Here is a 144,179-nt window from a genome sequence, read left to right on the forward strand (position 1 = left end):
ATTTAATGTTTATTAAAATAACAACAACCTTTCAAATAAATAGTTCAAACTTCATTACTCTATTATGTTCTTGAACTTCTATTTTCTGCCTCACTTCACTGTAATTGCAAACTGCAGTAATAACACTGAATGTTTCAGACTAAAGTACATAAAAACATAAAGCTTTCACATTACAATGACAGCGGTTGGGATTTTGTAAACAGATTTGAACGGGTTTATTTTTTATTTGCCTGCATATTTCTCACCTCTGTGCCTGCCAAGATCATAGAGCAGATCCTCCTGGAAACCATGCTAAGGCACATGGACAATAAGGTTAAAAAATGGGAGCATCGTTAGCTTGAATGCCATAAACAAAATGTTCAGAAACCACACAGCTCATGATACTTAAAATTCAACATAAAAACATTCCTTATTGGAGGAAATATTACAGCCACTAGATTTAGCATAACATGCTTGCCTTGTAATTACACTGCTTAGCAGTAGAGATTAAATGGTTCATAAACACAAAGGGTTTATGATGTCATCAGTCTGTATTGACTGGGAGAAGACTTCAGCATGTACCAAGGGAGCACCTCATGTACTCACGGCCATGGAGCTGAAGTTTTCTAGGGCTGCATCAGCAAACTATATGAGGGCCACAGATTCATCTCCATGTACATCTAATTTGGGCTTGGAATGTTGACATGGATACACAAAGCAGCATTTTTTTTCCTCACACTTTTCTCTGTAAATACTTTATTAAGGGGGGTTAAGATCAGCCACCTACTCCAGCCACTCTGACCCAGGACCTCTTCTAGAGACCCGTATAGGCCATTACCAGCCAGCTCAGTCGCATAGGTCACACACTAGCACCAGCAGCCAAGCCTCCTCCTCCTGTGGGTCTGGCACAGACAAGTCACTAGCACATGCACACAGACATCACACTCTGAGTTTACAAGCACATTCATGGGTTTCCTGAGCCCAGGGCCCTCACTGAAAGGACTCAGAAGAGTTTATTCAAGCATTATTTCTTCATTTTCCAAGGAAAACAACAGCTTTGTTCAGAGTGATAATTTTGGACTATTTGAGAAGTAATTCACTACAATGCCTACAGACACAGCTTTGTTCAGTCCATCAGTCTGAACAGAGACCCTTTCAGTCTTGCTGAGTGGATCTGGCTGTTTTTCTGTGAAGTATATGTTTAAGAGAATATTTCCTTTACCACAAATAATTTAAACCATAAATGAGATTTAGATTTTGATGCTTATGTTGTTGAAGAAATGTCTTGTTGAAATGTATCTTGAAATAAAAAAAAATAAAAATCAATGGATTTTACATTAAATTGTGGGGAAAAAAGGCACTTGCCCCTTGTTCTAGTTCTCCTTAGTCCTTTGTTCTTCCCCTTTGGGGGAAAACACAAGAGACGTGGAAGAGCTGAACACACCAAAAATGTTTATGGTGTCATTAAAACAAAGTTTATTTTGTTTAATAAAAAATAAGTAAAATTGCTGTTTAAGCAAATCATTGAAAGAAGTAGGCAATAATTAAAAATGCTTTCAACATTCAAAAAATGCACAGCTGTTCAAAACATTATCTTAATCTTAAGTTCCTATAACATTTCGCCATAAGGGTTTTGTATGAGCTGCTGTTGACAGGAGCACTGCCAGAGCTTTGACCTGCATAAGCCACGTAGCAGGGCAGGCCTGCAGTAGTATTCATTTCCACAGTAGTTACTGGTGGGAAAACTACAAGAAGTACTTAGCTGATACCCACATCTCAAAACCAAGAATAAATATAAACACTGTTGTCCATGGATATTCTTTCCAGGCTTTATGCATACCCCATGTGCAAAAATGTCAACTAACTGCTCTTCATCAGCTCTCCGGAAAGTTTCTGAGGGAAGGTTTCATCCTGATAAAAAAAAAAAAAAAAGAAAAAAAGAGATTTTGCAGTGATTTGTCCTAATCTTTGTTTTCATTGATACTGTACTACTACTGTACAGTACTATTGACAGAGTATTCAGCTTTTTGCAGAATGTATGGAAGTTGAATGGAAATTGCTACTTTATTCTTTTACTAATTAAGAGTACTTTTGCTGCTTGTAAAGTGTGTTAGCAGAGGGCAACAAGTGATACTGGCATAGCAGGTAATCAGAAATGTACATACATATACTTATCTCTGTTAATTTTCATTTTTCAGTTCTTCATTGCAATATTTCTTTCCTTTTCTGCTCTTATTCTCCTTCCTCCCTCCACTGCTCCCCCCCACACCCCCGCCAAAATAAACCCCAAAGGATGTTGAATTTTAGTTTTGTAACAACATAATGTTACAAACCTGTTAAATTAAGAAGCATTTGTGGGCAACTTCAATTTGGGCCTTTAATGACAAACAATAGTCAGAAAAGTACATTTAGAAAATGTGAAATGATTTATATAAATATAAATGTTTAATGGACTTAGTATAAACAAGTTTCATACTGCAATTTTTTTATTTTTTTTTCCCCTGCACAACAATTCTATCTCTAATCTTTAAAACCCACCGTATTTCTCTTGCTGGATCTATAGCTGAAGGAAAACATGTTAATCATCCTGCTTATGCATCCTCATATCCTGAACTTATTTTCTTCTGTCAGTCCCATTTGTGATTATAAGTTAATGATAAGAGAAATAATTTAAAACTTCAGTTATGAAAGTATGTCTTTATTAATTCCCTTCTGGCTAACTGACTTCCTCTCATACTAGGAAGTTAAACATTTGATAGTATGATTGAGCTTCAGGAGCTTCAACTTCCATTCACAAAAGCCTGCTTTTCTATCTGCTTTTCACCTTCTCGTTGGAATTTACACTGATTTGCTCCCTTTTTTACTCATAAATTAAAGGATCCCTGAGAGATTCAATCTTGAGTAAATATTTGCATCTGTGCTGAACCTCTGACTCCTATTTCAGTTCACATTGTTTTGTCTATTTTATTAACTGGGTAGGTGAATGTGGAGACAGTGTTCTCACAGGAGAATGGATATTTGGTACATGAGCTCTGAATAACTCAGAGGGATACAGCAAGGCTGTGGGAGGCCCGAGGAAGCCTAAGCAAGCAAGATAAGAAGAAGCTGGAATTCACTGACTTATGAGAACTGTGGACTGTTGGCAAATGTTCGAGGTCAAATTCTCACACCTGTGCTTAACCAATTATATGTTAGTCACTAAGGGTCTTCAAGACAAGTATCCAATCACGATATGCCAAATTACTGTAGGTGTGTGTAAGCAATAGTATATAAGGAGTTAATGCTTTGCGATAAATGGCTTTTTGTCTGATCATATTGATCTCTGACTGAGTCCCTTCTGTGGCAGGTGAAGAATATACAGCTTTTTGGAGATTGTTCCTTTAGGCATCATCTTGCTAGCTTGGCTGGTGAGACAGATCAGAGCATTATAGCATGATGCTACCAGAAGATTTAGGCAATAAAAGTAGATTATATTTTGTGAAGTATAATATTACAAAACAATATTGCAATAGGAAAATCAGAAAGTACAACACATGGTGGAATGAAAAAATTATGTAATTGTTACCTTTATGTAGGTAAAATTGTGTGCCATGATTATGGTACTGTAGTTCAAATATAAGATAAAAATTGCAGGGAGTTGACAGGGTTACTTTTTTTCCTTCTTTTTCCTCTCAGATCATACCTAAGCTAGCCATAAAAGATGATACAGAACAATACAATTCAAATGCAAGTGCTTATGTAATAGGAAATATCCTCATTTCATTATCTACTAATCTTTATTTCAGTGTTGTGAGTGGATACTAGTTCATTACTTGCAACAAATTTATGTGCTTTCTGCTAAAAATATGTAACTCTGATTTAAGGTAATTTGTTGAAAAGCCTAATGAGGTTGATATTTAAAGCAGGTTCCTGCCACTTCTGTTGCCTCTGGCTTCACTGAGACAAAATAAAATTGTGGCAGGTGACTCATAAAATGAGTTGACTTGCCGGGGCAGAACAGATACTCTGAAATGTTCATATAGAATGATGTTATTTTCATGCTTTATAGGGTATGGTAGCAAGTTTTTCATTACTGCTTGATTTGAGCAAAAGACAAGAGAACCTGAAGGACATGGATTGAGGCTCCTGTGTGGAAAGGATGCAGCATGGGGGGGAAGGGAGAGGAGGAGGAACAGGAGAGTCATAACAGGTGTTGCAGAGAGGGGAGCAGTAGTGGGGAACATACAGGGTCCTTGCAGGTGGAGGGTACAGAACTAGCTGAGAGCAGAATGCACTGGGGGAGGATTTGTAGAAATTAGCTGAGAGGCAGCTTTGATTTCCACAGTTGGCCAAACAGTTGGCATCTTCAACATGAGCTTAGAGGTTGGGAAACTACTGACTTCCACTACTGGCAGTACAATATCAATGGAGGAAAATTACTTTAAACTTGTCAGTATTGCTTCCTGGAGCAGGATTTTTATACTCCTAAGATTCAACTTAACATATTTATTGCAGTAGACAGGAGAAATATCTGTCTTCATGTTTTCCATTTCTCTTGGGCACCATGGTGGGAAGTGTCTGAGTGGTACACTGATCCTAGTTATTCTTGGCACTAATGAACAACAACATCATTTATAGTAATAAAAATAAATCATTGTCCATGGCTTTACATGCCTAGTTACTACCCCTAGATTTCAAACTTATTCACACTGAAAAAAAAATGAGCAAACACAGAGGAAAGTGGACTCAAATGGGATGTTATGGCAGCAGCAGAACACAGGAGGTATTACTACAGTCTGACAAGTCTTGAGTGTTCATCCTAGAAGAGAATATAATGGCTCTTATACGTTGCCCTGTCATCTCCTTAATAACCAAAATGTCTTGCTTTAGGAAACAGGATGATGGTGGATGAGTATCCAGCATTTCAGATCTGCACTGTTGAGTTCTATCTTTAGATAAAGAGATAGAAAGTCTTCCATATAGTAGAAATTGTAAAGACAGTTCTTAATGAAGACAGGGTAAGTGATATCAGGCAATGAAGATACAAGTAAAAGAGAAACCTAGATAGATAAATGGGAATGTGTTGGCAAACATTTTTCATGGTAGAGCAGGATCCAAAGCATTGAAGGATATTTTTATTAATTTTATTTGGGATTAAGTATTTTGCTTTAAATCTGTATTTAGTTTTTTTAAAAAAGTCCTTTCATTTATATATTAAAGATAAATTATTGAACATGATATGAAGGGTAAACTGCTGGTGTAGAAGAGTCTATGGACAAAGTTGCTGCTAGAAGAAAAGGACTGAAGCAGCTAAGAAAGTGCTGAGAGGGACTAGCTCAGGTGGTTTAAGGGGTTTTGCGCAAAATAGGATGAGAATAGAAAAATAAGAAATGCCTAACCTTTCCTTTGTGTTCTGTACTGGTCCTGGGTTAGGCTTGATGTTAGTGTTAAGAACAGTCGTATACAGTGCAATATCTTACATTGTTTGGTCTTTCATTGACTCCTGACTATAAGCCTTAAAGTTGATGATATCCGAGGTAAGGAGGTCTTTGTGCTCGTATTTGCTCCCTCATCTCAGAGAGTCTGCTCCAAAGGTCACAACATGGACAGCAATCTTTGCAAGAAGACCTAAATAGTTCATTTGGGCTCCTATTGTTATGTGTTCTTATGACACCTTTGACTATTTATAATGTACTTTGCAAACAATGCTCTTCTCAAATCAGCAGAGTGCACAGTATTCAAGTAAGAATAGTTTTGGATTTCTTTTTTTCCTCTATCTAAAGATGATGTGTTCCAGTTTAACCTGATTACAGTTTAAATTCATGTGCAGCCTGTGTATAGTTTTTAGATTTGTTTTTCACAGAAATATTGCCTCATCACCAGTCTGCAAAAAATCACACTTTTATAAAGGGGGGGGGGGAATGGAAAAATAAGCTGTGTACCATTCCAGAATCACTTTTTGTAGTGAAAAATAATCAGGGGAACACATCTGTCAAAACACCAAAATTTTGAATGTTTTTCTACCAATCATAAAATTGTTTAAATATATTAAAATAGTGATTTCACTGGACTGAAATATGTTGGGAAGATCTTGGTTACAACAGCACCTTAATCCACCTCAGGACAATAACTGCCAAGATGAATGTATTAAACAGAGGTGTGCTGAAAACAAACAAAAATTGCAAAGTAAATAAATCCTTTTCCAAAGTTTACAAGCTCAGAGCCACAATAAGTTTTGTATAAAATTTGGCCCGGCGTTTAAATGCCTGGACGATGACATATTGCAGTTAGAGTTCTCAGTGAAGCAATGTTTTGTATCTGACAGCATTTATATTGATTTTATCACCAGATAGCTACAATGTGACAACTGATGGATTGTAAGGAACACAATTCATTAACTCTGTATACCTGTGTCTTGCAAGTAGCCTTTTTAATCTGCTCACTTTTTAACACCCCACTCAATAATTTATGTCAAGAGCATGTGTGTCTGGCTTGTCCTTTAATGATCTTTCCAAATGGGGAAATCAATGGTATTAAATAGACATGGAATGGGATGTAAATAAGCAGCTATAAACTTACATATGTAGTTTTCAATGTATTTTTGATTCAACAATACAGTATAGGCGCTTGCATTTTTTTATGTTGATTATTCTTCCAATTTATATAGTGCTTTTGAAAATGCTATTACTTTCTTCACTGTTTCAATAATATATTTAATTTTAGTTTGCTTGAAGAATAACAAAAGAATGAATTGAATAAGGTATTGACATTTAAGGAACTTGAAATCGTATTCTGCATTTAGCTGCTTATTTTTGGATCAATTGTAACCAAACTTTAAAGCAAGGAAATGAAGATCAGAAAAAAATTAATCAAACTAATTGTCAACTTTATCATGTTTTGCCAGGGATTGTCATCACACTGGGAAAAATTTCAAACTAGAGGCATCTGATGATGTAACAGACCTGTGTCATTTTTCATTTCTGGTTTATATGCTTTTGCTATTTGAAACACACGCATTTAATTTCTTTGAACAGTAGGACTTTGGCATTATTCTGATGATTACTGAACTGTTAAATTGATCGGACCACTGAGAATATGTATATGTTTTAAAGTCAGCCTACTTGGCAAATTTCCTTTACCTTTATGTTTTACCATTACCCTTAATTAAATCCCTTTCTTATTCATTTTCTCCCAAATGAAATCACTAACAACTCTTCTTCTCATCGTGGTAGCACCTGCAAAATTTACGACTAATAGCTCCTGAAGCTTTTAAACACTTTAGGCAAAATTCACTGCATGTAATTTCATTGGGAACAGGTGGAGTTGCACCAGGAATGAATTTGGCTGCTAGGAATTACTGAGAGACCTAAACTGTTTATTCATTCTTGTTTTGTAAATCTGATTTCTTCAGCAATGTCAAGAAAAATGCAAAAGCAAATGCTAAAGATGTTGGGATCTCTGCAAGGTGTAGCCTGCCCTCAATTCACACATTCACAACTACCAGTGGCAGTGATAAGTCTGCCATGGATCAGGAATAGTTATAAACATGTGGATTGGTTGAAGCATCTATTTATCTAAATATATTTAAAATTCTTTCCCTACAGACATTTTTACTACCTGGCATGTGCCTTGGAATGGAATTACTACTGCCTTATTTTAGTTTTATTCTGTTGTAATGACATTAAAAGCAACACTTACTCCACATAAAACTAGAAAAAAGTGACGGTAAATCAGGCCCAATTCACTTTTCTGTAACTGTTCTCTTTAAAAGTTTGGGAAGTGTCTGAGTATGAAAGAAGCAAATGATTGCAAAAATTAGTAGTTTCCCATAAAAGATTGTAATTTCTCTTCTTTTGTTTTATTTTTTCCCTCTACACATCTTTGAAAAGATTGGGTTGGAAGCATAAAAACAATCTGATTGAAAGCTTTACTCTGAGAGTAAAATGCATGTGTAACACAATTGCTGGAAAAGCAAAATGACAAAGAAGCAATACGCCTGATTAATTCTGAAACATTTAAAACAATCAATGAAAAACCTGTTAAAGCAGCACCTTCTGATGAAACAGCACTTTGCAACATCAAAATAGCCTGTAGCTACGTTTTTGAACTAGAAAGCTTATAAATGTTGTTGGTAAGCTACAAAAAATTGCTTTGAGAACGACACTCGTTAGAGAAAGGACTGCATATTACTTGATCTGGTCCAGAAGAAGAGGAAAAAGTATGACAGCTGGCTTTGCAGACAGTTGAACACATATTCCTCCAGAAGGCTGTCAAGCAAAACCAACTTCCTTGTTATAATTAAATTACATTGTATATATTGTTGAAGAATCATCTTTATTAGTTCTTAAACATAATTAATTGTTTTGAGGTCCCAAAACGCTGTCATTTTATAAAACTGTTTTCCACTTTGTACATCACTGTCATTCAAAAAATTAAATATAGAGAGGATTCTAGCTTCAGTCTGTTACACCACGCCTCTCCGCTCCCCTGTCATTTAAGCAAATGGTTTGCTAGGACTGATTTATAGATATTATGTAATATAAGATAATGACATGTAACAATATTTCATTACACAGCAAGGTTAATTTGAATTATGATTTGTTCTCCCTGGTAGGCAATGGGAGATACTTACATTCAGTAACTGCTGCAGTATTTTACATCAGCACTTCAGTGAATTGCAGCATTCTGAAAAATGCAGCATTTAGCTATCCTGAAGACAGAAAGCCTAAGTGATCTGATAGGTTTTAAAGGCATGTGTTGTTTAAGTGTAATTGCTACAATATATGCTGAAAATCTGCTACTTGAGGGGAGTCAAAAAGGCATTAGTGCATGGAAGAATTGAAGAAAAATGATATGAAACAGGAATAATGTTTGGTATTTGGGAATTACTTCACTGTGTGGAAAAGCAAGTGTTTGCAAGACAGCTGTGCTAATGTAGATCATAAATGATCATAAAATTAGTGCCCCAGACAGAATCACAGACCTGATAAACTCTTCATGAGTGTAATAGAAGGTGCAGAAAATTTGAGATTTGGAAACAAAATCAGGATCTTGTCATCTTCAACATTTAATTTTCCCTATAATGGTTTACATTTCAGTGTCACTATCATTTAAAGTCTTTGCAAGATGAGATTAAATCCCTGTCTGCATTAAATGAGACAATTCTGAAAACACTGCAACACACTACAAGGGGAGGTGAAAGCAAGGCAAAACGTAAGGTCTGAAAGACAGCCTCAGCTACTGGCAAGTTTTGTGGGGTTGTTTTTTTTTCGTTCTTAAGAAAGTATTAACCTTTCTAAATGTGAAATATATGAGGACTTCATGCCCTTAACAAATGAATGAGTATGAGAGAGAGAAATGGAAAGCAGACCTGGGGGAAAGTTTGATCCCCGGTTTTTAATAGATACACAGAATGCAGTGCCAGTATAATCAGACTGAGTCTGTTGGAGAAGAGAGATGTGTGGCACACCAATTACTGACAGCAAGGAAAATTGAGAGAAATTACATTCAGGGGAGTGTGAAATGTGAAAGTCAAGGAAATAAATTAGATGTTGTATGACCTCTAGTGTAATATGTGGAGAACTAATACATTTAACCTAGTTGTAATCATGTCATAGCCAGACTGCATTAGGAACTTTTTCATTTAAATTTTCCTCTCTATGGCTCTGTGCTCAACTTTCCAAAATGGAAAATAGCACGGCAACACAGGCAGCTCCAGGGTTGGCTTTAGAAAGTGAAGTTATGAAAGTTGGTGCTGTGCAAAGGAGCCAAGACCAAAATGTACTAATCATGCACTGCTCAGATCTGGTGACATTAAATATTAGAGTCACTGGAGGTTTCCTTCAAGAAGAAAAAAGCCAATATATCTGTTGCAAACTATGGTACTTGTAACAGCCAGTAGACAAAGTATCTATGGAGTAAAAATAATCTATGTGGAATTATGCTTACTAGTATCAGAAAAGGGGAAGGAGTGGTTTAACTTGCTTGAAGATGTGATTGGAAAGCCTAAAGTATAATGAGACTTCTTTAAAGAAAGCATGGATTTTGGCTGGCATCTCTTAAGGCTCTAAAAATGGTAAAAGCTGCTACTAGAGAAAAAAAAAAGACTTTGTGAAGCAACTGATATGATCATGCTGAAGCGCTGAATGTCTAAAAGCCTGCCTGATATCTGGTTTAAGTATTTCAAGACAGTTTGCGTCCATTACTTTCTCTTTTAAGCATCACAGGCTTGGAAAATTGCATCTTGCTTTTGCAAACCCCTTTTATTTCTTGTCTTCAGGATAAACAACTGCCATTCTTTCACTTTTCCCTCCTGCTTTCTGCAAATCATTCTGCTTGCAACCCATTTGATCTGTGTTCCTAATATGATTAAGACAATCAACAATGGCTTTCAATAAGTATGAAATCAATTTCTTAAGTTCCTACCATGAGTTCATCTCAAGCAGAATCCTGACTGATCTGCCTATCTGAAAAAGAAAATCAAAACAACACTGTAAGAACGTTAGTAGATAAAGATACCTTTTAAATGTACCTGCTGGAGATGGTATACACTTTGTGGGGGAAGGAAAGGAAAAGTTAATATCCTGTGACAATTCACAAGAATGCATCTTTTGTGCACAGAGATTTCTATCACAGAATGAAACAAAGGCTTTGCTCCTGCAGGACAGTTGTAAAGGTGGGTTGGATAGCCCAGTTGCTTCAGAATTAGCTTATTGTGCCACTAATTAGCTTAGTTCACAGACTAGATATAGTCACTTCAAAGGTTTTACTATGTCAGTGGTGGTTGTTAATTGTTATGGGTGTCTGTTTCAAAACTGAGAGTTTTAGGACCTGTACTTTTCAGAAAGCCTGGCATAAATGATTGTTATACACTTTAGTACTGATTTAATTAGAGTCCCAGCAGTACTAACTAAACCTCCCTAAAAGACTTTCCTGCCCTGAATGAGTCTGAGCAACCTGGCTCTAGTGGCCTCTTGTATTTAACTAAACTTTGCTTGATCACACCTAAAATAGGTAAAAAGTGATGTTTCATGTCCTTATAATTCTTGCATTAGAATGGTATCTTTTCTGACATAGGAAATATAATTTCACTAAGTACATTAAGCATAGTTTTGAAATCACTTGTATCTAAAATGTACCACAAACTCACACACAATAGTCAAAGGATTTCCAATTACTTTTGTCTGAAAGTCTTCTTGTATCATTTGGATCAAGCACAGATATAAAATTAATACATCTTTGCCAGCTCTTTCTTCACAAATAAGAAATTATTTTTTGTCTGAAATTTGGAAATCATTCAGAATGGCTATTTTTATCCCATCCCTTGAATTATGCTGCTTTTTTCAGTGGAAGAATCAACTTTCACTATTGAAAAAGGGACCAGCTTGCTCAGCTGATCCATCTATTCTTCCATATCTCAAAACCCAGTTTTCATACCATACTGTTCTTCTCTCAAAGGTATGCAGGCCCTCATGTCCTTTCTGGAGATTTACACAGCGGCACTGGCTTTGACAATGAGGTGGGGATGTGAGTGGTCTTCCCAACTCCTAGCAGTTGCTGCTGCATTTGTGCAGGTTGCCATTCGCTGCTGACCCCAAGAACATGGGGTAGCCAAACTGTCCCCCTGCCTCAGATACACCATCAGCTGTGTGCCACATGCTGCCCATCACTGTGCATGGGTCCTTCTGTGTGTCTTAGGCAGAGATATGAGAATCTTGGAATTCTGAAAACATGGGAAAATACATATGACTTGCTCCACATCTCACTGAAATGATAGAAAAAGTGGGGTTTAAATTCTCAGTTCTATTTATTTTTATATTCTCTATTTTCATGCCATATAGTGGGAGAACTTTGTTTCCTCTGTGTATTTTTTTTGTACAAATTTATCCTGGTTTGCCAGCAAAACACCACAACTGAAAAATACAGAAATTAACCTATCTGTACTGCGAGTAACTAATGACTTAATTTGGAGCAATTCTACCTGCGTATAATCTTTGCTACTGAGGTATAAACTTCACCTACTCAGCTGCTAAATTCTTTTTTTAAGCTTTCAAAGGACCCGTGGATAAATTCAACAGATTTTTCTGATGAGGACTGTATCAGTACTGTTTTCATGAAGGTAAAGCTAGCATAACAGTAAAGTAAAAACACCTGAGAAAATAAAAAGATGGGCATAGAGAAGAGAAAGAAAAGAGGGCAAGTAAAAAATACTGAATTAAGAGGATCAGAGTATAGCGTATGGCCAGGACACAGGAAACTATAATTTCACTGCAGCCTACAAATGGAGCTTCAGTAGTAAAATGAGGCCCTTAAAAAAGCCACAATAGGATCTAGAAGCAGACTTAGCTCATGGAGGGCTGTTTTCCTTTTTAGGCTACTATCTCTGGTCATTTAAATCCAATTCTGGTGACCACTAAGCTGTCTCAGAAAGACTACCTGAGAATCTGAAACTGTTTCCAGAATGCACAATTAAACTATCATCTGGATCCAGGCTTACATGGAAGTAGACTAGCGTGAAACCTGGAATAAAGTACTTGGCTCTTGCTCTTTCACTTCTGCAGATGGCAAAATTTCAAGCATGCTGTAAGATTCAGGTAATTCCTGAATATAATCATGTTTCCAAAAGTAAACTTTCTTATTAAAATATTTACATTGTTACTGTCCACTATATCATTCTAACAGTGGCTGTTCCTACCTTCTGCCATGTAATTTGGAAAATCTGCTTTTCAATGTGTTTAAACAGTACTTTAGTGCAGCTGAGTAACTGATTCTTTCATCCCATGCAAAAGAAAAAGAATGCTTAGAAGCTGCTTCCGTGATCCCCAAAACTCTGTTGGCAATGCCCCATTCTGCACAAGGCATGTTGTAGGGACTTTAGAAGAATGCACTGTAAGAGAAATAGCCTTCCAAGGGAATGATAATTAATCTGACAGGCCACTTGGTATCCAGTGGTGAAAGCAAACTTCACCAATTAATCAGTGTGACATCCAGAGGTCAGTCGCCAGCTCTTCATACACCTTTGCATCTCTGGACTTGAAGGTGAGAAAATGTTAATAGCATTGACCTCCACTGAAACATGCTGTTAAAAGACCAGTTGTTGTTTCGGTAATTTAAACTGAAGGACAGTAGGTGGTGCTGTCTGTGCTGGCTCATTCCTGCCTATGAATTCTCTTTCCTACCGGAGAAAACGTCTGCTCTCAGCAGATTTCATCAGAAAGCACAACCTTCAAAGAGTCACGGAACTGTCTCAAGTATGAAAGAGAAACAGCACAAAGATTCAAAACCTAAGAACGTTTGCATGGAAATTTGTAAAACTCACGCATATTTGTAGTAGTCCTCTTTGGTTCTAGGTTTGTCAGTATTCTGCCTGTAACTTAGTTCTGGACCATGTAGATTTCTCTCTGGCCAGCCAGGCCCAGCCCACACCCTTGAGGGAGGCTGGTCCATCCCAGCTGTGGGACTTTCCCTTTGTCCTTGTTGAATTTGATGAGATTTCTCTCAGCCCATTCCTCCAGCCTCTCCAGGTACATATAACATCTAAGCAAATGACTTTTGCAGATTTCGTGTTGCTGTTCTGAACCACTTAGATAACATTGATTTAAAGATTTTTCTGATGAGCTGCAGGCTAGAATTTTCCAAAGGTTATCATCAGAGAAGATACAGCTTGTATCGTAAAGAGAGAGTCAGCAATTTGCTCACAGAAATGAGTGAAAGTACTAGAAATTCAGCTCTTTGACTCCATTATTGCACTGACTTCTGCACATTGAGGGCATGGCAATGTGTGGCTGTTTAATGCTATGTTAGAAAGCAGCACTGAGGAGAGCATACTTCTGTGACATTTTGTAACAGTTTTCTAGTATCAGATGTAATACACCAGCACTATCTCCAGGGAAAGGTCTAGGGGCCACTCTTGCCTACTTGGCTGAAAAGCACACTTTCATAGCTGCATGTAAACTCTTCCATATGTCTTGTAAGTAGGGACTCCCTAATAGGTAAAATTTCAGAGTGAGCTGATACTATGGTATTAAACATATTTCAGACTTTCTGAAGTTATATTATCTAATAAATTTTCAGTAAGCCAGATAGATATGTATTCCAGTCTATAAAATAATTATGAAATTTACAATCCTCTTTAGTTATGGCTGTCTTCTGAGCATTTCAGGACTTTTTATTTGCTCTTTTAGCCTACTAGTTGACTTGCAGTAGAGTTTTAACAAATACATAAACACACAAACTGAAATTCCACTTAGGCATAAAAGTTCTTTACTGTGAGAATGAACCAAAGCTGGAACAAATTGCCATAGGGGTTACGGAGTCTCCATCCTTAAGGATACCCAACTGGACACAGTTCTAGGTAACTTTTTGGCCCTCTTTCAGCAAAAGAACTGGACTAGGTGATCTTCACAGGTGCCTTCCAACCTCCGTTATTCTTTCATTTTGTTAGAACTGCCAGATATGAGAAGATGGTATTTCTTCCAAGACATCCCAATTTCCAGTTTTGTAGAAATGGGTACACATTCAACCCACTTAGCTTCAGTAAGTTCAGATATAAAAAATTAGATGCTTCTGCAGTTAATACCAGCATGGAGAGAAGCATGGCCATGAAAATGTTGAAATCTGCTTTAGCATAAGCACTCCAAAACAAGGGCAGGTACACCAAAAACAGCAACATTATACTACAATTTTGCAATAACTATTGCTTTTTAAAGCATATCCAGAAAAGTTACTTGTCACAAGACTAGAGTTTTTGATCTCTTATTCATAGTTTAAAGAAAGACAGCTAAGTCTCTTTATATTTTCATCTGATCTTGAATACTTTATTGTTAAAGTTGTAAAGATTTGTCTTTAATGGGTACATGAACACAAATTATGTATCAAGGCAGCATCACAAACAGTATATATCACTTCAAAATGCTTCTCTGAATGTTAAATTGTACCCCACCCCTTAATTGACAACTCATATAAAAAAAATCTGGTCATGTCAAACACAGAATTCCAGAGTAATTCAAATCCACGTGCAAGTTTTATCATATATAAGTCATATAAGGGTGATGGTTGACTTATACAATCTTGTATTTTGACAAAAGGTTAAAATATGGCTTTTTGAAATATTTTTCCATAAGTCCTTAAGGAGAGAGGTTTAGGATTGACAGAGGAGATATATCTCAACTTTTTTAGGCTATTGTTGATAACACCAGGTTTTATGTAAAACAGGTGTGAAGGATAAAATTAGTCAATTACTGAAAAATAATGAGCAATGCAAAGACGACTTGTCTGTTATAGCCCACACCTGCTGTTGCACATCATGGAAAATAACCATCTCAATTATCAGCTTGGCACAAAGAATAATGTTTATGAGTCATAATTAAAGCAAGTTGTTTGAACTGATTTTGCCGTGCTTTATGACCTGTAACCTGCATGTGAACATCAAGTTTCACTTTGAAGACCCGCTTCATAATTTGAACCATATTAGCATTTAACATACTCCTCATGCTCCTTTGTGCATTTAGGAAAAAACTTGGCTGTCTTGTTCTGATGAGCAGGAAAAATGAAGCTAAAAAGAAACCTTCAGTTTGAAGGGGCTATTTTTAAAGGCCCCTCATTCTGTCATATTTATTCATGTTACCTGCTTACTATATTAACAACTTTAAGAAGTCTTTTGAGCTACATCACTGTATTTGTCTAATTACCTGCCTTTTCTGGAACTATCAATGTAAAACACACTCCAAGTACTAGAATGAAGTCATTAATCAAATTGCAATTTTATCTGTCACAGAAAGCAACAAAAATTGGCAGGAATAGATGGTGGGTGGTATGAAAGTGTTTCTGGCAAAACTTGACTTGTGATGTTTTGCAATGCAAAAAACAACTTGACTTGTGATGTTTTGCATGCACTGATTGCTACCATTTCTCATCTCTCAAGTATCTGTGAGGGAATACATAGGAAAAGACTTTCTCAACTGCCAGCACTGACCAGGTATAAGAAGCTTGTTCAGGACTCGGAATGTTGCTCCTGCCACCCTATGCAATGTTGGCAGAAGCTCAGGACTCACATTAAAATTACAAAAGAGCCCTTCTTAAGTACAGCTATGTGGGCTAGCAGTAATGTGCAGACTGGGAATGACAGCTCAATGACAGCAAAAGTGGGTGTATGTTCTGGCTTCAGTTCTCCTTCCCATCCTGTCCTGGTACAGGAGAGAAGTGGGGATAAGTGAACAGCTGCATGGTGCTGAGTTACCGGCTGGGTCTAAACCATGACAGTGTGCAATGTATAACAACTTATTTTAGGAAAGGTCTTATAACACCATGAGTTTTGGATATACAAAAAGCTCCTTCAGGTAATTCCAGAGCCAGAGAGCCAAAAAATTCTGTGGCTTCCCTTAGGATTGTGTTGTGCTGCCTCTCATGGTCTGAGGTTACAATGTAGTGTTTCTGTCAATGAGAAATATTAACAGATTTTTTTTCTGCTATTCATTTATATATTTTTATAAAACTTTTATTAATTTAAAATATCTTTGACATGTTTGCCCCTCTGTCAAGTTTGAGTGCAAATGGCCAGTAAGGTTAAGAGTTTTAGGGAAGTGAGACAAGAAAATACATGTAAACATTCCTTTTTCATAGCAAGTCAGGTTAAAAATTACCGATTAGATCTCACATTTTGTGTATAAGCCACCACCACAAATACTACTAAGCTTTATAGTGTTCTTCTTAGTTCAGAGACATTCTCACACTTCCAACTTAGTGCTGTATAATGACATCTCCCTTTATAACTAAAATCTGTGAAATGGAAGATTGTGTGTAGTTTACTTCTCTGGCGGCAAGTTATCTGTAAGAAGAAAGCAATTTTTTTTGTCTAATACTAAGGAGGTGAGTTCATATTTAGTCACTTTCCAGTTCACTTTCAGATATCTTTAGCAATCCACAGAAATAAAACATACACTGTAACTTAAAAGGAAATGTATTTCAAGGGAGTGTTCATTAATACTCACTTCTTTCATAGAATCAGAGAATCCTAGAATAGCTAGGGTTGGAAAGGACCTTAAGATCATCTAGTTCCAACCCCCCTGCCATGGGCTGGGACACCTCACACTAAACCATGTACCCAAGGCTCTGTCCAACCTGGCCTTGAACACTGCCAGGAATGGAGCATTCACAATTTCGCTGGGCAATCCATTCCAGTGCCTCACCATCCTCACAGTAAAGAAATTCTTCCTTATATCCAATCTAAACTTCCCCTGTTTAAGATTTAACCCATTACCCCTTGTCCTGTCACTACAGTCTCTGAAGAAGAGTCCTTTCCGGCATCCCTGTAGGCTCCCCTTCAGATACTGGAAGGCTGCTACAAGGTCTCCATGCAGCCTTCTCTTCTCCAGGCTGAACAGCCCCAACTTTCTCAGCCTGTCTTCATATGGGAGGTGCTCCAGGCCCCTGATCATCCTCATGGCCCTCCTCTGGACTTGCTCCAACAGTTCCATGTCCTTTTTACATTGAGGACATCAGAACTGCACACAATACTCCAAGTGTGGTCTCATGAGAGCAGAGTAGAGGGGCAGGATCACCTCCTTTGACCTGCTGGTCACTTTCCTCTTGATGCAGCCCAGGATACAGTTAGCTTTCTGGGCTGTAAGCGCACACTGCAGCCAGCTCATGTTCATTTTCTCATCAGCCAACACCCCCAAGTCCTTCTCCACAGGGCTGCTCTGAATCTATCCTCTGCCCAACCTGTAGCTGTGCCTGATATTGCCTCGACCCAGGTGTAGGACCTTGCACTTGTCATGGTTAAACTTCATGAGGTTGGCATCAGCCCAGCCACACCAGTCTATAAGAAGGGCAAGAAGGAGGACCCGGGTAATTATAGACCAGTCAGCCTTACCTCCGTCCCTGGAAAGGTGATGGAACAACTTATTCTTGACTCCATCTCTAGGCATATCAAGGATGAGGGGGTTATTAAGAACAGCCAACATGGTTTTATGAGGGGGAAGTCATGTTTGACCAACCTTATAGCCTTCTATGAGGAAGTGACTAGGTGGAGGGCTGATGGTAGAGCAGTAGATGTGTTTTTTCTTGATTTCAGTAAGGCATTTGATACTGTCTCCCACAGCATTCTCATAGATAAGCTAAGAAAGTGTGGGCTTGATGATCAGGTAGTGAGGTGGATCAAGAACTGGTTGAAAGGAAGAAGGCAGAGAGTTGTGGTCAATGGGGCAGAATCTAGCTGAAGGTCTGTGACTAGTGGAGTCCCTCAGGGGTCGGTGCTGGGACCAGTGCTGTTTACTATTTTCATCAACGACCTGGATGAGGGAAGTGAGTGTACCCTCAGCAAGTTTGCTGATGACACTGAACTGGGAGGAGTGGCTGACACACCAGAAGGCTGTGTTGCCATTCAGCAAGACCTGGACAGGCTGGAGAGTTGGGCAGGGAGAAACTTGATGAAATTCAACAAGAGCAAGTGTAGAGTCTTGCATCTGGGGAAGAACAACCCCATGTACCAGTACAGTTGGGGGTTGACCTGCTGGAAAGGAGTGAAGGGGAAAGGGACCTGGGGGTCCTGGTGGATAGGGAGATGACCATGAGCCAGCAATGTGCCCTTGTGGCCAAGAAGGCAAATGGCATCCTAGGGTGCATTAGAAAGGGTGTGGTTAGTAGGGCAAGAGAGGTTCTCCTCCCTGTCTACTCTGCCTTGGTGAGGCCTCATCTGGAACATTGCATCCAGTTCTGGGCCCCTCAGTTCAAGAAGGACAGGGAATTGCTTGAAAGAGTCCAGGGCAGAGCCACAAAGATGATTAAGGGAGTGGAACACCTCCCTTATGAGGAGAGGCTGAGGGAGCTGGGTCTCTTTAGCTTGGAGAAGAGGAGATTGAGGGGTGACCTCATCAGTGTTTACAAATATGTAAAGGGTGGGTGTCAGGATGATGGAGCTAGGCTTTTTTCAGTGATATCCAGTGATAGGACAAGGGGCAATGGGTGTAAACTGGAGCATTGGAGGTTCCACGTTAACATCAGGAAGAACTTCTTTACTGTAAGAGTGACAGAGCACTGGAACAGGTTGCCCAGGGGGGTTGTGGAATCTCCTACGTTGAAGATATTCAAGGCCCGCCTGGACAAGTTCCTGTGTGATGTATTCTAGGTTACCCTGCTCTCGCAGGGGGATTGGACTAGATGATCTTTCGAGGTCCCTTCCAACCCTTGGGATTCTGTGATTCTGTGAGAGGTTTGTTGCTGAAAAATTTGCAAATAGTGAGATATTTCACCCTGGCTCTCTAGCAAGACTAAATCACTGGGTACTTGAGTTGCTGGTAGGAGAGTGGGGGAGAGGAACGTATGAAAGAGAAAGAGACTTTTCAACTTGTAAAACATCCTTCCAAAATATACACATTTATTGCCCAAAAGATTTAATAGCATGCTGACTCTTGGCAGTGTCATGACACTTTTATGCATCAGAGTTAAGAAAGATTAAAGTTACGCTGGCTGTCACTATGTCACAGTGTCTTGGATGGTGGCTTGCTTTAGAGTAAATTAGAAAGCAGCAGATGGGGACTCAAAGGCCTGCTGTCTGTATGAAGACCTGTTTTCAAGCTGAAGCAGCACTAACAGATGCATGGCTTGATTCCACTTTTGAACCAAGGAAAACAGGAGTACAGATTTGAAAAGATATTAAGTGCTTGTTTCCCCTGAACAGAATGATGTTTTTGATGATCAGAGAGTAACCTGAATCACATCATTTGAATGAAGTGAAAAGTGGTGTTCTGTAATTGAAAGATGGTGGAATGAGTGCATAGAGACAAACATATATCAAAGATAGCATCACATGGGTACCGGTGGTGATAAAAGGGTAGAAAAAAATCTGTAAATGATGGTAGCAAAACAGAATTAAAGTGCCCAGTGATTTACACCAAGTCTTATCTACATAGTAACATGTAGAGAAGCAAGCAGGGAGTGATTATGTTTTGGAATTGGGTGCCAGTCTTTCATTTTGCAGTGCTGGTTAGTTATTCCATGGTTTTGCAGGAATTAGTACTACCCACATGTGAGTTAATAATTTTACTCACTGGAGCTTTGCACCAGGTGATTGCACTGGGGCCATGCACTGCTTATGTGTCTGGTGCCTGGTGGGGTGCTGTCCCCACTAAATCCTGCAGATATTTGTGTCTCTTGTTTTTAGGGATGTGTTGGTGTTCCAGTATTCCTGCACTGCCTTAGGTGTTGACTACACAGAAGGAAAAGTACATGGCTTGAAAAAAATAAAGTTGCAAAACAACTGAGATCTGCACACACAGAGGGTAAGAATGAGACCAGTGAGGGCAGAAGAATTCAAACTCATTGGACTTGTTGAAGGACAAATGAATTGGGGAAAAGAGGCATGCAGTCTGACGCACATTCTGCCAGAACTCCACAACTTCAAATCCATAACAGGATATGTTTTTTTTTAGGATTGTTTAAAAATGTTTGATCCAGTAAAGCATTTTCACAGTGGAATATTGCTTTGTGCTTTTCCATTGCTGTGGTTTTAATTCAGCAGCAGACACCGAGAAACTGGATTTACTATCTTTAGGAATTATACAGAATACCCCCAAGAGAGTATGGAAATGTAAATTAACAATGAAATTGTAGCTATTTTACTCTAAAAATTGTGTCCAAAATGTGGAATTAAAACAATAATTAAAAATATCATCAACATAAAACTTTGCAGTAGAAATCTTAATAATGGCAGATTATATTACATTACAAAGTAAGCTATATGCACACAAACATATTTTAATCTCCACAGTGTGCCAAAATATTCAACTTTTACTGTAAATAAGTGAATTTAAATAAAATTTAAATTTTTATTTTTAATTGAGAAAAAAATGACAAAACAAGCTGAACAAAGCATAACAACTTTCTTTCTATTACAGCCCCTGTGACATCTCCTATTTTGTTGTGAGGAAATCAAAACACTTTAGTCAGATCTATCTATTCTTTGTAATTAGCAAGTTAGTAACAATAATGTAATCAATATGGTCATCAGTTAAAGAAATGTATTCACATTTTAGGCCTTGTCTGGAACTTAAGCTGCCACTTACCACAAAGTAAGCAATAGATCACATAAATTATAGATCACAGATCTTCTATGTAAAAGGTTAAGATTTACCTTACTCCTCCCTCTCTCCCCTCCAATTACGTACTGGGTATAAATAATAATAAAAAATAATAATTTCTGAATGTTTTTGAAAACTCAGAGATTGCACTGATACATTTGTGTTCTGTCATGATTTAATCCCAGCTGGTAACAAAGTACGAGGCAGCCACTCCCTCATTCCTTCACCCACTGGTGGGATGGGGAGAACTGGAAAAAAGGTAGAAGCCATGGGTTGAGATAAGAACAGTTTAACAATTGAAATAAAGTTAAATATTGTAATAATAGCAATGACAATGAGAATAATAACAGATATAGAGAGGAAACAAACAGTAACCCAAGTGATGCCCACCACAGTTGCTCATCACCCACTGATCAACACCTAGCCCATCCATGCTTGAGCAGTGACCAGACCCTCCTGGAAAGTTTCTGTACCTAGCATAACATGCTGGGGTATGGAATATCCCTCTGGCTAGTTTGGGTCAGCTGTCCTATCTCTGCTCCCTGCTGGCTTCTTGTGCTCCTCCTCACTGGAAGAGCATGAGAGTGAAAACTCCTCAATGAAGGTAAGCACTGATGAACAACAACTAAAACATGGGTGTGTTATCAGCATTATTCTCAGACTAAAGCCAAAACGCAGCACTGCACCAGCTACTAGGAAGAAAATTAACTCTGTCCCAGCCAAAACCAGGACAATTCTCATTCAAGAAATATGAAGATCTTTATTTTACCTTCTCATTACTTGCCAGAAGTTTCTTGCTGGCCAAAACTAAATATTTTCTCTCTGTCCAGGCTAACCAAGCCAGTGTATAGCCCGTAGTACTCGTGTTGGTCTGTGTTGTAGATTTTCTGCTGCCTAGAAGCAAGGAACTACAGTTGCAAGGTGTGTCAGATTAGTGCTAAATCCAGTCATGCAGATTAATTATTATGCTTGCTCTGGGATATGTCTTAAATCTCACTCAAGTTCATTATGTTATAGTTGGAAACAAAAAGTTAGATTTAGAATCAAGGCCACAAAGGCCACATTTCTTCCTCTCCTTCCCCCCCCAGTTTTTAAACTAAAGCCAGCTTGCGTGTGTTGAATTTCATACCTATAGAGAATATGATGAATAAAACCCCCTATGCTTTGTAAATAGAGGAAGCAAAATGGTTCCCATTATAGACAATGGATGAACATTTATTTAAATTAAACATTTAAATGTGGCTAATTAACTCATTAACCTTTACCTTAACAATTATATTTCACACTGTGCACTATCCTGCTACTCTGCTGTGGTTCATGGGATTATTAATTGAATGTAAGTCCAGTAATTTTGCAAAGATTTCCTATTAATTCCACTATTATCTACCAACTGGGGGGAAATACTCAAGATTTTTTCTTCTGTTAGACGTGGGGTAATGTTTATCCTTGCAAGAACATTCATTCTGTTAGAACCACAGAGTTGTAAGGTATTTAGTTAGGGAGTCTGTTTATAGAGTTTATGAAACAAAAAGCAAAAGAATTTTGTGACAGTAATTAAAGTTTTCGCTAGCCTGAGGTACTTGCGTTTTCATAGAGTTGTGTTCTTTTCTGCCATCTCAGAACAACTTTCCTGGTTCCTGTTCAGAGCTCTGCTATGCTCAATCCCTATTAAAATTCATGTCTTAACTCCTGTCTTCTGTGTGTTTGTCTGTCTTTCCTTTCTGAATCAACTTAGAATCATAGAATAGTTAGGGTTGGAAAGGACCTTAAGATTGTCAACATCCAAACCCCTGCCATTGGAAAGGAATACCACACACTGAACCATGTCACCCAAGACTCCATCCAACCTGGCCTTAAACACTGCCAGGGATGGAGCATTTACAACTTCCCTGTTCCAGTGCCTCACCACTCTCACAGTAAAGAACTTCTTCCTTATATCTAACCTGAACTTCCCCTGTTCAAGTTTGAACCCATTGCCCCTTGTACTATCACTATAGTCCCTAATGAAGAGTCCATCCCCAGCACCCCTATAGCCCCCCTTCAGATACTGGAAGGCTGCTACAAGGTCTCCATGCAGCCTTCTCTTCTCCAGGCTGAACAGCCCCAACTTTTTCAACCTGGCTTCATATGGGAGGTGCTCCAGTCCCCTGATCAAACTTGTGGCCCTCCTCTGGACTTTCTCCAATAGTTCCATGTCCCTTTTATGTTGAGGACACCAGAACTGCACACAATACTCCAAGTGTGGTTTCACGAGAGCAGAGTAGAGGGGCAGGATGACATTCTTCGACCTGCTCACGCTCCTTTTGATGCAGCCCAGGATACGGTTGGCTTTCTGGGCTGTAAGCGCACACTGAGGCTGGCTCATGTTCATTTTCTCATTGACTAACACCCCCAAGTCCTTCTCCACAGGACTGCTCTGAATCTCTTCTCTGCCCAACCTGTACCTGAGCCTGGGATTGCTCCCACCCAGATGTAGGACTTTGCACTTATCATGTCTAAACTTCATCAGGTTGGCGTCAGCCCAGCTCACAAGCATGTCAAGGTCCCTGTGGATGGCATTCCTTCCCTCCAGCGTATCAACTGAACCACACAGCTTGGTGACATCAGCAGACTTGCTGAGGGCGCACTCAATCCCACCATCCATGTCACCAACAAAGTTGTTGAATAAGACGGGTCCCAACACCGATCCCTGAGGGACACCACTCATTACTGGTCTCCTACTTGACATTGAGCCACTAATCACAACTCTTTGCATGCAGCCATCCAGCCAATTCTTTGTCCACCGAATGCTCCATCCATCAAATTGATGTCTCTCCAATTTAGAGACAAGGATGTCATGTAGGACAACACCAAATACTTTGAACAAGTTCAGGTAGGTGATCTCAGCTGCTTTGCCCCTATCCATCAGTTTTGTAGCCCCATCCTAGCCACCAGACTGATCAGACAGGATTTCCCCTTAGTGAAGCCATGTTGGCTGTCACCAAAACCTTGTTGTTTTTCATGTGTCTTAGCGTGCTTCCCAGGAGAGTTTGCTCCAAGATTTTGCCAGGCACAGAGGTGAGACTGGTCTGTAGTTCCCTGGGTCATCCATTTTCCCCTTCTTGAAAATGTGGGTTATATTTCCTTTCTTCCAATAGTAGGGAACTTCACCGAACTGCCATGATTTTTCAACTGTAGTGGACAGTAGCTTAGCAGTTTATTCACTAGCTCCTTTAGGGCCCATGGATGGATTTCATCAGGTCCCATGGAAAAAGTGCGTCAACTTGTCTCTTGAGGCAAGGGTACATAATGGACGGATCCTGGTCTTGTTTAATATTTTTGTCGCTGACATGGACAAGGGAATTGAGTGTGCCCTCAGCAAGTTTGCCGATGACACCAAGCTGTGTGGTTCGGTTGATACGCTAGAGGGAAGGAATGCCATCCAGAGGGACCTTGACACACTTGTGAGGTGGGCTGATGCCAACCTCATGAAGTTTAACCATGACAAGTGCAAGGTCCTACACCTGGGTGGGAGCAATCCCAGGCACAGCTACAGGTTGGGCAAAAAGGAAATTCATGGTAGTCCTGCGGAGAAGGACTTGAGGGTGTTAGTCAATGAGAAAATGAACATGAGCCAGCTGCAGTGTGCACTCACAGCCCAGAAAGCCAACCATATCCTGGGCTGCATCAAGAGGAGTGTGACCAGCAGATCAAAGGAGGTGATCCTGCCCCTCTACTCTGCTCTTGTGAGACCTCACTTGGAGTATTGTGTGCAGTTCTGGTGCCCTCAACATAAAAAGGACAGGGCACTGTTAGAACAAGTCCAGAGGAGGGCCATGAGGATGATCAGGGGCCTGGAGCACCTCCCATAGGAAGACAGGCTGAGAAAGTTGCGGCTGTTCAGCCTGGAGAAGAGAAGGCTGTATGGAGACCTCATAGCAGCCTTTCAGTATCTGAAGGGGGCCTACGGGGATACTGGGGAGGAACTATTCATTAGGGACTGCAGTGATAGGACAAGGGGTAATGGGTCGAAACTTAAACAGCAGAGGTTTAGACTTGATATAAGGAAGAAATTCTTTACTGTTAGGGTGGTGAGGTGCTGGAATGGGTTACCCAGGGAGGTTGTGAATGCTCCCTCTGTGGCAGTGTTCAAGACCAGGTTGGATGAAGCCTTGGGTGATATGTTTTAGTGTGGGGTGTCCCTGCCCATGGCAGGGGGGTTGGAACTAGATGATCTTGAGGTCCTTTCCAATCCTAACTATTCTATGATTCTATGACAGGGTTGCATTCAGCAGCAATTGCTACTCAGAATTGAGGCTCCAGGGTACAGTGTTTCCCCATGCTCCATTGTTGAAGGCATTCTCCCTGGAGCTATTCACGTTGGCAAATGACAGACTTCTAGATGAGTGTCAGGATACTGCTTCAATATTTAGAAATCTTGCATTGAAAAGTTCTTTTGGTTAAAGAAACCACTTTAAATACTCTATGTAATAAAACTGTCTAATGTTTTGTCCTCAGGTAATTACACAGTAACTGTTACTCTATCAAATAACTGCCTTTGCTGAATTAGTATAAATACCAGCTAGCTCAACTGACCTAGTGCAGATATGATCAGCTTCTCCTGTGAGACATAACCCCTAGAACGGTCTGCAGTGCTTAAAGTCACAAGGTTTTTCACAGGAATGTGAACCAGTTTTATCATAATAATACACTGTTCCTCAGATATGAACATTGTCAGCCAGTCTCTAAGAGACAAAACCTCTTAAATCACCTTTCTCTGGAATCATAAAAAAAGAAGTTAATTACTGCAGCTGAAGATGTATGGTAGCTTTGTAAGTGTAACCATTCAATGACAGAACCTATTTCAGAAGTTATTGCAAACACATTTACGTTAGATTTATGTCTTCCAAGTTTTTGCTCTTTTTCTGTCTTTCATCCAGTTCATCAGGTACAGTTTATGGCCAGACTGTCAGTCTGTTTCATTAAAATATATTCTGTGTCTCTTTTTATAAGCCATTTTTTCTGTTTGCACAGAATGAGCTATGGCATTTCAAGATTTGCTATTTGTTGATCTGATTGAATATATCAGACACTGCTCCACAAAACATCATGAGCTTCCTGGTTTTGCCATTTAGCATTCCTCCCACTCATAATAATTATCCACTGATGGTTATTCTACTAGTTTTCTATGAAATGTCCCGTTCATTTCAAAGTAGATTGTAAGCAGTTCCTGAATTCAGGAGAGAAGAGTATTGATACTTTTACTATACTTTTCATCACTTCTGGATAAAAAAAAAAGACATTTTGAGTTCTACCGTTTGATTCTAACCCAAAATTCAAGTTGAGAGAATATAATCTGCTTGTAGAGAAACTGGCAATAAAACAGAAATAAAACAATACAGTAAGGTGTTCATAGGAAAACATGGCTTGGTATAATACTTCATAGGAAAAATGTCAAGCCTCTTTAATGCCATGTTCAGATATTGGCTTGGAGCAGGCTCCAAAGAAGATGAAGTATATCCTAAGAACACTATTGATTATTCAGAAATTTTAAGCACCAGCTCTTTTTTCTTCAACACAGCTGCTGGTGTTTCCTTGACCTAACTTCGCTTACCTCAGCAGAGTTAAAGCACAAAAATACTGAAAAATAGAATTTGTGTTGACAGGACAGTGTATGCCAGTGTTTCAAAAAACACTTTCTGTGGAAAGGCCTTTTGTTGTCCATCACAATGATATGGCATTGTTTGAATTTTGCATCAAGCTACTCACAGTATAAATGAAATTTCACTCACGTGCTTTTGTTAACTCTTAGAGTCGCTTCACATCTTATTATTTTTCCTGCATGTGACATCAAGCAGAGTGTAGTGAATGACAGAGCACAGTTGCAATCTTATTTTGCAAAGCTTCCATAAGTAACCCATTTGTAGTTTTGCTCACTGACATATACCCATGCTTACCTACCTCATATTACTGATATTTATAACCAAAAATTGTTGTCCATCTTGTACACTTGCCAAAGAAATACTGAGTAGTACATAACATCTCTGTAACAAACTAAAGAAATAATGCTAAGTAGAAACACTTATGTTTATTCAGACAGTATTGTCCCTCTTAAGGGTCTCGTTCACTTTGGTTTACATTCCTGAATTCATTCTGCATATAGACCTGATGTCAGAAGTTTTTCTTTGGAAGTATTTCTTTTTTTTATTTATTACTAAATCCTAGTTCCATTTAGCCAAAGTACCCCAGCACTGAAACATTACTAAGGATGCAGTTACATTTTAGGAGTGCTAGAAAGATTCATCTCTCTCTCTTGTAGAAACAAAGGACTTCATTCTACTTTCAGACTGTGATAAATAATTAGCAAGAAACAGTATGGTGGAATTGACTTTGAGAGCCTACTACAAGCTGGCCCCACACTGATCATTAATTATCCCAAAAGAGGCAGATATAACCATTCTGCACATGATCCCAAATCTCTTACCCTACTGAGGAGGCACACCCTACAAAAATTCAACCAAAGCTACAAGACTGCTGTGGTATTTTATCACCCTGATGTACTATTTCCATATCCTAGGAGGTCAGAAAATCGAGGAAATTGTGAAGAAGCAGGTTTCTATGATTTATTTATGCAAAGGTGTAATCCAAACTTTTAGTTGATTTACTCAGGGTAAAATATCTCTGGTTTAGGTATTACAACTTTTTCTGTCTACTGGATGTCTCTAAATCCAGCTAAACATGTTCTGCTGCTGGTTTGATCTGAATCTCAAAAGCAAACACTGCAGGATAAACACCTGTGGTTTATCTTCTATTTCTAGCAGAGATGCAAGGTAGCCACAAGCAACAGCTACTGAAGTCAGGGAGTTGTTCACTCACTGTAGCCAAGGGGAAGTTTCTCGCTACTGTTCAAGGGACTAACTTGGGTAGTTTTACATCTTAAAAAACTCTCCTGTCTATAAACCATACTTTTTTTTCATGTTCAGATGACTAGTTGCTAAACAAATGGATGGAAATATTTTGTCTAATCAGATTATATTGTTTCTTATTAGAGAGAAGGGAAGAATTAAATAGCAAAACAAAGCAAAGAAATCCAGGAAAGTCAGAGATGCAGCTAGTGTGAGAAACTGTTTCAATTCAAGATCAGACTGGTTTTATATTTCATACAATCAAATACAACAATTTTTGGTTTTCATTGGGCTTTCTTTTTAATGCAAAGCCACTATTCATTATGCAAAGCAGAAAAATAACAATGCTATGCCTAGATGAATCTCAGAAGCTCAGTATCATTAAAAATAACTTTTGGTGGGGATGTGAGGACCCAAGAGTGAAAAAAAAAATATAAATCTTCTGTCTGTATCAAGTTGTCTAGCAACTGGATATAAAAGAATCCTTTCGAGTAAGTTCTGCAAATTGTCTATTTTTTAGTGTCAGTTTGTTCAGGCATAATTAGCCAGCTACACAGAAGCTATGCAAGTTGTATATGTGCAACTTCATAGCTTCCAACTAGCCTCCATGGTTTCTCTCACCAGCATTTTATACCTGTCTATGTGAGTGATTTTCCTTTTGACACAAGCTGCTTCTACTCCCCAACTTAACAATCCAGCCTCCCTCTGCAGTTTCACCTTTCTCATTTTTTTACAGGCTTTTTCACAGCAGTATCATCCAAAGTTATACAGTTGTGCCAGCTCAGAGCTGGACCTGAATCCTCGGTAAACATATTGATAAAACTGGTGTGTGTGTTGGTTTTGGCATGTTTTTTTTGTGTGTGCATTTTGGTTTTTTTTGTTTGTTTGTTAGGTTTGGGGGGGGGTTGTGGGGGTTTTGTTGTTTTCTGTTTGCTTGATTGGGTTTTTTTGTTTGTGGTTTTGTTTTGAGGGTTTTTTTTTAGTTTAGAGTAAAATCCCAGGATTGCTGAAAAAGCAGCTCATATAATCACACTGGTTTTGCCCCCATATTTTCCAAGACAACTCTATCTTTCCTTTTATTTTTTTCCACAACTTTTCCCCTTCAAATTCCCTAGCAGATAACTTTCCTTCTTTCATAGCCACATACACATACAATAGTTTTCCTCCTGAGATTATGCATAGGAAATTTTGTGTCATTCAAACAAACAAGCGCTGTAGTACCGAAAAAAAAAAAAAAAAGAAGGAAACCACATTGAAGCAAAACATGTGGTACAACTAAAGAGAAATTAAACTCATGTTCAGAAAATATTTGCTCCTCTTTTGGAGATCGTTCTGTACAGTCTCCAGTACGACAACCTATCAAAACCTCAGCCTCAGCTTGCAAGGTAGGTGTTGTTCCCCTCCTTTGTCTGCCTTCAGCTCCTGACTTTCAATTCAGGTTTACTGTAACCTGTTTCTCTTCACTCTTCTCCCTTAGGGGAAAAACCACAGAGCTGCACTCTGAGGATATGAATTCTGTCAAGAAACAGTCGTTTCAGGCTTTTCAATCCTTTTCAATATTGTAATGACTTGGGCAAACAGCTGAAGATCTGTTTTGTTTTTTGTTTTGGTTTTTTTTTTTTTCACCCGTACTCCCTTCACATTGAATTTTCAAATGAGCATCACTTTATTCAACAGTTTTCAGCTTCCTTGTTCTAATCTAATGGCTGTGCTTTCTCATGGCAAGATATTAGGTAGAGTAATCAATCTGAATCTCACTTACTGTCTTAAAAAGGCAGGGTATATTTTTTATAACTCATTCTAGACTGTATGTCTGCTTTGTATCAGATATGATTTAATAGACTTTTTAAAGCTAGCCTGTCATCTGCCTTGCTTGTATATGAAAAGAAGCATATTTACAAGCTGCACACCTTAAGAAGCCTTTCATTATCCCAGAAATCTCTTATTAAAGCATCTATTCAAACATAGACACTTTTTGAAAATCTTAAAGCCACTTTTCTTTGTATAGATATCTTAAAGTTTGCTATTTTTTTCTTTTCTTCTTATCAGATCTGAGAATAGTGTATTACACAGGCACCCTGCAGTATGGAAAGATTTCAGAGATGTATTAGTCTGCTCCAGAATCCATCATTTATTAATCACTGTGCCTGGTGCTGCTCCTGACATCTATTCTTGGTTACAGCCTGGATCTCCTCAGAAGCAGATTTTCCTTTCCTTTTTTTTTTTTTTTAATATATTTTTGTATCCTACAGCAGGAATGAAGTCAATCAGCTTCAATCAATGCTGATACTATGAAACACAAAGCAGTACATCAAAACAGGAAGATTTGAGGGCAAGTTTGCTTTATGAATGTACAAATAATAAACTCTAGCTGTGTTCGCCAGTGGCTGCATCAGCTACACAATCTGTTTTATTGGTTTGTTTATAGGTTGAGAGCTTTTTGGTGTTTATATGTATCTGAATTCAGTCTTACATAGCTAAATTGAAGATTTTTGCTTATAGAATGAGTTCTGTCTTCAAGATGGAAGATCTATAAATACAAATCTGTTTCTTTCAATAGCTAAGTAAGTAACAGATACCTATTTCTTAGGAATTTCACAAAACAAGCCTTTACAAACCTTTTTTGAGAAAAGCAGAGGCTTTGCAAAAGATAAAATCTGCTGCTTCTGGGCATAAACTGGTTTGGATATTCATCCTTTTTTAGCAATTTCTCTAAAATATGGCTAAATAGTAGGTTTCAAATTGTGGCATATTGTGCACTGATGACTCAAGTGCTACCATTGGCAACCCAGTTAACCTGCAGAACTATATTCTTTTTCTAAGAAGGTCTGTCTGTATCCTGGTTTTGGCTGGAACAGAGTTAATTTTCTTCCTAGTAGCTGGTGCAGTACTGTGTTTTGGCTTTGAGAATAATGCTGATAACACACCCATGTTTTAGTTGTTGCTCAGCAGTGCTTACCTTCATTGGGGAGTTTTCACTCTCCTGGTCTTCCAGTGAGGAAGGGCACAAAATGCCAGCAGGGAGCAGAGACAGTACAGCTGACCCAAACTACCCAGAGGGATATTCCATACCATAGCATGTCATGCTCAGTATAGAAACAGGGGGCAGCTGGCCAGGAGGGGCCAGTCCGTCACTGCTCAGGGATGGGCTGGGTATTGATTAGCAGGTGGTGAACGACTGTACTGTGCAACATTTGTTTTCCTGGGTTCTATTCCTCTCCATCTATTTTATGGGTGTCCACTCTTTGAAAGCTCAATGAATGCATGGACAGTTTTCTGCCTACCCCAGCAATAGTAGGTGTAAGACATAATATATTGAATAGCCACTGACATACTCAGACTGAAGATAACAGGAGTTAATCCGTGGATAAAAATTATTTATTTGGATTAAAGATAGACTATTCACATAGTGTAGTACAGATAAAAGAATAAGAGACCTAACAGAAGAGGAAAAATCTCAGTACATTCTTAATTGCCGAGTAACTGTGCAAGTATGACAAATTCTGAAAGCAACTTCATATTTTGTTTTGCTTGGGTTTCTCTAAAGATATTTTATTTAAATAGGTGGAAAAAACAAGCACCTGAAATATGTATTGTGCACCTCAGGGATGTGATTGAACCTCCTTAGTAATCGGTTACTAATACTTCTCAAAAGTCCTTTTTCTGTTCTTTCTCAGACCAGAGCTTTTACCTGTGCTGGCAAATGCTGGAATAGCTGCTGCAAACTTTGTCTATGATAAATCAGCACTCACTGAAAAAAAAAATACAGTGAGAGAAGTAGAAATCACACATCCATCCCTATTTTAACCCATTATAATGACTTCTCTATCAAGCAATTATCATACTTTGAAATTTCACAAGACATAGAAAGATGAGGATTGCATTAAAGTCCTTCCTATATTTCTTGTCAATTTCCTGTATTTCAACTTAAGCAGTATTTTAAAGGTATTTCAAGGAAATAGCTGATTGTGAAAGATTTCCATTTTATCATTGCTTAGCTTAAACCTGTGAAAATGTGTCTCTGATACAATTTTTAGTGTTTTTAAGTTAACTTTTTTGAGAAGTTAGCCACTTTGAAGACTATTTAATCAGTTAAATATGAGACTAATTGCATGTATGTAAAATTGCATGCATGTAAAATTGCATTCATGTAAAAAAACACAAGATGTATGTGTCCTATGACACTTGAAAAGTTGTGCTTTTTACACATTTTTTTGTATTTTCTTTGTTATGGAGACACTACATTTTGGTATTTTCTATGCAAAGATTACAACACTTTTAAATATCCTTTACAACATCAAGCATGTTATTAGTTATGGTTATCAGCCACATATCAATAAAAACACAAAGGACCAAAACTAATACTTTCACTAACATACTTTTCACAAGCACGAAATTTCTTGCTACTGCATTTACCTTTATGACTGGAAACCTTCTTTTTAGTATATTTGACCCACTGCATGTGAAAAACATTTGTCTGCTAAAAAGCAAAATGAAATGAACTATATTTTTCCAGGCTCACTATGATTCTGGTGGAAGATACTGCCTGTGCACCAAATAAGAAAAAGAAAGGGGGAACCTCCCCCCAAATTATTTTGCAGTATAACCTTATATAGATGACAATAAAGTATTTATAATTTCTTTGTTAAGTGCTGATTTTAAGACATCTGTTCATCTAGTGGATGTACCTGGGGTCTGATTATGGCTCATTTTATTGCCCCTAGAAAGAAAAAGTCAATATTTTGTTCTGCATTGTGAGGGACCTAGAGTGTTGCCTGTGAGATTTTGACACATATGCATATGTAAAATCTTAATTTTAATTGAAAATAAAAATTCATAAGAAAGCTTGATCCAGAACTCAAGGCATTTAGTCTCGCACTTAAGAATATCCATTTATGAGACAGAAAACTAATGGGCATAATGCTTAGTATAGCTACTGCAATTTGAAACTGGAGCACTCCTGTATTTTCAGAAATACAAGCAGTATTTTTGCTTTACTGTTAGTTTGACTTCCCCTTTCAAACTGGTCAAGCATAGAAGGGACAGCTCCTCCCATTCTACAGGTTATTCATCATGTTTTATACGTTATAAATTCATCAGTTTACTCTGTTTGTCCTTCTTGTTCAAGTTAATGGGTATACTCTGGGAACCATGGAGTGCATCTAAGTAGATACTGAAATTACACGAGTCTGTGACTCCAAACTTTCCCTATGCTGTGAAACTACAGTTGAGGTGGAGGCTTCTAATGAGCATTGACATTGTCCAAAAGGAAAGAAATCTGAGTCCCGAGTCCCTGTGAAAGTGGACCCACACACACTTTTTTGTAGCATGGATGAGTTGTCACCATAACTCCAAGTTAGCCTTTCAGCAGCATTGCATAATTGATACCTCCAATTGGTGATTTGAATTTGTAGTTCTCACCAGGGATTTAACCATATGTGCAGCCCTAATGTCTAAACATTGCCCTAATGTCTAAAGACTGGTGATGCTCAGTGTACTTCATCCTTTTTCCTCCAGCCATTTATCACCTTATATAGCCTGATCTGGCTGCAGCACAGCCAGTAGTCATCTTAAAGGCTTTGCATTATTTGATTGAGCAGACCCCCATAGTTCTTCATATAGCTTTATTGTAAAGACTATAAAACGCTGCAAAATTTGGTATTCTTACACCTACTAGGTCTATCACTGCTTATAAGTTGGTTGCAATAAAAAATAGAAAACGACAGCTGACTACCTTCAGTTATGATGAAAATTACAATATTAGGCTTTATCACTGCCTCCTGAGATGCTTTACAGCTTAAATAACATGTAAATGCAGCTTGTCTTACAACTGATGTGAATGATAATCTCTCTCTTGCTCTATTTGGCCAAAATTTAATGTAATGATAATGGTGCGAATGTTGGTAGATAAACAATCACATTTTCCCTCCTCCCAACAGCATTTCAGTCTGAAGTCAGAGTCTCTATTTTGTTATATAGATTAAAACAGAATCCCATACCAAACACGGTGACGTGAACAATTATTATCACTGTTAACTTCACACATGCACAGCTGAAATTGGCTTGCGATCTCATCACTGCTGAAAAAGATAAAACCAAACATTATGATAATCCTTAGCTTTTGCTGCATCACATTATTCAGTCAGAAGCTTCACAATGGCTTGTTAATATCTGTTTATCCACTTATTTTTGCCATTTAAACAAAGCAATTTTTATATTCTTTAATTAAAAGTAGTTAACAGAAGTATTTGAGAAAAATATTTATTTCCTGTGTAAATATCCTTTTAGAGTAGTTTAGAGAATGTTTTCAGGAGCAAATACCAAAAAAATGGGTGTTTCATACAGAATATTTTCATTACATGCCTAATGAATAGCACCTTACCACTTTTTATGATGTGGAGAGGAAGAAATGTACTATCTTTGTGTCATATGTTTATGCATTGCTTTGTTTGCACACTGATAAGTTTTTTATTGCTACATCATCAAACATTTATATGTTATAAAAGCAACTTACTCAGGGTCACTAGGAAATACTGCCCCAGTGAGGAACAGAACTTAAACCAATTGCCATGCTTCCTAGTCCAAAGCTGTAATTACAGGCTATTTCTTTCTTGCACATTATATTAGCCATGAAATACTCATTAATAGTAATGACAGATCCATCCCATTCTAACATGCAATAGGGTTTTTCTTTTATCCACTAGAAATTTTAAGAGATAGTGTGAAAATGACGAAAAAAATTTAAATAAGAGTTAAGGTTCATTGAAATTATTTTTTAACCAGCTGTTCTCTAAAATGGTTATCCACATGTTCCTATAAAACTTCATTTTATTGAAAAAAAAAAAGCAGAAAATACAGTCAAATGGGTAAGAATCTACATTCATCCTGAATAACTGAACTCCATAGATTCAGAGTACAGAAAAAATGGTAAAAGCAGGTTAGGTCAGATATGAATTTACTGGGTAAATTTATAATATTATATTCAGACATAACATTTATAAATAGAGTTATCCAAAGGTACATATATCTGGGGCCCTGTGAGAATAAATAAGAGGGAAAATAGTTAAATTAAGCCTGCTTTCTTTCCATGAAATATCACAGAACAAAACTTTCAGAGCTGTACAAAATTCTGTAAGAATCTTACACGTAAAGGTCTAGGACAGCAGAAAATAGGTTTGCTAAGTTATGCACAGGATAATGCTTTGGGTCCCTGAACAGAAAATGATGACTTAAAAGTATAGCATTTGTCATTTTACGTGTGTTTCTTCTTTGACACAAACTATCTTTCCAAATATAGGATGCATGACAAGTTTTATTAAGCAGGAAGTTCTTTTTGTGAGAGTGATATTGATATCTAATTAATTATAAAACAACATCTGTTCCTTAAAACAATTAATTTAATTATTTTGTTTATGAGGTGTGCAGAGACTTCATGGTTCAGATGTTCTGATTAGTATGATTTCAACCTGAATCTTGAATTATGGACATGAGGTAAGAATTGATATGCATGAATATCTCAGATTTGAGAACTTAAACAAAAGCTCAGGGGCTCTGGCTGCTGGGAATCCTTGATATTGCTGACAAAATTGGATTCTTTTTGTTGGGTTGATCACTGCCTATTTCTGAAAGTGGTTTTTTGGAGGATTTGGGGGTTTGCTTTTTTGGTTTGATTGTTTTTTTTTGTTTGTTTTGGGGGGGTTTGTTTTTTGTTTTGTTTTTGTTTTGTTTGTTTTTTATTTTTTGTTTCGGGGGCTTTGGGGGAGGGGGATTGTTGTTTTTTTTTATGGCAAAAAGATGTGTGATTCTGAAGCAAGCTATCGCAAGGTTTCAGACCCTCATGCTAAATAAAACAGTTTTAGTTTCACCTCTCAATTCATGATACTAGGTTTTGAAAGTATGAGCATAGAAATTTGTAGTGAATAGTAGTAGTGAATAGACACTCCTCTAAACACTCTAAAAAGGCTTTTGGGAACCATGAATGTTCACTGTGAAGGTTGAAGTTGGAAGTCTCCATATCTGAATGTATTTCTGGAAAGCATTGGGATGACAGTGAAATTTACGTTTTTCCAGTATAAGCAAAAGAATTGTGAGTAATAACATTCCATAAAATAGAATTGATTTTAAACACTAGTAACTGTTGCAGTGATAGTATTTTAAGATCTACTACAGATACTTTCATCTGCAGGCAGTGAAAAAGGACTAATTAAAATGAACTGTAATGGTATTCGACCAGCATGTGATATGACATACTATAAATTCATTCCGGTATTAATTGAGAATACTCTTTTTTTTTTTTGTCAGTTTCAAATTAGTAATGAGAAAGGAGTTAAAAACACATGAAGGTAATTTATTTGCTCTTTCTACAGTACTGACATTTTTCACCTTAATGAGCACTTAAAATGTAAATTATACAGTCAGCTTAAAAAATAGAACAGAAGATATGTGTGAGGTTTTTTGTTATTTTTCACATCAAAATTAGCCACAATTATGATAAAAACTTTTCCTTGATCCACAGCAGACTTCACCAAAAAGTACTGGGCATCATGAAATACCTTAAAACTTTGAGGGTTCTTGCTGTTATTTTCCTTGATTTAGATCTGAAAATTATAAACATTTTTTTACTTTTGCTGAAGACAGAAAACTGAATCAAGAATATTTTCAAGTATTGCCTTCAGTGTTCTGGGATTTGGTTTTAGGTGGTGTGTTTTGTTTTGTTTTGTTCTTTTCCAATTGTGGATGTATTATGGAACCTAGGCCTGGCATCTTCCACTGCAGTGTTGAAGAAGAAACCAGACCTGAGGGAAGCTATTTAACCTCCCTGCTGACCCTTCCTAACTCCTTTTATTGACATCTAGTGTATAATTACTTCATGTTTTATAAAGAGCTTCGATGTATTGAAGTGAAATACATCAAGTTCTTCAAGGATGAGGTGGTACTGATAGTTATTATTACACATTTTTATAAACCTCTGACAGGAAAGAAATGCTTATAGCTCCAGCATTCTTCACCAGTCTGTAGTTTAAATTAGACCTCAGAGCTCCATGAGCTGGCTTTTTTCCTGACTGCTAATTGATGCTCTTCTCTATCTGTCTTATGAAAACTATGCCATCAAAAAACTGAAGTACCTTAAAAAAAAATGCTTCACACTGGAAACACCTGAGTTATTCCCTAACATTCTGGACAGCTACCTTCAAAGAAAGATGACCAAGATCTGTTAATATTATACATATTGTAAATTTATTTTCCCAATAATATGAAGGTTCATAGAATCATAGAATAGTTAGGATTGGAAAGGACCTCAAGATCATCTAGTTCCAACCCCCCTGCCATGGGCAGGGACACCCCACACTAAAACATATCACCCAAGGCTTCATCCAACCTGGTCTTGAACACTGCCACAGAGGGAGCATTCACAACCTCCCTGGGTAACCCATTCCAGCACCTCACCACCCTAACAGTAAAGAATTTCTTCCTTATATCAAGTCTAAACCTCTGCTGTTTAAGTTTCGACCCATTACCCCTTGTCCTATCACTGCAGTCCCTAATGAATAGTTCCTCCCCAGTATCCCCGTAGGCCCCCTTCAGATACTGAAAGGCTGCTATGAGGTCTCCATACAGCCTTCTCTTCTCCAGGCTGAACAGCCGCAACTTTCTCAGCCTGTCTTCCTATGGGAGGTGCTCCAGGCCCCTGATCATCCTCATGGCCCTCCTCTGGACTTGTTCTAACAGTGCCCTGTCCTTTTTATGTTGAGGGCACCAGAACTGCACACAATACTCCAAGTGAGGTCTCACAAGAGCAGAGTAGAGGGGCAGGATCACCTCCTTTGATCTGCTGGTCACACTCCTCTTGATGCAGCCCAGGATATGGTTGGCTTTCTGGGCTGTGAGTGCACACTGCAGCTGGCTCATGTTCATTTTCTCATTGACTAACACCTTCAAGTCCTTCTCCGCAGGACTACCATGAATTTCCTTTTTGCCCAACCTGTAGCTGTGCCTGGGATTGCTCCCACCCAGGTGTAGGACCTTGCACTTGGCATGGTTAAACTTCATGAGGTTGGCATCAGCCCACCTCACAAGTGTGTCAAGGTCCCTCTGAATGGCATTCCTTCCCTCTAGCGTATCAACCGAACCACACAGCTTGGTGTCATCGGCAAACTTGCTGAGGGCACACTCAATTCCCTTGTCCATGTCAGCGACAAAAATATTAAACAAGACCGGTCCCAACACCGATCCCTGAGGGACACCACTCATTAGTGATCTCCAGCCGGACATTGAACCGTTGACCACAACTCTTTGAGTGCGACCATCCAGCCAGTTCTTTATCCACTGAGTGGTCCACCTCTCAGGTTGATGACACTCCAATTTAGAGGCAAGGGTGTCATGTGGGACAGTGTCGAACGCTTTGCACAAGTCCAAATAGATGATGTGAACTGCTCCATCCCTGTCCATCACATTTGTAGCCCTGTCATAAAAAGCCATCAAATTGGTCAGGCAGGATTTCCCCCTAGTGAAGCCATGCTGGCTGTCACCAAGCACCTTGTTGTTTTTCATGTGCCCTAGCATGTCTTCCAAGAGAATCTGCTCCCAGATTTTGCCAGGCACAGTTCTGTTTTAGAAGATGTGATTATATTTAAGTTTATTGGGAACAAGCTTAAAAAGGTTTAGTAAGGTTACAAATGTGAAAAATATTAATATCTGTGAAAGGCAATATATTACGAAAAAAAAAAGGTGACATTTTACCTAAAGGATTTGACTCCAGGAACTGCTTTGCTGGTTTTCAGGATATCTAATCCTCTCCAGGAAAGTTCATGGAGTCTATGAATAAGTATAATTTGGAAAAAAAAAAAAAAAAAGTGTTATCAAGTTAAAAAGAAAACTTCATATTTCTTTGGTAAGCAATTTTACTATTTTTACAAATTAATAATATTATCAATACATCACCATAGATGTTATCTTATTCTCATCTTCTAAATTAGTGTCCTGGGAAATTTCATATTTTTCATACCAGAAATACGTTTAGCACTGATAAAGTTCAAGAACTGTTCCAGAGTATCTTGTAATTTGCTGAAAAGTTTTCCGGAGTACTCTTTCTCAAAGAATATACATAATGCTGAAGGAACACTCCTAGAAATGAAGCCTGATCTTGTGATCAACGCTAATCAAATATACTTTAGTATTCTGAGTCAATTTTTCTGGTTTTCTGCAGAAATTCCCTATGATTTTGAATAAACAGCACTTCTCCATGTGTGTTTGCTTCATACAAGTAAAATTCTTGTAATAAAATTCCTTTCCATTGTTGCCCTTGTCTGCTTAGCTTGGAGGATGTCTCTTACAACATGGTCATAAGCTTAACTGATCCCCACCAGCAGTTACAACATAAATCAAACGGAAATGAAACCAAACCAAACATTGATTCATTGATATAACTAATAAAAATGGTTGCTGTAATAACACTGCACAATTTTTAAGCCAATTAGGTCATATGCTTTTTCCTGGGTTTTTTATATGTTAGACATGACCCACCTCATCTAGCGTGTCCTCTTCTTCATTGGCCCAGTAATTCTAAGACTAGTGCACTCCATCAATAAAATAAACCACTGATTTAAATATATTTAAAAAATGCAGTTCAAGGGCATATTGAAAGTATATCTTCAGTATTCCTCTGAGACTCCTACTTCTAAACTTTAGCTGAAGATACACTATGTAAGGGGGAAACTGTTCCTGCTTCTACTTCACATTATAAAAATAATTATTATCCAAACAAAAAAAAATATTTTTGTATAAATCTTACTGTTATTTTAATTTCAAATTTTTAAAAGTAATACATATTTTTTCATGTAAGTATGAGTATATTTTTAATTGATGTTTCATACTAAACAGTGAAATATTTTTATTCACAATATCATCATTAACTTTTATAACATACTTTTATTTCCTGAACTTTTGAGAAATTCAAAAGTTCAGGATTATGTGATTGCCTGCTCTAAGGTAGCCAACTTAAAATTTTGTCCTTATCCTGTTCCCTTCTCCCGTCTCCAATCCTGATTCAAATTAACTTACTGGTCTTTTACACAAAGTGCTGCTCAGTGAATTAGAATTTGAAATTAGAAACTCGGTGGAAAAATTCAGATCTTTCCTTACTAAGTGTTACTCTTCATCTCTTTCTTTGATGCCTTTGCACTGTCATGTTGTAGACATGGCTTTTTACTAATGACTTGAAGTTTCATGCAGCTATTTTGGGTGTAATTTTTTACGGGGGGAGGGGGGAGGTGAGGAAACACCTAAGCAGTACTTTCAGGGGCATCTACAATTCTAGGGTTAGCTAATTGCCTGTCAGCATTTCTATGGTATCTGTGCTCAGCCTTGTACTTTATTCTTATGCTGCTGCAAGCAAAGAACTGAAAAAAAAATCAATCATGATTCATTTTCAGAGCCTCTTTTATTAAATATACCAAAAGCAATTTTTTTCCACTTATTTGTTTAGGGCTCTATTGCAATTCTGTTCTTAAAACTTATATGTACTATATATGAGTGCACATATAAACATATGTGTTTGCATATGTAACTGTATGGACATAGCCTGAAGCCTTATGTTTCTAGGTGCCATGGAGGCTGTTTTGAACTTTGTGATGTATCACTAGAAAATACTGAATTGCTGTAGAAAAAACATTTCCTTTCTTCAAAATTCAGGAATGTTTCCAGCAAGTATTGTAGAAATGAGAAAATGGACAGAAAATCTCAGGACATGATCAATGTACTAATTTCCAGCATGAATGAACTCTACAGAGTTCTCAAAATGGATTCATATTTATCTTCTGATTAAATCAATGTTTGTACTACAGAAACTATTGATAGCTTCAAGATTTTTTACAATATTTTCAATTACCGTGTTTTGTTGATTTCATGCTAAAACCACATTTTTTTTCAATGTTGAATTGAGCTATGAAACTCTAGCATTTTTAAAATGTTTTGTGTGACTCCAGGAATATAAAAAGTCCCCAAATATTTTGTTGTGCTTTGTCAAATACCACTTGCTGGGACTTCTGTGTTAATACATTTCACACAACACTCTACCATAGTTTACAAATGTCATTTCAATATAACTTTGTGCCTCTATCCATTCCACTGTATTGATGAAACCTGAGAATTGAAATATAGTGTTTATTTTGTAGGACATTGATAAGTTTCACTGCTGTGAAGCAATGTAATGAGTATACAAGTGCTGATGGAACTTCTAAGCTGTCTTTTCAGATTGACCAGGAATAATCATAGAATAGTTAGGGTTGGAAAGGAGCTTAAGATCATCTAGTTTCAACCCCCCTGCCATGGGCAGGGACATCTCACACTAAACCATGTCACCCAAGACTCCTTCCAACCTGGCCTTGAACACTGCCAGGGATGGATCATTCAAAACTTCCCTGGGCAACCCATTCCAGTACCTCACCATCCTCACAGTAAAGAACTTCTTCCTTATATCCAATCTAAAGTTCCCCTGTTAAAGTTTTAACCCATTACCCCTTATCCTGTCACTACAGGCCCTAATGAAGAGTTCATCCCCAGCACCCCTGTAGGCCCCCTTCAGATGTTGAAAGGCTGCTATGAGGTCTCCACGCAGCCTTCTCTTCTCCAGGCTGAACAGCCCTAACTTTCTCAGCCTGTCTTCATATGGGAGGTGCTCCAGTCCCCTGATCATCCTCGTGGCCCTCCTCTGGACTTGTTCCAACAGTTCCATGTCTCTTTTATGTTGAGGACACCAGAACTGCACACAATACTCCAAGTGTGGTTTCACGAGAGCAGAGTAGAGGGGCAGGATCATCTCCTTTGACCTGCTGGTCACGCTCCTCTTGATGCAGCCCAGGATACGGTTGGCTTTCTGGGCTGCAAGCACACACTGCAGCTGGCTCATGTTCATTTTCTCATTGACTAACACCCCCATGTCCTTCTCCACAGGGCTGCTCTGAATCGTTTTTCTGCCCAACCTGTAGCTGTGCCTGGGATTGCTCCCACCCAGGTGTAGGACCTTGCACTTGTCATGGTTAAACTTCATAAGGCTGGCATCAATCAACCTCACAGGCATGTCAAGGTCCCTCTGGGTGACATCCCTGCCCTCCAGCATATCAAGCAAACCACACAGCTTGGTGTCATCGGCAAACTTGTGAGGGCACACTCAATCCCACTGTCCATGTCACCGACAAAGTTGTTGAACAAGACCGGTCCCAACACCAATCCCTGAGGGACACCACTCGTTACTGGTCTCTTACTGGACATTGAGCCATTGACCACAACTCTTTGCATACAGCCATCCACCAGTTCTTTATCCACTGAGTGGTCCACCTATCAAATTGATGTTTCTCCAATTTAGAGACAAGATATCATGTGGGACAGTGTTGAACACTTTGCACAAGTCCAGGTAGATGATTTCAGCTGCTCTGCCCCTGTCCATCAGTTCCGCAGCCCCATCATAGAAGGCCACCGAACTGATCAGATAGGATTTCCCCTTCGTGAAGCCATGCTGGCTGTCACCAACCACCTAGTTGTTTTTCATGTGCCTTAGCATGCCTAGAATTAACAAAAATTATAATTTGATATGTTTTCAGTAGGCTCTAACTATAAACCCAGTTATACTGTTATGTTTCAAAAAGTAATAAATCAAAATAAGCTCAGTTGCAGCATCTTGAGTTCAAAATGAAAATAAATGTAAATGTTGAGTGCAGGTTTTCCTTGCATTCTCAGTCTTCATACAAAAGTATGTCTCTTCTCAGGCTCTTTATATTAGGCATACATGGGGAATTGTTTACATTGAAACTCATCCTGTTTGTATTCTGTTGTTTCACAAACTAGCTAAGTCAAAGTCTCCAGAAATTGAGGACTGCCTGTGAGTATTTACAGTACAGACAAGTTGATTATCACAATGTACAGAAGACATAATGGACTAGACCACACTAGACCAGAATAATTTAGTTGGAAGGGACCTACAATAATCATGTAATCCAACTGCCTGACCTCTTCATGGCTAACTGAAAGTTAAAGCATGTTATCCAAGCACGGTCCAAATGCCTTTTAAATACTGACAGGCATAGGGCATTGACCACCACTCAAGCTTGTTTCAGTGTTTGACTGCCCTCTCTGTAAAGACATTTTTCCCAGTGTCAGGTCTGAACCTGAACTTCCTTCAGAAGTTCTAACAGGCCAGGTTCAATGAGGATCCTCACTTCAGCACCATGCTCTGAATTCAACTACACACCTAGAGAGAAAAAAACAATGAAACAAAAATCTCTCTTAAAAAGTTATTGTCAAAGGTCATGCCAGAAAGTAAGTGATGACAAAACCGAGCCTGATTGTGGAGTCTAGGGTTTCACACTGTCTGGGTGCCAGGGATCATTACAGAGTGCCTTTTACCTGTGTCTGTGTATTCTGTCCTCTCCGCCTGAGTATCCTAGGGTATTGCAGGGGCTGTTTGCCAGTCTCAGAGTAGTGCTGGAGATCTCTGGGGAATTCAGGGTAGAAATTTGAGTCACTTTTATCCATAGCTGAAGGAAATTGAGTGAAAGCAAATTAAGGTAGTTTGGTCTTCTCAGAGGTAGGGCTCTTAGACTACCAGTATAGGCTCTAAGGCTGGGAACTGTCTTCCCCCATGAAGATCAGCCCCTACAGGGACAGCAGTGGAAGACAATGAGAAAGCTCTTAAGGAATGCATAAAACTGGGCAAATCTACCATAGCAGGGACATACAGCTTCTGAGAGATGACCTGCTGTGTATGGTACTGCCTTTGGATCCACACATCTACACTGAGCAATTGAATGACTTCTAACAGCTGTGACCTGAATAACAAAATTCTCTTGAATCAGCACCCTTGAATAAAATTTCTGTTATTTATTTTGCTTTTGTTACTGCTTGGTCACCTCCACGACTTTTTTATCTGAGGAGATGCTGCTTTGGCATTTCATTTTAGATTGTTTTTGCTCCTTGACTATATAGCATATCACAGTCAATAAGACAGAATATAAAATAATGGCTATGTATTTGTTGGCAGAATTGCTGATGCTATTGCTGGGTATATGTCCACTGGTTGCAGTCACAGCGGTGCTTTTTCCAAATTAACTATCATATATTCATATGCCTATACATACACAGATACATGTAGAATTAATTTAGTTTTAATGGAATATGTCAAGTAGATTTTCTCTTAGTCTTTATCAAAGTGTGATTATACACATAGTTTTTTAGTGTCTGTGTAGATATATGTAGAATTTATGAATATATGTACATATAATGCAAATACATATTGCATAAAATCCTGAATTAGGTAATCTAATATCTGCAGACATCTTCTTCCTTCCCTTGTTTAAAGTACCTCAGTAGACTAATAGAACAAAGCAGATGTTAGGTAGCATGAAAAGCTGTCGAAGGCTAATTTCATATTTGCTGCTTAACACCATTAAAGAATATATTTCCTGGTTTGTTTTTTTTTTTTTTTTACGTAAATGACTGGTGTAGTTGCTCTTACATAGGCATTTGTAACAGACATTAAGTTTCATATGAAGAAAGAATGGGAAAGTCTGGGTATGGAGGCACCAGAAAGAACAGCCTAAAGTGAGAACATCAGATTTAGAAAAAATGTCAGATCAGTCACTATGAGGCACATCAGAAAACCTGTACATAGTTACCAGTTCAAGGAAAAGGTAAAGAGATCAGATGATAACTCTGCAGTCAGCATCACCTATCTATGCACCTTAATTAACTCTAGACAAATCACTTCTTTGGTGTTTGTGTGTATTGTAAGCATGAGATTGGTAAGTAAGTGAGTGAGTGAATGAGTGAGTGAAATCAGTTCTGTTTTGAAATGAAAATGCCTTTCCCTTCTTGGTCTCCCACTGAGGCTTGTGAACTGGCTGTTAAAATGCTGCAACATAAATTGCTGCGAAGTGTGGCCTATATTCTTGGCCTACCACACAATTATAACAGGATATTTTTGATCCTTTATTTTGTGCAATTTAGGTTTTCAAGCCTTTTGAAATTTGTGGACAGTTATGTTTTCTCTGAGAATAAGGCCTCAGAGCCTTGTTGACATCAGAGAGTCATATTAAATCAATATAGTTTTAGAAGCCTGTTCTAGGTGAAAAATAAATTGAGTTCAAAATGTTTGCTTGTCAGGACAGTGCTTCAGAACTAACCTAATCTTGCAATGTCAGCTCTGTTTCAGCTTCTAAAACTTGTTGTAGCCATGGATTTCACCTAGTTCTGTCATTTAAATGTTGTCATTAGACTGTGATAGGTGAGGAAAGATTCTTAATACACAGTTTATCTTTTTTTTTCTTTTTGTTTTTATTTAAGCTCCATTCAGATCAAAATATTTCTCACTTCACCTCATTTTTCTATACAGTTGAAAGGTTTCTGTATATAATTACTTGATAGTGAAGATAAGTTGATTTTTTATTTATTTATTTATTTTCTGCAGTTTGTTACACTGTGCATCTCTCAGCCAAAAGAAAGCAAGGAGAAAAAATTTAATGAATTGTGTATATATCATCTGTGGGGTTTAGTTCCTGATAAAGGAGGTTTCATTTATGTATTATTTAGCTAACAGACACTTCTTTGACTAAGCCAAAGTACCAAGAAAAATAAATAGAAGACTTAATTGAGGTTTTCTCTGAGATAATTAACTGAAGGACTTGTAAGATATGAGCAATGGTTTGTTATTTGGAACGGGAGAGAAAACTCTTATTTCATTCAGCTCAAGATCATTCCACAACAACTGCTACTAGAGGAAAAGTAACTAAGAAAACTTGTATTTTTGCGATTGATGTCTTTCCTAATGATCAGAAATAACCTTTATTTTTTATTTTTTAGTTAGTATTCTAAATCTTATTACTATGATCTACTTGCTAAGAAGTATTGTGCTTCATTTAAGGTTTGATGTAATATATACAAAAAATATTTCCAGTAAGTGAAAAACTGAAGTCACTGTTTTGATAATATTTACTTTAACCACTTACTTCTTACTTTAACCAATTTACTTACTTTTAACTGCTCTCTTTAAACGGCAGATAAATCTCATCAGTTCCATAGAAGAAATTGATTTGAGAGACTATTCTTGAAGGAGATGAAGACAAGTGCTCCTTAGTGATAAATTTATTTGTTCAGGGAAAAATTCTTTTCAAAAACATCTCCCCACCTGGGAAATTCATCCTCCATGGAAGACAATACTGTATATTTCATTAGGATTTCAATCCCTCTTAAGTCAGGCCCCATTGCTCCTAAGAAAAATAACAATGTTTCCTTTAAACAAGGGTAAGTGTTTTGCTTCTATAGCACTAACTTTTATCTCCTTTGTATGAGATTTTCATTTCACTCTTCAATTAATTGCAAATCTTGAGAGTTTCAAGGGGGGAGAGGGGAATTTTTTTTTTGTTCTTGCCACTTAAGCTCATGTTGATTTAAATGCAGACATTGAAGCAGTTTAAAGATTGTATAGTAAAACTAGGAAGTAATAGTATGTTGTGGATGAGAAAGAGTCCATAAGGTTAATGCAAAATATGTGCAACTATTTAGAAAAATTGGTGCAATCTTATGGACTAGTAATAATGACCTATTAATAACTGTGCCTTCAGAAATTCTTCATTATTCTCTGGATCACTCTTTGTTTTTAGGAAAATCAAAAAATTGTCCCCAGTCATTAGAAATTATATGCAGCATGGTGTGCTACCTACCATACCACACATACGAGAAGCTCTTATCAACAAATGGAGTATAGCTGTCTCAAAAATACCAAACATACAGTAACTAGAAATTGTATGTATTCATAGCAAACATATTGAGAAATTACAAATGATCAATGTATCAATACTTCCCATTACTATATATAGAAATTAGGGGAAAAGGCTCAAGTAACATGAATCTCTAACTGACACTTCACTTAATAGATCCTCACATAAACTCTGTGTACTGAGAGTCTTTCAAGTTTCAGAGCTTAGAAAATCCTGTGATGCATCCCTCCTCATTAGGGCTGCTACATTCTGAGTTTCGCAGTTCACTTTCATTCCTGCCATAAAACTCTCCAGCTGATCTTGAACCATATTTTTTTTGAGTAAGTGGACAAATTTATTCAATTGATGAATTTATCATCAAGGCAAATTTCACATAATTACATCAGTGGCTATATATAGTCAGAGAATGTTTTTATACCTGTTATCCAGAATCTATTACTTATTCCCTTGGAGAAGCTTTAATTTCTGCCAAGTTGTATTCCATTTTTTTCAGGCATTCTGTTCACTTTCATTCTGACAAAAGAAACTCATGCTCTTAATGAAGAGCAAAACTCATGAAGAGGAAACTCGATGTTTCTCTGGGCTTTTCTGAAGCTTGTTCATAAAGGTTTGCACTGGAATAAACATAAATTTCCAATTTATCTTGTCTGTCAGTAGGTCAAGTCAAAATTAGTTAAGATAATCTTGCACAATTACCTCTTGCAAGAAAATGCATTTTAGAGAAAGACATAACTGTAGTTTGCCATCTCCACCAATGCTGATGGAGAACATGATCAAAAACACTTCTGGGTAGGTGTGATATGACTGCAGACTCTCAAGTAATTGGGAATGTTTATATGCACCTTTTCTAGGGCGATATTTTAAAGATTTGTTTCCTTTGTTCCTTGCAGTGTAACATCTGAAAATTTCTATAGTATGTTCTGTATGTGGATGAATAAAATTCTGAAAACTAGATTTAGATAATACAATTTCAGGTTGTGTGCTTCAGCAGGATAGGTGAAATCGGTTTTAATTGTTCTGTGTTACAGAAGACAGAAGTATATGTATAGATTAAAGGGGAATTTACTGTAATTGATGAAAAAAGTCATGTCAAATCAAATGCTTTTACTCCCTTGATAATATAAGATCAAGAAGTACCTGAATTTTCCAATATCTTTCTATTAGTGTGGAAGACTGTACATAATCTTACAAGAAAAAGCATTTCCAAATTATTACATTTATATTCTCATTCAAGGTTTAGCACTATACAAGAGAATTTATTTCAACACTTATTTCTAAATGAAGGTTTTCAGCATGCATAAAAGCTTTTGTTTAAAGGCAGATTTAGAAATCAAATTATTATTTTCATAATATCTGTTCAAGCATGATCATTTGTCAAAGCATGTCAGTATATATCAGTTCATGTCAACTTTAATGGAGGACAGGATGACAGGAACTGAATGTTTCAATGCCAAATAGTATCATGTTAATTTTTATTTTTATTTAATAGAATTTCTAGGTAAGTGCTTTCTGATTTTCATAACTCTTACCTATACTCCTTGTGATTTTATTCTATGTAAATCAAGTGGCATTTTTTTGCTTCATTTTATCAAGTTTTACTGGGGGGCTGGAAATACAGTACTGTGTTTAGGCACTTTTAAAGCTGTGATAATTTCCTGAGATTTAAAAATATCAGAGGTACTTTTTCTGTCCTTTTACACATAATAAGAAATAACTGCACATCAAAAAGTAGCTCTTATGTTTTAGAACACTGATTGCTAGAGGTACAGCAGTATTATTGGTTGTCTTCTTCCTTCTCTATTTTTCCCCTTTAGGTTTGAAATTTTCATACCACTTGCCACCTCCCAAAAGGGGGAGTCAGTTCTGCTTCTGATGTTACTTGTCTTGGTTTTGTCTTGCTTGTCATCCCTCTTGTGCATTCCTGAGCATCTGCTACCTATTTGGAGTCCCTGCCTGTAAGTAATGTGACAAGTTTTTCATTTTTACATGCAACTACACAGATTTTTCTTTTCCCGTTGGAGATTACATTTCTCACACATATATGTACAATTTTTACACATTGTTCCTGGCTCTATCACAGTGCTACAATTCAACTTAACATTAATTGTATTACCATCAGTGCTCTTAAAATTTAGTGATAATTTGAGTATCTTTGAGGAAAAGTGTCAACAAACACCTTTGAAAAGGAAGAGTGAACTCTAACTTAAAAAAAGCAGAAGAGATGTGTATCTGGTATGTAGAAACTTAGATAAATTCACTGAGTCAAAAGCACACATCTGAGCCTGTGCTTTAATTTCACTTTTTACTCATATTTCTGTTAGGGGTCCATCTAAGAGTCTTGGTCAAAGTAGGCCATATTGACAAAGTACCTGCCACCTGTGTGTCATGTTCCATGTAACATGGAAGTAGTACAGTCCAGTAATGTGTCTCAGCAAGTCTAATGACATCTATACCTACCTGTTAATGACTACTGTTCTTCAGATATTTCACCTAATAGGAGCAGATTGTAGTTTAAGACATATGCAGTTTCTGAAGCAAAAGTATGCTGGATTTCATGTTGGAGTCAACAGCAAGAATAAAACTTGAGCACTTACGGAAGCATTGTCTGATAAACTATGAACTTTTGGAGTTCAAAAATTCCAGAGGGAGACAAGTCCTGAAATTCATCACTGAGTTTTATTCCACTTTAAGGCTGATTCACACTACCTAGTTCTTCTTTATCAGTGCTTTCTGTCAGCAGAGGTGTCTCTCTACCCTTATTTTGCTGATGAAAAATAATGAGGCACAGAAAGACAGAAAGATATAAATGATTTGTCTAATAAACTTATACAGCAGGTGCAGGTGGCTTTGAATTATGAGTTCAGAAGGTCCAGTGCTGCCAATTTGTTGCATCCAAGTTACAATAGGCTGCTTGAATTCCCACACATTGCTTATGATCTTTCTAATGACAACAGAAACACACCTTGACTACAAAGTCAAGGATTTATTGCCAGTATAAGGTCTTTAAAGTTTAACCACAGCATAATTATAGTTACAATGATGCTAAAACTGTATTTAAAATGATATGTTCATATACAGACTTCTTTACCTCATCTGATGATATGCTCATGCTTCATTTGGGTCCTGGTCTCAATTACTTCAGTCTGGGGCTGGCCTGGAGGACATTACGCTCAGTTATTATCACCCTGAGTCCCTTTCTAGGAGGCCAGGAGAAGATGTTGACAGCTGCTTACTCTTTGCTATAGTACTCTTTGGAGTAATTTTTTGTGTTTTTCCTAATCTGATCTTATATACTCTAACATACTTTTACACTTCTGCTAACCTGGTTCTTTTTTTTTTATTTTTTTCTGATTTGCATTCTGTGTTATATTTTAATTTGATAGAGTGAGTTTTATCCAGCTCCCAAGGCTGCATTCCTTTGGTGACTTGTAATTGACTGCTGGTGAGTTGTTATTAACTTGGTGCCCTCAGTTAACACCCTTTGTATTTTCAAGGCCTCTGCTATCATCCCACATATGTCATCCTCTATACCAGTGGTTGGACTCAATGATCTCATTGGAACTTAGTGAGGTTAGAAAAGCCTCTAAATGGCCCTATGATTCTGTTTTAAGTCATGGGTAGTTTATTCTATGCTGAATAACTTATCATTATCAAGAGCTAATAGATACAATAAGACAGTAAATGTCACACCACAAGATTGTATAAAGCCAGGTGCCATGGTATAAACCCAGCTGGTAACTCAGTATCATTCAGCTGTTCACTCGCCTTCCCCTTTTCCTCCCACCAGAGGCGGAATGGCAAGAAGAATCAAAAGAATGTAAAACCCAGGGGTTGACATAAGAATAGTCCAATAACTAAAGGACAGTATACTATTACTGCTAATAGTAATGATGGAAATAACAAAGGGAGCGAATATAAAACTAAAAAGGAAAAGGGAAAATATCAAACCCACAAGTCATGCTCGATACAATTGTTCACCTCCCAGCCTGACTCAAGCTGCATTCTGCCTTTCCAGGTAACTGCCCCCGGTTTATATACTGGGCATGACGTGCTGTGGTATGGAATACTCCTTTGGTTAGTTTAGGTCAGGTGTTCTGTCTCTGCTCGCTCCCAGCTTCCTGTGCAGATCATGGGAGACTGAAAAGTCCTTGATGAAGATAAGCATTACTGAGCAACAACTAAAACATCAGTGTGTTATCAGCACTGTTCTCAGACTAAATCCAAAACTCAGCACTGTACCAGCTACTAGGAAGGAAAGAAAAATAGCTGTTACAGCTGAAACCAGGACATCAGGTAGAGAAAATATAGACAATAGTCACCTGGTTATTAGACAATTGCTGTTTCAGATAAACTTGCTAAAACAAATATCAGGAAAGGCCCAGACAAGCTCTGGAGCCTGTGTTCTCAGCTTAGCACAAAGTCTGCAGTGTGTCATAAGAACACCACATTTTCTGGCTTATATAGCTACCATGAGCCTCAGACCTATGGAGTTTGCTTAAAAAGTGAAATCTTCATTTCATGAAGATGAGACTTTGCTTAACAACCCGAGGCAAAACCAGAAGAGCAGTCTGTCTAACACAGGCCAAGCCACAAGTGTAAGTGAAGAAGAATAGAATCAGGATGAAATGTTATCATATAATAACATCTGTTAGAGTCCATGCAGAAACAGACATTTTGTAAGCTATATGGCACTAATGAGTGTCACAATGGCAGTTAAAGTGGTTCACTGTCACTCTTATGAATAAAAGTGATATTCATAATGTCATATTTTTATGTCAATTCATAAATGACAAGGTTACAATTGCAAAAAATTACCAGTGTGGTCCTAGGTCAGTATGGTACAACTTGTGGCATCAACAGCATTCACCACCCTGCCATTTAGTTTGAATAGGGAGTTTCAATAACATGTAACCCAACATATAGCAGAATATTACTCGTTACTCATAACAGCTATGCTATGCCAGGCTGCTGCAGTTTAGGTCCTGAAGCTTCAGGTCATTTTTCTGTCTTTTTTCTCTGAACCAGAGTTACTTACTATCACCTTTTTGGGGTGGGAAAAAAGGAATATGTTGAAAGATTTTTTTTTTTCCAAAAGGTTTTTAGATGAGATCTTTAATATCTAAATGTTCCTGAGGAGAAGAAAACGTCTGAATTCACAGATTCCTCTCTTTTAAAATCCTGTTTGCTTCAGACTGCACATAATTTTTATTTGCCTTTCATTCAATTTTCTCTAAGCCTTACTCCCTGTTTGGTATCCAAAATGCTAATTCTGCAACAACATCAGAGTGACCAGGAACAAAATGATACAAAATATACACCAGGACTTTCACTTCTCTGTCATTCTCCCTTTCCTTCCCCAGTGATAGAAAGGACGTCTTCAAATCTATTTCCCAAGTTGTGAAAGCTATTGTATATCAGTCACACTAAACTGCTTACCACTCAGATTATTTTAATAGAAAAAGAAACTTTAAAAGAGACCCAGTCATCCATGGATGGCTGTTAAAGACAGCAGAGGTTAGAACAGAATCAAAAGCAATTAGAATAAATCTAAAATAATGAAAAAGTACAATAAGATATTAGTAAGGGAAGTGAATAGAGCAGATGAAGAATTACTACATCTCTTCTCCCTGAAGCAAGCTAACAGAAGAATAGAAATAATTTTCTATAATGAAAAGGTGCATTCACATTTTTAATGAAATATAAAGAAAAAAATACATAATAAAATAATTAGGCATCTAGAAAACATGACCTTCAAGAAAGATTGAAAGAACTGAGATAGCTTAGGCAAGGGAAGACTAAAGGAAGATATGGGAACAGTCATCAAAAGTGTAATAAGCTGCAAAAAGTATTAAAAAACCCAATTTAGGTGAATAAGAGTAATGAGCTTAATCTGCAGCCAGGGATAATGAAGTTAGGAAAAGGACAACGAAACATTGGTGGAGACAGTTTGAAGACAACATGCTTGGTAGTATTTGCTTCCTTTAAAGTACTGAATTTCAGCCTATATAACATCTTGAAGTCATTGTTAGTTTTATTTTCTGTGATTCTGTCAACAAGACAGTAGAGTTTCTAATGACAAATTACCATTTGGCTGTTAGCCTGTTACCTCTGAATCAGATGTGAAGAATCTTCTTTTGTTTAATTTTGCTTTTCCAGACCTATTTTTGCCTTAGACTACATTTTTGTTCCTAAAGCTTCAAAACCAGTATCTAGTTTTGTGGATATTGTTAATAAGTAAATTTGAATGATGTATAGCTAGTGACTGCCAAAGTTAAAAGCTTTAAATAGCTGAAGTAGGGTACTTGATGCCCTTTCAGTGACTTGGATTTCTCCACATATTTACACATTTCAGAATAATCAGCACTACTGTAGTGGTGTTAAATCAAGAAACAAGAAAAACTTTCTGACATCAGTTTTTTGCAAAAGGCTCATTCTCTTTAGAACAGTGTGGTGAGCTGGTTAAACAGCTGTTCAAGAACCAGAAAATGTGGTCTCACTCAGCATGTAATGAAAGAAAACAATCTCAATACTCCTATCTATGGCAAGGATGAGATGTGATGATATTGTTACGTTCAAACATTATTAATGCTGAGATATATCTATTCTGTAGATGTATCTCTTACTCTTGTATAATGTTATTATGTATAGCATAAATGAAAGTAGTTGCCTAAATGCATAATTTTATGACTACTTCAGAATAAGTAGTAATTTTTAATCAATGTGCAATAACCCATTTAATCCTCGATGGGATGTACTGACAGTTGGCACATGAAAATATGTGCCTTATTTAAGGATATTAGTTTTAACTAATTGTTAATTCTGAAAAGGATATTGAGTTCATCTGAGGAGTGAAAACAAGGAACAAATGTTTTCTATAAATAAAAAAGTGTCAGGAAAATCTATACAAGGACTTAGTAATTTATAAATGTATTGTCTTACTTCCTTTATTATCAGTATCACAGTAGGAACTGCATTAATAGTAAATACAAAGGAATTCTTTTTTCCCCCACCAGTCAGTATTCATAATGTCTTTCTGTTTTATAGAATTCTCAGCCTTAAATAAAAAATAAAAGAAATTTTAAAAACCCCAAGCATACAGTTTATAAAAGCATCTAAGAAATCCTTTGGGATTATATTTATTGCACTGCCACATGCAAAGTTTGCTGGTTGAGCTCTGGAGGACACCTCTAAAAACAACATCAGCTTCATGAAAATTTGTTCACATTCAGCTAGGAGCTAATGACTGTTGGTTCAGTAAACTTTCTTTCAGCAGTTTGACCCATTTGGGAACATCTGTCTTTGCTCTTCATACGGGTATAATCTCACAGCATTTGTGTGTCCCTAACAAAGTGATACCACATAGAATATTTGGCTAGTGCCATAGAGGTCTGCCTGAGTTTTGCAGAAAAACTTTATTTCCTGGGGTTTTATTTGGTTTTACCTTCAATTTATGTTATATTTGACTTGCTGTAAGTATAGCATCTCCCAGAGGTGTACCGAAGCAGCTGCAATATTTTGCTGCCTAGTACTTAAATTGCCATTTGTTCAAGAGCTGAAGTCTACAGTGAATTGTAGCTTTATAGAGGTCTGAGATCCACATTATCAATACTCCATTTTACACACAGAAGGGAGCTGTTTCACTTTAATATTCATTTAATATTTAACTGGATGATCCTTTCCTCTTATTTGAAAAGGAACATTTCTCTTGTTATCAAAGTTCATTCATTTTGTTAAACCAGACTGAGCCATATTGTCTTACACAGAGCCATACTGAAATTCTTCAGCTAAACTTAGACTAGAAAACTAAATATGCCTGTGGATGTTCTCTTTACTTAAAGCCAGCTGCAACAGAATTATTTGTGTCTATGCTAAATCTGTAGCTAACTCCCCAAAACAGCATGGCCAGAGCTAAGCAGCCTGTGGAAACACTGATCCCAGAGCTGCATGCTCCGTGCTTGGCAGTGACTGGAACAGATCTTGGAGACTTCATCCAGATGAGTTCCAGGGACTGTTCTGGTAATTGAGCATTACATACAATCATGCTCAGTGCTGATCAGCATTTCCTGGCTCCTTTTTGTGGATTAAATAGTAACAAATGCATTTACTAATGTTCTGACATTTCCTTATAAATTCTGACCTTTGTCTCTCTTACTAAACTCTTCAGCATCCTTCATTGGTAACAGTATCAGCAGTTACAGGAGCAAGGCTTTTTTACTTTCTTAGGATTCACTCTCAGGGGAGTGCTGGAGTTGACAGAAATTTTGGACTAATGCTCATTACACCTGAAGAAACCCTATGAAATAAACAGAGGAAGGTACCTGTCACTATCCCAGCTCTCCCTACCTGCCACATCCTTCAAAACAACAAACACAAACACCAATAACCTTTTCAGACACTAAAAAAAAACCAGAAAAAAACCAAAACAACTTTTTTGTTTCTGATGATCGCTTCTTTTTTAAGATACATATGGTGTATAGCTACAATGCTTCACAAAACCAGATAAAACCCTTCTTTTCATTTAGTGCATTCATTGCAAACACAGACTTCTGTGGTGTTAATTAGTATTTATACCAATGAAAATAAAATTTGATCCTAAGTTCATATCAGTCAGTGAAGATTTATTTAACTTGAAAAGTTCTGGCTTGATATGGGAATGCATTAATCGTTTATTATTTCTCATTGGTTGAAAGGTATACCTTCATATCTGCTGCACTACAGCCTGGACACTCACAACTAGATGACATTCAGAATAAATACAATTAGATTTGAAGAGCTGGTAGGCTTTATTTAGCAAATCTGCTCTGATTTATTATCCTTTTTTTTCAATAGATCACTGCAGTTTTCTCTGCTAAGTGAAGAACTAAGAATTACCCTCAAGTGTTAAAGAGTGACACTGAGTGTATGTCATAGAATCATAGAATCATAGAATAGTTAGGGCTGGAAACGACCTTAAGATCATCTAGTTCCAACCCCCCTGCCATGGGCACAGACACCTCACACTAAACCATATCACCCAAGGCTTCATCCAACCTGGCCTTGAACACTGCCACGGAGGGAGCATTCACAGCCTCCCTTGGCAACCCATTCCAGTACCTCACCACCCTAAAAGTAAAGAATTTTTTCCTTATATCCAGTCTAAACCTCTGCTGTTTAAGTTTCGACCCATTACCCCTTGTCCTATCACTGCAGTCCCTAATGAATAGTCCCTTCCCAGCATCCCTGTAGGCCCCCTTCAGATACTGGAAGGCTGCTATGAGGTCTCCACGCAGCCTTCTCTTCTCCAGGCTGAACAGCCCCAACTTTCTCAGCCTGTCTTCATATGGGAGGTGCTCCAGTCCCTTGATGATCCTCGTGGCCCTCCTCTGGACTTGTTTCAACAGTTCCATGTCCTTTTTATGTTGAGGACAACAGAACTGCACACAATACTCCAAGTGAGTTCATACCTTTCAATGTCATCTTACATTCAGAATATTTACCAGATGGTTCAAATAAGGTATTTGATGAAATTCATCACCAATCAGAATATTCTTTTCTTTTTCTCTCCTCTATGGTTTTTTTTTGGGTTTTTTTTGACAACTGTTTTGTGTCAAGTAGTGCTCACTTACGTGGAATCATCCAACAACTGCACCAAGGCAGAACAAGAAATTGTACTAGTGTCTCCACTAGTCTTAGCAGCAGAGTAAATGAAAAGTCATTTCATACTGAATGTTCGGAGCAGGGGAAAAATGATGCAGAGAGAAAACATGAAGGAAGTGAAGCAAAAGCAACAGCTGAGCAAAAGCTCCTCTGTGTATTTGTCTATTTTACACTCATGAAAGTTGTATTTTTATCTTTCTTTCCTGTATTTTTATCTTTCTCTCCTGCTGCCTTTAAAAAGTTTTCTGATGCTGATCCTAAAATCTTTCTCATATTTTATTGATCATCTGGCAGCCATATCTTTGCTCATTAGTCTTCTGAAAACATGCTGTAAACACAGCATATTCCGGTAAAAATGCATGTATATTTCATAGCCATCACCAGCCCACACTCATGTGATTCATTAATGCGCTTTGTAAAAGGGTCTTTCTTTCTTATCTGCCTTTTTGATCCCTTAAAGACTTGCAATAATATCAGTAATCTAAAAAATTAACAAGATTTCTCTTTCCTTACTGATCCTTCTATAGAATATTAGTGTAACTTACCTAATATTCATACTCACATATCCTCCAGATATAAGCATGGACTCTAAACTCATATGAGATGCATGCCTGGATGCACAGCCCCTTACCCAGTTACGAGGGAAGTGCTGAGCACACAGTGTAGTCATTTACTGTCCTGGGTTCAGTTGTAACAGTTATTTTTCTCCTTCCTAGTAGCTGGTGCAGTGTTGTGGTTTTGACTTTAGCCTGAGAACCATGCTGATAATACACTGATGTTTTAGTTGTTGCTAGGTATTGCTTACCCATATCAAGGACTTATCAGTCTCGTGCTCTGCCAGTGAGGAGGGGCATGGGAAGCTGGGAGGGAGCAGAAGACAGGATAAGACCAAGGTGGGGGAAGATGGAAGAAGTGGGGCATGAGCAGCTGCGTGGTTCTGAATTACTGGATGGGCTTAAAACACACCATAATGTAATTTATGAAATTATAATAAAATATATATAATACATAATATTATATATTAATATTATACTTATATATATAATATAAATTAATTTGCCCACTTAATTTAATGCACTTGTCCACATAACTTAATGCACAACACTGTAACTGATTATAAAACTGACATTACATTCACCCTTCACCAACGTAAGAAAGGGCAGCAAATAAAAAAAAAATAACTTTCTGTCCCACATCCACTGAAGAGAGGGTAAGAACTAACAAACCTGAAATCACAAAAAGGTGTTACAGGCTGGAAAGCAGGAAATCTCTGCTCAAAGCAAAGATAACAGAAGATCATAAATTCCTTTTCTAAGAATTTGCATGAAGAATTTGCATGATTGTCTTAGGTCAAAAATCTGTCTAGGCACACAGAAACCTTCCTCTGAACATGAGGGTCAATTCAATCACCACTTAAGGTCCTATCCAGATATTTCCCTACAATTTTATATCAAATCCTTCCTTCTCTAACTGCCAACTTCAATGACACTGAAATTGCTATGGCAAGCTGAAATCTTGAATGGAAATCTGTTACGCAACAAACCCAGTATTACCTTTGCTTTCTAATTCAATTTTGAAATTACTGCAATGCATATAGAGTCAGTAGTTAGGAGAGGTCACTTGATCTACAGCTCTGAATAATGCATAAGTTGGCACTGATTGAACTGCAAATCTTGGATGGCACAACACACAATCCTGTTGGGAGGTCTTATGTTAACAAGCAAAAGCTTGTCTTATGTCTAGTCTAGTTACTTCATATCATCTGTTTGGCTTTTAATTCTAACAGAATGCTCAAAAAGAAAATGCCAGCTTAAAATTTGGAAAAAAAGATTTATTTAAGTATAATTTCCATTATATTTCTCACCATAGAATTTTGCTTTTTCAAAAAATTCTCCCAGAAAAGTCTGTGCTTAAATCTTGTCACTCCAAAGCACTTGTGCCATTCACAGCTTTTTACACCTTCCCCCACTTTTTCTAGCTCTTTGGAATTTTAATAGGAAACTCCATCAGAAGATTACAGTTTAATGAACCTGGAGGTAAACCAATAAGTTGTATTTTAATAAAATTATTCTGCACCACTGGGACTGGCATTCGTTCCAAACCTGCTATTTAAATTAACATGTTTTATGAAGGTACACTGAAAACATTTTATTCTCTGGGCCTATCAGTTTACTATTTTTCAGAGGTTAAAATTTCTTTATCAGAGTTTTAGATTAAGAATGGTTAGCAGTTATATTTACTGAAGTTCCTGTTAATTCTTCCACCTTAAGTAACTGGAGCAGAGTAAATGCCATATGAATGAAATCCAGTTTTTCCTTATTAGACTTCTTGGCTGGCTATTATGTAAACAAATTAATAAATACGCATAATACGAATCACCCTGGCTTAGTCATTTGGCCAGACAGTAAAAGGGCTATAGTAGTTTCTATAGTTGTCACAGCTGTCGCTAAAAGAATTTTCAAAATTGTAATATTTAACATCCAACAGCCTGTCACACAAAATATCAGCAACATACTTTAACCAGATGCATGAAAAAAGCATATAGTAGAAATCAAATATCTGCTGGCTAGATTTTCTGCTGGGTGCTATCTTGGTGCAAGGAGGGAGGCTGCTGCTGCAGGGAGATTACATATATGTGACACCAAGTTTTGTAGCCCTCTATCTCTCAAAGGAGAAGCTCATCCCAAAAAGAGCTGGTCATTCCTGTCCTCAATCAACCAGGTACCAGAGAAGCCAAATATACTAAAGAGTAAGTTTTTTTCCCCAGACACTAAGTCAGGGATTTTTTAAAGTTCACTAAGGTCTGCGTAGGTGTAATAGTATTAAGAATTCAGCAGTCTTCACATAGGTCTTTTATCAACAGTCTAATTAAGCCTATACACTTATCATGTAGAAGAGACTCTGTTAATAACACAATAAGGGTAGCTTCACTTCATAATTTACTATTTAGGTTATTAGCTGGCAGCAAAGAGGAAATGTAGGAGTAGCAAATATGAGTGGGATATAGGGTTTGTGGTTAAAAAAGGTTTTGAGATTTTAAGGTACTAATTTAGACTAGTGTCTGTCTTATTTTTTTTTTTATTTCTACACAATGCCTCTCCTAAGGAATATGTTGATAAGCCATTCACCAGAAAATGTTGATTCATTTAAAAAATTTTCTGCCTTGCTTTAGCAGCCAGTGAGTCCTCCTCAAACCACCATGAATCACAGCATAAGAGTTTCTGTTTTAAAAGCAGTGTCCACCTGGAGAAGGGGCCATTAAGGCAAAAGAAGGCTTTATATCTACCTGGCCAGGTAGAGTAGATGTGAGAATTTCCTGTCTGGAGAAGTATGATGTATCTCAGATTGCACTTGAGGATTTCTCTTTTACGTAGTTTTTTGCCAGCAGAGTGCTTGTTCCTACTACTGCAGAAATAAATCTCCCTTTTCTTCCCCAGATAGCTTCTCTTCAGCTTTATATTCTTTACTTTTGTAGAGAACATAAGGGATTTACCAGAATGTTTCCATATTTTTACTTAAGGATATGGAGATTACTTGGAGACAGACCAAGGGGCTTGATATATTCAAGAAAGCCAAGAATTGATCCTTTCAGTTTTCCAAGGTGGACTGAATCTATGGAAAACTATGAGATTAAATAGTGACAACCCTGAAGGACATTTCGCCCACAGAATAATATTTATCCTGTGTTGTCTGTAGTCTTACAATCCCTATGAGCAGCTGAGTCCTCACTCCTAAGCTATGAGCAAGCACTGCGCCAAGGCAAAAGTTAGTTGAAGGAACCATGAAGAAACTTTGCTACCTATACAATATGAGAAAGAATGTTGTTTTCGGGTGGGAGGGGGGGGTTCACTCATACTGGCAGTTGCAGAGTTTATTGCAAATGGTGAGAGTCCACAGTACTACAATGCTTGGACACATGGCTTTTAAACAAAGAATATTGAGAATCTAAGACAACCAAATTACTTTTGAAGAAAGGTTGCTATTAATAAACTTAAGAAAAACATTAATTTTTTAAATGGTATCAGGTTTCCTCTATAAAAATGCAGTATTTTATTGGAGAAATATTGCAATATGTTTAAAACACTTATCATGCTGGACAATAAACTGTTGAACTGGAAAACCCAGAACTTTCCAGCTCAGCTGTGCATTTCCTATATATGTGTATGATCTAGCGATACTATCTTAAATCTTCAGCTTTTAAAAAATTATTTCTTTTGCTTTTCTTCTGACAAATAAGAAGTACTTTGACTATTGGGTGCTTGTTGGTACATACAGACATTCTTGTAATATGAAAGATAATAAAATTGGTCCTTCATTCATGTATTTCATATATTTCTGCTTGACAAGTGAATTCTTTGGCTAGATTTATCATAGAGTGGTAATGAGCTATGTAAGTTTTCTTTATACTGGCAATGAATATAAGCCCCGCAAAAAATGCCTGGAAACAGGTGAACTTCCAGATGCACTTATGGAGCAAAATACTTGTGAGAAGATAGCAGAAAATTTGTAAACCAGTTTCTGACACAATATGTTCTAGGACACAAGTAGTTTATTATTAAGTGGCATGGGCTTCTGTCTCCTGCTTGTCTTGCAGATGTCTGAGACAAAGCACATAAATGAATGAGCATGCCAACTGATGTCTTCTGGCTTTTAAAAACAGACCATGGATAAAACATTTCAGGAGTTTTGTGCGGCAAATAGACCCTTCACAAACTGTCATGAATGAGGCCAGATCTTGTTCTTCTTGGGCACAAGGAGTCTTTATCCAGTTTTTTCATCAAGCATAACTTCTGAACTAATGGATTTATTAATGCAAAATAAAAATTTAAATGTAAGAGTCTTCTATTGAAAATATATTGTGTAAAATTCATTCTAATTTGGGACTAGATGAAGTCACTATCTCACCAGTTTGAGGGAATCTCCACATACAGCCTGACAGTAAGAATAGACCACAAAAAAGATGCAAAGTTACAGTTTACTAATTCTCATATTACTGAGGAAGTTAACAGCCAGCCCTGTAGGGGATTCCTCTGTAATTTCTGAGGCTCACCTCTGTTGCAGCCTCTGAGTCATTCCTTTCAGTCCCATGATAAGATGCTGCTTATTCCTTGTAACCCAGATTTCACCTCTCCTGAAAGAAATCTGGTGTAATAATTCATGGTTACTACTGTTTCAGAGAACTCTAAATCTCTCTTCAAGACCACAGTTGAAATCTCTTCTCAGTCTTGGCTTTTCCACACTGTTTCTACAACTAAAATTCATTCCCATTTCTAGTCTTTTTTTTTTTGTCTTTGCTTTTTCCTGTCCCATGTTAATGACTCACAACTCTAATTTAGCATGACTTTCCCCCATTTACCAAAAAAACCCTAAACTAGGAAATGAAGCCAAAGCTCCTCAGAAGTCTTAGAAGCTACCCTTCAGGGACCTTATTGAATTTAACTGATTTGTAAAATGTGCAATGCTTTGAAATCATCTAATACAAGAATTTGATGTATTCTTCCATGTGACTGAAAAACACTCGACAGACAATGTGATGAGTTTATAATTCTCTGTTACCCAGCCATAAGTAGAAAGAAGAAGAAAAGGGAGAATTAATATGCATCTTCTCTCTTAGGTCTTCATTATTCTCTCTGTCTCTTAGGAAGGGCAGTTTTCTAATCTCTTCCCTGCTGCTGCATTGACATTTTTATTTTTATATTGGAAAGAAGAGGTCAAAACCTCCAACAACTAGTTGGTTTAACAAAATTGAGGGCAAGGTGAATGCCTCCCTAAATTAGCTTAGCACAAAGGAAGCTGCTGTTCAGCAGTAATTTCCCATTGGTAAATATAAATATTCTTGAGGGAAATATGCACAATATGTAGAGTGAATTTGGATGAAAAATATTTAAGTAGCCAAATACAAAACCAGAATTTAAACTGTTGAAAAAATCTAGAAAAAAAACCAAAATCAAATAAAAATAAAATTAACAAACAATAACCAGTTTAAATTAAGACCTTGGAAACTTCTTTTTATTTGGGAGGAAAGCAAGTTTAAACACACAGTGCTTATTATTATTCTTATCGGCTCCATTATATCATTCTTCAAAAGAATTAAAATTCGAATTTTCATCAGTGAAAAAACACTGAATATGACACTTCTCAAAGGAGTTACAATGACTATAAAAAAGGAAAAATTATTGTAGTGGAGATGTGCATACAAAAGTAAAACAGTCATCCAAAGTTTGAAAAGGAAAAAAAAATTATGGAAAAATACAATGATTTCCTATGGGCACCTCAGAATATACAAAGCCACATTCAATTTTCTGTTTTGAAGATATTATAGTACATCTGCTGTAGAACATCAGGATGATATATCCCAGTGTGAAGTTCTGTGATCATTATGTGCATTCAGCTCTTTTTCTGTATATTCCAAATTTTCTTCTTCATTATTTTGCTCAGCAGATGAACTGCCATTAATTAACATGTAAAATATATTCCTTACTCAAGCCATCTATCTTTGGTGCTACCATAACTAAACTGGAAGAATTCTGGTTTGATTGTTTTCCATGTCCTGTTGCAAGATGATTAATATTTGGTATTATAAACTCAGTGGCTTTGTTCCTTTCCAAATAACTCACCTACATGTGAGTTCATAAAAATGCTAATGATTCTACCCAGTCAGAGGGGGAAAATGCTGGCTCAGTCACTCACTGGCAGTGCACAGGTGGAGAAAGAGTTATAACAGGCATGTATAGCCAACAGTAAAATAAAAGGCAAATAATTACAAGGTTTGTTATGGTTTTGGCTGGGATGAAGTTAATTTTATTCCTAGCAGCTGGTACAGTGCTGTGTTTTGGATTTAGTCTGAGAATAATGCTGATAACACACCAGTGTTTTAGTTGTTGCTCAATAGGACAACCAAGGACTTTCCATTCTCTCATGCTTTACCCAGGGAGGTGGGGCAGAGGAAGCCAGGAGGAAGCAGAGATAGGACAGCTGACCCAAACTAGCCAGAGGGGTATTCCTTACCACAGTATGTCATGCTCGATATAGAAACTTGGGGGGAAGTTATTCAAGACAGATCAATTGCTGCTCAGGTTGGGTTAGGCATCAGTTAACAAGTGGGGAGCAGCTGTGCTGTGCATCACTTGTCTTTCTTGGGTTTTATTCCTCTCTCTCTCCTTCTTCTTATTATAATTTACTTAAAATTTACTTTTTTTTATTAAACTCTTCTTATCTCAACCTGTGGGTTTTAGCTTTTTCAGATTCTCCTCCCCATCCCACTGAGGGTGAGGAGAGTGAGGGGAGGAGATTGAGCAAGTGGCTGCATGATTCTTAGTTGGGTTAAACTACAACTAGGTTTTATGGAAAGACGCTGTAGTCCTGTGCTGTCATGTTGTTTATGATGTTCTCATCTGTCAAAGATTCAGGTTGACTGTATGGGAATCATATTGAAAATAACTGCTATTTCTATTTGATTCACTAATGTAAGGTGTCAGCTCAGTTAGATGGGGGAAAGGTAGGGGGAAAAGAGAAGAAGATAGGAACTTATTCATCCAGAAATATTTCTCTTCTATCTTCTCCTATCTTTTTTTGTAGCTCTCTGCTTACAAAGTGAAATAAAATCACAACATGGTCACCGGTAGTATAGAGAATGGGATATTGCTTTGCACTAAAAAAAAAAGTAAATAAAAAAGCCCAACAAAAAAACTCCAAAAACACATGAAGATTTTCTTCACTTACATGGCACACTAAAATAAAAAATTGCAAAACTTCCGTTATCACAGACCGAAGCTTATTATTAATGTGTTTTTCTTTTTAGAGCCTCTTCACTGAAATAGAATTCAAAACCCATGCTGCGACTCTGCAATATTGTTCACTGCAAGAAACTATTTTGTTCTGCTTCAGAGGCAATACATTTTTATGTTTAATTTTGCCTGGGGTATATACAACACTTGTTTACGTCCTTAAAATGTCTTTTAAAGAGACTGATTTCAGTGTATCTCCTGTAAATCCAGCTATGAAGATTTAATTCTCTCCCTCATCCAGCAAGACAGCATTTACATTTTATTTTGGTAACTCATACATCTACTGGGAAACGGACATAGAATCTAATCACATACATAGAGATTTATGCATATATTTGTTTCATGTTCTCAGTGTAGCTTTAATTATATAATTTTACTTAAAGTTTTATTACTAACTTCAGATTACTCTTTAGCCTGAAGTGCTGTTACCAAATTTACATCTACAGTAAATTAGGCTGATGTTTTTCTGAGAAGAATGCCAGTAAATGGCACATGAACATTTATAAAGATTTTTATTTGGCCTGATGGTACTTCAGAAATGAGCATAACCTGACGTTTAACACATACGTATAGATATGATTGTATGTGTGCACTTCTGTTTTCATTTATCATGGATGAGAGGAAAGCAGGAGCTGGGTTTAATTCATATGCCAAATATGTACAACAGGGACCCTGGAGGCAAGTCTGCAGGAGATTATCAGCCCAGAGTATTTTGCTCAATATGAATACTGTTTATTGCAACATTTTTTTTTCTTGGTAAAAAACATTCAAACAAAAATAATGCTGTTCTCATTTGAGTCTTTCTCAGTATTATTCTGCTTGTTTCTCCAGTCCTTCAAGCATTTGTGCATTAATACCCTGTTGTGTTAAGTATATTTGTAACAGGACAAATTTCCCCCTTTATCTTATCAGGAAATTATTACCCTTTCCAAAATCTGAATCACGCTTTATTCCAAACACACTGTGGCCAAGTCACCCATCAGCTTCAAGCAGTAAGTAGTAGGTCAATTGCGCTATTTGTCTAAGTATATGAAAATACTGCATAATCATCAGTCTGTTTAAACCTGATATTTATGTATAATCTGTGTAATTGTTTAATAGTTAGGCAAAGATCATAGAAAAAAGTTGTAAAAATATTGTCAGGCATGAATGACAATGTTTTCTTTGCATTTCTTTGTTTTCATGGTGAACAGATAGGAAAGAGCACATCCAAAAATTTAATGATTCTAGAAGGTGGGGCATAAATACAAAAATTTTGGAAGTGAAACTCTCAATAAAGGAAAGTTTTGCTTGGGTAGATCCATTATTTAAGATAAGCCCCTGTAGCTGAAACTTCAAATTTTAATTTTCCATTGCTAGCAGATACTGTCGGATGTATAATGAATAAAAATAAATATTTTTTTTCCAATTAAAATTGAGAAAATAGTCATTGTAGCCTTAAACCCAAAGTTATGCTAATATTCTTATGCATTTGTTTTCTTTGTCTTTTTCTAACCAGGCACATTTATCTAATTCTATATAGTTTTCTGCAGACTGGAATTATTTTGCTATCAAGACAGTTACCCATCAGTGGATAAAATATATTTACCTGAAACATGTGCAACTTTCGGTATATGCCAAAACTAGAACTGAATTATGCCATTATAAAAAGATTTGAAGTGGTTCTTCATAAGTAATTTTTATTTTAGGACCCATCATATTATTTGTTATAAAATGTTGTATTTTACACTCACCTGTATGTTCAATAGTTCATAAAATTGACTATTGCCCTTCTTATAGAAGGAATAATATAATTATCTAATATCACCTAATTACATTGGTTATGTCCAAATTTTAAACAGAATTTCTATTCCTTTGTGAAAAATAGGTAAGCAGGAAGCATTCTGCATCTATATAGAATTGCCCCCTACGCTCTTTGAAGCATGAGTCTAACTTTGCTGCTCATATTTTGCCTGTTAAATTTTCTGATAAATTTTCATGCAATTGTGGTGTTTGACAAGCAACAATATTGAAATTAATTTTGAAAACCATATTAAGGGGCCATGAGTAGTAAAAATTAGGGACAAAGATTGCAGAAGAAACTGCTGAGAATGAATGACAGGATAATTAAACTACAGGTGAAATTCAATGCAAGTAAAAGTAAAATAAAGCACATAGTGAAAACCAGTTTAACTTGACTAATACAATAAAGGACTGAAAGCTTAATGCTTGTATTCTGGAATGAGATCTTGGATTATGTTAGGTAAGTCCATGAAAAGTGTCAGCTCTGTGCTCAATCATTGTCAGAAAAGTAATTGAAATATTCAGAATAATTAGTAGTACCATGAAAATAGTGTGCCTGGAATTCTGATCTTACCTCCAAAAATACAATAAAAAAAAACCCAAAAAACAAAACAGAATTAAAATGCAGGAAAAAAAGTACAATGGGATACTGATGCAGGAAGTCCCAAAACTACATATGACTGAAATCTTTCACGTGAATTAATAAAAGTATCACAGGGAAGTATTGCTATCCACTTAATTTGTTTTTTGTATTCATAACTAGCAATCTGCTGCTGGCTATTGGCAAAGCTATATCTGCCTCTGTTTTCAGTTCGGTTGCTTTTGCACCTTGCAGATAGTTTTGCAGATACAGTGTGAGACTGTATAATGGATTTATTGAACAGTATCTTGATTTGGTATGTGGTGGTGTTACGCTTTTCTCAGTCACTGCAACAGCAGGCACTTCTTCAGCTTACTTTCACATTAGTTGAAGTTCTACTCCACTTACTTTCAAGCAACCTTCCTTGAAATCATGCTTTCTGGAGTGGACTTAGTACAATGGGGTTTTGATTGTAACACATTTAGATTAGCAGCCTTTGCATCTGACTTAGCTTATTTGTTTTATCTACTGATATCCTTGCATATTTTCATACAAATTTTGCATAGAAGAGTTAAAATAAAAAGGCAGAAAATGTCAGTGTCACACTTTCTCTTCATTATGCTGTTGAAAACTGTGGAGTTATTTCTCAAGTCAGTGAATTTACAGTAATGTAAATTGGTAATACTAGACCCTGATATGTAGGTTTCAATATTTGCTGATGGATATAAAAATATAGTTTATGTCAAAAATAGTTTATGTCATTGTCCCACATGAAATATTCCTTTATATTTACTGACTTCCTGTGGTAACAAGGTTGATATATTAGAAAAAAAAGTCTTTGGAAATTAAGAGCTGCATAAGTTATGTGTTCTGCTAACTTTGGGAAGGCAATTTTTACCTGCTAAAATGTTAATTTTCAAATATTTTCAAGTTTACAAGTATTTTGGGTTTAAAGTTATTTGGTTAAAATCTGTGTTGAATGATTATGTCAGCATAGGCATATATTCAAAGAGAGAAAAGAAATGTTGTATCAATCTAGTAAATCTTCTGTATTTAAAAAAAATTTGTTATGGATGGTAAGTATGCTCTGAAGCAGTTTTTGCTGCCTATAAGTCTCTGACCAAATGTCTGTTAGTATAATACAATACAGAAACTGCAGTTTGAAGTTTATGGATTCCCTATGGCTAAGTGATTCCATCATTTCTTCTGTGAAAAACATTAGTTGCTTTGTTCGGTTTTTAGAACTTTAGATTATCTTTCCAATGAAAATGGGGCTCAAGAAATCTTTTAAACTCAAATGTTGTAAATTGTTCATTCTCACAAAATAATGGGAAGATTTTCAAAGAAGCCATTGGAAATCAACTATTCTGGGCTACCTCATAAAGCTCATAAAGTATGGATCAGCAAGACTCACAGAAATGAAAGGTATGGCGAGGAAATGTTCTGCTATCTTTATGCATGCTGTTAGATGTAGAGAGTGCATTTTACTGTCTCACAGTCTTAAGGCTCACTGAAGTCCAGTGGAAAACACTTCAGTCTCTGCCTTTATCTTTCTGGATTTCTCTAGACTTGAACCTGGGCTTTGACATAACAAAAAATAAAAAAAAGGCAATATGTTCCAGACTACCTATCTCTGGCTCAGAAAGAGCTAAGTAGGGGATTTGTCCTTTCACGGTTTTGATCCATGTAATCTCAACACAGGCCAAATCCCAAAGTCCTTAATTATCTCAGCTCCACTGTTAGCCTGGCCAAACTCCCACTGACTTCAAGTAAGATATAAATTAATACTTCATATTTGGATCAGAACAAATGAAACTGAAAAGCCATCCGAATATAATAAATGCAGCAAAGAATATGTGCATCAGTTAATTGGAGCCTTTTCTTCTGTGATGTGATTTTTTAATGGCACACAGCCCATACTACAAGAGCTGAGGGACACATTCCTAAAATATTTCTGTTGATGCACAAAATTAAATCCTAACCTTTAAAATGCTTAAACTGTGCTTTTCCCAAGCAGCATGCAGAAGGTCACATCTTTGTTAACCTTTTGCCTAATAATAGGCATAAACAAAACAGCATGCCAAAATCTATGGATTATAGCTATTAACAGCACAAGAGTACATTATACTTTAGGTTCACAAGGTTATTGTTACATTGTATTTAAGAGAAGAGAGACATTTTTCACTGATGTTAGTGGAGTAATATCAACCATCTTATCTGAAATTTCTACAGTATTTATTTCCTTCCTGATTTAGTAAATCCTGAGTGCATCAGACTTAATTTATGAGGCTTGAAATGAAAAATATTTCTTTTTCTTTCTAAATCCAATTGCATTCAAATTCACAGTTAAGTGAAAATTTTGACATAAAAAACCTTTAAAAACATAGTAGTAATTTTTATTTGCTTTCAGACTTTTTTTCAAGAGACTGCCTAACTTTGGAAAGCAAGGTCTTTATACATCATCTTATAAACAATATAATGATCTGTTGTAAGTTGTGGTAGATATACCCTTTTTGTGGAGAAAAAGGGGATATACCCTTTTTATATCTCACTGTGGATGAGATCTACATATCATGCATAAAAATACTTAGGCAGGGCTTAATAGTTGAATGGCACTCTTGTAAATAAAGTAATTATTTTAGACTAAGCTACATTTAAAGTTACTGAAAGACCACACCTCTCTCCACTCCCAATTAAGTAAACAAGTAACATTTAACATTGTAATTATCTTTGCAAAGGAGTGTCCTGAAGTAGGATGTTAAATAATCTGGAAGCACTGCCACTAAAATTAAACATTACATGTCGCTGATCCACCGTGGTCTTCTCTGAAAGGGAAAGATCTGTTAGGGGCCCAAAGATAGTAATTTCATTGTGGGCTAGGAATTTAGTTTTAAAAGAGTGTAATCCTCCTGAAATTTGAGCTTAATATTTTTAATTAATTTAAGACTTGGGAGAAAATCTTCAAAGTACCTATTTATTTGGGCACAAATACCACCAAAATAGAACCACTTCATAGATAATTCTTTTCATAAATGAAAAAAATATAAACATGAGAACAGCTGATTTTGTTCTGTTCAACAATCTCCCTTTTAGTTAATTAGGAGTCTATATTAAAAAAAAAACCCAAACCAAACCAAGATAAACCTTTTTGGCTTTTGGCAGGGAGTCTAGGAGAAGCTGAAGCCAGATGAAAAATGGGGTTGTTTGCAAACAACCCACAGCACCAGGTTCTGTGGACATAAAAACCATATCTATCAATCTAGCAAGTCATTCCTTCCTAAGGCTATTAATGACTTGAACTAATGAGAGACATAGAGTACTATTTATAGTAGTGATACGCCTTCAGTTCTTTCTTTATAGCGCTAATGAGGCATTTCTTAGCTTCTGAAGAGAAGAGATTTTAATTCTTCACTTTAAAATCATGGCTGGGCTCTGCAGCAGCAGATCCAAGCATCTGGTGGGTCATTTGCTAGCTGTCAGCAGCAGAGACTATTTGTTTTCTAGAGCAAACCACCAGAATATCACAGCCCTTTAAATGTGGCTGTAAAAAAAAAAAACTTGGAGGGTCATAAACTTTTACTAAATTACATGACAAAATAGGCTATATAATATGACAGTCTGAGAAAGTTGGAACTGTTCAGCCTGGAGAAGAGAAGGCTGCGTGGAGACCTCGTAGCACCCTTCCAGTATCTGAAGGGGGCCTACAGGGATACTGGGGAGAGACTATTCATTAGGGACTGCAGTGATAGGACAAGGGGTAACGGGTTGAAACTTAAACAGCAGAAGTTTAGACTGGATATAAGGAAGAAATTCTTTACTGTTAGGGTGGTGAGGTACTGGCATGGGTCGCCAAGGGAGGTTGTGAATATCCCTGGCGGTGTTCAAGACCAGGTTGGATGAAGCCTTGGGTGATATGTTTTAGTGTGAGGTGTCTGTGCCCATGGCAGGGGGGTTGGAACTAGATGATCTTGAGGTCCTTTCCAATCCTAACTGTTCTATGATTCTATGATTCTATGATATCCACACAAAACTGGGATAATCGCCAATTCTTTCCTTCATTGATTAACAGGCTCTTTTTCTGTTGCATATTTAAGGCATTATAGCAGGCAGCTCCTGGAGCTATTGGGTTGCTTAAAAGACGTCGTTTTTTCACATCATCTTTTCACACATTTTTCAGCTGCAAAATTACTGGTAGGGAACAGTCCATCTGATGATTGTCTGAAAACACAGTAAAAATATTTAAGTGCTCACAATTCTAAATGCATTCTGATGGAGAACTATGGCAAGTAGTTCTCCATCAGAACTCAATTTTTTTCCATATTGGGTTTGCTCCTCTTCCCTTTTCTGGCTACCAGAGATCCAGCTGAGATGTATCAGCATCAGAAGTGTGGGAAGGAAATGAGAGCTGTTTTGGGCAGGGTAGAATAACTTAAAACTGAATAGATGGAAATCTCATTTTGAAAAGAAATTTGGTCTTGTCAAGACTGAAAGCAAGTTGTTTTTTTTTTTTTTTCCAGTTTATTTGGAACCTTTCAGTGCTTGCTGGAATGGATCTTTTGGCAGCCATGTAGCAACAGTGATGGATTTCCACCTTCTCCTTGCAAATTCCTCAGATATGATGTACCCTTTAAATGTCTCTGCCGTCAAGCTGAGGTCTGGGTAGAAATCAGCCTCTTTCCTGGCCTGGGAAAAGCTATTTCTGCAATCTAGCAGATTGTGCCTCAGAATTCAAACACAAAATTTGGCGTTGATTTTTTTCTTTAGAAAATTCAGTATAAACGTTACAACTTTACTAATAAAAACTTTTTTTCCTGTCCTTGAATTGAAACCTCAGGATGGACTTGGTCAAATGGGTCTCTGATATCACATCAGTTTGACCTCACTGAAATTTACTGTGAATAAATATTATGCATTGCTCTATTTGCAAAAAAAAAAAAAAATCATTAATTGGTTAAATGAATTATTATATTGTTTCTACCAATAATTCAGCTTTTGATAGCAGGATTGCATATTAACAAATACTCTCTTAGTAATATCGCATCATAATACCATCGAACCTGATTTTTCCACAGAAGCATTTAACATAGCTTTTTATGCTTTATCTCACTTAATAATATATGATTGTATTGGCCCATTGCCAGATGCTGCTGATCACTACAGCAGCTTCCACTACAAGTCTAACAAAAGGTTGAATTACAAGACGGAAGAGCAGATCACACTCATAGACATAGCAGTCATTCTGACAATAATCAGAACTAGAGTTCTGTGTGTGTGTGTGTGTGCGCGCGCATATGCACTTGCTCCAGCAGCTCCTCAAATGATCTTACCTTCTCATTCATCCCTAGCTTGGCCTTCTTTTGACTCTCATTATCTGAAAGGTGAAGGAATGATGTCCCACTGAAAAACTGCAGGACACTTTTGGGGAAATAAACTCGTTTATGCAAAGACATTCTAATTTCTTCTAATTGCTTTATTTATATTACAAGTATTGTAGAATAATTAGTATTACTTATAGCTATTATCCTTAAATGTTTGACAAGAAAGGTAGGAAAGTATTACCATTTTGCAAGTATTTCCTTCTAAATTTTTAGACTAAAGAGAACCTTTATTGTTAAAGTAAAAATAATGCATGTACAAGAGAAATGCATGGATCTGTATGAAGCATGAGCAGACACTCTTCCTAAAAGCTTGTCACAATATGACCAATATTTTTATTTTATAAACTATGTTTTATGAATGACAGGATATACGAAACCACTGTTTCTGTCAGAAAAAAAATACTATGTTCAAACATTACCTGCAAAAAGCTTCAGGTACTCCTGTACTTAATCATTATTTTTTTAGGTATTCTTTCAGTTAAAATTTTCACCACAGCTGGAAAAAGAGATACTTCACACTTTTCAGAGCAGGTTGTCAAAGTTACTTATTAATTTAATAATCGCATGTTGTCACTTAAAAGATTCGAATAAATGAGAATTTACAATAAACTTAGGATAACTCAGAATGCAGATGTTACTTTTGCATTCCTGCTCTTTTGAAAATAAGAATCTAAATACCCAGATAATGAAATCAGAAAAAAAATAGAAGTGTGACTCACTTATTTACTTTTAAGAAAGGCACAATTGATATTATTTATCTCTTTTTTATGTTTTTATTAATGCTTAATATGCAACCTTACACTCCATAGAAGTGGCAAAACCATGTTTAATTTTGTTTGCAGGTGTACTTTCTGACAATTAAGAAGTCATTATACAAGTAGACAGAATTAATTAAGAACTGGGCATATCATTGAAATGACATCAAAATATATATATTTGGAGTTATTGTTAAGTAACGAACAATGTTACTTGGTGGTCTGTTCTCTTTAATTTACCTTGCAAAATGTATTACCCATATCTGCCTCATGAGGGTGCTCTTACGATTTCACATTTCATACAGGGAAATTACACATAATGTTCTTCTGTCTCATTCAAATTTTGTGCCCCAACTGGTCTTTCATCAAAATAACCTCTGTATTCTTTTTTTGCTTTGAACCAGCTCTGTTCACCTTGTAGTCCTGAAGCAGCCTACATGTGATATTCTTTCTGAATTTCTGTCTCATTATCATCAGTCCAAGTTACTTTTTTTTTTTCAGTACAGGTGTGTCCACATGACAGATGACCATGTCAGTTTAATCTAAACCTTCTAGGCTGGAAACCGTGATGTGGCAAAGACAAATGCCTCCTCTATTTCCACTTTCTATTGGTCAGTGATTGTGTTTACTTCTGTATGGCCCTCAGCAAAATAAAGACCCCTGTCATGTTCATGTGGCCTGAGGTCTATTTCTGATTTAAGTAATAATACACAGGAAACATGATTAAGATAATATATTAAGCTTGAGTCTCTCAGTAAGTAGAAATTAAAGAAGAGTCAGCATTCAGGTGGACAGGATGTTGCCATAACGAAAAGACTTCCATTTACGTCGAGTAAGAGTGATGCAGATTGAAGCCAATCCATGGAAACTTATTCCTAAGAAGCACGTCACTGCAAATCTGCACTCTGTAAATACGCTGAAGAGGAACTAATTAGCAAATAAGTTGCTTCCACTGAGTTGAATGGGCATCAATCACATTCTGCAACTGGGGCAAATCAGCGTCAGGCAGCCTGCTCAGCTGCTGTTGCTGGGTGAATCTGTTCTCGAGGTGCCCAACAAGCTACCAGCTGCAGCACTATGTAAAGGAAGCATGCCATTTGTCTTGCAAGACATAAGCATATTTTTTAACTCCATTTATAGATGTGGAGTTTTTCTTTTTGTTGTTTGTTGGGTTGCTTTTTTACTGCAGGAAGACAAGCTGCAGTTCAATGATTAATACCGAATCTATTGCACTTCCAAATCACCCAACCATATAAATATGAAATGGATCAAAGTGCCTTTCAGTTAAATGAGCTGTATCACCCAATATAGACTTAGTTGTTTTTATAATTTTAAGATGACTTTGTGCCGGCTGCTGCAGGACTGGTAATACCTGATCTGTCAGAGAATTTGTTGGCAAAGTGTTAATCCATCAATACTTTTAAACAAATTTCAACCAGTACTGTGAATGTATAGCATACCAGTGTTTTGTATCATGCAGTCATGACCTTTTTGATCTGCTAGAAAGGCCTTAGAGGTGCACTTACTGTTTTGTCAAAAGGCACACCCTGCACTGATCACCCTTTCTGATAGAGAAGCTGACTGACAGCAACAATGAAAAGGTACAAACCAACATGCCTGAAATGAATCTGACATAGGTCCACATCCACCTCAATCACCATCAAACATTAATCTATATATGTAATCGATTCAGTAGCTGAAGAGTTAGTTCAGTTATTTCCCATGCAACTTCACATACTTTTCAAAAATCTTCTTCTACTCCTATTAAAAATTCAACCACTTCAACAGGAGTAGAAGCAGGCCCTGCATATTGAGGATGTCCTGCTTTTTTTTTTCCTGTCTGAAAATAATATATGAGAGAATGTTACAAAGAGCCATAATGAGACATAAAGTAAGATTAGAATAGAGAAGCATATCTCATGAAGTACAGCAAAGTCTGTATGTGGGCAGGTTCATGTTTTTGAGGGGGCACTTATTTCTCTGCCACTGAATGGCTTTTTGCTCTGCACTGTCATGTAAATTTAAGCGTGAGGTGGTGAAATGTCTAAATTGGCAGTAGAATATTTTAATTTCCATTAATGCTTTCAGTGCCTGCTTACTCCCATCACTGCTTTGTATTCACAAAAGAATCAAGTCCTGTGCGTGTCTGGCCCAAATAGCAGTGCCCGCATTTGCAATTGAATAAAACATCTGTATTCTCTTCCAATTAGACGTTTTGAGATTTCATTTCCGAGAGTCATGCCCATACACATAGGGCTTACAGGCAAACCTCCTTTTTTTTCTAGCAATAATGAACTGCCAATCTAAAGTAAAAATCTCTGACAGTGTCCACATCACTACTTGCACAGGGCTCCTGGTTTTATGTGAATTATAGACCATAGTCAGCTTCAGGGGAAATTGCTCACAATGTGAGACTAATTCTGCACAGGCAGCTCTTTTTGTTTCTCACTGACATGCATCTGTGGGTTTCAGGCTGTTTTATTTTGGTCTTAGTTTTTAGATTAGTAGTTTCTTAGTGACTGACAAAAGCCTGCTTCCCTTTTTACAGTCTTACCACTACTAAATATGCTTACTGGTTTTGTTTCATTCAAGTTAGGCGAAACCATAAACCTTTAAAAGTGCTTTTAAACAGTTACATTGTAAATATTTTTTTTTTTTGTAGCAAAAGAAAAAAGCAAAACCTTAAGGATTTTAAGAGCTTTACAGCATCATTGTTTTGTTTTGTTTTGTTTTCCTCATTCTTTCAACCTTTCAACCTGCTAAACAAACATCAAGACACTAATTGGGGGGGGGGGGTGGGGAGTGGAATGGGGAGAGGAAGAGAGGTAACATAAAAGTGCATTTTTCCATACTGGTTATAATATATAGGAAAAGTATCTTACTTGTAGTCTGGAAAAAGGTTACTTTCCAACTATCCAACAGAAAAGGTGTAGACCAGACACTGGTGATATGGATAACATCTGCCTGCAGCACCAGTGTATTCCTCTCTGGACCTGAAGAAGTGCCCTTATTGTAGTCCTTTTTTCTCTTCAGCCCTTCAGCTGAGACTGCCTGGGTAGTTAGTGGTGATGTGCTCATATATTAAATCATCGCATTTCAGTCTGGTCTGTAAATGCCAATCAGATAATAAAATTGTCGTTTTGCAGCCAGACTAGTAGACTACCAATGAAAAAGTTTGTAGTCAAAGAACAAAAAAGGTTATTGACATGTGATCTTCAAATTTTTGTGAAATTCACCATGCTAGAATCTACTGGAACATTTTAGTGAGATACATGGTGGAAAAGTTTGAAAAACTGCTGCTCAGTCTCAGTGAAAGATAATTGTCTGCACTTCAGGTGACTCATAACTACCTTTTCCCCTCCTACAATAAGAAACCTTTCATAAAATAGAAGCAGTTTCCTTTTTCACCTGCCTTCCACGCTTGACAGATGAATTGCTGCAATAATCCTTTAGAAGAAGCATTTGATCAAGTCTCCCCTTTCATTTTCCATTAGCAAAATAACTAAGTGTGCAAAAATTCCTAGAAAAAGAAACAAGAAAAGAATCTAATTGACGCTGAAGTTAAAAAAAGTCAGTGTAAGAACATCCACAATTTTGTTATTTTCTTTTATAGAAAGACACAGACATTTGGGTGGGAGAATTTTTACAGTTAGTAAATCAACATTTGCCTTGCCTTCTATGGATCATTGACCACTCAAACTGCAATTAAGTAGAAGATGCTCATCTACATTTTAATACTGGGCTTTTTTTTTTTCTCCAGCCCCCCCCCGCATTTGTTTTTTTTTTTTTGTCCCCTCAAAAGCTACTTCAGAAATACCTTTGGTGCAGTCAGCCAGATCTGAATAAGGCCATGATTTCTGCTGTAGAATACTAAAAGTAGAATGGAATTAAACTTCCACTAGAAGTCAAATGAAATCAGGAGTGTCTGTCTGAAACCCTGATTGTAAAACATTAAACTGCAATAGGTAGAGTGAAGTGATAGAGAAGAAGCTACTTTGCCAAGCTTTAATGGGGTGTGTGAAAAGGCACAGAGAAAAAGTTGAATATATTGGAGAGAAATGTAATTCAGTGGGATGTGGTACATAGGTCTGCAAAATCTACAGGGAGAAGACCAGCATGGAAAATTAATCCAATAGTTCTGTGTTTTAGTATAAAGTCTGTGTTGTTGCATGACTCTGCACAGGTCAGTTTTCTATAGGATGTGATTGTACTTTCATTAGGATTCTCTTATTAAAATACTTAAGCAATTCATATCTTACAGAGAATTTAATCTTGTGGACTGCTTGCAGATGATCTTCTCCCCTCCAACCCTTTTTCTCAATTTTCCTTGTGGTTTGGAAATTTTAATTGCTTAGAGTTGTATAAGGAAGGTACGAGGAAGGTGTATCTTTGACACCAAACCACCCAATACGGTCTAAATATTAGAAAGGTATCAGAAAAATGAATGCTCACATTTTCTAAGGAAATGTTTCTATTTAGGGAGAAAAGCTGTCAGCAGATACATAAAATGAATGTGTATAAATTCAAATCCTCTGAACAGATGAAGCACCAAACTTCTTGAAGTAGCACCTCTCTGTATGTGGTCTTTTCACTTAGAAGAATTAGACCTTATGTTTCCAAAAGTTTTCCAGCATACGTTATTGAAAACCTTAAAATGCATAGATTTGATAGTAAAAACACCTAAAAGAGATTAAAAAAAAAATCTTTGAACAGATTGTGCAGGGAAGCATTGGAGCAGTTATCTGTGCAGTCATTGCATGTCTCATGCAATATCTTTAGTTTTGTACAATTCAACTAAGAAGCACAACATTGTTTCCTTAGTGGTATCTTATTTATCAATTTTAGCAAAATCTGTTTTTCCTTATTCAAGAAGACTTTAAAATCTTATTTATTTAAACCAATTGATGTGCTAGCATCAGAGTTATCAGACTTCATTCTCAAGCCTGTTAACAAGCTGAAATTAAGGTGAATACGAGGATAAAAGCATCGTCCCTTTTAGAGCGCTTACAGAGATCAGTATTGTCAGCATCATATAAAAGTGAAGAAAAACAGCATTGCTAGTAAAAGCTATGTTTGTATGTATGTATACATACATGTGTGTATACATTTAGCATAAAGTTTTGCTTTTAGAATGCTATGAGTTTCAGTGCATACCCTCAGAAAAATTATTGACAAGCTACCATTTAAAAATTAATGCCTGGATAATCTATTTTCAATTCATGCACAAACTAATAAGTCTTCCCATCCCCTGCAAAATTCAGAGATTGCTCAGCAGAAGACAAAATATTGATTATTTTTAATATAAGACTTTTGATTTCCCTTAAGTTACTACATAAAAAAAGAAAATCCCTAAATTATCTAGCACAGGTGTTTAGCAGAATAGTGAATGCAGCCCATTTTCTCTCTCTGTCTCCTTATCTAAAAATTACATCCCCCAGAAGTGGGTAAACTGCTCTCTACTATGCTGTATGACTGCAGTAACCATCAGTATCTATGCCTGCAGTAACCATCAGTATCAGACACATTCATAAACAACCGGATTATGACAGCCACGAGGAACTGCGTCACTGCATGTACAGGTACTGCAATGTAGTTTATAACATAAAATTTTCAAATCAGTGCTTATTTATATCGTATATTGAGAACTCTGTATCAACATTTAGCAACACCTTTCACACTTTGGAAGCTTTAAATGTTTATATTGAGTCGGGTCAAAAGAATGATATTAAAAGTACTGAAATACTGATAGAAATTCTGGATTTCATATTATCTGTTACTTTAGACAATACTTCTAAATCTTCATTATATCATTTGCAGAGATGCCATTGGGGAAAGGTTTAAGAAAGTGGAAGAAGATTTTTTTTTATCTTCTGTTATATGAGACTTTTGTTCTATGCTAATGAGATAGGATTTACTTTGCACTTTTCATCTCAAAAAAACATAAATCAGAGAAATAATTTTCCCATTGTGGACCTTGTCTGAAAGAGATGCTTTCTGAACGTTACCATAATTGGAAATTTTTGGTGTTTGGTGTTGTCCAAGGCCTTGTGTTTTGCTGACACAAGGGAAGTCTCTCTGGCTCCCAGTGCAAATCAGAATAGAGCCACAATTCAGAGCTTACCTTTCCCTTGTCCTAAAAGCTCAGAAATGGTGGAGAAATGGTCACCACTAACAGTGTGTGCTTCGCCAGCAAACTGAGATGCTTGCACTGTTTGACAGTAAGTCATCATTCCCTTTTCACCCAAAAGTTACTGAAGGAACTGAAAATTCAGAGCTTGAAATTAAATGTTTGTTGTATACATTTGTGATTGCTTATATGTTTGCTGTATTTTTAATCAGCCATTTTAAATAGAATGTTATTATGTGACTTTTTTTTAATTTATTATCCCTCAACTAATCAATCTATTATAAATTACATATGTATTCTGTGGTCTCATCTGAAGAGACTGAAAAGTAAACATAGAATAAATATGCATAATTCTAAATTAATGTGTGCATTAATTTAAAAGTCAGGCAATAAATAAAAAGGAAAACTAAGATAAGCACAATTTTAAATTCTCATGGCAAAGTTATTGAAAGGATGAAATTGTCTGATTTCTGGGCAATATTGTGTACTGGCTCATAAAAATGTGCAGGTCAAACTTTGGGTGCAGACACTGGTGCAAACATAGTTTGCAAAAGTGTCAGCACATAAAATGTCACTTGCAGCAGCAGAACCTCCATGGTCTTTGTTGCAAACAATGTGCATGCCTGGAAAGAGATGATCCTCTCAGCCTGTCCCCTCCTATCTGTCTAGTGTCCAGACCAGTAGTGACTAAGGATATACACAGTTTCATCTGCAAAATCTGGGAATAGATGAGCTACCTCCCTGGGAATCAAGAAAAAATAAATTTCCTGAAGCACACTGCTAGAGCACGGTCACTGAGAAGCTGTTTCTGATAGCTGTCATGGCTTTTAAACGGCAGCCACCAGAGCTGTATTTTAACATAAAAATGTAATCATGACTTCTAACTTCAGGACTGATGCCCTGAAGCAAATCTCTTTACGTGTTCTGCATTGTTAAAAGAGCAGCAGAGATCAAAATGCACAAGCATAGCTACTCAATGAAAAAATGAAGGGGTAGAAATATCCAAATAGATGTCAGTTGCCTGGTAAACTACTTTCTTCACTTAGGGCCTATGCGAAAGATCTAGTGGAAACTGTCAGAAATAAATTGTTATGATGGGTGACTAACTATTACCAGCTCAACTAGATTGAAACCCAGGCTTGTATTTGGGAAATGGCATATTCTACATGTTCTGCATATTCTAAAGATGAGGGAGAAACCCAGTCCACCAAATATATTTTATATATGTGTGAACTACTTAAAAGTTATTCTAGTCACTGGAAATCTCCTATAAAATGTCGTACATAAGCACATCCAAGAAAATGATAATCAAAATAAATTTTTTCCTTGGGAATGGAATGTTCAGCAGGGGAAAAATTAAGTAATGAATGGCTGCTTAGAAGGCTGAAAGGATGGTTTGCAGTTCCCAGCCGAAGGAAACAGAGAAAAAGCAGAATGTTTCTCTTCTCTCCATAATGTCTCTGAGAAACAGGGGTTTATAGTTATGTAAACAAGATTTTGTGTCTCAGAACTTAAGATGATGGTGTCAGAAAGATAAGTACATTGCTCTGTATGCGTAAAATTTAGAACTGTTTTCATATGATGCACATCTGAAAGGAATTCTGTTCAGATATAAAAATGTATTTGTAAGAAGGATGCATTTTCTTAAGAAAGAGAAGAAAAACCATAGAATAAGGTAATAAAATGGCAAAATGATTCTACACACTATATTCTATTCCCCCTTCCTGCTTTAATGAGGATACTAAGGGAAAATACCTGAGCTTTGGGAGTATTATGGTAATTTGTATACATGTGACATATTTTCTATTTTTTTTTTTTTTTTACCCTGTGGATTTGAGTGTACTGGAACTGTAACTATTGCTTGCTAATTTTTATATTGATTTATTCTGAGGTAGTATTTGGCTGTATTTCTTTAACATCTGCAACTGTCCTGTAACTGCCACTTTTAGTGTTAGTTTTGTACTCCATCTTTCAAAAGGGAAATAGGACAAAAATTGCATCGTCTTTTTCTGTCTTTGGATGTATGCTGCTCACAGTGCTGTTACTAAATCCAGAGGCTAATGTTTGCAATGGAGTAACCTTAATAAAGATATGCAGTATTATCCGTATATGCAAATTAATTTCTTATCATCATGTGAAAGTGTTATTGAATATTCTCATTTAATGTGAATCTTGTTCTATTCTATTGAGACTGCAACAAATACTGTCTGCACAGATTCCCTGATTTGGTCTACATCAACGGATTCTTTTCTTCGGTCTGGAATATTTCTGCTGCTAATTTTATGTGGACTCAGTTCATTAGTTCTCATGCACTGTAGCAGCCAAAAGAGTTAACACAGAAAAATGCAAAGGCAGCCTGGCTGACTGTTCACCTGCAAGTTTTGCCATGGAGAAGAGAGCAAGTGATTGGTTTCCACCTGATCAAGGTGGAAAACTGTGGTCTTAAACAGCAAATGCTTCTATTAAATGTCACATTTCTAGTACTATTCCTGCAATTTATGCATTAGTGGCATAGCACCCAGATTTCTTTTTCCTCTACCCTTTAGTGGCAGATGGTACTGGTAGGTGTGGTGATTGTACACATTGGGTGACCAAGGAAGCCTTCTGCTTCTTCCTACAAGCTCACATTCAAGATATATCCCTCCTGCCATCCGCCCCCCACAATGTTCTTTGGTGCTTTCAAAAGCCTTTCTCTTTCTACATTCCTATAGCTACACATTTCATTACATATTTCCTTCCTTCTCTACTTACTTTTTTTGAATTGCCATAAATGACACCATAAAAATAATTAATCAGTAAAGGAAGGAAAGAGGCCAAAATAAACAGAATACATGACAGGAACTAAGGGTGTTCTATTAAAAAAGTAAGTTCCTTTTTCTCCAAGAGAGTTAAGAATTTGTATTTCACCAGTGAATGTTCAATTACCCTTAAAAAATCTATGGGTTTGCATTACTGAATAGTTGTGATGCTGAATAAAAAAAATGTGTATTGAAAAACTGCTTCCAGAGGGCAAATACCTTCCAACACCTACACGTATTTTGTCTGTGCCTAATTAATTTCTCTAACATTTCCTGCTGAGAAAAAGACTAGTGCATGAAGCATGGTGCTTGCATTGGAATGGGTTGATGGGTTTTCATCCATGCCAGTAAAGAAAAGCAATATATTTTAAATCAAAAACCATTAGACTCTGGTGTCTAAATGCTTCCAAAAGTATAATAATTCTGGATAATAGTGCCTATGTTTTTTTATTATTTATATTTCATTACTGTTTCATTTTTAGGGAAAACAAAGAACAAACAAAAAAACCAAAACAAAACCACCACCACCAACAAAAAAGGTTTATTGTGTCTGAGGAGTGAAATTGGCCACTGTTAACTTCATCTTGGAAACCGAGGAGATAAATGGGGCAAGAGCACTGAGTTTCTTTGAAGTTTAGAAGCAAATCTGTGAACTTGATTGAAAATTTTGTAAAAAGTGAGACCAAAGACCAGAGGTTGATATGCTCACAGTAGTGTGTGCTGCTTAAGAGATGCCAGTTGGAAACCTGCACATTTATGATAAAGAACAATTTAAAAGATCAGAACAATGGTGATGGAGAAATCCTCTCTAATCTTGATCATGTCCATGTCTCTGACAGCTGACACCTCCTCTAGAGGTTTGAAGGAGGTGGACGTGCAACTCTTAAATCCTTTCTTTGTGGAAAGAATGGAGCTGGATTAGAGCCTGGTCATAGCTGGTCCTCACTGGTACAGCTGTGTGTACATCAGAAATATTTTGATCTTTACTCTCTGATAGTCAAGGTTATTCACCTTTCTTGCCACAACCTAAAACAAAAGTTTCCTGGAGTGAAGCAATTCATAATAATTAAAATGCTATTGCTGTGAACAGGAACTAGCATTCCTATGAAGGGAAGTCTTTGAAGGAATTTTATCAGGGGGAAAAAAAAAGACAAGCTAATATGTTTCTACACTAAACAAAACAGATACTTACAAGACTATTTCTTACTAACTGCTATATTATATTCATTGAAAATGAGCACTATAGAATGGAGCTGTTCTGACTTTTTCCTGCCTTTACTTCACTGTTGTCATGTACCTTGGAACAGACATTTCAAATTCTATGTTTGTAGATGAACAGGCATATTTCCAAAAATTAAATATCCTTGTTAGTACCCATGGGAGCATATCAACTTTATACGGAAACATGAAATAAAAAGGCTTTATTTCATACATTACTTGGGATGTTCAGAACTTTAAGCAGTCTGCTCTTCCCAGGATTCATCTATAGTTAGTGCAGAAACTAATGAAAGAATTAAACTCGAGCAATCAAGAATGTGATCAGCATGATTAATCCTCTTGATTTACTGTAGAGGGAACAAAGGAAGATAAGCCTCATCAGAAATATTGGCCTTCAGAAATTCTTTCTTAGCATATTTACATCCATAAAATAATTCAGCTCAGTTGCATAAATCCCAAAGTTTATTTGTTAAAATTATGGCTATGCAAAAAAGATACAGGCAAATGCTGTACAAAATAGTTTTAGGTGCATATAATAGAACTGATGTTCATTCTCTCTCCAGAATTTAAAGTTCATTAACTGCTGTGGGAGAATAACGAGTGTCAGTATAATTTGCAGTGTATTTTGGTAAAAGAACTAATATGAAGTGGATGCCTTGTACCTGACAGATGAATTATTGAAAAAAAGAGTCGTGCAAAAGAGATTAGCATTCACAGTATTTCTATAAAGAAAAGTGCAGAAAGAGAAATTATCACATGGATAGGTATCAGACATGTACAATCACAACTTTTTAAGCCCAGAGTGATGCTTGAACATGACAACACGTAACAGCTTCACAATGAGATGACTGAGTAGATAAACTGGGCAGCAGCAGTTGTTCATTTCCTCCAAGAAATAGCTGATAAGTGCTTAAAACTAGTGGTTTATCTATTTAACCTTGTTTTCAAGGACATATCAGAAAAAAACTTTCTGTTGAATTAGTGGGAAATATTATATAAAAAATGTAAAGAAACATGCTGCTTATTGTAACTTAGTCCTCCTTTTAAAACTGCAAGATATCACCAAGGCCAAGAGCACTGAAGAATTTAAAAATCAATTGGATAATTATAGTGATCCATGAGTTCTCATAGTAAAGACTAAACAAAGACTAATTTCCTCTACCTCAATAAATAAACACATGCATGCCTTGGAAGGGATAATAAATTTTCAACCTTCAGGGCATAAGCAGTCTCTAACTAATAGGGTTTTGGAAGAAATGCTCAGGAAGATATACTGTATCTAAAGCAGACTTAATGGTTACTGACTTAATGTATTACAAGCTGCTTAGCCATTAGGAAATCAGAGTTTGTAGTGGTACCTAGTGGTGTCTGCAGCACTCTCCCTGAGCTGCCTGGTTGCTGATTGCCTCACATAAAATTTCTTTGCCTTCTTGGTAAAGTGAAAATGTCATTAAGTTCCTTAGCTTCCTACCCAGGGCCCTTTTGAGATAGAAGTTTGCTCTCCTGCATGGAGAAGTTGTATGAATTGGCTCCAGCACACTGTGGAGAGCCAGAAATCATGTTATTAATTAGTGGATTAGCATTTCAGTGTCTGAAAAAAATTCTCTTTGACTGCAATATATGCTGAAAGGCAGAGAAGACTGTCTAATATAGCCCTTATTAGACATGGAGAGGAGACTGCTTCTGCTACCACATGGACAGAGGCTCAAACCCTGAATATAATAAGCACTTAGCAACAGATTTAAGGTTAGTGAAAAATTAGTAAATATAGGGGTGGAGAGATGAGAGAGGAGAAGGGGAAAGACAGGAGAACCTAATTCATGACATTTCAAAAGATTCTCTACAAATTTTATCTCACCCCAAGCCAACGCTAATCTCAGACTCCCCTTGAGGACTTCAGTGACACAGGATGCTACAGCTCCCAGGAGCTACAGCTCACACACCTTCCTCCAAGGGAGTTATGTCAGGCTGGCAGCACCTTCTGTGTGATAAAAATGTCCTATTTAAACTTCTGTTTTGTTTCTTTTCTTAAGTGAATGCCTAGGTTTGGAAGTGACCATCATATCATCAATTCAGTCATTTCATAGGAAACCACTTCAGTTAATCTTTTTTAGAAAAAGAACAATCTTTGTTTACATGATAGGGAACAGACAGCTTTATTCATCCTCAAAGTCCTCTTGGAATTCCATCCTTCTCCTCTCCCCCAGTTCTAACTTAAATGTAGATACTCAACATTTGAAGCAGTAAATAGTTTTTTATATGTGTGCATGGGGCTCAAGACTGTTGGTTGATATTCAAGGATCACCTGCTACAAGCTCAGGAGTGTTCTGTCCTGGCTGGGAGGAAGTACAGCAGGACGGCCAGGAGACCTCCTTGGATGGATAAGGAGTTGCTGAAGAAACTCAGGAAAAAAGAAGCTTATAAAGGGTGCAAGCAAAGACAGGTGGCCTGGGAAGAATACAGGGATGTTGTCCGGAAAGCTAGGGACCAGGTGAGGAAAGCTAAGGCCCAGTTAGAATTAAACTTGGCTAGGGATGTGAATGATAACAGGAAGGGATTCTATAGGTACATTGTGAATAAAGGACAGACTAGGGACAGCGTGAGCCCTCTCCAGAAGCTATCAGGAGAACCAGCTACCAGAACCTCTCCAGAAGCTATCAGGAGAACCAGGTACCCTGGATTTGGAGAAGGCTACGGTTCTGAATGACTTTTTAATTACAATTTTCACTGGCAAACGCTCAGACCACACCATCTAAGTCTTGGGAGGCAGATGCAGGGACTGTGAGAATGAAGATCTTGGGCCCACTGGAGGAGACGATCTGGTTCAAGACCACCTTAAGAACTAGAATGTGCACAAGCCCATGGGACCTGATAAAATCCATCTGTGGGGCCTGAGAGAGCTGGCAAATGAAGTTACTAAGCCACTGTTCATAATTTTTGAAAAATCATGGCAGTCAGGTTCCAGACGACTGGAAACAGGGAAATATAACTCCCATTTTCAAGAAGGGGAAAGTGGATGACCCAGGGAACTACAGACCAGTCAGTCTCACCTCTGTGCCTGGCAAAATCTTGGAGCAGATTCTCCTGGAAGGCATGCTAAGGCACACAAAAAACAACAAGGTGGTTGGTGACAGCTAGCATGGCTTCACTAGGGGGAAATCCTGTCTGATCAATCTGGTGGCCTTCTATGATGGGGCTGCGGAACTGATGGGCAGGGGTAGAGCAGTTGTCATCATCTACCTGGACTTGTGCATTTGACACTGTCTCATGCAACAACTTGTGTCTAAATTGGAAAGACATCAATTTGATAGTGGACCATTCAGTGAATAAAGAACTGGCTGGATGGCTGTATGGAAAGAGTTGTGGTCAATGGCTCAATGTCCAGTAGGAGACCAGTAATGAGTGGTGTCCCTCAGGGATCAGTGTTGGGACCGGTCTTGTTCAACATCTTTGTTGGTGACATGGACAGTGGGATTGAGTGTGCCCTCAGCGAGTCTGTTGATGACACCAAGCTGTGTGGTTTGCTTGATATGCTGGAGGGCAGGGATGTCACCCAGAGGGACCTTGACATGCCTGTGAGGTTGATTGATGCCAGCCTTATGAAGTTTAACCATGACAAGTGCAAGGTCCTACACCTGGGTCGGAGCAATCTCTGACACCTCTACAGGTTGGGCAGAGAAGAGATTTGGAGTAGCCCTGCAGAGAAGGACTTGGAGGGTGTTGGTCGATGAGAAATTGAACATGAGCCAGCTTCAGTGTGTGCTTGCAGCCCAGAAAGCCAACCGTATTCTGGGCTGCATCAAAAGGAGTGTAACCAGCAGGTCAAAGGAGGTGATCCTGCTCCTTTACTCTGCTCTCGTGAGACCTCAGCTGGAGTATTGTGCGCAGTTCTGGTGTCCTCAACATAAAAGGGACATGTAACTGCTGGAACAAGTCCAGAGGAGGGCCATGAGGATGATCAGGGGACTGGAGCACTCCCCATATGAAGACAGGCTGAGAAAGTTGGAACTGTTCAGCCTGGAGAAGAGAAGGCTGCGTGGAGACCTCATAGCAGCCTTCCAGTATCTGAAGGGGGCCTACAGGGATGCTGGGGAGGGACTATTCATTAGGGACTGTAGTGATAGGACAAGGGGTAGTGGGCCAAAACTTAAACAGGGGAAGATTTGATTGGATATAAGGAAGAAGTTCTTTACTGTGAGGGCAGTGAGCCACTGGAATGGGTTGCCCATCGAAGTTGTGAATACTTCATCCCTTCTGGTGTTCAAGACCAAGTTGGACAGAGCCTTGGGTGATATGGTTTAGTGTGAGGTGTCTGTGCCCATGGCAGGGGGGTTGGAACTAGATGATCTTAAGGTCCTTTTCAACCCAAACTATTCTATGATTCTGTGATTCTATGTGTGTGCATGTAAGTGCATATATATTTTTGAAGATACTTGTGTGTATAGAGTACATATGCTGGGTTTAGAAAATTAATTGTCAGTGTAGGTATGATCTGCAATTACCTTTCCAAATCCTCTGGTTTTCATCTTTCAAAATGCTGTGATCTGGCTTCCTGACAGCAGCAAGAATGTGCTTAATGATGCTCAAAGAGAAAAAAATCCTAGGATGTGATTCATACCCATAAGGTACCAGGTTGGCTGATTAAAGCGCAGTAATGCTCAAATGCATTTAGAAAACAAAGAACACAGAATAGAGACAACTTCATTGCTTCCCATTTGAGTAGTCTGAAAAAGAAGTAGGTCTCTCCATAGGTGTAGCCAGAAAATGAGGAAGATATATGATTCCTGATAATCTCCTGGCAGTCTGTGCTGCAAACACTGTTTCTGTTACTGCAGTGAAACCTGAAAAGTAAGTGCCAAATGCCCCCTTTCAGAAGGTAGACTTACCTTTTATGCATAGTGCCATTAAAATTAATCACCTGAGAACCAGTTCATAATGTCTACAGATATGGAAATAATAAAAAATAATTGACTGAAAGTATTCATAAAATATTTTGAGCTAAGGTCATTAATTTATACTCACTAAAACCTAGAACTGCATGCTTGAATTACCAGAACACATAAGCAATAGGACAAGTACCGGGTACTTATAAAGTAACTGTCTATGATTAAGAATATACACCTTCTGAGTTTTGAATCCTAATTCCAGAAGGGCAGTGGCCAAAATTCAGGAAGCTGGTTACCTTGACAGTCTCCGTGAAAGCCATATCCAAGGTAAACAAAGCAGCAGGTCAGTGCTGTGATCTAAGCTGTTGCTGAGACAAATACCCAATTGCAGGCTACAGAAGTGGGGGCTTGTGGAACAGTTCACTCACTTTGCAGTCTCCCTGTGACCTGTGTTGCAGAAAATGTTTCAGATGCCTATAACTCTTACGATCAATTGATCTTTGAGTTATAGGTGAAATCACAGAAAAATCGCAAAGGATATCTAGTGGATTCTGAAAGGGACTTTCAAAGTACTCTTTGCCTCAATCAGACTCATTTCTCAAGGAAAAGAAAAAAAGGCAATAAATTGGTCATTATAACACCTGCAGCTAGAATTTTATTTAAGGATAAAGCATAAATGAAAGGATTAATTATGTATTATGTATTTATTTTCTTAATTTTTTTTCTTATCCAAACATAACCATGCTAGCTACAGGAAGAGCTACATTTGCATGTTGGACTTTCTGAAGATACTTTTTCTTGCTACTAAATATGACCTACTAAATGAACAATTAGCAATGCTACTTCTTATTAAGACACAGATTCTATTCTGATGTAATTTTTCAAGTCTAATCTACAAAAGTGATTAAAAGGCTTATTATTTTTTTATAATTTCCACTTCACAGTTGACATTTAATTTTTATGGAGAAAGAATAGGATCTAAGTTTAGATACTAAAACCTAAATCCATTTTCTGTATCTTGTTGTTGGGCTGTGTTTTGGTTTTTCTGTTTTAATTGGCAGAAAATACTTGTTTATAGCCATTGTCCCAATCCAATAATGCAACTATGAAAAACTGTTAATTTTTTAGAAATTTTTTACCACAGGAAAATATTCTTTTGTACTATATGCTCACTCAGGTTGTTTATAAGTAATGATAATTATATAATTTCTAATTTATTATAAATTAATTTCACTCTTGTCCACCCATTAGGCTGCATGTATATCTCCCAGAACCTAAAAACAGTTTTACAGAGAGTGGCTAGTCCCAACTTCAAACCCAAAGTAGTTAGGCATCACACTCTATACTGAACTAAATGGAATAAAACCCTATGATTTTTGAAAGTGTTTATAGCTCTCATATAGTGAATATGGTCTTAAAGCACTAGTACTGTCTGGTTTTACACAGTCATCGCCTGATGTTTTCAGACAATGATTTATACAATTAATTTTAGGACAGCAATTGCAGTACCTGTGTGATAAATTATTTAATCATGGGCACTTGAATAAGTATGTACATCTTAATGAACTTTATGAATGCAGTAATTAATGGGAAAGGCAAGTTTTTCACCATAGTGGAATTGAAACAGTGAATGAATCCTAGCATTATCACTGGATGAATAGTTGGAGATTGATTGCAGAGCTGTGTCTGAAGATTAAATATTCCTGTAGTTTTGATTCTAGACTGGAACCAGTACAAAATAGGGTCATTATAGACAAGCCACTTAATTTATCTAATTTTTCTTTTGTTATAATACTCATCATTTTATGCGATGAGGTTCTGTTTCTAAAATTTTGTATAGGAATGATGTGTTATTATTCTTTTAACATTATTGTTTATCAATTATATACTTTGAGTGCACAGAAATTGCTTTAGAGTGTCACACTGACAACACAAAAGAGAATTATTTTGAAATTCTTTCTTTTACATGCAGTAAAATAATTGCATGTAGTTAGGACCCAAACCACTGAAAACGTCTGAATGGACTATTTTTACTTCTGTTGTTGAGATTTGTAATTACCAAAATAGAAGTATTTTTTTATTTAAATTTCTTCTCCCTAATTCTATTCTACTGCTCTTTTTTTAACTAAATATATGTAATTTTAAAATAATTATACTGTCATAGAAATTATATTTGGGAAACTGAACTTTAAAGAATACATTCCTGAAAGACAATCATATACCGGAAAAATACGTACATTTAACATTTTTATGTTGCATTTCTCCATTGTGGACCATCATAGGTTGATTTGTAGATGTATATTAAACTACTCATTTACTATTTCACAATTTCTTTTCTAGAAGAGTGATATGAATATCCCTACTATTTTGCCATTCTTCTGTACATTCCTTTTCTCAAAAGAGCCTCCACAATCTCTTACTTATTTCCTCATATGTTCCTTTCAGTTATTGAAGGAATAACCCATTTTCTTTAAGTTTCATCTGGCTTTAGTGATGTTTAACTTACCCAAGTCATCTTCAGTGATAGTCTTGCAGTTGTACCATTCAGCAGTTGGAAAGTATGGTTCCTTTTATTTATGCTATTTCACCTCAGATTTCCCTCACAAATACTAAGAAGTGCAAAACTCATTTAATTTTCCCACTATATCCTGTTCACTTTCTATTAAGTTTCTCCCTAATTCCTTAGTGGGCTAATTATTTCAGTTTTCAGCCCTTTATCTCTTTCCCTTTATATATTTAAAGAATCTCATATAGTTTTATAGTCAGTCTCTAGGTAATAATTCCCTTTTTATTATATTTTTACATTGCAGCATTTTTGAGACACTGGCATCCATCCTCCTCAATTTCTTTTTTCAATTTTCAGGGACATTCATTTATGCACCTCAGACAGATACATTTTCTTCTATGATTACTCTCGCTCTGGTGCCTCCTCCCTCTGGGAAAGACTCTTTTTTAAAATTGGTTCAGAGCAATTACAGCACAATTAAAGGGGAGACAACTTCAGTAAAAATTTCATTTTCCAAAAATATTGTCTTCCTTCCAAATCTATGGCAGAATTTCTTAACCTCTTTTCTTGGTGTAGAGAAGACAGGTCAAAATACTGAATTACAGGATTTCCGGGACATGAAGTCCCAGAAAGAGCTGTATGTTAGGCAGGTATATGCTGTCTTTTTCTGCCTGATGCCACTCCTGGGATCACCCCATTCCACAAAAGTCTTCATGTATTATTTTCCATCTGCTACGCTTCTTGTCTGACTTCCAGGCAGTACACTTTGGGTTTCTTAACAACCACAGATGTAATGTGCTCAGCATGCTATTTCTGCTTGCAATACCAAATTGGGCTCAATAAAATACAAAAAACACAGTAACTATATGATGTAAATTTGCTGTCTTGGATCAGTAAAATTAGGAATTTCTTATCTTTCTGGAGAAACAAAACTAATGTTCTTAAAGCCTATAAGTCTCTCTGAATATATTTGTCTGCACAAATATAATCTTGCAACCATATAATTAAAGTAATTAAAGATCTAGAGAAGAGACACATTGTAAGTTGTACACACTCCCCTTACAGTTTTCCATCTGGCCAGTTCATACGGACAATGGCCAGTGGCATTTAATAATTGATTACAAGAAACTGAATAGTAATACTCCACCACTGGCTGCTGCCATTCCTGAGCATAACCTCTGTAGTGACAGCAATACAAGCTCCTGCCCACCCCTGGATGGCCACTCTAGATGTTATTAAAAAGTGGCACTGGAAAGACTGTCAAAGAAAAGGGTAAGGGCAGATTACAGGGAGGAGAACTGTGAGCTCTCCCATCTGCTGCAAAAAGTGGTGCTGCCACCACTTAACATCAATTCCTACACAACCTAAAAGGGTGCTATGGAATGGCTATGTCAATGGGAGTCTGGTAATTGAGAAGTAGATCATAAAAAAGTGTGGAAACCAGAGAACTGACAATGTCTACTGGAAACAGGAAGATTTTAACCTTTAAATGTAGGATGTGTAAAGGTCCACACAAGGGACAAAACTACTGCTACAAAGTGGAATCTGCACGTAGATCACTCAGACCACCTCCGGGTAATTACCTGTGAAAAGGAAGACTGGGATTGCTTAGGCAAATTGTTGCATATTAAGCAGGGCCACTCAGGCAAGGCAGACCCCTATTATGAATATTAATCATGAGGCTGGCCAGTGTTTTGAATATGTAGGCAGGCAAGTGTAGTGTTCACATTCCAAAATTTGTATTGTAAGTTGTATCAAGTGTGTAATAGTAAGTTCTGTCATCTGTGATAGCAATAGAACAATTGAGAAATTACGACCCACAGTGAGCATTAAGATTTACCGAGATTACACTACCTTTTTACTTTTGAGACAAGAGGTGACTGCATCACCACTCCAAGTAAACTCCAAGGTGAGTCACTGTGGTCAACAGTTAAACTGTATGGCAGGTGCAACTGTCCTAACAAAGCCCTAACAAAGACTTTAAAAAGACCTGACAAAAGCCCATGAAAACTCCATACTACAGCTCTTGCTCACATACAAGGTAGAGATCAACAGATACAAAGGTGAGGTAATTGGGGTCCTCAACCAGTGGGGGCTATGGGACCATAGTAGACCACTGATCAGATACAACTAGGATATAAAAAGAGGCCCTGCCAGTGAGACATTTTGAGTTGGTCCTCCTCAGAGCACTGGGCCTGCATCTAGGGGCACTTCCCTTGAGTTGGGATGCTGTCCAAGGAAAGTCCTTGAGGTTGACAGGCCCCCTTTATTAGGTGAGTGATTGTGAATTTTGGATCATTGGCCATAAACTGTAAGAATCAGTTAAATCAGCAGTGTAGTGACAAATCCATGTGACATTCCAAATTTGTAGTTGATGTTGATGGAGCTTTAATTGAGTTTGAACAATAAATCTCATTTGTCCTTAATTTATTGGTTCTGCAACAGCACTACTGACAGTATCTGAAGATATTTTCAATATTATTATATGCTTTAGATCACCCAAATTAGAACAGAACTCTGTTAAACAAGACTAATAAATACTCCGTAAAATACAGATTTGATTTCCCCAGCTCATTCAGTGCTGAGCCCTAAGAATTTCAAATATTCATCACTCTTTAGGGCAGGTAATTTGTATAATAAAGGAAAAGATCCTTACAAGCCTCCTATGCTTAGTACCTGTATGATACACACATGATTCAGGGCTTAGACTACATACACAGCACCCAGGGAAAAGAGGTGAAATTAAAGTATTATCATTTATATCTCCTTTCATGTGTGTGCATGATTCTAGGGTTTCAGATTTTGCAGGAACCCAATTATCATGTTATTTATTTATTTACATTTATTGTAATATATTCACTGTCTCAGCAGAGGACTTTTAAATCATTTAGTAAACCTAAAGGTATCTTTCTGAGTTACTCAGTTTCACTCAATTAGCACAGACAAGGCATTCTGGTTGAAAGTGTCATGGGTAAAAAATACTGTCTGAGCATTTTTTATAGAGGGAAAAGAAAGAGATAAAGAAACCAAGCTCATAATGCTTCCACAAACACTATCATTGTGTTTGGAACTGGCTTACAAAGAGACTTTAGGACTGTTTCAGGAAAGACTTGAGTTAGGGTTGCTGTTTTAATCTGCATCCTAAGAACTAGGTTTTGATTGTATAAAAACAAAGGCTAAATGAAGAACTGGGAGACGTCCTTATCTTTGAGCAGAAAGTGTTGCCAAACAGGTATACACATACTACATAGCACATCATCAAAACTGGAGCAAGACATAAATATATAATTTGGGGTGAGAGATGTAGCCTGCTGTTCAATATTGGGTTGAGTGATCAGAAGTTCTGGGCTTATTTCTGTGAGGAGAGCAAGTTGATGAGAGTAATACATTTTCTGAGTTATTGTCAATATCTAAGCAAGTAACTAAATCAATGTCTTAGTTACATAAACAAATATTATTTAATTTTGTTTAGAACTGTTTTCATGCAAATAGAAGTATAGCTTTGAATTTATTGCTGCTGGATAATTCTGTGAATTCTTGCAACTGGTGAACAAGAAAATTTAAATCTGATACCTTGAAGTAGGAACAAGTAGAGGACACAGCTCAGCTAGTATTCACAAGTGAAGTCTTAATAACCCTAACAGCCCTAATGAACACAGCCTCCCTGGGACACAATTCCCCAAATAAGATATACATTATTATTTGAGGATTTCTAATGGCTGATTTTTGAAGGGATTCAGTGATCATGTGATCTTTAAGAAACATCATAGTGAGTGTTTAGAAATCTGGATTTTTGCAAAGTGTGTAAACTGGTACAGGTAAAAAGTTAATACCTTTACATTGGGAAACATTATCTACCTTAGAGCTGTGGGGAGGACTGTCACATGCAATTGTGGTTTCGTGGGTTCCAAAGCCAACTTCATTTATGTGAGAAGTTTGAAAACTAGCTTATTTTCTGGAGAAAAAAAAAATACTTTGGTGAAATAAGATTATGAATGAGATTGGTTGATAGTATAATGAACAATTCTATCTGTTTAAATTACTCAACTGGCAAAAAGAAGCCTTTTGGTACCATTCTAGAGGAACAAACCATCTGTAAGTCTATGTTTACAGAATATTCTGGTGGATGAAACTGGAAGTTTGCCCCAGGTCAGTATATAAGTTGGAAACACCAGAAGTTTGTACATTTTAATTAACTTTCTGTTCTTTCCCTGATGCCTTTCCCCTCTGGTTCCTTTCTATTCATAATGATTAAAAGACAAAATTCTGCCCCAGTGCTATGCACAGGAATGCTTCCTGCTTTGTTTTCATTAACTTCTACTATGCAAACATATTTAATTATTTATATGCTTATTTTCACAGGAAATCCTAGACAGATGTAAGTCATTTTTGTTTGAATGCCATGTCAGCAGGAGCTAGACAATCCAATCATCCATCATTAACTGAAGTAATGCATTCTCCTTTTTTTTTTTTCTTTTTATTGGTAAAGAAAGAATAGTTCATTTTATGATAAAATTTGAGGGCCAGCGACATACTGAATCAGTTGATACCTCTTTGCACATGCTTCACAATTTGCTGTTTGGGGAGTTGGAAACTATCTCTTTAAAGATTGTGAGAGAAGAATGGTTTATAGTACATGGATGTAGTTGTCTGCATTCAGGTTCATGCATCACAAACATGATTGTGTTGTATAGGCCAAGCAATCTCAATCCCAGTGATTAGTGTGGTAGCCTGTTTTACCTAATGACCCATGAAGGCAAATTGCCTCTATGCAGAAAGACACTCGCTGTCTCTGTGAATGATTTCATGCACACCTCTGCAGCACTTGTGGAACAGGGAAAAGATGCAGGGACATTGCAGGTGACAAGGCCCTTGGGAAGCTGCCAGCCAGCACAGATGTATTGTTTGCCAACAGAATACTGTTTGGGATTAGTGCTGAGACACTCCATATTACATGCTTAATTAAAAGCCAGTTGAATTCAGTGGGAATCACTGTAGTTCTATCTATAGGACTTTGGCTTCTAGGCCTTGAGTTTAAGTTTGAGGTCAGAGAGCCGGGTGGCTTAATACAGTCACATCCACACTGCCTACCATCACAGGTTACTGTTCCCATGTCCCAGTTTGGTTTTCCTGTGCCTGAACTTCCCTGTCTAGAGAGCAACTTAATGCACTCCAGACAAAATCCAGTGTGTGAGACAAACTGTGGCTCTGTGGATAGTCAATGAGTTGGGCTTGAGCTGCAGGACCATGGAAATATCAGGTGAAGACAGTGTTGAACTCAGTTGGCTCTGGGTCAAGCTTCACAAAGGCTGGTTTGTTGGCATTTGGTAAATGTCTGCATTTGATGCTAACCTCTTTGGGATTTTGTCACTTATTTGTGATTTTGTTTCTTAGCCACCTTGTTAAGATTGCTATTGACAGAAACCAGTGTGGTGCTGCTGGTTTTGCAGTTCTGTCTTTGCTGTGTTTTTCCTCGTCCAAGAGGTAGAGATAGTCCCAGATAACATTCATCCAAAATACATGAATATGATCTTCTTCCTACCTATATTCACACTTCTGGTTCTGACCCAAGCCAGGACACTGAATATCATTATAAACAAAGGAGGTCACTGACCATCTCCAAGTCCAAGAGAGATACTGGTCCAAGTTTCAAATAATTATTCAGGCAGTGCTCTTGAAGCACTTTATCCTAATCATATAGTCAACTCTACTTACAACCTGCAGTAAGCTTTTTAGTCAGGTGCTGTATTTATATGATGAGGCATAACTGAAGATTCTTTTCATCATTAAAAATGCAGACAATATATAGACATTCCTTGACTTCACCAGATATATTCACCAGTATATGAATTAGATCTGGGTCAGACAATGAGAGTGGAGACAAAGCCAGTTGCACCTAACATCTCATAACTCAAAACCTGATACTTGGTATTAAGTTGGAAGCTAGTTGCTATACATAGGAATAAGATATCTAGTGATTCTGGATTAGGACATACCAAGGAGGAAATTGGGTTGGTTATTCGGAAGTAAATATTATGAAATAAAGAAAATTAAAGACAGAGTTAGGCTAGAAAACTGACGGACATCTGTCCCAAAATCTGTAGCGTACTTAAAATTATTTCCAAAATGGAGAGCAAGAAGAGAGATTAAACTCTCTGCAGTTTGCATTGTTGACTTTTTTGTGCATGTGCTGTGAACCTTTATGAGAGCAACATCTGTTCCCATTTGTATGTTAATTTTTTTTTGGCATTTAAAAATTTGGCTTTTAAAAATCATTCTCTCTCTTTTTCCTTAGAGTGAGAAACTGATATATAAAGCAGGTGCTGTACAGAACTATGAGAGCATGTAAGTTAAATTAGAAGTAAAATTATCTGAAAAGAATAAATTCAGTCATCAGAGAAACTGAGTGTCAAATGCCAAACTAGAGCATGATAAAAAAATTTGAAGCCATATTGCCAGATTAAATCTCTTGTGATTTGGTTTGCCCTTTTTTTATTTTATATTCTATTTTTGAGATTAGTCTGTCTTTTTCATTCTTCTTGTCACATTCTATATTTTCTCTCAAGGGAAATTTCAGTGGCAGAGAGATCTGGTTCCTCCATCCATACCACTGATAACCCCAGAATCTGAGAAACAGAGCTGGAGTCTTTAAATAGATAATATATTATATTTTATCTCTCAATATTTTTAGCTAGTTAAAAGGAAATCTCTGCAGTGCCTTCACAGGACTTTTTTCCATTAGTTGATAAAGATCATAAGATCACAGAAAAAATATAAGTAAGTTCAAAGGGACTTCCAGGGGCCATTGGCCTTGTCCAGTTGCATTTTTGGTTATTTCCAAAGGCAGAAATTCCACAGAGTCTCTAGGTGACTGGGTTTGACCATTCACATGGTGATTTTTTTTTTACCCCATCTAATTTGACTTTCTCATGTTCCAGCTTGTGTCCATTGCCTTTTTTTTCTGTTATCTTGCATCTTGGAAAAGAGTCTGCTTCCACCTTCCCTACACCTTCTCATTAGGTAGCTGTGGATGACAATAAGGTCTCCCCTTCTCCAAACTGAACAAATCGAACTCTCAGCCTGTCCTTACACATCATGGTTTCCAGCCCACTAAAAAAAAAAACTGCACTGTGCTTGATTTGATCTGACCATGTCTTCCATGAACTGGGGAGCCCAGAATTGGACATGGCAGTCCGGATGCAATCACAGGGCTTCATTTGTCTCTTTTTCTATGCCAGGTGGTCTGTGGCAGGCACTCAAGTATGAGCTGTGATACATGCCATCTTGACTGGATCATGTTTCCACTTGTTAGCTAATGCTAATATTATGCATGCTTGTCTGAGAGCTCAGAAAATTCTTCCTCATGAAATAAAAGGAAGATAGCAACTAGTGAAAGCAATACCAGTTCTGTAAGTTTCTCCTTGCAGCAAAACTTTGTTTGCTTTCATATCAGTGTTTCACCATTTATAAATTGGAGTGTATAGGGAGAATATATACCTAGCATTCTTTGTGTAATTAAATGGCAGTAAGACTATTTGGACAGTTTCACATCTGTTTGAATAAAGTTGGCTATTCCCTGTTTAAACACTTAAGATTCACAGAAAGTGAGCATATCACATTCTCTCATCTCCCAGTGTTCAGAAATCTTGGATGGTTTGTATATTAATGCACGTAAAACCATCCTGGTTTTGTGTGCTTGTCATCATCTAAAGCTAAAGTACACTGTTATCCCTGACAGTTTTATAATGCACAGTTTTATAAAATCCAGTCAAAGCAGCTCACTTCAGCTTCCATTTCTGCAGTGAAGTGTCTTGGTCGAGGGCCATGGAAAGTAATTGTCCTGGGTTCAGCAGTAGCAGACATTTTTCTCAGTCTTAGTAGCTGATGCAGTGCTGTGGTTTTGACTTTCAGCCTGGGAATAACACTGATAACACCAACGGTTTTAATTGTCACTAAGTAATGTTTACTCTGACCAAGGACTTTGTGAGTCCCATGCTCTGCCAGGGAGGAGGGAAAGCTGTGAGGAAGCAGAGACAGGACACCTGACCCAAACTAGCCAAAGAGGTATTCCATACCACAGCATGTCATGCCCAGGATGTAAAACTGGGAGCAGTTACCCAGAAGAACTAGATCACTGCTTGGGTCAGGCTGGGTGTCGGTCAGCAGGTAGTGAGTGGTTGTATTCTCTCCTCTTGTTATTTCCCTTATCATTATTATTAGTGGTGTAGCTGTAGTGGTTTTGTGTTATACTTTAGTTGCTGGACTGTTCTTAGCCCATGGGAGTTACATTACTTTGATTTTCCCTCCCATCCCTCTGGCAGCCGGGGAAGAAGAAGGAGGGGAGTGAGCCAGTGGCTGCGTGGTTCTGAGTTACCGGCTGGGCTTAAATCATGGCATTAATGTAGACCTAAACTGTACTTAAAGTGTATCACCATACTTTGCATTAGGTCCTTGTTTTAAATCCTGTCATGTCTAAAGAGTAAAATGCATTTTGTAACATCAGGGTTAACATAAACCAATAAATCCTATATTCCTTATTACTTGTTGATTATCAGTTCAGATGTAAAAACTGTCCTGGAATAATATTTTTAGGAGTTTGCTGGCTTGCCTTACATGTTTTTACATTAGTCCTTCACTGCTCCTAAGAAAAAAAAAATAAAAATGAAGTGTTGTCCAGAAATATCTAATGAGTGTGAAACTGCTGAAGTATGTCATCAACATTATACTGCAGACCCCAGGCTGCTGTGCTTTATCTGGATTATTGGGGTGCTTTAGGGCTAATGGAAAACATCCATTAATTGTGAGATTTGTTTTATAGCCATGTGCTCTAAAAGTAGCAACCTTTCATTTATTTTACTTCTGGTGTTTGATCTGTTAAGACTCACACTTTCCAAATTTTGTCTGCTTCCCTGAGGGATATAAGTGTATTTTAAACAAAATTATGTCTGTTGTTTTTTTTGTTTGTTTGTTTTTTGTTTTATGTAAACCAGAGGGGCAGGTTTCAATTAAAAATGTGAAGTAGTTTGAGACTAAGAATAAAATCATAGGCATTGGTAACACGGACTGCCATCTGGCAGCCCAGTGAAAATGGCACATATTATGACACCAGTGCATCTTTCTACTGGGGTTGTGTGATGAGGGTTTGGAAGCAGGGGAGCTGCAGGGGTGGCCCCTGTGAAAGGTTACCCTGTGACAGACACAGCTGGTTCCAGACATCTCTAATGGGCCTGCCTCTGACCAAAGCTGAGTCCATCAGTAGCACTGGTGGCACCTCTGTAATGACATATTTAAGAAAGGGGAAAAAAAATTAAAAAGCCTCACAGCAGCTGTGAGAGAGAAGGGAGGAAATGTGAGACAAGCAATTCTGCAGACATCAAGGTCAGTGAAGAATGAGGAGGAGGAAGTGCTTCAGGCATCAGAGCAAGAGATTCACCTGCAACCTGTGGTGAAGAACATTGTGAAGCAGGTTGTCTCCCCACAGACCATAGAGGACCACAGTGGAGCAGATATCCACAACAGCACATGAGAGCTGGTGGATGTGAACTGAAGGAGGCTGCAGCCTGTAGAGAGCCACACAAGAGCCATTTCCTGGCAGGAGCTGTGGCCCATGGAGAGGACCCCATGCAGGAGCAGATTTTCTGGTGGGACCTTTAGCCCGTGGGGACCCACACTACAGCAGTCTGTTCCTGAAGGACTGTGTCCTGTTGGAAGGACCTCAGGCTGGTGCAGAGGAAGAGTGTGTAGAGGATGAAGCAGCAGAGATGAAGTGCTATAGACTGACCACAGCCTTCTTTCCCCATCCCCTGTGCTCCTCAGGGGTGTAGGTACTTGAAACTTGAGACTTGAAAGTAAAACTGAGCCTGAAAAGAAGAGAGGGAGGGGGCATAGGTGATTTCAATTTTGTTTTTATTTCTTTCTGTCCTACTCTGTTAATACTTGCCAATAAATTAAACTGATTTTCCCCAAGTTGAATCTATTTTGCTAGTGACAGTAATAGTAAGTAATCTCTTTGTCTTTATCCTGACTCGTGAGCTTTTCCATTACATTTTCTCTCCTGTCCTGTTAAGGAGGTGCAGTAAGAGCACAGCTGGGTTGGTGTCTGGCAGCCAGACAAGATTAGCTTACCACCATCTTCTGTTTTCTGTTTCTGAAGATTGACAAGATTTAATATCACTGAAAAGCACTGAGCATCTGTCTGGTATTACCCACGTGACTGGGCCCCTCAGTTCAAGAAGGACAGGGAATTGCTTGAAAGAGTCCAGCACAGAGCCACAAAGATGATTAAGGGGGTGGAACACCTCCCTTATGAGGAGAGGCTGAGGGAGCTGGGTCTCTTTAGCTTGGAGAGGAGGAGACTGAGGGGTGACCTCATCAGTGTTTACAAATATGTAAAGGGTGGGTGTCAGGATGATGGAGCTAGGCTTTTTTCAGTGATATTCAGTGGTAGGACAAAGGGCAATGGGTGTAAACTGGAGCATAAGAGGTTCCATGTGAACATCAGGAAGAACTTCTTTACTGTAAGAGTGACAGAGCACTGGAACAGGTTGCCCGGGGGGGGTTGTGGAGTCTCCTACGTTGGAGATATTCAAGGCCCGCCTGGACAAGTTCCTGTGTGATGTACTCTAGGTTACCCTGCTCTTGCAGGGGGGTTGGACTAGATGATCTTTCGAGGTCCCTTCCAACCCTTGGGATTCTGTGATTATGTGATTCTGTGACTGCATCTGTGTGTGGCAGTATTTTCTTGCTTTCTTTGTTGACACTGATGTTGCCTTTCTTGAGCTAAGGTGTTTTCTTGCAGACATGGTGTGAGCATCACTGAAGGCTGAGTCACCTGCAAAGAGAGCTTTGCTGTTGTTTGAGAATTTTTATGATTTTCTGTGATACAGAGCAACTATCAGCAGGCTTGTATCACCCATTGCTGATTTTCTTTCCATGAGGAATCTAGCTGGAAATATCCCAGTCAACAGCAGGAAGTATTAGAGTATAGGAGATTTGAGATGACCTATGTAATCTTCAGTTTTCAAAACATGTTTATTCAGCTGTTTTAAAATAGAGAAAATAAAGGCAAATGTAAAGATTACTTTTTTTCTTGCAGTTTTTTTAAATATAGAAAATAATACAAAGTGAGAAATGGAGAAATCTTTCTTCTCAAGATGTTGTACACTGAAAAGCTGCCCATCCCAGATTTTTACTCATCCTTTGATACAGCAAGAAGAAAATCTAATTGTCTATGAAACAGTTTCACAGAATTTGTGCCATAACCATTGAGTTGTTTTTTGTTCTGAAGTTCCTGATTTTCCCTCCTTTTCCCAGTGTTTCTATTTATTTACCTAATTTCTTAACAGATCTATGATGTTTTCAGAGGTGTTTTGGTAGCTTGCATTTTAAACTTCCGTGTGTATTGTACAGAAATCTTGCAGTTTTTAGTATGCTGTCTAGCAGTTTGTAGTCTAGAAACAGTGGCCTATCAGCAAGGGATTTTTTAGTAACAATGTTCATTAAATAACTTCTTAGGTGATTTTTCTAAGTTCATTTAATTAACTACAGAAATCTCCTAAGGCTAAAAAGACTAGCTGGTACCTTTGAATGAACCCACATGGCTCACTGTGGTTAAATTGACCACTAAGAAGAAACAGTCACCTTTCCAAAAATATCTTTGTCTTTGAGCTGTTGGTATAGCTTTTTGTTTGACATTATTTTTTTTACAAAGTGATTTAAACCCAACATTTTAATTACCTAAATTAACATCTTACCCACTTGTATGTTGTGCATATACTACTTTTTTTCAAACACTAGGAGCTACTTTTTGAAGTGTTCTTTATCTTCATTCTCAGAGCTATAAATGAGACGGTGTTTTTGCTAAAATATTGAACAACATTTAAATTGAAGTAGGTTACTGAGAAATCAATCTGTATGCTTTCTGATGTTTTTCACTAGCTTTCACTTATCAGTCGGTGCTTCCAATTCTCTAATGTCAGTAAATGACACTGTGCAACATCCTTAACAAGTGATCTATACCTTAATCTCAAGATAGTGGAATTTATTACTTTAAATTACTTTAAATGCTCACTCAAAAAGCTTCTTTCTTTCCAAGTTTTTTTCCTTTCTAACAAAACAAAAATGAAAAAGGAGAACAAACTTTGCATTTTACTTATGTCAATAACATGCAATTTTCTGGTCTTTTCTCCTTCCCTGAAGTTTAATTAATTTTGAACAAGTAATAAATTGTCATAGCTTTCATTTAAGCTCTTAGATTCAAAATGAGTATACTTCATTTGATGAAATTAGATTTGAGATGTGTCATCACCTCCATGAGCTCCAGTCCCTGGCTAGAAATCAAAATACAAATATTTTACAAGGAAAACAGCTCAATACTTTTTGTTAATAGTGATCAATTTGGTCTATGATATTATTACAGTTGGACACAGTCTACTCATACCATGACTCATACAGCATCTTTCTGATCCTGTCACTGAGTACTACTTCAGTATATTTTTGCAGGGAATAGTTCTCTCTGCTTCTTGCAGTTGTGCCTGACATCAAACTGGGAGAATTCAACCGAAACAAGCCTTTGTCCTTCAGAACAGCTAAATGATGGTGAGCAGTCCAGAAGGTCTGAGGTAGGGTGTGCTTTTCTTTGCCAGAAAGTCATCTAAATATGAAATGCACATGCCGACATCATGGAGGTTTGTTTCCTGCTTAAAAGGAAGCAGTAAATGAATAAATGAAAGAGAAAAAACAGCTCTGTTATATTATTTTGCCTCAGTAGACTGAGGACTGTCAAAGTATGAGTATTTCAATTGTATAGCATTAACCGTGCTAAGATGTAAGAAATAATTATTCCTAATTGCAAAGACTGTAAGACTACTGAATTTAACATTACAATCTCTTACCCCATTCAGTAACATCCTCTAGTTAAACCATGCTTAAAATACAAATCTCCATGCAGTTGCAAGGGAAATAAGTGTAAACAGCATTATTATAATACTATTAGTATTAACTTATTATAGTAAATGCTATCATGTTATTATATATGCCATCCAATACTACAAATAGAGAAAGGTAGAGAGATGTGAAGTAAAAAGTTTGGAGCATGGAACTTTCCCTGCCATAGCCCTGCCAAAGCCAGGTTGAAGAAGTAGCTTTTACCTTGCACTACTGAAGCAACTGAGCTTCTGTGGCAGAATAAATGTCTATCCTGGGTCAAACACACAGACTAGTGCACTTTCTAAGGTCAGATAACTCTTTTCAGCAGGGTTCCAATACTAGTTGTACCACTCTGAATCTTACTGTTTGGCTGATAATGAGACAATTTGTAACAGTGAAATGAATAACATTGCAACCTGTCCAAGTTCTAAAACTGGAATAAAACTACTTTGCTGAATAGTTGGGTTTCTAGACTGAAGAAAATAAATTCTGTTCAGAACATGTTGCAGAGGTATTCTATTCATGTTTTTGTCCTCTCACAGTAAGATTGCAGGCAAACCCCATTTTCTTGCAAATGGAGCTACATGGCATGTTAGGATTTTTTTCTCCCTTGCTTCTGTCATTCCTCATTTGCACCTGAAACCTCATTTCCATTTCTTTCCATCCAGCAGGACAGTGTTATTTATTATTTTGCTTCCTGCCAATTATTGATTCCAGTCTGGAGAATAGATTACAGTTGTCGGATGAATTATTTTTTCTCTGTGAACACAGAAAATCTTTATAAAAAGAAGGTGTTTAGTAAGCTTGCCTGCTTGTCCTTTCAGTGTTGAGATTTAGACAAGACCTAGTTTGAAATTCCAGGCTGTTCTTTTTGGGCTTTGTTTCCAGTGCGTGTACCAACAGCTGAGTCAAAAGTGCATTTCATCCCTTACTTGCAGCTGGTGTAATGTACATCTTTAGCTGTCTGAAAGAATTTTATTTTGAGTAATTTATTCTCAGTATTAGAAGGGTTTTGGTTTTTTTTTTTTTTGAGAGATTATCAGTTTTAGGTTGGTTTTTTTGTTGATTTTGGGGGGATTTTTTGTTGGGATTTTTTTTTTTTGTAAAGATTTTTTTTTACTTTTTTTTGGAACAGAAAGCACAATTATCTCAATTTATTTTGATTTTCAGGTTCTATCCCAGGAGATAAAAATGGTGAAGGCCAGTTAAAAAGCTTTGGTAATTGTAAGGTGGGAGTTATCTGTGCTATGTGTGTGGAGGTAGTGTTTTGGGGGCAGATCTTGTGAAAAGAGGCTTGAATAACTGAGGTTAATGCAGGATTCATCTCAGCAGGAAGAAAGCTGCTGTTATCAAAGATTTACATCATATATCCAGTTTTGTTGTAGCTGTCAACTATCTGGGTATAATTGAAGTCTGGATTTTGACTCTGGTTAGGATTAAAATTTGAGGGAAGAAGACATGAAGGGCACATTCTGCATAGCCAACACAGCAGGTTATCATGGGGAGTCATTGCAGCAAATTGCATTTTGCTGTAGGTGCTGCTTAACTATTTGTAATTCTAGCTTTGATTTCCTACCCTGGTCATGACTCAATGCTGCATGGCTCTGAAATTAAAAGAAAGTATTCATAGAGTCTAAACCATGTTACGTCTGTCAATGTATGGGTGCAAAATCACTGCCTTAAATAAAAGCCAATGGGTTCAGTGAGAGGAACCCACTTAATAGCTGGGTGCTTGCAGGCTCTTCAGGTTGCAAATTGTCTTAGCTCAGTTGACATCTGTGTTGCTTCTTCTACTTATTTTCTATATGTTACTATTTACTGTTTCATTATGACATTGGTTAGGATTACAATGAAGATAAGAGAACAGCTAAATACAGAAGAATCAATTTATATTGTTGGATACTGCATAACCATGAGAATTACGAATGGATTAGATGAAGTTCAAGTCCTATTTTTCACTATATTGATGAGGTTGTTTGCTCTACATTTTTATGGCAAATGCTTTAGAATTTAAAAAGTGAGAATCCTGTGCTATTTGTGGATTCTGCAAAACTCTCAGTGTTTGAATAAGTCCTAGCGTATATTCAGGAAAAATTCTAATATAGGCATGCAGATCTGGAGGAGTATAATACAAAATAGCTAAGGGGTACGGCTAGGAAATAGAAAGATTCTGTAGCCCAGTTTATTCCTATATGCTTCCAGATTCCCCAGGGTAGGAAGAGGAATAGTACAGAGGGCAGCAATGCCTCTCAAATTTAATCAGCATTAAGATTATATTAAGGAAAATCAAAGACTTAAGGTTCATTGCAACCTTCTGCAAGAGCTTTCACATTAGGGAATGAGTTGGTATGCATTAGAAGCCAAAATATGGGGGTCTTCTACTAAAGCAAAGTAGTCTAAAATTACAGATTGAGGTTTTAGGGGTCTGGCTGACATTATTTTAGCACAAAACTTCATCCTACATTTCATTTTATTCAAAAAGATAAGGTTAGGTTTCAGGTTTTGACTCAAACTTGCGCTGTTAGTTCATATTGCGTGCAGAAAAACAGAGGCAGAAAAAAGACTGGTTTTGGTTGTCATCAAAGGCTTTTGTTTCTACTATAACATATAGCCTAAGACTATAATTCATATTTATGAACCCTGAGAAAATCACCTATACTAAAAATGGTTAATGTTCTATGTTACCTTTAGGTAATTACCTTGTATTATAAAGGTAAATATAAATATAAAGGTTTGACTTTCCTGCAAATTACCTTGTAGGTTAATATCAACTGAATATAGTTAGAAGTAGATTAGGATTTGGCAATCTAACACTGCAAAGACCCATTTATTATTGAATTTCTCACAGCCATAGAAAACTTTTCAAGAAATATAGAATCAGTATTTTCTGTTGGAAGGGATATTAAAGCTCATCTTTTTCTGACCCCTGCCATGGGCAGGGATACCTTCCACTAGACCAGGCTGCTCAAAGCCCCAGCCAACCTGGCCTTGAATGCTTCCAGGGATGGGACAGCTACAACTTTTCCAGGCAGCCTTTGCCAGTGCCTCACCACCCTCACAGGGAAGAATTTTTTCCTAATATTTAAATCTCCCTTCTGTCAGCTGAGATCAATTTCCCCTTGTCTTGTCACTATGTGCCCTTGTAAAAAGATCCTCTCCAGATTTCTTGTTAACCCCTTTAGGTACTGGAAGCTGCTCTGATTTTCTCCCTGGAGCCTTCTCTTCTCCAGGTTGAATAAAGAACAGACAGATTGATTGTTGTTTAGCAGAGGAATATTACCCTGGGGCAAAATAATTTTAGGATTTAGATTTGAGTTAGATTTTCAGATTTAGAGCTGGCTTATTTTTGCATTCTCCTAAACTTACCAAATGAGGAAATAGATTGTTGTTTGTACTGGCCAGTACCTAATTGTTGCATTTTAACCTTGGCCAATATTACCCATGTAAGTTTGCACAGTGAACTTTGTGGTTACAGCATGTCTTTCAAATTGAAAAACCCAATAATCCTGCCCCTGACAGCATTCTCCAAGATCTACAAAACAGAGGTGAGCCGAGACTAAAAAATTCTTCTTTGATTCTTTGTTACCCTTTAGTATGGAGAAAGATTACTTGCATTTTGACTGGATAGGAATTAACAACTGGAAAAGTGAAATCTCAAAAGGCCAGCTTGCTTTTGGATTTTTCAGTGACCACAGATGCAGAAAGAAGGCTAGTTTCTGCAGAGGTTTTATATTCTCTACTTGTTCTCTATTTACAATGTAGATTAGTTTACAGCTGGGTTTGGGAAATTAAAGCTCCAAGAGCTCAGTTTATTACTTGATTTCATACTTCCCACCCACTGACTTTGATGGAAAGCTTGTGCTGGGAGTGCTGGATTGAAGCCTTTGGGAAATAAGCTTCAAGAAGTGAAATTGTTCAATTTCATTCAATTCAATTTTGTAACATTACTAGAGAAAGGAAGAGCCTATTAGAGCTGATGGTTTCTAGTGACATAAAGCCTTATGGTGTCTTTTAGTGTTACAGCCAATGTGATAATTTTAATGAAGGTTACTGTTTGGAAATCTAAAACTAGCTATTCTACAGGATCAAAAGAATAAAGTAGAGGGCCAATAAGAGCAAGAATTTTATGCAGTCTTTTTGTTGAACATAATGAAGATTACTGTTAGAACTCTGGTCAGGAACAGGGCTGGAGAGCTTAAAGATGTTACAAGCCACTCTTTTAATGGATTCACCAAGTCCGTTGGTGTTTCAGTACGAGAACAGTTTAGCTTTCCTTACAGCAAGATCTGGAACCCTGAAATCAGAGCACTTGGAACTGAGATTTACGAAGAAGTTTGACATGGGTTGCTGTTGTCCTGGTGTGATGATGCAACATAACATCACTTGTGCTTGACCTTGCAAATGTTTTTCCTGAACTGTGATGCAATGGGGAATTGTGATTAGTGTTAAAGTCTTTTTTGTTAAAGTCTTTTTTTATTACTTTAATGTGAATTGCCAGTGTAGTAGAATACTTACTTTTTTTCGCTTATGTTTTACAGTTAACTATCTGTAGTCCAAGAACTTAAGAAATAAATCTAATAATTAAAGCTAAAAGTTCTTTTCTAGTAGTTTCATGATATGCCATTAGACTTAAATGAAGATACTGTGTCTTTAAATGAAATCCCTTTGAATTTATAATATTTCTTAAAAGAAAAAAAGAAAAAAAAAGAAAAAAAAGAAAAAAGCAGGAGATGAAAAAATGTGTAAGAAGATTTTCCTAATTAATTTACAGCACATATTTCCATTATATCAATTAGTACTGTGAATGGTCTACAGTTAGGTGTAAAGGGAAGGTCAGAATAGTTGGGTTTATGCCATTGTCACTGACTATGCTATACTGAAGGGTCAGATAGAGGTAGTAACCTGAAAAACTGATCATGTGAAAGTACCCAGTAAAGGTAACCTTCCTTAACTACTGTTATGATAAATGCCTAAAATAAAATGCAAATCAGTATACTTAGCTGGAGAGAGGTTGTCAAGGAAGACATTGAGACTAATTATCATTGTCACAGAATCACAGAACCATTTAGATAGGAAGGAACCTCCTGAGGTCATCTTGTACACACACAGAGACACAAACACACCCCCCCCTGCTCAACAGTGTCTCTTAGAGCAGATTGCCCAAGATTGCATCCAGTCAGGTTTTGAGCATCCCCAGAGATGAAGACTAGACAACCTCTCTCAGCACCTGTTCTAAAGTAGATCTTACTTATCTGAAGATGGCATAAAATTCCCATTCCATAAAAACTTGCCATATTTGAATGAACTATCACATTTACTACATTACCACCAGATATTTCATGGCTTCTTATTTTCATAAAAGCAAAATCCAGGATGGTTCCCCTCGAAGGCAGTAGATATGTATGATAAATCCCAAAAAGAGTGAGAGAGTGCTTTGAGGAATGCAAGCCCTATTTACATATGCTTCCCTAGGCATCTGCTAATGGCCTTTTCCACCAATAAGACAGGTATTGAACCAGGGAGACTTTTGCTCTAACCTGGAGAGTATGTAGGAGGTGTTGGAACTAGATGATCCTTTCCAACCCTACCCATTCTACAATTCTACGATTTGTATGTTTATGAAGCAAATTTGTAGCTGCTATCCAATTGAGTTGAAGATAGAGGAAAAAAGAAAAAAACAGGTATTGACCCTGAGTAGAAAGAAAGAGTGAGATGAATGTCTAAGAATAAGAATTAATTTACTTAAGAATAAAGTGATTACAGTTAGTGCTGGTGAACAGAAACAACACTGCTGCAATCATTTACAATTATTTTCTTTTCCAAACAGGACATTCTTTGGGTTTTCTTATGTGGCTTCTTGTTGTTGCTAGGAATATGTGAGTGTCTGAAGAAAGATTGAAGGCTTACAGCATCTCTTTTATTCTATTGAGAGGGGAGGGACACAATCTACCCTCTTAGATTTCAAAGAGAAGAAAATATTTTTACCCATTTTTTCCTTTTTAGTTCATCTTCTGTGTCTGTACAGAAGATTTGTTTCTCTGCCTGATCCAGTGAGGTGAATAGTGAATTGACTAATCTCAATTAGTCAAGAAGGCTGCATGTAGGATTAGTTGCAGGATGTATGTAAAATCAACAGAGGTATAAGAAAGACAAAAGGTCCTAGTTTCAGATATTTAGGTGGCTTACATAATGATGTCTGTTGCTTTGAAGCACTGCTTTCTTCCTCTAGTTCTTTATTTTTTGTGCTGTGCTGCATATGGAAGAGTAACAGATAAACTCTCATACACCCTGCTTTAAACCTACATTCAGCCATTGTCCTCATAAAATCATGTACAATATTATTATGAAATAATTGATCTTTGAATAAAGGATGGCAAGGTTAAATGAATTGGAAAGTATTTTTACATAAAGCTTTTCCAAAATTATGTTTTAATTATTTGCAAATCCACACTTTTGCATAGACTCTTCTATCTCACAGGTGTACACTAAATCTACCATCTTGTACCATTTTGTCAAGTGAGCTGGAGATTTTTGTCTCTCTTACTAAATTAAAGATTCAGAAAATCTATTGGACATTACAATGAACACTAGCTTTATATTTGGTAAAAAACTCTGACTTATTAAATTTTCTCCGTGAGTACAGAATCCAAACTCTCTCCTAATCAGCACATTTGAATTTATATCCTCACTGTCTATTCTTTTAGTCATTTGAATTCTCATTGTCTAAAAATATGACCTGCAAGTAGTTAACATGACCAAGGGGCATGGCAGCATCACTTGTCTGAAATTACACAGGGGACATTTCATTAAGTACATTTTTGGCTTAGGGTTTACGTTTTGTATTCAAATCTTTCAAACTACGTATTAAGAGGCTTTTATTTTGCATGTGTCAGTCTTTTCAGCAGCAGTGAGCCATTAACTTGGTGAATATTTGGCTTCTCTCTGCTCTTCTGACATGCTCATGAGTACTTTGGGAACTGCAAATCATCACCGTGTGTGGCAGACAGAGGGAACAGTCATCAGCCTATGTGCACAGACATGCAAGCCGTCATTTTTGTGTTGTCAAAAAGTCACAGGCTTTTACTGTCTATATATAGAATCATAGAATAGTTAGGATTGGAAAGGACCTCAAGATCATCTAGTTCCAACCCCCCTGCCATGGGCACAGACAGCTCACACTAAAACATATCACCCAAGGCTTCATCCAACCTGGTCTTGAACACTGCCACGGAGGGAGCATTCACAACCTCCCTGGGTAACCCATTCCAGCACCTCACCACCCTAACAGTAAAGAATTTCTTCCTTATATCAAGTCTAAACCTCTGCTGTTTAACTTTCGACCCATTACCCCTTGTCCTATCACTGCAGTCCCTAATGAATAGTTCCTCCCCAGTATCCCCGTAGGCCCCTTCAGATACTGGAAGGCTGCTATGAGGTCTCCACGCAGCCTTCTCTTCTCCAGGCTGAACAACCCCAACTTTATCAGCCTGTCTTCATATGGGAGGTGCTTCAGTCCCCTGATCATCCTCGTGGCCCTCCTCTGGACTTGTTCTAACAGTACCATGTCCTTTTTATGTTGAGGACACCAGGACTGCACACAATACTCCAAGTGAGGTCTCACAAGAGCAGAGTAGAGGGGCAGGATCACCTCCTTTGACCTGCTGGTCACACTCCTTTTGATGCAGCCCAGAATACGGTTGGCTTTCTGAGCTCTAAGCACACACTGCTGGCTCATGTTCATTTTCTCATTGACTAACACCCCCAAGTCCTTCTCTGCAGGACTACCATGAATTTCCTTTTTACCCAACCTGTAGCTGTGCCTGGGATTGCTCCGACCCAGGTGTAGGACCTTGCACTTTGCATGGTTAAACTTCATGAGGAATATAGAATATAGAATGGAAACCCTAAAAAGTACAAATAAAAAGAATGTGAAATTCCTAAACCGTGTGCCACTGCCCTCTGTAATTCATTGTACCTGAACTTTTTTGAGGTAATTGTCCAAATTTATTACCAAGTTTTCATTTACTACGCATTATTCTTACCTGGCTTACAAAGAGTTCAGAGACCTTATTTTTGAGGTAAAGCATTTAATTGTCCTTTTCCAGTGCTACACTGGCAACACATTTATATTGCAAGCTATCAAAGTAATGCATCTGCTCTTTTTTGTATTTTTTTATTGTGGCTTATTGAAAAATTTTAGTCTATCAATCAACTGAAATAAAAGAAGAAAATAAATCATTTGTATGGAAGGGGGAACAAAAGGGAACTTAGTGCATTCAAATGAGAAGCCACTATGTTTTATCTTTTCCTAAGAAACAATAAAGTTTTGTGCAATTTTTTTTTAAATGCATCCTTTATCAACACTTTTTACGTTATTCCAAGGGGAATTGAAACACTCTGGGAACAGCTGTTCCCATAATTTTAGAGCATACTATAGCACTTCCACAGTATCATGAGAATATGAGGAAACGTATTTGCTTTCATGGTTTTTAGACTATTTAGTGTAACTTAAATGTAGAATTATAGATCCTTGTGAACTCACAGATAGTGTAATCTTCAGAAATAAGACAAATGAATCAGATATCAGGATTCCTCTGTTCTCGTCATTGATTGCGCCAATGTGCAAAGTATTTGAAATCTGCAGGTGAAAATTATAATACAGGACCTCATTTCTCTGAAATTTCTTAAATTCCTTGAAATTTCAAAGGAAATAAATGACATTCATTATAAATTATTTTGGGCAATCTAATAGAAAACTCCTAGGCTGCATCATGTCAGGGGATGTTTTCACCAGTTTATGTTTACAAGTTGAAACACATCCTTTTTCCAGTGTCACAGACCAGCTTTAATGAATTCTGTTGCTATACTTGGACTCCATGCACTCCTTCTGTTTCAGTGTCTGAATTGGGCATGAGCAGAGCTGACTATGGTGTCTTTTTATCCAGGGTTTACCTGGACTATGATGTGTTTGGATATATTGTCCTAATTGTAATTTCAGCATCACAGAATCACTGTGGCTAGAAGAGACCTCAGGTGATCTCTAGCCTACCTTCTGTCCCATACCCAAAGAGGGCTGTCTATAGAAGGTTTCAGTTGTGTTTTGAATACCTCCAGGGATGAAGAGTCCAAGAAATCTTTGGGTAACCTGTTCCAGTGTTTGACCACCCTCAAGATAAAAAAGGGTTTCCTTATGTTCAGATTACTTCTTTTGTTTTTTTTTAATTTTTGCCCATTACCTCCTGTCCTGTCACTGGATACCTCTGGTTCAATCTTCTTCACTGACCCTCCCTAACAAATGTTTATACAAATTGATCTTTCTCTTCTCCAGGCTGAGCAGTCCCAGATCTCTCAGCCTTTCCTCAGATGAGAGTTGCTTCGGTATCCTAATTATTCTCACTGTACTTGCTTCAGTAGGTATCTTGTACTGGGAAGCCCACAACTGGAGTTTGGACTCCAGATGTGGCATTGCCAATGCTGACCCACTGTTAGTCACAGCTCAGAAAGAACCATGTAAGTACCATGACTGATGAACTATAGGATTTTTTTTTAAATTAGATATGTTTAATAAGAATTTTCTGTGAATATTTCTTACATAAATACTTACAAAACATGCATAAATTCCCAGTTCTTCAATATGAAACAGAATTAGAATGTGTGGTTAACTTTTCATTGTATGCTTAGGCATTCAGCTGGATGTTGCTAAAATGAGCTTAAAATTTCTATACGTTGCATGGATCACCCATACAAGAAAATTTTTGAACCCACTATAAGCAAGTGATCTGAAAGGATTTTCTTTCAGGGCGCTTTAAATGAATAGAGTGAAGTGTATTTAGTAGCTGTGAAAATAACACAATTATTAATAAAAATATACATGCATTATAGAAAAAGGATGAGAAATTGTAGCACAGGGCACAGCCAGTGGCATGGACTTAAAGGGAAAAATTAAATTAGATAAGCTTGGTTGCTTTTTCATAAAATTACTAATTAAATAGAGCAAATCAATGATGAACACGCAGAGCTAAAAGAGACAAAGTGATAAGATGATCAGGGAATTTTACTTGAAAATGAACTCTAAATGATATGACTAGATCTTATCCATGGTATTGAAGGGCATGGGAAGACCACTAAAAAGTGTGTCGAAAAAGTACTCCAACAGTCTTGGAGCTAATTTCATCAAATGATGGGGTTTTGGATTCTTAGAATCAACACAAAACAGGGTTTCTGCATTGATCTGCAAGTCATTACAAGGCTTGCTATGTAGTTTACTGAACTCAATTTGTAATAAGTTAAAATGATTCAAAAGATTTAAAATTATTTTGTATTTTCAATGCATTTGCTTTGTAAGAGTTGCAGTGAAAAAGGACAACTGGTAAAATATGAAAACTAATTTCAAAAAGTTTTTTCTTACCTTTTTAGCCTTATAACCATTTTACTAATATAACTTTTAAGTAGAACTGAGTAGTTTCAATAGTTAGAAAAGACCTGCTTTTCAGGTGAACAAATTATAATTTAATACATAGTAATATAAATCTTGTTGATAAATTTAATGTAAAAAGAATACGTAGTAAATTACCTTTTGATGTTGTACCTTTGGGTTTCTTATTTACAGCTTTCCATGTGTGAATTCATACTGAGCTGTGACAAGGATATTTTAAAAGTTTCTAAAAAAATACCTGTAGTATCTATGTATGAAGTAATATTGTAGTATGTACAGCTCATGTAATCACTGAAACTCACAGTGTGAAAAAGAAATTAGGTATTACTTATTGCATAATTTGGGATATGTGCATTCATTGAATTAAATTATACCTTTTTTCCCTTTTAATATGTTTTCAAAAATGATACAGCATTTTTGGGTGAAGTTAGACACATGTTTTTTAATAAATCATATGCTTACAGAATTTTTCTAGTGTTTTGGGTATGTAAATATTCAGTTGCTTTCTTTTTTCTCTACAACATTTACCTGGGTCAGAATAGTACTGTCATTTGAGAAGTCCATCTCAGAAATACCTATTGCTCCAAGAGAAGGAACTGGAGTACAAAGCACATGTTTAGGCATGTGCCTAAACATTTCCTACAGCTGTCTTCCAACCACTGTTTGGAATAGGTAGAATACTTCAGGGACAAGTGAATATACTTACAAAGAGATGCATTTAGAAGAAGCATTCATATCACTTTCAGAGCTCTTTGTAAAGCACTCATTGCCATCTAATTGCACAGCTAATCTGTCACACAAAGTGAATAAAACCAGGCTTCCTCAAAAATTCATGCTATTGTTTTGTAAGAAGTCCAGTTCATGGATACTGGATGTTAATTTTAGCACCTCTCCACAGCACAATCACAAGTTCAAAGTCTTCCAGTGGAACAAGAAATTCTACAGGTTCTGCCAACATGATATAAAAAAATCAGACATTTAACTTGTACATATAGAGAGTTCTAGCCATTTTATGTGTAAAATAGGGAAAAAAAAGAATTATTCTTAGAGTGTGAAAATATAAATTTTAATAACATTATCCCCTGCTGCTCTCTCTTTATATGTTAGATCCACCTGTCCATTGACCTGCTATACTGAAACATAGTTCCTCTAGATGCAACCTTCCTGGAACAGCAGCACTTCAAGGAACTGATTACGGTGCAATGAAAGCATTCTATTCACTCCTGTCTGTTTCCTGCTAAGCACATAGCAAAGTACTTCCTTTATCCCAGGATCAGGAGGTTCAAGTCTTGTCACTTGTAAGAGAAGTCATCAGTATATCTAGTCCTTAGCTGTGAGTACAATGATATAGAAATTACATTTAGAAATCAAACTGGATCTCTCTCTCCACTTCTTCTTAACCTGTTAACTTTCTCAGTTACTCCATGAGAGGAAGGCTGCTACGTGCAAAGTCTTTTCAGTCTGTGCAGTTGTCTTCTTAATGTGTACTGCACTGCCTGCAACTCAAGGGTCCAGTGTTTTGGTCAATCAAATACCAAGCCTGAGATATGCTTTGAAATCTTGCTAGGCATCAGTCCCCAGTCTAATTGTATTTCAGTTTTCTTATTGCAATACATGTTGTTTTCTTTGCTTTTGTGTGGGCAAGAACCCCAGCGTCTTGGAGTGTAAATATTATTGAGATGTTCACCTATAACCTTTTTCATACTTTCTCATGCTGGCAGCTTTTAAAACCTACCAAATACAGAAGACTACATTTCCTTTTACCAAAGGGGTGAAGGTTCTTTCCTAATGTATGCAGTACACTTGAACACTTTCTTTTTCTTGCTCCAAGATTAATATAAAGTCTCTCCCCTTTTTTATTTCAATAAAATGAGTTACATGAGTTGTTTACTGAAAAAAAAAGGAGAACTGCAGTAGGTAGGTGATATGGTAGTCATAAGAAATGTTCAGGAAAGAATAATACTTCAGTCCCATCAAACTGGCATCCTGGTAAAATCCATTAGTCCCATTTTATTGCATTGGACACTGGCAGCTTCATACCCCATTGCAAAAAGATTTAGAATTAAACCTCAATGAAAATTCTGCTAGGATTAAATTAGGATTTTGTGCATGTTAGTGTGTGGTTTGTATGTATTTCTCTCCCTTGAATAAAAAAATAGGAGAGCATCAATATGGAATACAGTATTTACTACTTAGAATCAAACTACTGACAGAATAGCCTGAAGCTCACTACATTTATTCTGTTGCCCCTCTGAAGCAATGTAGAAATTTCAGATCGTATTTTAGTAGGCAAGTATCTTTGCTGAAGTGTGAGATTGGAATCAGTGCAAATTAGAAGGGAGAAGGAATGTAAAGACATAAAATTTACAGATGAACATGACAGAGTGGGAGAGGTTTGGTCTGTTTTTAGATGGATTTGCAAAAGTCATTTGCAAAGTTATTTCACTCATATGAAGAATTACAGATTGTGATGTGCTGAGATACGAATAGTCTTGGCTATAATGTATAAAGTATGGGGAAGTTTGCACTACTGCAGTCTGTGATATAATGGGAGAAATCTTTTACCTAGAAAATTGTCATTTGTAATGTGCCAGGATACACATCTCATGTCCTGACTCAGAAAAAAAAAGGAGAAAAAAAAAGTGAATTAATACATCTCACACCTTTCACCAGCACTAAAAGCTTATTTAAAAATAATTCTGAAAAATTCATTTTGAGAAAAGATTAAAGATCAAATTTTACACAGGCTAAGGCACTTCACTCTGGAACCACATTACCTCACACAGGCAGACACTTGGCAAGGAAATAAAATATATCGAGATCAACAGAACTCTAACAAGCTGACAAAATCAGAAAATTATGTTGTTAAAATGACAGCTAAAAAGGTAACTGGTATATTACCAGTAACAATCATCCGCATCTTCTATTCTTTTTAAAACCTTATTACAAGCATAAAACATTAGCATTTTAATGCCAATTTAAGAGATAATTTTTAATTTGCTTTCCTTTGGGTTTTTTTTTTCCTAAGATATTGATTGTTTAGCCTAAACATCTTGTTATGCATGTCTTCTGGTAAGTACTTAGGACCTTTATCCTGATTAATATTGCACTATCAAAAACATACAGGAATTTTTCTTTCTGTATATGCTTGAGACTACATATTATGTATAGTGTATGAGAAACATGCCTTGTAAAATCAGAAAAAGCTGCTAGGCTGTCAAAAAATAATCCTCCTGTGATCTAGCAGTAGCTAAAGCAGACCTAGACTCATGTTACAGTAAATGCCTTCAGTTTAGCTAAATGTGCCAATGTTTCCATTTAGGATGAGCCAACCTGAAGTAAAAGGGTTCATTTTTATTCTCTTAATTCTTTTTTTTTTTTTTTCATAAAGAATGGAAGAAAAATAGGTATTGTTAAAATTAATATTGTGGAAACTGCATTTTTCAGTTGAAATGTTTCCTCATTCCAAGGAGCTGACATTAGCTTGGTTATCTAACAGCTAATCTCATTAAAGTCATGGCAAGGAGCAGAGGAACAGCAACAGCAAGCCTAACCAGGGGGAACTTGAGTCACTGGCTGGGCCAATCCAAGAGCTATACAAGAAGGAGGATTTACCTGAGGTCTCGATATGCTATCAAGTCAAGGAAATTTATTATCTCCCCAGAAAGGCATGTGAAATAAAGTGAGTTACAGCCCATAGGAAGATAGTGCTTATAGGATGTTAGGGAAGAGCATTTGGAGACAGCGTAAAATTTATTATGAAATGTTTTAAGAGGATAGTAGAGATGTACAGGGCTTCATATGGGATACTTAGGGGAAGTACCAAGGGCAGGGAGAGAGATCAAGACGGACTGTGAGGGCATGTGGGGGAAAATAGAAGTAAAAGGGGTTAAGAGGGAACAGTTTCTTGTAAACAAGTGGTTGACTGAGCCCTATGCCTGATTACTGCATTTGGTCTTATATTCATATTACATTCTACTTCTAGCTATCTTCTGTATGGTTGTGCTCCCTATTCCAGACCTTTGAGTCTGAATGACAGCAAACTGTAGGTGGGCCAAGCTAACAAGCAGGGAGGTCTCAGAGTCATCACAGGAGAGAGGACTGCAGAAGTAGGGGTTCCCTAGATCTGGGTGACGGCTACTGCATTGACTGTCTAACACCACTGGACAAACCTGGGTGTCTCTCTGTATATGTCTACTTGCTGGCTGGACCATCAACCATTTTCCCTGTATCCAGCAACTCGTCTCACTGTGGAAGGCTACCAGGTTAGTTAAACCAAGTATCACCTTCATAAATTCATACTGACTACTCTTTATTTTTCATGCATTTTGAAATGGTTTCCAGAATTATCTACTCTGTCACCTTCCAGGGTTTGAGATGAGGCTAACCAGCCAGTAGTTGCTTGGATCCTCCTTCTTGTCCTGAAATATCGGAGTGATATTTGCTTTTTTCCAGTTATCCTTCCCCAATGCCATGACCTTTCAGACATTCTGTGCATAGTAAGCATGGGCAATTGGTAACAGCACCAAGATAGAACTGCAGAAACTTAGAAGCCTATTGAATTTTTTAAAATTTAAAATCTTATTTCCTTGTTAAAGTTGTTGATATATTCACAACTCACTAATTTAGGGTGAGCATAATGAAGTTCTATACAGAAGAGAAGTGTTAGACCAAATCCTTCCACTTAAGGATGTAAGCTGTCTTCCTCTTTGTTCCTTTCACCCTTTCTGAAGAGTGATGTTTTCATAATTATTTCATTATTCTCTTTTATTTTGAGAAATGAACCCAAGTTGGAAGTAAGGACTTAGTTAAATTACTCAAACTATAACTGGCAGAGGATGAAGTCAAGGTAACAAAATGCTATCTTTCTTAATGGAAAGGAAGAGCAATCTCATAAATGCCATTGCTGGAATTTTTATTGTGATGCACAAAGAGTGGTCTGACAATAACAGCTTAGTAAATAAAAATGATAAATAAATAGATAAGGGGCTAAGATTTCTAAAAATAATAAAAAGTATGAAATATCCCAGCACAATTTATAAATATTAAAAAAGAAATGTACTGTGTTGAGGATAGTCACTGTTCTGTATAACATATTTTGTGGGAAAAAGCACTTAGAAGGGTTTACTGAAGAACACAGGGCCAGACCATCCTAGCACTCAGACACAATAAATATATACGCCCTCTGTACAAAGTCATCTAAATGTGTAATTGTCCTTGAAAAGCTGAATTTTTACAAGTTTATTTTTTTAAATAGTACAATCTCATTTTCAAGATCAGCGGTGCTGTCCATATACACATATATATGCACATACACACACACACAAACATGCTTTGCATAAGATGAATTTTTTTCTGTGTACTACTGCTGCTGTCAATAGTTTGTTCTATCTTGCTGCATTATTTGCAGTCTATATTCTGATGACTGCTTTCTGCTAGCAAGTATGCAAAGCAAAAGCTGTAGCATATCTCCTGACAAATGAAGAACGGCTGTAGGAGATGGCTGGAGGAGCTGGCAGGAAGATGTTTATTGAGGTATCTGAGCCACATCATAAATGGCTGAGGCACTTCAGGCAAAGACCTCTTCAGTCAGAGGGAACATAACTTATCCTTATGTCTCGTAATAAAGTTGCTTCAAAGTGAGAAGAAAGGTATAGATCCTGCTCCAAGGCCTATGCAGGTTTTCAGTTATCCTCATAAGCAGTTTATCTTCCTCTGTGAACCCTGACTGGTTTGGTAGAAGGTGGTTGTAACAATGCATAGCAGTTGTTTCACCCAGCTCCTGCCTGCTCATCAGCTACTTACCAGCCAGCTGTGCTTTGCACCACTTGCATGGCAGCTGACTCCAGGGATGGCAACATTGCAGCAGGATGTAATTGTAAACAACAACAGTGTTGTTCTTCTCCATTAGAGCTTGCAGCTTCATGCTCCCTTTCTAATCTCTGCTGTGCACCAGCCTCTCTTTGTCACTGGGCATACAATTATCAAAGTTATTCATGTTATTATGCTGTTGCAGAAGTTAAGCTAGGCTGCTGCCCAGACCAATTCCGAAGTATTGCTGAAACATTATGATCTAATGCAAACAGAAAATCAAATAGCTACAGAGAATAAAAAAAATACAGTCAGTCCAACTGTGAAAACACTATAAAATACAGCTGGCCTCTAAATAGTTTGTAAGTATACTGGTTAAATAAGCATTCAATGTACATCATTTCACCTACTCAAATGCTTAATGATATAATTCTGTCATATTCCTCCCACTCCTGACTGGGACAACTTGGAATTTATACAGTAATTATATGTACCACATTTGAATTCACCTTTTTTGTCTTAATATAAACATGGCTCAGATAATAAACTAATTTCCTTAACCCATTGTTTAGCAGAAGTTATTCACAATTATGAGTTATTCTTTCTTATTCTATTACACTTGCTTCAAGGGAACATTCTATTATTGCAGGAGGAAAAAGAATTGGTCATAACTGTGGCCCTGATTTAGAGACAGAGAGATGCTTTCAAATGATGTTATTGCATTTGACAGCTTCCAGCTCCCCTGCACCTTAGTAATAAAAAGCCATTGGCAGAGGCATTTAACAGGAAAAAAAAAAAAATTAAAAAAAAATTAAAAAAAGCATTCAAATAAGGAAAGTGTACTTGAGCTAAATCCTTATTTTTAGCTCAGGAATCTTTCTCAAGAATGGCCTGTCAGCTCCTCAAGATATGGAGCCAGGAGTATAATGACATACATCAGCCCCCTGGGAAAAAAAGTCAATTAGAAATTGCCGTGGATTGAGGCAGGATAGTGGTCTGTGAAACCTTTTCCAAATGGTAATGGGACAGAGAGGGTCAGTAAGAACAAAGATCTGTGAGGGAATGGCTATTAAAAAAATTATATGCAAGCAAAAGGAAATGTTAACAAGTCAGAAACTGCTATCAATAGACATCAGAACTCTGTTTTCCTTCTGGCAAAATAGAAAGGTCCCTTCTGAGATCCCCAAGTGTAATGAGCATATGCTCAGCCCAAAGGTGTGCTGTGAAAAACGAAAGGCTGTTACACTGTTAAAGATCATTTTGTAATGTTCAGGAACACAAGACTCTTATTCAGGGTTGCCTTGCCAACTTAGATTTTAGATCTTTAAAATATACTTTCTGGTATGTAATTAGTTATCTGTTTATTCATTACAGAGTAGGAGGAAGAAGTTTCTGAATAGCATGCTGCATTTAGAGTAATTATCTGAGAAAACAATACCTGGCTTGCACATTTCATAATAAGCAGGACATGAGCCACATTTGCAGTTAACATTTCTGCATTTAAGAAACACCTTCCTTTTGTCATCTCCCTTGTTTCCATATCATCTTTCCAGAGACAAAAGAACAAATGTCATCCTGTAAACAATGGGGCAGTACAAAACACATATAAGTTGGCAGCCAGAACTTTAGCAGAAGTAATCGTTTTCTTCATACTGCAACTCAGAAATTCAAGACCATGTCAAAAGGGAGTACCCTGTTTACCATTAATGCTATTGACATTTATTATATTTTCTTTCAAATTAGGTTAATATTTCAAATAATAAAAATTAGTGGGAGTGTCATTCCTCAGATCAGTTATGAAGTATCTAAAAAGACTGTTGTGGTTTGATCCCAGGCTGATAGCTAAGCACCCACAGCTGCTTGCTCATTTTCCCCTTGTGGGTGGGAGGAGAGGATCGGAAGAGTAAAAGTGAGAAAACTCATAGTTTGAATAAAGAATACCTGATATTTAGAGATTGATTAGCTACTTATGTTAAAAATGAAAACTGAAATAGGAATGGGAGACTGCTTTATGAAACATCTAAAGTTGTGGATCAGAGATTTATGAAAGCATTTATCTTTTCATGTATTTAAATCCCATTGGCTCTGAAGTCTGAGCTAGGAAATATTGTAATGATTTGTCTTACTAGGTACCTATTGTTTCTAGTAGTCTTGCTACAGAATAATAAGGACTGACTATAGAATAAAACATTCTCTCCTTTCCTCTCATTCTCGTCAGTCCTCTCTTCCTTCCCATAGCTGTTACTTAAACTTGTTTGTAAGCAGGGATTGTGTTTTACCACATTTGATGAATTTTGTGTATACCACCATTCAAAGAAAACAGAATTCAAGAGGTTTTGTGAAAAAGAGTTTGGCAAATCCATAGCAATAATGCTGTGTGGATATAGAGACACACTCCTTTTTTGTTAAATTTTTTTTTTAAATTCCAGTGACACCTCAGTGATTCCTTTATTTGATATTTTATCTTAATTTATACTCTAAAGTCTATAATTTCATTATGTGATGTTCTATTAAAAATTTTAATAAGATTTCAAACTTACCAAAAGAGGGCACCATGCAGGGTTGGAAAGGCAAAGTAAAATTTAATCAGGGAGAATTAGTGCAGCCATTATGCAACAAAAGTTACATATGATGTTAAATATTTTTTTCACTGTGTGAAGAGCACTTTTAAAATGAGCTAAAACAGAACAGCACTCATCTGATATATTGGCACAGCTTTGCTTTGAAAGGTAAGCAGTAAGTAATGACTCACAGAATGGTAGAAGTTGTAAGGGTCCTCTGGAAGTCATCTTGTCCAAACCTACCTGCTCAGGCAGGACCAACTAGAACTGGTCACCCAGGGCCACATCCAGATCACTTCTGAATGTCTCCAAGAATGGAGACTTCACAGCCTCCTGGGCAACCTGTGTCAATGTTCAGTCACCTTCATAGTGAAAAATTATTTCTGAATGTTCAGACTCATGTGCTTCTGTTTGTGCCCATTGCCTCTGGTCCTGTCAGTAGACACCACTGAAAAGAGCCTGGCTCTGTCCTGTTTGCAACCTCCCTTCAGGTATTTATCTACATTGATAAGATCACCCCAAAACTTCTCCCCAAGCAGGCTGAACACTCCCAGCTCTCTCAGCATCTCCTCACAGGAGAGATGTCCAGTGCCTTCATTATCTTCCTGTCTTTTCATTTAAATCTCTCCAGTATGTCAATGTCTCTCTTGTACTGGGGAGCAGTACAAGAGAGGTTGTTGGGCATTACAGCAGACAATGCCTTTGATCTGCTGACATTACTTTGTCTGATGCAGCCCAGGACACCTAAAGAGTTCAGTAACTTTCTTTTCCTCTTCAAACCACAATATACATCATTGGTATAGAACTGTACAAATGAGAAAGAAGAATCCTGCTTACATTTCCTTGTTGTATAATGAGAATATATATAATCATATCCAAATTTGGCACATAATTCATTTGTCTTGTCAGTGGAAGTGACAATATATACCTCTTGATATTTAAAAATGGAGGAGGATTTGAAGAGAGTTATCAGTTCTCCATTGTAAATGCCACCACATTACTCAATATGTGAGTCACTAAAAGGCACTCTGTAGGAACCAATCACTGTTAAAACATAGAAATTCTTGATGGAGAGCTGGAAATGTGTTTTCAGATTCTTACAAAAGGCAACTAAAAAATGTTCCTTCTATCTTACACTTTCAGTTTATATGAAATCAGAAAAAAACCCTGCCCACTCCCAGAAATCAGCAGCAGAATAATTTTAATACTTTGGAAAATAAGACAGCCCTTAAAAAGGAAAACATAAAGACCATCCTTCTATGTCTGCATCACTTTCTCTGTTAAAAGGCACAGTCTTGGATAAAAGATTTAATTACTTTACCTCTCATGTATGCATTGTACAGAAAGATGTAACCATCCAGATAATAAGGCCGTAAAAGAGGAGTCACAAAATAAAATGTTTTCTTTTGTTTTTCATCATCCCTCTTCAAATGCAATAATGTTAAGCAATACAAAGAGAAGATAAACACACAATGCAGTTAAAACTGAAATGAGAGATAAAGAAAATATTTGCTTCCTGAGATATTTGCATCTGATATAAAAAATAAAAATTGGACTTTCAAGATGTTATCAGCTGAAATATTTACCTTTTTTATTCTGCAATTACCCTACCTTAGTGTGTGTGCAGAATTCTGTGTTCATTAGAATAGTAGCATTTTCTGGTCTTTCAGAGATCACTAACCAATCTCTCCTTGAAATGTGGAAACAGGAAGTCTTGCTAGATCTAATAAAAATACCAACCAAAGCACATATCTTGCTTTTTCTTTCTTTTCTTTATGCTGTTGTTACCATGACAATCTTGCAGTTTTGTTATTTGATGTTTTATAGATATAGAATTTGGTGGAATTAGCAGTTAATGTATTGGTGAAAATCATCTCACACACACCAAAATACAGCAGTCACTGTGGGAAGAATGTGCCATCCACTATAATAGCTTGAGTTATGGAGGACAAACGAGTGAAAACTAATTTAATATCTGATAACATCCCAGCAAGTCAGCACTAGAAAGAACCTAGTAGAACTGAATTACCAAACTAAGCCAATGTGGAAATACGATCTACCTCTCATATATTCATATTAGTCTTCAATTTCTGGGTGGTTGCCACAGAATTTTCTGACATTCTGTTGCAGGTAACTGTGAAATACTAAATGCTAAATTATAGAGAATTTTACAAGATGTACACAGGATGAAAAGAGAGCCTATCTTTGAACTGTGATATAAATGCTCCAACAGTTCATGCTGTAAGTATTCCAATAGTTGAAAGAAACAGGTGGAGTTGATCTGAAGTTGCCTCATAATGTGTATTCATTTGTGAAAAAAGTTTAATGTTTTATTAAATTTTACAAAGGCAGATATGGTGTACTACTAAGGACAGTCTCATCAGTGGATCATTAAACCTGGAAAGACAGATGTGTCTGTTAATGGAGATTTTTCACAATGCACTAGTATTTGGAAGATGATCTGTATGTTCTAGCTATAGTGGAATAGGTACAGGGGTCTTCAGAAGCACAGGCAAAATAGACATATTTGCTATTTTTGTTCTTTTCAGCTGTGACTTTTATTTTTATAGACAAGATTCAGTCAAGATTACATGCAAGAAAGAGATATTGTAAGGCAGAAAAACTCTGGAAGAAGAAAGGTGAAGGAATCAGATGTGTTTCAGGCAGCTATGAGAGATTAGTGTCACTTTGAGAAGCTTTAGAAGAGAGACTAGAGAAGCTGGATAAGCAGTACCTTGGAAGGTTTTAAGGTTTTTTAAGTCTGTCATCAGGGACAATATAAACCTGTGCAACAACATGAGTGGTAACCCCAGAGGTCCACAGTGGGACTAGTACTGTTTGATATCTTCATCAGTGACACAGACAGGGGGGTTGAGGGTACCCTCAGCATATTTACAGATGACAAGATGAGTGGTGTAGCTAACACATCTGAGGGACAGGATGCCATCCAGAGAAATCTGGACAAGCTTGAGAAGTGTACCTATGTTAAATTCATGAGGTTCAACAAGGCCAAGTGCAAGACCATGCACCTGGGTCGGGACAGTCCCAAGCACAAATACAGGCTGAAGGATGGATTAATTGAGCACAGCCCTGAGGAGAAAGGGCTGTTGGTTGATGAAAAGTCCAACATGAACCAGCAGTGTGCACTTACAGCCCAGAAAGCCAATCATATTCTGGGCTGCATCAGAAAAAGCATAATCATTAGGTAGAGGGAGGTAATTCTGCCCCTCTGCTGTGCTTTCATGAGACCATAGCTGAGTACTGTGTCCAGCCTGGGTGTCCTCAGTACAGAAAAGATATGGAGCAGTTGGTGCAGGTCTAAGTCACAAAAATAATCAGAGAAAATGTTGACAGAGTCAGGGTTGTTCAGCCCGGAAAAGAGAAGTCTCCAGGGAGACCTTCTTTCTGCCTTTTAATACTTAAAGAGGGCTTACAAGAATGAGAGGAATGGACTTTTTGGTAGGGTTTGTACTCACAGGACAAGGGGTGATGATTTTAAACTAAAACAGGATATATTCAGACTAGATATAAGAAGATTTTTTTTTATTATGAGATTGGTGAAACACTGGAACAGGGTGCCCAAAGAGGTAGTAGATGCCTTATCGCTAGAAATACCTGTGAGCAGGTGATACTCTTAGCCACAAAAACTAGCAGCATGCTCACACATCACCAACCTTTTTATATTCCCACTCGATTTTCAGCCTGGTCCACCTTGGTCCTTGTTTTCAGCAGCTTTGTTTTTTTCTCCTCTTTATGTGTCAGCAAACTCAAAATGCCTTCTCTAAATCATGACAAATGTAAATGTAAATAGAGCAATGTTTTGTTTTGCTTGCTTTCAATTATATATATATATATTTTAAACTAGATCATTTCATGTTTAAGGCCGGTGCTGTCTCCTCCAAAGGAAAAAGTCCTAATCAGCTTGAGAAGGGACAAAGGAAATTCTGGGACATCCATGATCATCCCTGACATACAGAAAAGCTGTGGAGACAGTGTTCTCACAGGAGAATGGATATTTGGTACATGAGCTCTGAATAACTCCGAGGGATACAGCAAGGATGTGGGAGGCCCGAGGAAGCCTAAGCAAGCAAGATAAGAAGAAGCTGTAATTCACTGAGTGATGAGAACTGTGTACTGTTGGCAAGCGTTCAAGGTCAAGTTCTCACACCTGTGTTTAACCAATTATATGTTAGTCACTAAGGGTCTTCAAGACAAGTATCCAATCATAATATGCCAAATTGCTGTAGGTGTGTGTAAGCAATAGTATATAAGGAGTTAATGCTTTGCAATAAATGGCTTTTTGTCTGATCACATTGATCTCTGACTGAGTCCATTCCGCGGCAGGAAGCATTTGTACAGCTAAAGTGAGAAATTCAGTGTGTAAACTGAGAACTCCTTTTTCCTGACCCACAAACAGTGATATTTGGCAATGCTCTGCTGTAATTTACTTACTTGAACAAAGCATGTGCCATTGCATACATATCCCCAGGCAGGACAAAGGTGTGCAGAAGGAAGGTACAGTGCTTGAGGCTGTATGAAGGTCCAGCTAAGGACAAGGTGTCAAGTCTATGGATGTACTATTCATCCCACCACCAGCACCAATCATTCGTCTCTCAGATAACAGACTACTGGATGGAAGAGACAAAAATTTAAAAAAAGGGACTAGGCTTAGAAAACTCAGAGAAGCATTTTGGGAAGGAGAGAAAAGCACTCATCCAATGGTTCTCAGACGTTTGTGTGAGAAATCAGTATATTGAAGGACATTAGAATGGTATCATGCAAATGCACTTTGATCATCTAAACAGGAATCCCCTTTTAGGGGGTATTTTTTGGCTGTTCACAGGTTAAGCCTGCTATAACTAATCACCTTCCTCCTCATACTACTCTTGCAATAGTAAAATACTTTGAGCAGTGGAACAAAACATATATACCTTTTTATTTTAAAATTGTCTTCTGCTAGCCTGCTAAAACCAAGTTTAAGGTTGTTCATTTATGAAAACAGAGACCTTTTTTCACAGTGTGCTAATTCGCAACAGCCTATTAAGTTGCACCACAGGCTCCGTTGTGTGCTTAGACACAAATTGCTGAGAGAAAATGTTTTACTGCATTTAATTTCCATGTATTCAGTCACAATATATCTACAATTGTGAGATAAATGTAAATAAGTTTCTCCCTTATATACAAGTAAGCACTTTGTGGTATATTTCCTTGCTGATTGAAAGTAAATGGATAGCAACATTACAGTGCTGTAAATCATAATTTGTGCCTGGTTTCTTGGATCATCAATTTCAAAATATATCAGAGCATATTGTTATGGAATAAACAGTACAACTCAGTTTGAGGCTTTCTTGCTCCTTTGGGTTCTGAAAGTATTGCAAAGTGCTCTAGAATTCAGTCAGCCTTCCTTCAGAGGAGCTAATAAACTAAGCTGCTTTCTCCCTGTCTCTAGGATTAGGCTAAATCAAACTGCATGTTTCAAACCAAATACAGCTGTTGGTTAAACATCCTCTCTGATGCATAAAAAAAGTAAGAGAGTCAAATTCTTCATGTCTATCCAAATCCATCTGAAAAACAGGTGTCTTTAAGGTCTCTAATCTTATACCTTTACATACACATACACCTATAAAAGCCCCCAAACCACTATCTGACGTATAATGTCACCCTTCCTCCCCTCCCCCCACCCCCATTTTAAATGGAATCAGGGGAAGTTCTTTTCTAGGTCATTTTCATCACTAAACCAAGAGCAATGAAAATTATAATTCCATTGATCTGCCTTTGTCATCTCATGCATTACTGGCTTTCTTTTCAGCTTAAGTTGAATCAGGATCATCCCTGGTCAATCTTGTTGACATACACTCCTCTGCTAATCATATTTAATGAATCTTGCAGGAATATAAAAGTCATTTATGATATACAGGGTAAAAAAAAGAGCCCTTCTCACCAAGGACAAAACATGTGCTCTCCAGGGTACATAATGAATGATCACAGTTTAAAGTATGACAGATTCAAAGACAGACATGGGCCAACTTATTTTACATATAATAAGGAATCATAGAATCATAAAATGCCTTGGATTGTAAGGGACGTTAAAAATCATCCAGTTCCAAACCCCCTGCTATGGGCAGGGACACTTTGCACTGCAACATGTTGCTCAAAGCTCTCTCCAGCCTGGCCTTGAACACTTCCAGGGATGGGGCATCCACAGCTTCTCTGGGCAACCTGTTCCTGTTGTTTCATCACTCTCACAGTAAAGAATTTATTCCTAATATCTAGTGTAAATCAGTCTCCCCTCTTTCAGCTTAAAGCTATTCCCCCCTGTCCTGTGAGTACATGCCCTTGGAAAAAGTCCCTCTCCAGATTTCCTGTTAGCCCCTTCAGAAACCTGGAACCTGCTCTATGATCTTTGCAGAGCCACTCTTTCTCCAGGCTGAACAAGTCCAGCTCTCTCAGCCTGCCTCCATACCAGAGGTGTTCCAGCCCTCAGAGCATCTCTGTGGCCTTCTCTAGACTTACTTCAGAAGCTGGGGACCCCAAAGCTGGATGTAATACTTCAGATGGGGTCTCATGACAGTGAAGTAGAAGAAGAAAATCCTCAACCTTCTGTTCATGCTCCTTTTGATGCAGCCGAGTATATAGCTTGCTTCCTGGGCTACAAGCACACACAGCTGGCTCATGTTGAACTTCTCACCAAGCAGCAGATTGAACATGCACAAGTTCATCACCTGGGGAGGGGTTGAGAAAGGTGGCTGATATTGCAAGGTTGCCCTCTATCATCTCTATCACTTTTGAGATCATACGAGGTGCAGAAAACTTAATTGAGAAAGACACATTCCACACACCTGCAGGAAAACTGGGGATAGTACAAGATGTTCAGCTTTACCTTATTCCTGGGAAGGCTGTGGAACACAGGTTCCTCAAGCTTTCTCTTTTTCTTAATTACCCTGGCACACGTAGAATAGAACAAGACTGGGAAGAGTCAGGATGGATCTTCAGGGGCAAACCAAACCTGACCTGATTACCTTCTGCCATGAAACAAATGGCTGTGTAACCTGTGAAGAGCTGTAGGTGGTGTTTGGCTTGATTTTAGCGAGGTTGTTTCCTTTTCTCAGATTGGAGACACATTGGCTTGGTAAGGGCATGAGGTGATCAGAAAATGGACTGGAAAGCTGGGCTCAAAGACTGTTGATAAGTGGTACAATTTGTGGGTGGCCGGTTACTGGTGGTGACCCTCAGGGACTGGTACTGGTGATCTAGACAATAGGACAGAGTATCAAACTGGGATATGCCCTCATACACTGTAAGGCATAGGTGCTATAGCAGGGGACTGCAGCAGCACTGAGAAATGGACCAAAAGAAATCTCAGCCCAGGGCAAATGTCTCCAGTTTGTGATAAACCCATGCAAGAATACAGGCCCTGGGCCAACTGGCTGGAAAGCGGTTGTTCAGAAGATGACTTGGCAGTCCTGGTGCATTACAAGCTAAATCAGCAGTGTTTGTAGCAAGAAAAGCTAACCACCAGGGGAGGTGGTCAAAGAGTGGCATGGATTTCTCAGAGATCTTGTGGAATTTCCATCCTTGGAGACAGCCAAAACTCAACCGGAAAAGGCCCTGAGCAACCTTTTATAACAGTACTTGTTTTGGCTGAGAGATTGGACTAGATGGTGTTTAGAGAGCACTTTTAACCTATTAAATTCTCTGTTTCCAAGATATAGCAGCATACTTAGTGTTACCACTTTTCGTGAATGGAGTAGAAAAAAAAGAAATTTGTTATAAACCACATGCATCTAGATTACCAATTCTTTGATATTACCTTTCAATCATTAGCCAGAGACCATTATTTTTGCTTGTGTGAGTACCTTTGATGTGTATAAGAGAAAAAAAACAAAACAACAAACCAACAATAAAGTGCCTGAAGTGTATTTCCAATGAGAATTGATGATAGAATGTCTCCGCAATGTGTTTGCCCTTGTTCTTCTCCTGTTCTGTTTTCTTTCCTGTGAAGTTTCTTACTTATCTTACTTTCTGTTTTAAAATATCTATGACTTTATCCAGTATGCATCCCAATTAGACAGGAGAATAAGCTGTTCTTAAGCTTTATCTTGTCAAACTATCGCTAGATCATAAAAAAAGAGTGAAGGAGTGTATAAGAAAGGAGTCTCTCCTTTCTTATATGATTCAGAGCAACACAGAATCTCTTGCATAACAAACAACTACAGCAAAGCCATGCCTGATGAGAGATGCCAGAGTCTTTGGAACAGAGAAGAAATATTCAGTAGCTAGATCTATATCTGAACAACTGAAAGAAGTATTCAGAGGAAAGGTATGTTCATAAATATTTTGTAAACTTTCTCTAAGCTTGATTAAGAACCTGAAAGTGCCTAACTTTATTTAATATCCTGCCAACTTCAATCTGTCTTTTGCTCTTCTAAGCAACTGTCTGTATCAGAATCTTTTTTTCCTCCTTGGAACACACATTAACCCTATCAGCAAAACAAAAAGGAAAAGCTAAAGTTAACTCCTCCTTGATCTGCACGAACACCTTGAAAGCTGTCGACATGTTTGTATTAGAGTGTACATATTAGAACTACACATCTTGCATTTTAAATAAGAGTGTTTCAGATTACTCCATTAACTATGAATCTTTGCCTAGTGGGGAGTTGTTGGTAAATTAGTCTTTTAAGAAATTACCAAATATCTAAGTTAACAGAAGATTTTACAACTGTGTTTCACTATATTGTATGAATGTGTGGAACAGTCCGTGTTGCAACTGGTCTCATTTTCTTTTGTAAGTTAATTTCTTTATGATTTATTATCTATTTACTGGTGACTGTAAGTGTTCCAACAATTCCAATGATGTAGCTGCAAATTTTCCCACATCCCATGGATGGATGGGCAGCCTTTTCAGCCATCTTTTCAGAAACTTTATGATCCCTTTATTAAACATATGGGTATCTACAATAAAGCCCACAGTGGGTTGTAATAATTTAGGGTATCTGTGTAGAACTCTGGTTCTCTCATGGCAAGACAGTTTCTGACACCAAGTTCACAGAGTCATGACCATCTGTTCACTGTATCATGGCTGATGGGCATATCCAGAAATGCAGAACTTGCACCCAGTGGAAAGCTAAAGACCATTTTAGCCAATTTTACACTTCCTTTATCGTAGTATTTTCTGAGATTTTAAGAAGTTCCCAGCTGTGTGTGTCTCTGTTTCCTCGCACGCAATTTTTTACTGAAGAGCAGTAGGACATCCTCAAAACATAGACTTACAGCTGTCTGCTACAATACCAGAAATGGAGGAAACACCAGTCTGATCAGGATCTCACTAAATCCTTCTATTTCACTATTTTATATATATATGTATTTTTTTTTAAAAAATGATGGGTAAGACAGATCAGAGGTGAGTACCTTGGTACATTTTCAGATTTTCTACTTCTCCTGCCTCTTAACTACTTTACTGACATATATAGTGGTTTTATAAATTGACCTCACCCACAAAGTTTGGTGAGAAAACAGCTCCTTGGGAATCTGCAGAGTGGTCAACTGAAAAGCTGTTTCCTAATGACTTACACAACAAAAACAGTAGAAAAGAATTGTTGAAAATGTTCAAGGGTAAGAATGACACTGTTGTTCTAATAGGACAATAATATGTGCCTGTAGACAAGCAGAATACATGGTGACAAAGCATGAACCTAAGAATCATTATTAATTTGAAAAATACATGTAATCAATAGCTAAGGATTTCTTTTTGTATTCTAGTCTATGTCTATGAAGCAGGGAGATTGGCAGTTCTGTCAATTATGTTTAACATAGAGTTTAATACAGGTTAGGGTTACATTCATGCTATTTGCCACTGTAGTATAACCACTATCCCATTCCAAGAAACAATAATGAGAATACTCTGACAGGCTGCTATCTTTTAAACATAAATGAACTTAAGATAAAGCTCAATCCCTCTTGTTTGCATTATTGATTTCATATGATTATTTATTAAATTCACTGAAAAATAAAGTTGTGGTTTCCTTGGTACCCATTCACATGAAAATTATGTACTGATCTCAGAGTAATTATACATGTGAACAAAAATTAATAAAAATAATTTCAGTACTACTAAGGTTAGAGTTCCTTTTGGACTTCCTGTAGCTCCTTCACTTACCAACAAAGATGAGCATAGAAAAGAGGCCATCACATTATTTCTTCTAGTATATTTTTAAGTGCTTTTGTCTAGTCTTGTATTTAATGCAAGTACAGTCTTGCAGGATAAACAGAAGCAGTATTAACATGTTTCATGTCTTCCTAAAAGCACGTAAGTATTAAAGGTCCCTTCATCACTACCAGACTCATCCATCAACTATATTTTTCTCTATGAAGTGCTTTCATACCAAGATAAACACATGAGGAGGTGGAGTGGACTTGCAAGTGTATAACTATGCTTTAAATTATATTCACATCTGTGCTAAAACACTCAGCAATTCCATCCTCTCCACCTCCCCACCCTTATTTCTCTTCTTTACCTAAATGGCAACGCCTCACAAACAAAATGGTTTTTAGAGAGTGAATATATCAATTATTCTACCCTTTGTGGAAAGAATATCAAGTCATAGTTTATCTTATACGGTAGTAGAAAATGCCACTAAAGAATAGCACTAAAATGCAATGTAATTTTGTAGAGAATAATAGCTAAAAGTAATATTAAGGGAATGTGCTCCTTTTTTGTATTTCTGTGTTAGTAACTCAGAAGTTTCACCACCACTGACAAAATAATAGAGCAATTTTTATATTTTTCAAAGTTCTAGGAGCAAAACTGTAGCTGTAGAAATACGGAGGTTAAAATCACAAAGACAAATTTCACAATTGTTGATATTTTACAGATGGACTAATTTTTTTTTTTTCATTTTTTCATTGGATTTGCATCAAAATTTTCTGTTGCTAAAAATGCCTGCATTCTTTTATAACACATAAGAATAAGGGATCAGGTTTGAAATTAAAATGTGTTGCTAAAATACCAGCTGTAGAAAAAAACATGTGTTCACATGTATCAGTAAGTATATTTTCATCTTGTCTCTACTATATGTAACTTAACACAACTTTCTTCCATGTAACCAAAGTTTCTATAGTAGCTGTAAGCAATATCTGACAAAATGCTTTGGGAATTGGTAAGAGACACCATCCACAAGACAGTATTTTTCTACACTACAGAGTGTTTGCTGTATAGTAGGTAGTAATATGTAAACACAGCTGAGATAGCTGGGAGAGATTTTGTTTCTGTATCTGTAGAATAAATCTGCCATTATGCATTTGTCATACCTTGTGCTATGTTACATCTGTAGATCTAAGATTAGAAAACAGATAATAATGGAGAGATTGCTCTTCTGCTAGGGAGCGGGTGGGAGATACATTGTCTAGAAATTGCTGAGAAGGTTGAAGGATGGAAAGAGTAAATTCTTTTAAGCACTCACCTACCAGAGTAAAATTTGTATTCTGTTTTAATAGAAAATTCTGCTGGAGTACATAAATTGGGAAATACTTGTGCCACTTTATTGGTACAAATGGATTTTGTCTACATTAATATACGAATAAGTATACCAAAAAGGATACCAGTAAGGCTGGTATAGCTAATCTCTTCTCAGATTGATGTAAACCTTGCTTCTACATATTATGTAGGTCTCAATGGGAGCAAATAAAAAAAAAAAAAGAACACATTAATATTAATAATAAACTTCTTTCAGTTAAGCTAGGAATAGAATATTGCATTTTCCCCAGAAATATTTTCCTGAATGTAAAAGAATGCTTCTTTCATTAAAGAGCCATGGATATTTTTAATAGAATCTTATATTACTGTACTATTTTCATTTGAGTCTTCATGTGTGCATGTGTGTACATGTTTAGATATGTGCAAAATATACAAAGAAAAAGCTATCCATAAAGTGCGCATGTAGGAACCATATACAATAAATATACACCTTTGACACAGTCTGAATTTATTTATTACTGTAGTCTGAAAAATGTTAATGCATTAACATTTGTGCAGATTTTCGTATGACTCTTCATTTGTGATTTCCACATTTTAGTGTTACCATTCCTTCCAAATATCATGGATGGTGTTAAACAACTATGAAACTTATTCTTCCTGTGCTACCATGGCAAATATTTTGTTGAGGTGTCTTCCCACTATGTAAAAGGGTAATAAAGTTAACATACTACAACTAAAAGTTCTAATTTGTTCATCACTGAAATACATCTGGTTGAATGTTGTTATTTCATAGACTTAGGTTCAGCTAGACTATTTAATGTAGAGATGCAAGTTGTTTGGAGCATACCAAAAAAACATGGAGGTTTATGCAATAGAAGTCTGGGAATCTAGGGGGTATGAAAGTGTCAGGTAAGCAGGAATGTTAAACATCTCCACTTTGCACTATCTAGCATTGAACATGTATGCTAGATACCACTCTACATTGGAGCAACCAGAATCACAAGCTGTGTCCAGCTTGGATGAAGGGGTTCAGTTTTATGCCCCAGAGGAGACTTCCACCACCAGCTGCATTTGTGGAGTAACCCTGAGGTCCAAACCTTGCAATACTTAATTGCCTGAGAGTCCAACCATAAAACATTGCCTTCCAACCCATTGTGGCACCTCTGTGAAGGGCCTGGCTACGTCTTCTCGTCTGCTCCCTGCAAGCAGGGTGTCTTTTCTGAGTCACTCTGAAGCCTTCCCTGCCCCAGGCTGGTCAAGCTCTGCTCCCATGGCTTCTTCTCCCAGGTCAAGTGCTCCAGCTCTGAGTGCCCTACATATCTCTGCTGACCCTTCACCAGTTGGTCAGTGTTTAAGACTGGAGACAGTGTGTAGGTGTGTCTTAACAATCCTAACTGAAGAGAGAGCAATAATTGCTGCCTTCCAGAAAACATTCTGGATAAATATTTTGTTGTATTTATTCATCATTGGATTCTATAACTAAGGTTTTTCCTTAAAATAGTAATATTTTCTAGATTACAGCAATACTCTAGAAATGATGTCTCATAAGAACTTTAAAGTATCACAATACTTTAGACCTGGAACTACCTTATTAAGTTCTGAAAGGGGAATTAGGCATCTAGAAAATATTATTCCAGCTTATATCAGGATTAATAACATCTTCTTTGCCTATATCTCAGTGCTTGAACAGGTTTATCATGAATATTTAAATTATGAAAGCAAGCTGCTATCTTGCTTCACTTCAGACACAGCTGAGATCTTACAAAAATAGGGACTAGTATATTTTTTCCACCATATAAACAGGACAGAATGCCACAATTTTAGCTCCATGTGAAAGCATAGACATGTGTTTAGTAAAACTACCATACTCATTTGAATGACAATTCTTTGGTTCACTGCCAAAGAATGTATGTGTGCATAATGCCGGCCTAAAAACTAAAATCTTCCTAGTGTGCATGATGAACAAAATTATAAGTTGCATTCATTTCGATTTACTTTCTTCTCCTTCAATCTACTAGAAACTCAGAGATTTTTGTCGTGGTTTAAACCCAGTCAGCCACACATTTTCTACTCTCCCCCCCTGACCCCCCATCTTTCTTCCCTTCTCCCACTCCCTTCCCTGCTCCCAGAGGGATGGGGAGGAGAATCGAAATAATGTAACTCCCACGGGTTGAGATAAGAACAGTCCAGTAACTAAAGTATAACACAAATCACTACTGCTACCACTAATAATAATGATAAGAGAAGTAACAAGGGAAGAGAATACAGTAATACCCACCAAAACGAGCCCAACCCAGAAGAGAGTCCCCTTCCGGGTAACTCCCAGTTACCTCCCCAGGCATGATGTGCTGTGGTATGGAATACCTCTTTGGCTAGTTTGGGTCAGGTGTCCTATCTCTGCTTCCTCTCAGCCTCCCCTCCTCCCTGGCAGAGCATGAGACTCGCAAAGTCCTTGGTCAGAGTAAATATCAGTATTATTAGCGCTGTTCCCAGGCTGAAAATCAAAAACACAGTGCTGCACCAGCTACTAAGAAAAAGAAAAATTGACTGCTACTGCTAAACCCACTACAGTTCTGAAGTGTGGTTTGTGGATGTGCTTTCATTAGCTACTTCGCATCCCCAACTTGAAACCTCATTTTCCTAGCATACATTACAGCATTACCAGATACAATAAAGGTAGTCCTGTGCAAAGATTAATCAATTTTCCATAACCAATGAAGCAAATATCACATATTTGGAAAGGTGCAATTGTTTGTGAGCTTCCAAATGCTGATAAGATGGGTAATTTTCCCATTACATTTGCAAATGTAAAAATTTAAAAATTGGAATTCCTTTAAAAATCTGTATATGACTTATTTCACCTGAATACATTTGCCTTTCACTTCTTTCCACCACAGTGATATGAATTACTTGTTATGAAACATGTTCCTCATAAGAAGTCAGTGGTTTATAGACAAAAAGAAATTATAAAATCTCACAAAATCTAATAATATATGACAAGTACTTAAAAATATAATAGATTTGTTAACTGTGGTATTCCTGTGCTAATGGAGGCTTTGCCATTTAAGGATGTTAACAGGACAAGCATTTAAACTGTTCCTGTAATCAATTGCTCAGCGGCAGATGACAATCTTATCCAATTAGAAGAGCAGCAAGTATACAATTATTGGATTTTCAAGGGAAAAATAAAAAAAATAGGTCTTAGTAAATTCAAGGTAATTCAACATTGTAACTTACATTTTTCTTATAAATCATAGTGTTTTCTACATTACAGCAATTCCGTCACTCACACACCCTCTGTTCACTACAGAGCAGAAAAGGCTGACCATGTATGGAGTGGGTAAATATATGAAACCCAAAAAACAGCAAGCATTCATTCACAATACAGATTTCTGCTATATTAATGCATTATTGGCAAACACATTCATAATATTAATTTGTTCTTTTGTTTTGCTTTCAAGGGGTTGATATTACAGCATATGCATTTTTATAGTTCATCCTTTTTTGGTAGATGGGATGGACAAAGAAGTTCATATGTATATATTAATATGCATGTGTAGTGAATTAATTTATTCCAAAAGATCCTTTTTAATGCCTTGAAATATTAATTAAATATTTTAAAAAATGCTATTAAGAAACTGAAATATGTTCTCATATTACTAAGCGTTTGTAGAAATAACATTTTCAGTCATGAAAATACTGATGTAACAAGGTCATTATATCATGTTGGGGCATGTATTTTGTGAGCTTTTAACACATTTCAATTAACACATAATTAAATTTCTGGTTCTGTTTATTTGCTATCGCTTGTTAATTCTACTGTTACCTATCAGATCTGTAATAAACCCTTTTTTCTCTGCTTGTAACTTTCTAATTACTGCTGATCCTTCCTGCCTTGTCATCAAGGCTGATATTTCTGTTGAGACTCATGAAACAAAGGATTGTCTTCCTGCCACTGGCTTTTCTTCTTTTTTTTTTTTTTTTTGTGAGTGTATCTAGGTAACACAAGGAGAAAAGAAATCCTTCCCTTATTTGCCAAAGCAGCTTATTTTCATTTTAACAGGAAGCCAGCATGTATTTTATAATCAGGAAATGCACTTCGTGCAAGAAGTATTCACCCGAACCTAGCAAAAATATGCCCTTCTGCACTACACATCAAGTTACATAGCAACAGACTTTGACAAAAAAAAAAATGAATAAACCCCGCATAATAGCTAATTGCACAGTCTCAACAATATAGATTGCAAAGTACTCAAACCCAAATTCACTTACTGACTCAAGAAGTCACCAGTTCAGAATATGAAGTTTGAAGGACACTCAGCATTAGCAGTTTAATTATTTTAGTCTTTCTTTTCCTTGCTTTTCTTATAAGTGACACAAAGAATATTCCTTCAGGCAGTGTGGCACATTATTCACAATCATAGTCTTTGTCAGAGGGATTGATTGCTAGTGTTTCATTTTACTAGTAAAAATAAATAATTTTAATTAGGCAACCTCAGAAGCTGCCTTCAGAAGCTGCTTAAAAATATAGGTAAATACATAAATATTTCTATTGTTAAATGAGGCACTCAGCTCCTGACCAACAGATACAAAATCCAGTTTTCTTTTCTATTCCCCATAACCAGTTTTCTCATAAAACTTGACCTTTTGCCTTAGAATTTCTGAAACTGAGCCAAAAAGTGACAAGCTTTTTCAGGAGAGCAGGAGAAATACAACATAATGACCTTGTGATTTCCACAGTCTCAGCTACCTAACCATTTAAAAATGCTACACTGGGGTGAATAAATCAGATTGTGAAAAACACTGACATTCAGTGTAGTATCGGTTACGCTTCTACAGTCAAAATGGCCATTGCACCAGAAGGTTGGCCCAGATGAGGGTAGAATAACAGCAAAAAAAAACCCCAAACCAAACAAACACATTTATTTTAATTCAGAATCTAAGAGCTCTTCCAACAGCTGAAGCTTGACTCATTCACAGCGCTTGGTTTCTACAGTAATAACATTCTCGTTAAAGCAGTAGTTTGCCAGACCTTAAATAAGTGCTTCTACTGAAAATATAGGGATTAATCCTTTTTACTATTACTTCCAATATTGGAAGTTAGTCTTGTTAAAGACCAACCCATATATGACATTCATAAAAGTGTGTACACTATGTATTAATTCAAATTAAGCTCTACAGTGAATAATGCTAAGGCCCTTGAAATAACTATTTAATTCCTTTCTTCATCTAATTGCTGAGACTATTATTTAATGTCTCTATTTTTTCTCTCTATTAATCTGTTTGCTTTACTAAATTGCATTCAGTTTTGCAACTCAGAAACTGTGCAAATGAGAGGGAAAGTGAAGATTTTAAACAAAGGAGTAATGCACTTATGTGGAAGAAGACATAAAAGGTGGCTGAGGAAACAACCAAATTATAGGGTCCCTGTCACAAGTGGCCATCTGTTTATTAGAGAACAGTTGGAAAGGGTCAGTGAGCTGAAAGAACTATTAATAAAGTGAAGAAATACATCGAGGGACCAGAGCTACACTTATAGATCCAGTGGGTATTGGACACCGCTGTGTCCAGGGCTGAGCAGAACAACAGCTCAGTCCCTCAGTCCAGTGTTGGAGTTGATGGGTCCAGCCTAAACAGTGGACTGGAGCTAACAGAGATGAACTGCTAAAGCCAGAAAGACAAAATACTGGGCTTAACATTTTAATTTCAAGAACAATTGTATCACCAGGCTTTTCATATGCTATTGTAACTAATGGCTGTGAACAGGCACTGAGAGAGGGAGAGCTCTATAAAGCTGCTCCCTCTAGGTGTTATTTGCCCGGGTCATTCAGTTTGTGCATTATTTCTTGCATTTAGCATACAGTTGGTTTGGTTTTTTTCTTCTTTTCCTTTATTCCAAATGAAACAAGCAGAGCAGAAAGGTTATGTGGAATGAAGACATGATTCCTGTTCCTTTAAGTAGCTTTCTGGTGTAGCTGCAATGCCACATTGTATCATCCTGTCTCACAAAATGCATCAGATTGCTGAGAGGAACTGCAAAGACCCATAGTATATGCTCCAGATAGGACAGATAGCTATTCTGAAACAGGGATAAGGTATTGTGCCTAAAAATTGGCTTAGGGTATGTTGCCTGATGCAGGACAGTGTCAAACATTTTGCACAGGTCTAGCTATATGACATTAGCTGTTCTTTCCTTATTCTCCAATGCTGTGGTCCTATCATAGAAGGCCACCAAATTCATCAGGCACAATTTCCCCTTAATAAAGGCATGTTGGCTGTTATCAATCATTCACTTTTTGCCTATGTGCCTTAGCATAGTTTCCAGGAACATTTGCTTCATGATCTTGCCAGGCAACAAAGTGGGACTGACCAGCCTGTTGTCCCCTGGGTCTTCCCTTTTTCTCTTTTTAAAAATGGGGCTTCTATTTCCCCTTTTCCAGACAGCAGGATCTTCACTGGTCTGCCACAACTTCTCAAATATGACCTGTGGGTGCATCTCATCAGGTCACATGGACTTGCACACCTTCAGGTTCCTCAGATGGTCTCAAACCTGATCTTCTCCTGCAGCAGGAGGTTTTTCATTCACCCAGTCAGACCTTGCCTTTGCCTTCTGCAACTTGGGCAATGTGGCTGGAGATTGTGTTGGTGAAGACCAAGGCAAAAAAGTCATTGAGTAATTTGGCCTTTTCTATGTCCTGGGTAACCAGGTATGTTTTCTTCTCAGCCAGCTCCTCATCCAACCCCAGGCAGAGAGGTCAGTGTACTCCAGCTAGACACTGGCTGTCATGGTTTAAACTCAGCCACACAGTCTCTGTTTCACTTCCTCCCTTTCCCCTCCCCTGCTCCCAGAGGGATGGGGAGGAGAATCGAAAGAACTCCCACTGGTTGAGATAAGAACAGTCCAGTAACCCAGGTATACCACAAACCACTACTGCTACCACCAATAGTAATAATGATAAGGGAAATAACAAGGGAAGAAAATACAACCTCTCACCACCTCCCGACCAGTATGCAGCCAGATCTTGGCAGTGATCTAGCCCTTCCAGGTGACTGCCCTCAGTTCTACACCCTGGGCATGACATGCTGTGTTATGGAATACCTCTTTGGCTGGTTTGGGTCAGGTGTCCTATCTTTGCTTCCTCCCGGCTTCCCTCCTCCCTGGAAGAGCATGAGACTCACAAAGTCCTTGGTCAGAGTAAACATTACTGAGCAGCAAGCTCAAAGTGCAAAATCAGGAAGAATTAGTAAAACGCCTAAATGAGATGTGCTGTCATTCTGGCCATACCAGAGATGAACAAATCATGGCAATGTGCTGGGGCTTGGCCTGTGCCTACAGGGCCTTGTTCAACATTATCCAGCACCTTCAAAAGGAAAAAAAATGTCCCTGGATCTGAAGGCAACACAGGAGTCAGCACAGCTGCTCCAGCTCCAAGTACAGCAGCTACACCATCCCCAGCGACAAGTGCAGTTGCTACCCAAACTTCAGCTGCAACAGATAGTGCAGCTACCCCAGTGAAAAGTACAGCAACTATTCAAACCTCAACTGCAACAGACAGTGCAGCTACCCCAGCTCTAAGCAGAGCAGCTACATCACCCCCAGCAACAAGTACAGTTGCTACTCAAACCACAGTGATAATCACTGCAGCTGAACCAGAGGACCAATTCGTACCAATATTGGTTGCTCCTGTACACAAGAGAAAAAACAAAAGAGAGGCAAGAAGGAGAAGGCAAGATGAAGAAACTACGTATTCACCACCTGGTCTAGCATCTGATCAGAGTTCATCATCAAATGACGAAGAAGAAGAAGAGGTGACTTCTCGACCTCAGACCTCAACTGAGCTGCGGAATATGTGAAAAGATTTCACCCGTCAACCAGGGGAGCACATCATCACCTGGTTGCTCCAATGCTGGGATAATGGGGCCAATGGTCATGAACTAGAAGGTACGGAAGCCAAGAAGCTGGGATCACTTGCTAGAGAAGGGGGAATTGACAAAGCAATTGCAAGAAAGAAAAAGTCCCTCAGTCTTTGGAGGCGGCTTTTGGCAGCTGTGAAAGAAAGGTTTCCACACAAGGACGATGTTATGAGTCGTTTGGCCAAGTGGACTACTTTAGACAAAGGCATCCAGTCTCTGAGGGAATCAGCCGTCATAGAGATGATCTATCACATCAAGCTGAATAATGGGGATATACCCATAGACCCAGATGAAGTCGAATGTACACGACCCATGTGGCGGAAACTTACACGGAATGCACCGTCATCATATGCCCATTCATTGGCAACAGTAACCTGGAATGACATAGTACCAATAACAGCAGATGAAATGATTCATAAACTCCGAGAATTCGAAGACAGTCTCACCCCTTCCATCATCTCAGCTGTGGAAAAATTGTCTCAGGATCTCAGACAATTGAGGGGCGATCTGTCTGATTTATCCAGCTCTTCACGTGTGCCAACACACGTCTCAGCTATTAACAAAAGGCGTCCTATTGTTCGAGAGAGAAAATATAGAAGGTACACACCATGGGCCACCCTATGGTTTTACCTGTGGGATCATGGAGAAGACATGATGAAGTGGGATGGAAAACCTACTTCAGCCTTGGAGGAACGTGTGGGTGAATTGAAGAGGGGAGCAAGGGCCAAGGCTGATCATCCCATGAGAGCTGCATCTTCAGTCTCTGGTGAGCAGGTTCCCAGATGGAGCGGAAGAGCTGATTTTACTCCAGCTCCTGTGATAATGAAGAATAATCCCTTTCAACACTACTTAAGTGTCCAAGGTTGTGATGACGATGACTATTAGGGGGGCCCTGCCTCCAGCCAGGTGGAGGTAGGGGACAATCGTATTTACTGGACTGTGTGGATCAGATGGCCTGGCGCATCAGTCCCACAGAAGTATAAGGCTCTAGTAGATACCGGTGCACAGTGTACCCTGATGCCATCGAGCTGCCAAGGGGTGGAACCCATCTATATTTCTGAAGTGACAGGAGGATCCCAAGAGTTGACTGTACTGGAGGCTGAAATCAGCCTGATTGGGAGGAAATGGCAAAAGCACCCCATTGTGACTGATCCAGAGGCTCCATGCATCCTCGGCATGGACTACCTCAACAGAGGGTACTTCAAAGACCCAAAAGGGTACTGGTGGGCTTTTGGTATTGCTGCTTTGGAGACTGAAGAAATTGAGCAGCTGTCCACCTTGCCTGGTCTCTCAGAGGATCCTTCTGTTGTGGGGTTGCTGAAAGTCGAAGAACAACAAGTGCCAATTGCAACCACAACAGTGCACCGGCGGCAATACCGCACCAATCGAGACTCCCTGATTCCCATCCATAATCTGATCCGTAGACTGGAGAGGCAGGGAGTGATCAGCAGGACCCACTCACCTTTTAATAGCCCCATAGGGCCAGTGCAAAAGTCTAACAGAGAGTGGAGACTAACAGTAGACTATCGTGGCCTGAATGAAGTCACACCACCATTGAGTGCTGCCGTGCCGGACATGTTAGAGCTGCAGTATGAATTAGAGTCAAAGGCAGCCAAGTGGTATGCCACGATTGATATTGCCAATGCATTTTTCTCAATTCCTTTGTCAGCAGAGTGCAGGCCACAGTTCACTTTTACTTGGAGGGGTGTCCAGTTCACTTGGAACCGACTGCCCCAGAGGTGGAAACACAGCCCCACCATCTGCCACGGACTGATCCAGACTGCACTGGAACAGGGGCAAGCTCCAGAACACTTGCAATACATCGATGACATTATTGTGTGGGGTGATACAGCTGAAGAAGTTTTTGAGAAAGGGAGGGAAATAATCCAAATCCTGCTGAAAGCTGGTTTTGCCATAAAACAGAGTAAAGTCAAGGGACCTACACGGGAAATTCAGTTTTTGGGAATAAAATGGCAAGATGGACGTAGACATATCCCTACAGAAGTAATCAATAAGATAACAGCAATGTCTCCACCAACTGATAAGAAAGAAACACAAGCTTTCTTGGGTGCTGTGGGGTTCTGGAGAATGCACATTCCAAATTACAGTTCAATCGTAAGGCCTCTCTGTCATGTGACCCGGAAAAAGAATGATTTCAAATGGGGCCCTGAGCAACAACCAGCCTTCGAGCAAATTAAACGCGAGATAGTTCATGCAGTGGCCCTTGGACCAGTCCGGACCAGTCCAGATGTGAAAAATGTACTGTACACCGCAGCTGGGGAGAATGGTCCTACCTGGAGCCTCTGGCAGAAAACTCCAGGGGAGACTCGAGGTCGACCCCTTGGTTTTTGGAGTCAGGGATACACAAGATCTGAGGCCAGCTATACCCCAACGGAGAAAGGAATATTGGCAGCCTATGAAGGGGTTCAAGCTGCTTCGGAAGTGATTGGCACTGAAGCACAGCTCCTCCTGGCACCCCGCTTGCCTGTGCTGGGCTGGATGTTCAAAGGCAGGGTCTCCTCCACACACCATGCAACTGATGCTACTTGGAGTAAATGGGCTGCACTAATTACACAATGAGCTCGAATAGGAAATCCCAGTCATCCAGGCATTCTAGAAGTCATCACAGACTGGCCAGAGGGCAAAGATTTTGGAATGTCACCAAAGGAGGAGGTGATGCGTGCCGAAGGGTCACCACCATATAAAAAATTGTCAGAAAGTGAAAAGCAGTATGCCTTGTTTACTGATGAGTCCTGCCGTATTGTGAGAAAGCATCGGAGATAGAAGGCAGCTGTCTGGAGTCCCAAGCAGCAACCTGTAGAACTGCTGAAGGGGACAGTGAACGATTTTGAGCCTGGTGGGCCCAGATACTTCAGGTCATCAAAGCAGAGATGCAAAATAGAGATGGACTCATGATCG

The sequence above is a fragment of the Melopsittacus undulatus genome, chromosome 6 (genome assembly GCF_012275295.1).
Source record: "Melopsittacus undulatus isolate bMelUnd1 chromosome 6, bMelUnd1.mat.Z, whole genome shotgun sequence".
NCBI lineage: Eukaryota > Metazoa > Chordata > Aves > Psittaciformes > Psittaculidae > Melopsittacus > Melopsittacus undulatus.